The 135,450-nt window shown below is 43.6% G+C and overlaps 8 protein-coding genes across 30 annotated transcripts in view; 7 read left to right on the top strand and 1 right to left on the bottom strand.

Moving 5' to 3' along the window:
- LOC118938212 (phospholipid phosphatase-related protein type 5-like) overlaps positions 1-3,350 on the top strand; it is a 51,447-nt gene extending 48,097 nt beyond the window's left edge. Inside the window, exons 5-6 of one of the 2 annotated variants that reach the window (XM_036940295.1) lie at positions 1-110; positions 2,370-3,350. The exon at positions 1-110 is cut by the window's left edge and continues 18 nt beyond it. In XM_036940295.1, the coding sequence (XP_036796190.1) occupies positions 1-110; positions 2,370-2,475 (216 nt within the window). In that variant the 3' untranslated portion in view covers positions 2,476-3,350. Of the gene's footprint in view, positions 363-2,369 lie in introns of those variants that run through there. The other variant, XM_036940293.1, reaches the window with a different exon arrangement.
- A 14,070-nt stretch (positions 3,351-17,420) lies between these two features.
- Positions 17,421-26,971, bottom strand: LOC110485657 (transcription elongation factor 1 homolog). Its single transcript, XM_036940292.1, has 4 exons — positions 26,846-26,971; positions 26,358-26,525; positions 21,319-21,389; positions 17,421-18,799 (listed from the first exon to the last, which is right to left on the bottom strand). The coding sequence occupies exons 2-4, from the start codon at positions 26,471-26,473 to the stop codon at positions 18,735-18,737; spliced, it is 252 nt and encodes an 83-aa protein (XP_036796187.1). The 5' UTR covers positions 26,474-26,525; positions 26,846-26,971; the 3' UTR covers positions 17,421-18,734.
- A 1,264-nt stretch (positions 26,972-28,235) lies between these two features.
- LOC110487513 (mitochondrial cardiolipin hydrolase-like) lies at positions 28,236-34,625 on the top strand. Of its 3 annotated transcripts, none has more exons than XM_036940291.1 (5): positions 28,236-28,495; positions 28,940-29,130; positions 29,544-29,773; positions 33,430-33,723; positions 33,853-34,625. In XM_036940291.1, exons 2-4 carry the CDS (start codon positions 28,940-28,942, stop codon positions 33,687-33,689), a joined length of 681 nt encoding a protein of 226 aa, XP_036796186.1. In that variant the 5' UTR covers positions 28,236-28,495; the 3' UTR covers positions 33,690-33,723; positions 33,853-34,625. The 3 variants fall into 3 exon arrangements, with proteins under 3 accessions (XP_036796186.1, XP_036796185.1, XP_036796184.1); XM_036940290.1 differs by adding an exon at positions 28,788-28,865 and having other exon boundaries at positions 33,430-34,625; XM_036940289.1 differs by having other exon boundaries at positions 33,430-34,625.
- A 634-nt stretch (positions 34,626-35,259) lies between these two features.
- Positions 35,260-50,404, top strand: LOC110485655 (ras-related protein Rab-3D). Its single transcript, XM_036940288.1, has 5 exons — positions 35,260-35,872; positions 43,240-43,485; positions 48,206-48,324; positions 48,601-48,725; positions 49,051-50,404. Exons 2-5 carry the CDS (start codon positions 43,240-43,242, stop codon positions 49,233-49,235), a joined length of 675 nt encoding a protein of 224 aa, XP_036796183.1. The 5' UTR covers positions 35,260-35,872; the 3' UTR covers positions 49,236-50,404.
- Positions 50,405-53,051: 2,647 nt separating this feature from the next.
- Positions 53,052-60,084, top strand: LOC110485650 (tetraspanin-1). Its single transcript, XM_021556753.2, has 8 exons — positions 53,052-53,146; positions 54,948-55,029; positions 57,444-57,659; positions 57,946-58,020; positions 58,558-58,665; positions 58,892-59,026; positions 59,239-59,331; positions 59,565-60,084. The coding sequence occupies exons 2-8, from the start codon at positions 54,973-54,975 to the stop codon at positions 59,616-59,618; spliced, it is 738 nt and encodes a 245-aa protein (XP_021412428.2). The 5' UTR covers positions 53,052-53,146; positions 54,948-54,972; the 3' UTR covers positions 59,619-60,084.
- A 2,289-nt stretch (positions 60,085-62,373) lies between these two features.
- Positions 62,374-70,145, top strand: LOC110516103 (tetraspanin-16-like). Of its 2 annotated transcripts, XM_036940287.1 has the most exons (8): positions 62,374-62,703; positions 63,051-63,159; positions 64,142-64,339; positions 65,459-65,533; positions 65,890-65,997; positions 66,664-66,819; positions 67,139-67,222; positions 69,622-70,145. In XM_036940287.1, the coding sequence occupies exons 2-8, from the start codon at positions 63,091-63,093 to the stop codon at positions 69,679-69,681; spliced, it is 750 nt and encodes a 249-aa protein (XP_036796182.1). In that variant the 5' UTR covers positions 62,374-62,703; positions 63,051-63,090; the 3' UTR covers positions 69,682-70,145. The 2 variants fall into 2 exon arrangements, with proteins under 2 accessions (XP_036796182.1, XP_036796181.1); XM_036940286.1 differs by lacking the exon at positions 62,374-62,703 and having other exon boundaries at positions 62,744-63,159.
- Positions 70,146-70,282: 137 nt separating this feature from the next.
- Positions 70,283-72,477, top strand: LOC110487275 (DAN domain family member 5-like). The gene is made up of 2 exons (XM_021559193.2): positions 70,283-71,499; positions 71,694-72,477. The coding sequence occupies exons 1-2, from the start codon at positions 70,969-70,971 to the stop codon at positions 71,985-71,987; spliced, it is 825 nt and encodes a 274-aa protein (XP_021414868.2). The 5' UTR covers positions 70,283-70,968; the 3' UTR covers positions 71,988-72,477.
- Positions 72,478-130,337: 57,860 nt separating this feature from the next.
- Positions 130,338-135,450, top strand: part of LOC110485647 (nuclear factor 1 X-type) — a 175,121-nt gene continuing 170,008 nt past the window's right edge. For all 19 annotated transcript variants that reach the window (XM_036940285.1, XM_036940274.1, XM_036940278.1 and 16 more), the window contains exon 1: positions 130,338-130,534. In XM_036940285.1, the coding sequence (XP_036796180.1) occupies positions 130,532-130,534 (3 nt within the window). In that variant the 5' untranslated portion in view covers positions 130,338-130,531. The remainder of the gene's footprint in view (positions 130,535-135,450) is intronic.

Below are 135,450 nucleotides of genomic sequence, written 5' to 3'. Positions count from 1 at the left end.
AATTTCCAGCAGACGGCATCAGCCCTGCCCCCGCTGCCCCCCCAGCGCCCTCAGCCCCCCCACGGCATGCTACTGTCCACCCTACCTCGCGTGGAGAGTCCACTTGAAAAGTTAAGTTGCCCTCAGGTAAGGGCTGGGGGGTCACAGGGGATAGTGTTCTCATAAAATGAGCCATCCTCACATCTCTTGTAAATATGAATGTGAATTCAATTAATTCATTTGTTCATATTCATTCTTACAAGAAGGGTATTTTTTATGGATCTCTTTAGTAGAGGTCGACCAATTAATCGGAATGGCCGATTAATTAGGGCAGATATCAAGTTTTCATAACAATTGGAAATCGGTATTTTTGGGCGCCTATTTTGCCGATAATTTTTTTTATATATATTTTTTTATACCTTTATTTAACTAGGCAAGTCAGTTAAGAACACATTCTTATTTTCAATGACGGCCTAGGAACGGTGGGTTAACTGCCTTGTTCAGGGGCAGAACAACAGATTTTAACCTTGTCAGCTCGGGAGATCCAATCTTGCAACCTTACAGTTAACTAGTCCAACGCTCTAACCACCTGCCTCCCATTGCACTCCACAAGGAGCCTGCCTGTTACGCGAATGCAGTAGAAGCCAAGGTAAGTTGCTAGCTAGCATTAAACGTATCTTATAAAAAACAATCAATCAATCATAATCACTAGTTAACTACACATGGTTGATGATATTACTAGTTTATCTAGCCTGTCCTGCATTGCATATAATCGATGCAACGCTCGGGGATGATTTAACAAAAGCGCATTTGCGAAAAAAGCACAATCGTTGGGACGACTGTACCTAACCATAAACACCAATGCCTTTCTTAAAATCAATACACAGAAGTATATATTTTTAAACCTGCATATTTAGCTAAAAGAAATCCAGGTTAGCAGGCAATATTAACCAGGTGAAATTGTGTCATTTCTCTGGTGTTCATTGCATGCAGAGTCAGGGTATATGCAACAGTTTGGGCAGCCTGGCTCATTGCGAACTAATTTGCCAGAATTTTACGTAATTATGACATAACAGTGAAGGTTGTGCAATGTAACAAGAATATTTAGACTTAGGGATGCCACCCGTTAGATAAAATACCAAACGGTTCCGTATTTCACTGAAATAATAAACGTTTTGTTTTCTAAATTATAGTTTCCGGATTCGACCATATTAATGACCAAAGGCTCGTATTTCTGTGTGTTATTATGTTATAATTAAGTCTATGATTTGATAGAACAGTCTGACTGAGCGATGGTAGGCAGCAACAGGCTCGTAAGCATTCATTCAAACAGCACTTTGTGCGTTTTGCCAGCAGCCCTTCCCAAGCACAGCGCTGTTTATGACTTCAAGCCTATCGGCCTAATGGCTGGTGTAACCGATGTGAAATGGCTAGCTAGTTAGCTGGGTGTGCGCTAATAGCGTTTCAAACGTCACTTGCTCTGAGACTTAGAGTAGTTGTTCCGCTTGCTCTGCATGGGTAATGCTGCTTCGAGTGTGGCTGTTGTCGATGTGTTTCTGGTTCGAGCCCAGGTAGGGGCGAGGAGAGGGACGGAAGCTATACTGTTACACTGGCAATACTATAGTGCCTATAAGAACATCCAATAGCCAAAGGTATATGAAATACAAATGGTATAGAGAGATAGTCCTATAAATACTATATTAACTACAACCTAAAACCTCTTACCTTGGAAGTTTCATGTTAAAAGGAACCACCAACTTTCATATGTTCTCATGTTCTGAGCAAGGAACTTAAACGTTAGCTTTTTTACATGGCACATATTGCACTTTTATTTCTCCAACACTTTGTTTTTGCATTATTTAAACCAAATTGAACATGTTTCATTATTTATTTGAGGCTAAATACATTTTTATTGATGTATTATATTAAGTTAAAATAAGTGTTCATTCAGTATTGTTGTAATTGTCATTATTACAAATAAAGAAAATAAAAAAATCGTCAGACTAATCGGTATCGGCTTTTTGGTCCTCCAATAATCGGTATCGGCGCTGAAAAATCATAATCGGTCGACCTCTACTCTTTAGTTTATTGGTTTGGTTGCTACATGTGTTCTCTTGCCTGGTTAACCCTCATATCCCTTATGATTAACCTGGATAAATCTAATTTAAATAGATTATACTGTTCAGTAATATTATCCTCCCCTTTTCCAGCTTTATGAAACCCGATCTGTCTAAACCTTGTCCCCTCCCAACACAGACCTCTACCTCTTTAAATCTTCCAATCCCATTTGTATTATTCCCCTCAGTTACCCTGTACTTCTAATTATTTAACACATTCCTATCCTTCTTGCCTCCTAACCTTGTTCTCTCCTTCTCTCTCCCCTCCCCCAGGTTCCAAGACCGTACACTGAGATCACATGACCATCAGCCATACCTGTGTCCCGTCCCTCCCGATGTGCTCCTTCCCTCGCGGCGCTTCATCTCCAGCGAAGTCTAGACCTGCCATCCATCTCTGAGCACCACGCCCCCTGCCCCGCCCACCCTGAGGGGCGGCCCCCTCTCCGACGCTCATTCTCCACCCAGGTCTAGAACATGGAACCTAGAACCTAAATCACCCAGATCCAACCTCAAAACAACCTTACCTGGGAGGGACTACCTGGACTTGTCCAATAAGAAAGGCTTGTTTTCGTTTTCCGTTGCAAAACATTTTGCTACGGTGTGCAGTAATGAATACGACCCTGAAGTAGGTAGAAGTTTACCCTAACCATTAATACATGGTCAAATATCTTGTCATCCTTGTATGGTTAGGGTTAGGGGTAAGGGGAATCTGATCCTAGATCTGTGGTTAGCCTCCATCACCAAGGAGACGACCCAGGCCACGGCCATGGTAACCGGCTAAGTCCTCTGCGGGCTAAACGGATTTGATTGGATATGGCGTCCTTTCCCTCTGTCTGCCTCGACCTTGTTCATCAAATGTTGTTTTTTTTGCCTTCTACTCTTTAGATTTTTTCCCAAGCAAGATGACCGAGTGGTGTACAAATACAAACTCACCAAAGCCAAGACTACTAAGAGCTGTGGAAGCAATTACAGTACCTTTCCCTTCGCCACAGTTCTATTGTTTTGTCTCCACTTCTCCTTTTGGGTCTCCTCTTTTTCTTCTTCTTCTACTCTACTTTCATGTACAGACAGAGAAGTCTTCTTCTACTCTACTTTCATGTACAGACAGAGAACACTAAACAGTGGTTGAACGACACAGAAAGAGGGGCACGGTGCATAAAAATAAACAAAACACAATGGAAAGATGAGATCAATATACAGTACCGGTCAAAAGTTTGTTTATTTGTACTATTTTCTACATTGTAGAATAATAGTGAAGACATCAAAACTATAAAATAACACATATGGAATCATGTAGCAACCAAAAAAGTTAATATTTTATATTTGAGATTCTTCAAAGTAGCCACCATTTACCTTGATGACAGCTTTGCACACTCTTGGCATTCTCTCAACCAGCTTCACCTGGAATGCTTTTCCAACAGTCTTGAAGGAGTTCCCACATACGCTGAACACTTGTTGGCTGCTTTTTCCTTCACTCTGCGGTCCAACTCATCCCAAACCATCTCAATTGGGCTGAGGCCAGGTGAGTGTGGAGGCCAGGTCATCTGATTTAGCCCTACACCACTCTCCTTCTTGGTCAAATAGGCCTTACACAGCCTGGAGGTGTGTTGGGTCATTGTGCTGTTGAAAATCAGCAATGCCGTATCGCTGCAGAATGCTGTGGTAGCCATGCTGGTTAAGTGTGCCTTGAATTGTAAGTAAATGACTGACAGTGTCACCAGCAAAGCAGTGTCACCCCACACCATCACACCATCTCTTCCATGCTTCACAGTGGGAACCACACATGCAGAGATCAAAAATCTCAAATTTGGACTCATCAGAACAAAGGACAAATTGGTCTAATGTCCATTGCTCATATTTCTTGGCCCAAGCAAGTCTCTTCTTCTTATTGGTGTCCTTTAGTAATGGTTTCTTTGCAGCAATTCGACCATGAAGCACTGATACACTCAGTCTCCTCTGAACAGTTGATGTTGAGATGTGTCTGTTACTTGAACTCTGTGAAGCATATATTTGGGCTACAGTTTCTGAAGCTGGTAACTCTAATGAACTTATCCTCTGCAGCAGAGGTAACTCTTGGTCTTCCTTTCCTGTGGCGGTCCTCATGAGAGCAAGTTTCATCACAGCGCTTGGTAGTTTTTGTGACTCCACTTGAAGAAACTTTCAAAGTTCTCGAAATGTTCCATATTGACGGACCTTCATGTCTTAAAGTAATGATGGACTGTCGTTTCTCTTTGCTTATTTGAGCTGTTCTTGCTATAATATGGACTTGGTCTTTTACCAAATAGGGCTATCTTCTGTATGCCACCCCTCACTTGTCACAACACAACTGATTCGCCTCAAACGCATTAAAAAGGAAATAAATTCCACAAATTAACTTTTAACAAGGCACACCTGTTAATTGAAATGCATTCCAGGTGACTACCTCATGAAGCTGGTTGAGAGAATGTCAAAAGTGTGCAAAGCTGTCATCAAGGCAAAGGGTGGCTACTTTGAATAATCTCAAATATAAAATATATTTTAATTTGTTTAAAACTTTTCTGGTTACTACATGATTCCATATTTGTTATTCCATAGTTTTGATGTCTTCACTATTATTCTACAATGTAGAAAATAGTAAAAATAAAGAAAAACCCTTGAATGAGTAGGTGTGTCCAAACTTTTGACTGGTACTGTAAGTCCTCAGTGACTGAACGATGGAATCAAAGGAGCTGTTTGTAAAACTCAGGAAAAATAACCAGGACAAAGGAATAAGAACAGTTAAGAAGATATTTTAAATATTTGTATGTGATGAAAGAAGATGCACTTTTGCAAATGATGGTGATGGCGCAGTTTAACTACCAGAGGCTTATATGCTTATATATGATTAAGTATATGTTGTGTATTTTGTGTTTTGGGGGATATTTAGTTTAGTTAAATACTAGTCTCTCCTCTGCTGTAGCTTCACACTATAGTAATGTGATGTTGTTTTCCCTCATCTGACAAGGAGTAACATTCAACTGGATATACTGTAACAACATGTGATTACATGACTGTTATTATACAGGTGGATACAAATGTTACAAAACATACATTAATAGCTCAAACAACCCTCAAGACGTCACGATGCAACAGCCCAGTTACTAACACCCAATAACTTTCCTACATTCTGGAATATACATTTGATATATTTATTTAAATATACATTCATAATCACTACTGAAGTGGACTGGCTACCTGTCATTCATTATCACTGTTGAAGTGGACTGGCTACCTGTCATTCATTATCACTACTGAAGTGGACTGGCTACCTGTCGCTCATTATCACTGTTGAAGTGGACTGGCTACCTGTCATTCATTATCACTACTGAAGTGGACTGGCTACCTGTCATTCATTATCACTGTTGAAGTGGACTGGCTACCTGTCATTCATTATCACTGTTGAAGTGGACTGGCTACCTGTCATTCATTATCACTATTGAAGTGGACTGGCTACCTGTCATTCATTATCACTGTTGAAGTGGACTGGCTACCTGTCGTTCATTATCACTGTTGAAGTGGACTGGCTACCTGTCATTCATTATCACTATTGAAGTGGACTGGCTACCTGTCATTCATTATCACTATTGAAGTGGACTGGCTACCTGTCATTCATTATCACTGTTGAAGTGGACTGGCTACCTGTCATTCATTATCACTGTTGAAGTGGACTGGCTACCTGTCATTCAATATCACTGTTGAAGTGGACTGGCTACCTGTCATTCATTATCACTATTGAAGTGGACTGGCTACCTGTCATTCATTATCAATATTGAAGTGGACTGGCTACCTGTCGTTCATTATCACTATTGAAGTGGACTGGCTACCTGTCATTCATTATCACTGTTGAAGTGGACTGGCTACCTGTCATTCATTATCACTGTTGAAGTGGACTGGCTACCTGTCATTCATTATCACTGTTGAAGTGGACTGGCTACCTGTCATTCATTATCACTGTTGAAGTGGACTGGCTACCTGTCATTCATTATCACTGTTGAAGTGGACTGGCTACCTGTCATTCATTATCACTATTGAAGTGGACTGGCTACCTGTCATTCATTATCACTATTGAAGTGGACTGGCTACCTGTCATTCATTATCACTGTTGAAGTGGACTGGCTACCTGTCATTCATTATCACTGTTGAAGTGGACTGGCTACCTGTCATTCATTATCACTGTTGAAGTGGACTGGCTACCTGTCATTCATTATCACTGTTGAAGTGGACTGGCTACCTGTCATTCATTATCACTGTTGAAGTGGACTGGCTACCTGTCGTTCATTATCACTGTTGAAGTGGACTGGCTACCTGTCATTCATTATCACTGTTGAAGTGGACTGGCTACCTGTCATTCATTATCACTGTTGAAGTGGACTGGCTACCTGTCATTCATTATCACTGTTGAAGTGGACTGGCTACCTGTCATTCATTATCACTGTTGAAGTGGACTGGCTACCTGTCATTCATTATCACTGTTGAAGTGGACTGGCTACCTGTCATTCATTATCACTGTTGAAGTGGACTTCTGTGGTTTGTTTACCTATTGATGTATTTCTAGCGTTTTTATATTTATGAAGTGAAATGTTGCTGCGAGGTCAGTGTGGTTCTCGCTTTCACTTAGCATGGCAGTTTTGCTGCTATCCATTTACACAGACCATGCCCTCTTCCTCCTGCTCCTCTTCCTCCCCATTGTCATCACTTTCCCCTTTCATACTTCTCCTTCTCCTTAATATAGCTTGAAATGCAACTATCGATCTGTTGTAACAAAAGTGAAATGGAACCATGTTCACTTGGGAGTCCAGGCTTCTCTTCAACCCCGTCTTTGTCAGGTCAACATCTGTACTGTGCCTCCTCTCATCCCTATTCACCACTCTATCTAGATCCCTCGTTCATTCTCTCTTTCACCTTTACCCCATTCTGTCTCCAGTCAAGTTACAACACTGGAACAAGAGTGTATCGTGTCTTAAAGGTATATAGGTTTCTCGTTGTGTTTGATTATGTTATACTGTATGTTATATCAGTCATCCTAACCAGAGCATCAAACATCCTGAAACTGTCTGTTAAGAGCAAGAGTAGCAAACATCTAACTTTAGCTGGATTGTAGCATAAAGAGAGAGAGATGAAGTGACATTCTATAACAGACGCATTGTTAACGCACAGGCTGTACAGTCAGTGATCAACAATTAACTCAACTTGGGTGACTGACTGAAGTGTGTGTGTGTGTGTGTGTGTGTGTGTGTGTGTGTGTGTGTGTGTGTGTGTGTGTGTGTGTGTGTGTGTGTGTGTGTGTGTGTGTGTGTGTGTGTGTGTGTGTGTGTGTGTGTGTGTGTGTGTGTGTGTGTGTGTGAGAGAGAGTGAGAGAGAGAGAGAGAGAGAGAGAGAGAGAGAGAGAGAGAGAGAAAAACACAACATCCTAACTGTTAATGTGGTGATCCAAACTTTTTTTTGGGGGGGGGGGTTCCCTGGCTGTCATATACTCCTACCATAACTATGCAGTCAGCATAACTTAGTGGTTCTTCAGGCACTCTGAGGACTCGTTGAGAACCTCTTACAAAGCCGTCTCCATGAAGACGGTGCTCATCATAATGTTGTATTCATATTAGGATGTATCCTCTATTTTGTATAGATTTGTCAGAAAAATAAATGCCTTTTGTTATACCAAGGTTGACAAGCTCTCATTATTTTCACCGCACTGTTGGAAGCTCTGGTTGGAAGAAAACGTATTCTTCTCACTAATTACATGTTTATATGATTAAGCCCTGAAGGTATCGTTTCTTTAAGGATTCCACTCTAACTCATGGAGATTCCTAGTAGAATTCAGCAAAAAGAAATGTAAGGACTTTGAGAAAAATCAATCCAGTACGGTGCAATGTTTCACCTAGTGTTCTATGAACATATTTCTCCCTGAATGAGAGGTGTATCTGCAGTTCCAACAACAACAGGCGAACTCCCCGCCAGTATTTTGGTAAATAGCGGAGGGATGTGGCTGGAGAAATTAACTCACTCTCAAATTCCAATTCAAACTGATAGTTTTAAGCATGTTTTGAGGCTATTTGTTAACAATTGCATCTTCTTATTTATTTATTTTTACAAATAAAGGAGACTAAAACAAGCTCATATTTTTGCTTCTGCTGGAGTTTGAAATGTAACTAAGCTTGTGAGGCATTTATAAGTTATATTCTTCAAGAATCAATGGGTGTATATTCTTATTTTAAAAGTCCAAAAATGGATGTAGCAATCGCAGTTAGCCCCTTTAAAGAAATAAAGGCACAGTTTCTCTTCAAATAAAACATGTGAGCGAATGTTGCTGTTTATTTTGGACAAATTGGTTCCAAACAAATCATTCGAACTCATGGAACGGTCAATCTCAAACTGTGAGAGTGTTCTGTTGCCACATGGTGGCGACATTTACCTCACTTGTAATTTATTGAGAAGAAAATGCACGCATCACAGTTTGATTTAAAAAAAAGTTGATTTGAGTGATTAAGCATTCCTTTTGATGAATTTAGACTCAATTTGGAAATGTGATATTTGACAAAATGCTGAGAATGGGTGTTTGGAACAGCTGACTGATATTATGTACAGCATTTTTCAAATAAATGAATTGATAAGCTACAATAATTATTTAAAATATGCAGACAGATGCTAGCTGGCATATCTACACACATCTTCTCTTTCTATCACACACAGAGTCACACACACACACACTGAGAACTCCCAGCACTCTCTCGTAGCCCCATCATCTTCTCCGGAAATTGCCTCTCAAGCACAGTCGGAGCCCCATTAGAAAAGAGGAGTGCCATGCTGTAACCTTTTTAAAAAGACATTAGTGATGCACCTGCTTCTCTCTCTCCTACACACACTTACGTACACACACTGTCTCCCTCTCTCTCCCACACACACTCACGTACACACACTGTCTCCCTCTCTCTCTCTCACTCTGTCTCCCTCTCCTCCTGTCCCTCTCTCTCGCCTACACACACTCACGTACACACACTGTCTCCCTCTCTCTCTCACTCTGTCCCCCTCTCCTCCTGTCCCTCTCTCTCCTACACACACTCACGTACACACAATGTCTCCCTCTCTCTCCTACACACACTCACGTACACACACTGTCTCCCTCTCTCTCCTACACACACTCACGTACACACACTGTCTCCCTCTCCTCCTGTCCCTCTCTCGCTCACTCTCACACACACACACTCCTATCTCCCTCTTTCTCTCTCTCCCCCTCTATCCCTCTCTCGCTCTACTCCCATGTCTCTCTCCCACCCTCCTCCCCCTCGTCTCTCCCACCCTCCTCCCCCTCTTCATGAAGTTCTCTCCATCTAATTTACACTTGACACCAAATGGGCAAAAGCTGGTTGAATCAACATTGTTTCCATACCATTTCAACCAAAACAATCTATGTGATAACGTTGAATCAACATTGTTTCCATACCATTTCAACCAAAACAATCTATGTGATAACGTTGAATCAACATTGTTTCCATACCATTTAAACCAAAACAATCTATGTGATAATGTTGAATCAACATTGTTTCCATACCATTTCAACCAAAACAATCTATGTGATAACGTTGAATCAACATTGTTTCCATACCATTTCAACCAAAACAATCTATGTGATAACGTTGAATCAACATTGTTTCCATACCATTTCAACCAAAACAATCTATGTGATAACGTTGAATCAAAGTGGAAAACTGATTGGATTAGTAAACAGTCATCAACTTAAAGGCATTTCCTATTTCTTTACGCAACATTCAACCTAAATCCAATGACATGGTGAAATGTTTTGATTTCATGTTGAATTCACGTTGGTTGACAACTCAACCAAATGTAAATCAAAACTAGACGTTGAACATAGTGCACTACTAAATACTGTATATAGCCCATTGTGGTCAAATGTAGTGCACTGTGTAGGGAATAGGGTGCCATTTTGGAGGCAGTCATAGTTATCGGGTTGGCAAAGAAAAGCAGATGTGTCTACTCATCTAGCCCGTTTTATAAATGAGAGTGTGTGTGTGTATGAGTGTGTTCCGACTCCTGGTGCTATGGTGATGTCTCCTCCCTGACTCACACTCTGTATGCCTGGCACAATGCCTATGACCCTGGAGTCACAGTCTGTCTGGAGTCTGGACCCCACACACACACACTTGACACTGTATACTATCTGGACCACCATGCAACCAGGACCATTAGTATTCCTCTGCTAATGCTGTGTGTGTGTGTGTGTGTGTGTGTGTGTGTGTGTGTGTGTGTGTGTGTGTGTGTGTGTGTGTGTGTGTGTGTGTGTGTGTGTGTGTGTGTGTGTGTGTGTGTGTGTGTTGATCAAGTCCAAATGCAAACCACCGAACCCCAGAATACAAAGAGAGTCTACTATCTGTCGTAGTAAATTACAAAAAATTGGTCTTCGCCTTGCTGCAGTCGCCTGATTACCAAATAGTCTGCCTCGGACGATTATGGAGCCATTAACCGTGTGTGAGAAAGAGAGAGGCAGGCAGAGAGAGCACAAGTTGGACACGCTCTGGGCCAAGGTAAGTGGCACAGCTACCATTCCCCTTCGCAACCTAGTACAATGGTCATTATATGGAGTTGTACAGTAACTTCAATCCGACTGTCATTTAGCCTCTACGCACGTCGTTGTTGGACATCATTTGACTTTCCTCACTCTTGTTCAGTGGAAAAAAGCTTGAAGAAGAAGTCCACTGGGCCTTTTGGTTTTATGCATTTTCTACAGGAGCGTGTGAGCTAGGAGTGATGGAGGGCGTGCTCTTTTTTCAGGATGGGGGTCGGAGAAGTGAGAGGGTGCAGTTCAGAATCAACCGGGAGATGACACGAGCGTTGGTTCATCCCAGAGCTTTCGGATCAGTGCTATCTGGGATCCTTGGAACGTCCCTACCGCCTAAACCATGCAAACCGCGAAAGATAAATGAATTGGGGGGCGTTTCTCGCTGATATATTTTTTATGAAAACATGGTTACTCTATGTGGTACGGACTCGAGATAACCGGTCTGGGACAACGGTGGACAACGGTGGAAGTGCGATGGATGGGTGAGTTTATCACTTATTATTATGAGCTATTAAGCCTGTAATTTCGTGCCGGGTGTTGCGACATTTAGGCTACAATTCACCAGTGGCTTAGTATCGAGTTTTATTTATATTTTTGCTGGTAGGCTATTCTAAACGAAATCTATACTGAACAAAAATATAAACGCAACATGCAACAATTTCAACGATTTTACTGAGTTACAGTTCATATAAGGAAATCAGTAAATTTAAATACATTCATTAGGCCCTAATTCATGGATTTCACATGACTGGGCAGAGGTGCTGTAGAACCAGGCCCAGCCAATCAGAATTTGTTTTTCCCCACAAATGGGCATGATTACAGACAGAAATACTCCTCAATTTCATCAGCTGTCAGGGTGCCTGGTCTCAGATGATCATGCAGGTCAAGAAGCCAGATGTAGAGGTCCTGGGCTGGCGTGGTTACACGTGGTCTACGGTTGCGAGGCTGGTCGGGGGGTACTGCCAATTTATCTAAAACGACGTTGGAGGCGACTTATGGTAGAGAAATTAACATTAAATGATCTGGCAACAGCTCTGGTGGACATTCCTACAGTCAGCATGCCAATTACACGCTCCCTCAAAATGTAGACATCTGTGGCATTGTGTTGTGTGACAAAACTGCACATTTAAGAGTGGCCGAGTATTGTCCCCAGCACAAGGTGCACCTGTGTAATGATCATGCTGATTAATCAGCTTCTTGAAATGCCACACCTGTCAGGTGGATGGATTATCTTGGCAAAGGATAAATGCTCACTAACAGAGATGTAAACAAATGTGTGCACAAGATTAGAAAGAAATAAGCTTTTTTGTGGGTATGGGAAAATTCCGGGATCTTTTATTTCAGCTCATGAAACATGGGACCAACACTTTACATGTTACATTTATATTTTTGTTCAGTATAGATGAATAACACATTGTTTATTGATGGAAGGAAGCAGTAATATGTTGATGAATAGATAACCAAAGACAGGTCCCATTAAAAATAAACATGCACTGTCAAAACTGTCAACAATATCACAGAATATTATTCTACTGTGTTTAATTGGTTAGGCTATTTTGTTGTTCTTGGAATGTTATTTAATTTCTTTATTTTAGGAAGAATTAAAAGGGAAATCAGCAGTTGCTACATCAATTTATTTTACTTATAAAGTCTATATGTACCAATTGATTCTTGAAGAATATAACTTAACTTGTAAATAAATGCCTCATGAATCTTAGTTCAACTGTCGTACCCCATCAGAGCCCAAAACATGATTACAACTATCATTTTGATATCTTGCATGGTCAGTCCTTGCATCCAAAGCTAAGTCAGTGAATTTGAGAGTGGTTGCATTTCTCCAGACCCATCCCCTCAGCTTTTTACAGAAACGGACAAGGAAAGAGCTTTGTTACTGTTTCTACTGCTGATGGCTGCTTTAAGGTCTGTTACTCGAGGGGGAAATGAACAGTGTGCAGTATAAGGCTGAAAGAATCAGTTCACTGCTATTCTGAGTAGCTTACTAAATCAAATCAAATCCAATTTTATTTTGTCACATACACATGGTTAGCAGATGTTAATGCGAGTGTAGCGAAATGCTTGTGCTTCTAGTTCCGACAATGCAGTAATAACCAACAAGTAATCTAGCTAACAATTCCAAAACTACTACCTTATAGACACAAGTGTAAGGGGATAAAGAATATGTACATAAAGATATATGAATGAGTGATGGTACAGAGCGGCATAGGCAAGATACAGTAGATGGTATTGAGTACAGTATATACATATGAGATGAGTATGTAAACAAAGTGGCATAGTTAAAGTGGCTAGTGATACATGTATTACATAAAGATGCAGTAGATGATATAGAGTACAGTATATACGTATACATATGAGATGAATAATGTAGAGTATGTTCCACTTAGAGGAACTGGTCTACCGGATGTACAGTATCTACAAACAAAGAAACCCTAATACACAATCCTCTCACGTAGACGACAAAACAGGTGCTGCTATTAACAATGGTCAGAAGGTGTCTTTATGGAATAGTCATTACTGTGTATTTAGCCTCTTCTACAAAACACCTCTTTCTTTGTCACTAAGTGACGCCAAAAACTATGAGGAACTAAAGACAATACATTTGCTACAGATTGATCACGTTGTCAATGGATCCCTGACGTTCGAGGATAGTGACTCTGACTCCAGCATCACGTTGTCAATGGATCCCTGACGTTCGAGGATAGTGACTCTGACTCCAGCATCAGTGGCTATAGGGCCTGGAGGAGAGCTGATGCTGTAGACAAACAGCAGCAACATATTGACAGCAGTGCTTTTTTTCCAACAGTAATGTAGAGGAGGAATGTCCTCCTTTAATGATGAGCTTGCTGTTCTCATAGCCTACCAGTAAACACCCTCTTTGCTAGTGTCTACCACATGAGAGAGAGCGGAAGAGAGGGAGATAGAGAAAGAGTGCGAGCGAGAGGTAGAAAGCTATAAGCCAGGTAATGAGGGATATAGTGTCAGAATACTTGACGTGTCGGACTTGTTTTGGCACTTCCTGTCAATGACGATGAGAGGGGAAGTAGACAGACAGGAAGAAGGTTGGTGCGAGTTTTGACAGAGTGGGACTCTCTCTCATTTCCTCTATTCAAGGTGCAGGTTACACCATGTGATTGATGGGCTGGTAGAGAGAATATCAGTCAATCAAGATATAAACCTTAAATTCAACAGTAGAGGTAGAGAGTGTGTGTGAGAGAGAGGAGTAAACTCGATGTTTGTAAACCAGCCCCGAGTTCTCCACAGGGAGCTGTCCATGGTGCTGATACATTCAATCTCTCCCTCTCCTCTTCCCCCCTTTCTCCTCTTCTACTCCCAGCTGTTGATTGACATCCACTGCCTCTAATTAGAAAGTGAGAGTGTGGTTGAGTCATGCTGACTGCCTTATTCACAATGGGACAGGCAGAGAGAGGAGGTAGAGAGCAGGAGGGAGGGAGGCAGGAAGAGAGGAAAATAAAATGGGGAGAGAGGAGAGAGAGAGGGTGGGAGAGGACGAGAGAGAGAGAGAATGAGACAGGCAGGCAGGGAGAGAGCTACAGTAGGTTAAAAGCTTGTTTGATACTGTTTACCAGTTCACTTCAAGCACCAATTTATGTATTTCTTTGTGTACAGTGAATGTTATTGTTTGTTTTCTAATCCAACACTTTTCTTTCCCAGGCCACCATTTTCACAGATGTCTTTGGCCCCTTCCCTCCCTCCCTCTCATCTGTCATTCTACAAGTGAGGAATGAAGAAGAGGAGAGAATGATAGAGGGGAGAAGACAGGATGGAGGGAGGAGTTTATACCCGGTGCTCCCGTCTCGACCACGGGTATTCTTGGGTTGATAATACAGATGTCGATGTTATTGCTTGAGAATACGCGTAGCCGAGTGGAAGCTATTGCATCGACAATTGACCTATAATCATTCCAACAAAAATACTATTTTATTTTTTATGGACGAGGTATATTCCCTTTCTATTTTTTTTTCTCGCTTTATTGAAAAGATAGTGTTGGACAGACAGGAAAGACAGGGGAAGGGTCAAAGGGCAGTGGGCCGGATTCAAAGCCACGCTGTCTCTGGCTTGCATGCCATGTCAGCGGCTGCTGGACGACACAGGCCACTCACTTCCTATATACATTTTTCACCTATATAGTATAGTGCCCAATCAACTCCTTGACAAGTGTGTAGGGATAAAGAGGAACCTTGTATTTTCACCTGTGCTGGTCCATGACAACACTACCACCACCCTGTGACTCCCCCCCTCTCTCTCCCATCACTATTTACATAACCACATGCTACAACTGAGTGGGACTTTGATGTCTGCAGCGACAGCTAGAGACGGTAACACATGAAGACATGTTAAGGCTTGCATCACAGTGGCTGACATACCATATCAGCACCAGATACTGTAGACTGATCTAGGACCAGCTTTCCCTCCCAAGGATAAAACTAACCTTAGATCAGTGTCTAGGGACAACTTTAAGGACTACATTGCGGTGGCTGACATACCATATCAGCACCAGATACTGTAGACTGATCTAGGACCAGCTTTCCCTCCCAAGGCTAAAACTAACCTTAGATCAGTGTCTAGGGACAACTTTAAGGACTACTTGCTGTTGGCTGACGTTTCAGCTCCAGATAGAAGTTGCCCTTAGGCACAGATTTAGGATCAATTCACCCTCCCCAAATCCTAACCTAAACCACTTCTGGTGAAAATGCCCAAATTGACCTGTGTCACTCTACTCCAACATCCATCTCACCAAGGGATCTGGGGAATATTTTGATAGCCTGGCCCCGGTTAAACTAGACTGAATTCTGCGCTCACAATGAAACACTGTTCAGTCTGGTCTACCCAGGCTACTACATTGTCAAGGCTTGGGTGTATTCATTAGTGCACACTGTAGCAAAATGTTTTGAAACTCTAAACTTTTGTAACAAAAACAAGAGTTTCTTATTGGACAAGTTCAGGTAAGTCCCTCAATGTTTCAGAGTGTTGGCTTTCGTTTGGTTCATAATAAATACACCCCCTAACTGATGAATGGTTGCAGATTGGCATTCTCTAGAGGTGTTGGGGGGAAAATGTATTGAAATACATTTTAGTACATTATTATTGTTAATGTATTTCCAATAAATCAACGTTAGCTTTCCTTGTATATTTAGTCATTGACATTGTTTTGTAATAATAATTTAACTTGCAGAGCTTTTCATTACAGTTCATCTCAAAGCGCATAAAAAAGCTAAACTAAATTAAAATTCAGATGGAGACATTCGATGTCCATCTCTACCATTGGGCTTCTGGTGAAAGGCTGGGAGTTGAGGCCGTTTGGATTGGAAAGGCAGTGTAGCTTCAGCAGACGGGGCATCGATGGTACAGCCAGAGAGAAACAAAGCGACCCGGAGCTCTTCATCGGTGCACCACATCTGCGTCTCTGATGGCCAGTTCCTCTATAGGACCCGCTCCTCCATTGCCAAACTTGTAGCACCCACCTGGGTGATGCCACGGCAGCTGAAAAGCTCACGAAAAACCACTACATTTTGGCAGTGGTTAAGAACATTCCCAAGCCTCTTCTGCAATCTCTAGACACAGCATGCAGTACTTGTTGTCATTCTTCCTAACAGATGAAACAAAGCCGTGGCCACATTATTTTGATCCAGACAGCTATAAGCCAAAAAGGTAGACTTTTTATCCCAATTCTGCAACTCGAGTTAATACCACGACATGAAAGTGATCAAACGCCGCAAAAATATTTTAGCACAAAGCTACTGTACCCAACACCACTGTACCCAACACCACTGTACCCAACTGTACCTAACACCACTGTACCTAACACCACTGTACATAACACCACTGTACCCAACACCACTGTACCCAACACCACTGTACCCAACACCACTGTACCTAACACCACTGTACCTAACACCACTGTACCTAACACCACTGTACATAACACCACTGTACCTAACACCACTGTACCTAACACCACTGTACCTAACACCACTGTACCTAACACCACTGTACCTAACACCACTGTACCTAACACCACTGTACCTAACACCACTGTACCTAACACCACTGTACATAACACCACTGTACATAACACCACTGTACCTAACACCACTGTACATAACACCATCAACTGTTTCTATGCCCTGTAAACATTCCTTACTAATTTGCATTGTGTTTAAATGCAGCAATTACATGCACATACATTATGCAACTTGTTGACGGTGGATGTGTAAAAGTTACTAAAATGGCAAGTTGTGTGAGCACAGCTCCAGGTGTCTAGAAACAAAATACTTGTTACCTTGGAAACAGTTGCCATGGCACCGTTGTGTGGGTTATTGGCAGCCTTGACAACAAGAGACTAGAGTGACACTTGACCTCACATGCTGAATGAGAGGAGAGATTGAGATAGGGATGGAGGGATAGAACAAACTGATAACCACTCATCATCGTGATCATAACTCATTGTCAATATCCACAGCTGAGAACCATGGGTACGCACACAATCACACAAAGGCATTGGGGCATACATACACACACGGTGCTCACGTCGGAGTTATGACGAGGAAAATGTTAAGGTTTTAGTGGTAAACTGTACCGTTTGGCGGTTTTCTCTAGCTAGCCTATTATCAGGAAATGAAACGGCATGTCTCTCCAGTAGAAACATGCTCTATATAAGCTGGTTAACTCTCAGACCGTCGACACAGACACAATCATTGTGGATGTCAAAATACAACACTTTTTAATTTGTCACATTGAAAATCAAACTCATTACAATATCACAAAGGGCAACCAATTGCAAATCATTGGCAATGTTCTTATCATTTGAAAAACTAAAATAATCAGATCAATAATACTAATTTGGACCTACTGTTTATGTCCCATCCTACCTCTCCCTTTTAGTACGTTGTCTCTAACAAAGGAATGATGCAACATGTCTTCAGGGAGATACCGTAACCATTTCCACATTAAGAAAAAGGACCTGGGATATTCATAGAAAATATTTCAGAAACCACTTGAGAGTTTAGACTGTTCCAGAAAGCAGGATCAATGACTTAGCCAGCTAACAGTCCCAACAAAATCCAACTTGAAATCGTCATGGTATAATTGACTTGACAACCAACAACAACCCATATTCAAGTTTAGCTTTCTAAATATAAAATAAAGATATATTTAACTGCATATCAAAGTTAGCTGGCTAATTTAACAATCCTGCTTTCTGGAACACCCCACTAGGTTACTCTGCATAAACACACTCAGAGTCACACCGAATATACCCCAATGGAATGACCCAACACTATGGTATTGCTGTACACTGTGGTATTGTGTATCTCTGTACACAGGGGAGAGTAAAAACTAATTGTGGTAAAACCAAAACTAACCCAAGAGCAGCTACTAACTGTATAATTCTACCAGTAAGCTAGGAGCCATGACAACTGACCGCTAAAATGAAGTCTGTATGAATTAAAACGGTGAGTAGGGGAATAGGTTGACTTAACCAGAGTCATATATACCTCTAAGGTCACATCCCAAATGGAACCCTATTCCCTATATTGTGCACTACTTTCCACCCGAGCCCTACGGGAGCTGGTCAAAAGTAGTGCCCTACATAGGGAATGGGGTGCCATTTGGGGCGTAATCTATATAGGGCTCTGGACTGAACTATGGCTACGCAAGACAGTCTCGGTGGACGCCAGGTCACTAGTGTGGGAGATGTGCGGTGAGGTAAAGGTCAGAGGTTGCTTACCAGGCTGACTACATTGTAGGCATCTGCCAGATCTCACAACGTCTGGATAGTTGGTTCACATATCAGCTAACCACATGACACAGCAATATGATGCCCAACAGCAGTTGATGACGTGGCACGCAACTATTGGTTGATGCAATGCGACGTCTGCAATGTAGTCGGCCTGGAACGGGACCATCATCTTGAGCTGAAGACTGGCAGTGATTGGTGAGAAACAGACGAGCGCCACCTCTAAATCAGCTTCCTGTTCCAACGTGAGGTCTTCCGCCCCGGTGAGCCTGGGCTACTGATTGGCTGCTTCACAAGCGTCTATCCAATCACTGTACACATCCACAGGCTCTGACAGATCTTAGAGAGTAAGGTAAGGACATGTAACTTATATACACACTCAACCTAGAAAATGTTAGCAACAGGAGATTGGAGTAAATGTGAATGCATGCAACTGTCTAGTCATTGGTGTATTTACATTTGAGCCATTTATCAGATGCTCTTATCCAGAGCAACTTACAGTCTAACTGTGCTGTTAGGTATTTTAACATCAGGAATGCTATAAAACAATCTCATCATAATAGCCAATCCCATTGGAATTGGGCATTACATCCTATATGCCCACACGTCTTGTCTCAAGAAAATGTCAAATGTTTCATACCCTCAAACACCAAGTTAGTCATACCTCATTTCAAAGTAGGCCATTATCACTGTCAATGGTGAATGGTAATTCTTCACGTTTTACTGGTGAAATGTTCAGACTGCCTGTCAATCATTTGATCTCAATCAGTTTCATGGGAATATGAATTGAGATCTTCTTGAATTACTGTTTTGTGACCAAATGGAAGCAGATGGTGTTAAAACATTTCTTGTTATTTTGCATCAAAGCGGTGCCTGAGGCGGGCACACTGTTGAGTCTTACATACAGGACTACTCAGCTTCAGATAAGAAACGACAGAAGAGGTGTTTCTGGTGTAACATTACAGGCCTGGTAAAGCAGCCTATATGCCATTATATTCGGATCTGCTATGTAAAATACGAATTACACATTGCGATCCTGCGAGACAGTGACTTTGTTTTGTTCTAACGTTACTAAACGAGCACCATTGTGAGAAGTGATAATCTTCCATTTGTAATAAGTGATGAGAAGGACTATTAGTTGTCGGCTACATCTAGAGTGATTTTGAGCACTTAGAATCTTGGTGCTGAAAGGACAGTGGTCCTCGTGTCGTTCTGGGGCCCGTAGAGTTATGACCATCGTGACGGGCACGCTGTGAATGTGGATCCTAGCTCTCGTTGGTGTCGTGGTAAAGGTCCATGTGGTGGATCAGTTTGTCTGCATACGCAATAGAGGGGGGCACGTTTCTGTAAACTAAGCACTCAGTAGGTCGAGTTCAAGTGCATTGTACAAGACTGTTTTGAGGACAGCCGTTTTAGCGAACCCTGGTCAAGTTTTTGTCACGTCGGATTTGGCCTCTCAAAGTGGTCACGCCTCCGACCGACGGGCCTCTACACACACGCCTACAGTTCATCCTTCATGCCACCGTCAGAGAGAAAAACAAACACAGTAATACCACCATTTAGGCTACCTACCTATAGGCTGCTATAGACTACATATTGATTTAGTTTGTCATTCTATCGTTTATGGGACTTGTGGTCATTATAAATAAATAATATTTAGGCCTATCAGAGTTAATTTGACCATGCAGCCCCGTGTTCTCAATTTGAAAAATGTGAGGGAGATCCGCAAAAAAAGTATTAACATACTAACTTGAAATAAATAAATATTATTATTTTTGTATTATTACTTAGAATTAAATTACGAAACAAAATATGCCTTATTAGGCTATGCAATCATTCTACAGTGCCTTGGAATTCACTTTTAGAAACATGAGTTTGGCTGGTCTTTGGTTTGAGGATCATGCGGTGAGCTATGAAACTCTAGTCTGTTAATTTAACTTGTACTCCCATGCCCTAATCACAGTCTACACACCTATTTTGTAACAATATCTTGGAATAAAATAGAATATATTTGAAAATGAGTTTCCCAAATGAATAGTTTACAAATGCATATAGGCCATACTTCTGTAGTGACTAGTTCAGTTGTGCTGAATATTGACAGTTGATAGACAACTTTAGTACTGTTCCAAACTTAAACTATCCTTCTTTTTAAAATGTTTAAATAGCCTGTAGAGAAATCACGTCGTCTCCAGTGCTGCAGCATGCGCTCAGGTGTTGTCCTGCTCTGTTGTGGTGTTAACAAAAGACTCTGATCGTCTCCAGTGCTGCAGCATGCGCTCAGGTGTTGTCCTGCTCTGTTGTGGTGTTAACAAAAGACTCTGATCGTCTCCAGTGCTGCAGCATGCGCTCAGGTGTTGTCCTGCTCTGTTGTGGTATTAACAAAAGACTCTGATCGTCTCCAGTGCTGCAGCATGCGCTCAGGTGTTGTCCTGCTCTGTTGTGGTATTAACAAAAGACTCTGATCGTCTCCAGTGATGTAAAATGATGTAGAATTTCATGAAATGTTTATAAAAGCCAATTTGGTCTCATACCAAAATAAGAGATTCATGCAGTGCTTTTATTATAATGGATATCTTTTCACCCTCCTTGTCCGTGGAGGTCTGTGAATCCACCACCGTCGGGGTACTTTGTCATGTACAAAGTGAAGAAGAGTTTTTATAAAAACTGGATATGGGGCGGCGGTGGTTAAAGCGTTGGACTAGTAACCCAAAGGTTGCAAGATCGAATCCCCAAGCTGACAAGGTAAACATCTGTCGTTCTGCAGTTTAATATCAAATTATTAGTGTGCATGTAAACATACTCAATGTGATTATGAGAACAATAGCTGTTGTGTGAGTTCAATAGACTTCAAAGGATACAGGTAATGGGGGTTTGGAACTCCTCCAGGCAAACTGTGCATGATATTATCCCAGTATTTCTGGTCCTTTCCCTGTTGGCAATACAAGAAAATCAAAAGTTTAAACAAAGTATAAAAAAATAGTTGCATCATTAAAATGTCAGAGCTACAGCCTGAGGTGCACTACCTCCTAGAGAACTACACTAAAATATATAACATTACACACAAGTATGTGGATATCCCTTTGAATTAGTAGATTTGGCTATTTCAGCCACACCCGTCACTGACAATTGTATAAAATTGAGCACACAGCCATGCAATCTCCATAGACAAACAGTGGCAGTAGAATGGCCTTACTGAAGAGCTCAGTGACGTTAAAGATGGCACCGTCATAAGATTCCACCTTTCCAACAAGTCAGTTTGTCTAAATTCTGCCCTGCATGAACTGCCCTGGTCAACTGTAAGTGCTGTTAATGTGAAGTGGAAAGATCTAGGAGCAACAACAGCTCTGCCGCGAAGTGGTAGGCCACACAAGTTCACAGAACGGGACCGCTGAGTGCTGAAGCGCGTAAAACCCATATGTCCTCGGTTGCAACACTCACTATCGAGTTTCAAACTGCCTCTTGATGCAACGTCAGCATAATAACTTTTTCTCGGGAGCTTCACAAAATGTTTCCCTTGCCGAGCAGCCACACAGAAGCCTAAGATCACCATGTGCAATGCCAAGTGTCGGCTGGAGTGGTGTAAAGCATGCCGCAATTGGGAATCTGGAGCAGTGGAAACACGTTCTCTAGGGTGATGAATCATGCTTCACCGTCTGCAGTCCAACAGGCTAATCTGGGTTTGGTGGATGTCAGGAGAACGCTACCTGCCCCAATGCATAGTGCTAACTGTAAAGTTTGGTGGAGGAGGAATAGTCTGGGGCTGTTTTTCCATGCTTTGTGCTAGGCCCCTTAGTTCCAGTGAAGGGAAATCTTAATGCTACAGAATACAATGACAGTCTAGACGATTCTGTGCTTCCAACTTTGTGGCAACAGTTTAGGGAAGGCCCTTTCCTGTTTCAGCATGACAATGCCCCCGTGCACAAAGTGAGGTCCATACAGAAATGGTTTGTCGGGATCTGTGTGGAAGAACTTGACTGGCCTGCACAAAGCCCTGACCTCAACCCCATCGAACACCTTTAGGATGATTTGGAAAGCCGATCAAGCCAGGCCCCACAGCAATGCTCCAACATCTAGTGGAAAGCCTTTTCAAAAGAGTGTAGGCTGTTATAGCAGAAAAGGAGTGGACCAACTCTATATTAATGCCCATTGATTTTGGAATGTGTTGTTCGACAAGCAGGTGTCCACATACTTATGGTCACGTAGTGTGCTTTTGACCAGGGCACATAGGGTTCTGGTCAAAGTACGTATGGAATAGGGTGCCATTTGGGAGGTAACGTCTGTGTATGCTATCCTTGATGCAGTAAAAAATGTAAAACATTGAACAATGAAGCTTTATGCAACATATTTTTGAGTGCTAACCCATTACACCTCTTCCTTCACGGAATTTATAGGTTTTACGCACCAGTCAAACCTTTGGAAGAGCGCGATGGTTCTCTTTTGATTTGCCATTTGGGAGATAGCCATACTGTACTTTATTTCTTTTTTCTTTAGGGAACAGATCAGCTTTAATATTGCAGATAGATTGTAGCTTCCATCAATGTATACACACACACACACACTATACTATAGGTCGACCGATTAATAGGTATGGCTGATTTCAAGTTTTCATTATAAAAATGGGTAATCTGCATTTTTGGACGACGATTATGGCCGATTACATTGCACTGCACGAGGAAACGTGGCAGGCTGAACACCTGTTACGCGAGTGCAGCCAAGTAGCCAAGGTAAGTTTCTAGCTAGCATTAAACTTCTTATAAAAACAATCAATCTTCACATGACCACTAGTTAACCTAGTAATATCATCAACCATGTGTAGTTGACTAGCTTGCCCTGCGTTGCATATAATCAATGCGGTGCCTGTTAATTTATCATCAAATCACAGCCTACTTCGCCAAACGGGGGATGATTTAACAAAAGCGCACTCACGAAAAAAGCACAATCGTTGCACGAATGTACCTAACCATAAACATCAATGCCTTTCTTAAAATCAATACACAGAAGTATATATATTTTTAAACCTGCATATTTAGTTTTTATTTTATTATGTTAGCAGGTAATATTAACTAGGGAAATTGTGTCACTTCTCTTGTGTTCATTGCACTCAGAGTCAAGGTATATGCAACTGTTTGGGCCGCCTGGCTCATTGTGAACTAATTTGCAAGAATTTTATATAATTATGACATAACATTGAAGGTTGTGCAATGTAACAGCAATATTAAGACTTATGGTTGCCACCCGTCTGATAAAATACGCAACGCTTCGTATTTCACTGAAATAAACGTTTTGTTTTCGAAATTATAGTTTCCGGATTTGACCATATTAATGACCAAAGACTCGTATTTATGTGTTTATTATACTATAATTAAGTTTATGATTTGATACTTGATAGAGCAGTCTGACTGAGCGGTCTGACTGTGGTAGGCAGCATCAGGCTCGTAAGCATTCATTCAGCACTTTACTGCATTTGCCAGCAGCTCTTAGCAATACTTGAATCACAGCACTGTTTATGACATCAAGACTATCCACTCCTGAGATTAGGCTGGTAATACTAATGTGCCTATTAGAACATCCAATAGACAAAGGTATATGAAATACAAATGGTATAGAGAGAAATAGTTGACACGTTATAATTCCTAATAAACTTCTTAACTGGGAATATTGAAGAACTGGGAATATTGAACCACCAGCTTTCATAGGTTCTGAGCAACGAACTTAAACGTTAGCTTTTTACATGGCACATATTGCACTTTTACTTTCTTCTCAAACACTGTGTTTTTGTATTATTTAAACCAAATTGAGCATGTTTCATTATTTATTTGAGACTAATTTGATTTTATTTATGCATTATATTAAGTTAAAATAAAATGTTCACTGTTCATTCAGTATCGTTGTAATTGTCATTATTACAAATACATTAAAAAAATTATATTTACAAAATAATAATAAATAATATATATATATTTTTAAACGGCCGATTAAATCGGTACCGGCTTTTTTGGGTCCTCCAATTATCGGTATTGAAAAATGATAAAATCGGTCGACCTCTACATGGTACCAATCAAAAGTTTGGACACCTACTCATTCCAGGGTTTTTTCTTTATTTTTCAGATTTTCTACATTGTAGAATAATAGTGAAGACATCAAAACTATGAAATAACATATGGAATCATGTAGTACCCCCAAAAAAGTGTTTGAAAAATCTCATTATTTTGATTTGTTTAAGTGCCAAGAGTGTGCAAAGCATCAACGCAAAGTGTGGCTACTTTGAAGAATCTAAAATATATTTTGATTTGTTAACTTTTTTGGCTACCACATGATTCCATGTGTTATTTCATAGTTTTGATGTCATCACTGTTATTCTACAATGTAGAACATTGTAAAAAATAAAGAAAAGTATGCATATATAAACTCAGCAAAAAAAAGAAACATCCCCTTTACCTGCCTTTCAAAGGTAATTCGTAAAAATCCAAATAACTTCACAGAACTTCATTGTAATGGGTTTAAACACTGTTTCCCATGCTTGTTCAATGAACCATAAACAATTAATGAACATGCAGCTGTGGAACGGTCATTAAGACACTAACAGCTTACAGAAGGTAGGCAATTAAGGTCATAGTTATGAAAACTTAGGACACTAAAAGAGGCCTTTCTACCGACTCTGAAAAACACCAAAAGAAAGATGCCCAGGGTCCCTGCTCATCTGCGTGAATGTGCCTTAGGCATGCTGCAAGGAGGCATGAGGACTGCAGATGTGGCCAGGGCAATAAATTGCAATGTCTGTACTGTGAGACACCTAAGACAGCGCTACAGGGAGACAGGACAGACAGCTGATCGTCCTCGCAGTGGCAGACCACGTGTAACAACACCTGCACAGGATCAGTACAGCCGAACATCACACCTGCAGGACAGGTACAGGATGGCAACAACAACTGCCCAAGTTACACCAGGAACGCACAATCCCTCCATCAGTGCTCAGACTGTCCGCAATAGGCTGAGAGAGGCTGGAATGAGGGCTTGTAGGCCTGTTGTAAGGCAGGTCCTCACCAGACATCACTGGCAACAATGTCACCTATGGGCACAAACCCACGTCGCTGGACCAGACAGGACTGGCAAAAACTGCTCTTCAGTGATGAGTCGCAGTTTTGGCTCACCAGGGGTGATGGTCGGATTCACATTTATCATCGAAGGAATGAGCGTTACACCGAGGCCTGTACTCTGGAGCAGGATCGATTTGGAGGTGGGGGGTCCGTCATGGTCTGGGACGGAAGGTCACAGCATCATCTGGTGCAGTCAATGAGGGGGAGATGCACTGCAGTACTTAATGCAGCTGGTGGCCATACCAGATACTGACTGGACACATTATTCCATTTATGTTAGTCACATGTCTGTGGAACTTGTTCATTTCTCAGAACAAGACTAGACTGATGAGTTTCAGAAGAAAGTTATTTGTTTCTAGCCATTTTGAGCCTGTAATCGAACCCACAAATACTGATGCTCCAGATATTCAACAAGTCTAAAGAAGGCCGGTTATATTGCTTCTTTAATCAGGACAACAGTTTTCAGCTGTGCTAACATAAAAGGGTTTTCCAATGATCAATAAGCCTTTAAAAATGATAAAAACTTGGATTAGCTAACACAACGTGCCATTGGAGTGATGGTTGCTGATAATGGGCCTATGTACACCTATGTAGATATTCTTTTTTTTTTTTTTTTTTTAATCAGACGTTTACAAAAATCAGACATTAACAATGTCTACACTGTATTTCTGATCAATTTGATGTTATTTTAAATGACAAAAAAAATGTTTTTCCTTAAAAAAACAAGAACATTTCTAAGTGACCCCAAACTTCTGAACGGGAGCATATATACACTTAATATACTGTACTTTGTTACTTACATTTTCACATCACATGACTTTTCGTGATTGCAGAACGGACAGGTGAATTGAGTGTCCAAATTTCCAGTAAGCTTCTTCTTTGGGGGGGGCTTTCTCTTGGACTTGCGGCGACCCATATTAGGTAGTCTTCACGTGTACCGTAACGTTAGCTAGATAGTTGGCTAAACTCTGTGGAGCAAATGTACATCAAAAACAAATAATGCAATTTTGTAACGGAATGGATCGCAGTCGTTCAATCAACTCAACGTTTTGTAAACAATATAATCCTGCTAGCTAGCTAGGTGCATGTAGCTAGCTAGTTTAGCTACTACAACAACAACGTGTGTTGTCATAAACTCAGTCAACTCTCCAACATCTTTCCTTGCCGATGGTATAGTATCATGAAACCGAATGGTTCGTTATTAATAATGGAAAGAACAACATTATATATAATCAAGCTAGCTTCTATTATATCATTTTTCCATTAAACCATGTATTTGTTTAGCTACCTTTCCTAAGACCACACTCCGGCTTTTTAGCGAAGAAAGCAAGCAAGGAGAACCGGAAGTTCTTCTTCTTCTTTAAAGTTACGGCAAACTACACCTATTTGGTGTATTGCCGCCACCTAATGTACGGAATATTGAAACAAAACACACAAACAGTCCCAGAAATGCCCAGGCACACACACAAAGATGCCTATTCTCTCCGTTTGTGCTGTGTAGTTGAAAACCAAAGTAATAAATGTTATAAAGTCCACCTAATATGCAAAATGGCATGATCCCTCTGTTAACACGGAACATATTGTTTCTACTACAATCACTTTTTCAACTTCACTCCTTCCACTCGTCTCAATGCCTCCAGATACATTCTGGACAGCCCTTATTCTTGCCCATACGTCTCATTCACCCTAACAGGACACTTCAGAAATTCGGGTGCATGTTCACCACCACAATTGCAGCATTTAGGCTCAGCTGGCATAGAATACACCTCCCGTCCACATACACTTGGCCAAATAATTTATATTTATCACACTGCATGTGTTTGGGCATGAAGGCTCTTGCAGGAAATCCCATATAACCCAAATACACGTGAGAAGGGAGAGACTCTTCATTAAAAAAAAATAAACACAATAGAATGGCTGGATGGAGTGGGTTTCCGCACCCCATCTTTCAACGCGGGTCCGTCGTTGTGCACCAACCACTTGACCCAATTCTTCCTTTTATATCCTTTGCATTTACTTCTAGCGCCACCCCAGAGATAACACCATTGATAACACTCATCGACGCCACCACATCCAACGCATCCACAATTTTAATAGAGACTTCAAACGGATCTCCCAGGAAACAACCTCGAGCCAAAACCCCTATTCCAACCAAAAAAATACTCAGAACTAGATTTGGATTTACTAGGTTCCACTACCACTTTACTTCTCTTATTTCCTTTTGCATTCGTCACTGTAATCAAATGATTATCCTCTCCACTCGACACGCCATCTGATTCAAACAGAACATCTGCTTCCGCCATTTTTCCTCCTGAGATCGCCTTCAGAACCGGATGTTAACATGAACAACTGTCGTCATCTTCTTCTTTGTCTTCTTTAAGTTTTATTGGCGAATCGCAACCAACTGATAAGTGCATACACATAGACCAACTGTACAGGTGTGTGAATCCTTTCACGACCTATCTACACCACTATATTCTCTTAACTAACCCTGCATTTCTAATACAATAAAATGATTCCCTACAAATCTCACTAATCCCATCATCCCCATCCAACCTCTCTGACCCTGTCAAACAACCCATCTTTCTACATCATACGTTTCACCAAATAATGTAACGACCCTGGGTTTATAAACGCGGAAATCGACTCTGCCGTTTGAGCATGCTTTTGCGTCACAGTCGATAGCGCGCCGAACCTCGGGCTAGAAGGTCGAGGGTTCGAGACTTGCTCCCTGCTGTTTCATTAAATTCATTACAATAATAATACATGTTCAACCGTTTTAACAACTGTCCACTGATTGGTGGAAACGTTGCAAATATCCCGCGAGTTTTAAATTGATTGACAGCTCTAGAGCACTCGTCGACGTTCGTCTTCGTGGTCCACTCAATTAAAAGTCCATCGTGAAAACAGATGCTCGACGGCGGTGAAAAAAGTCAAGGTGGTTTAAAGTGGTTTAAAGTGGTTTAAAATAAGAGTTCATTCTAGCACACAGCATGTATGCACTGAGAAATTGTGCTTACAAAAATAGCGACTGCATGAAGGTAGCTCAGACTTGCAGAGATAAGATAGTTAGAATAAACTAATTTAGCTGGCTAACTGTCGAAGTTACTATAGCCTCTGCACCGGGCTGCAGTAGTGGTCCATTATTTGCTAGCGATGTCATTGTCCTTATAAAGCTGGTGAAAACGAGCTCCGTTCACAAGTTAATGGCTGTTTTGCATATCCAACAGACCTCAACTATCATTAGCTGTCAAGACTTCACCCTAGCAAGGCTAATCCTAACCAAGAGCTGAAAGGCAGGGGAAAAGGTGGGAAGGCCTACTGTATGTAATTTAGCGCTTCCATTCAACATGTTCATGACAACTTCTCCCGCTGCCCACAGATGTCAGTGGTTCAGATGGTGAAGATCGTGGGTCTGGGGGCTGTGGCCCTCACTCTCAGTGTGGAGTGGTTGGGCTGGCTCTTCTGTCGCCTCTGGCCCCGGAAAATATCCAGAGGGCCCCTGAAAGAAGTATTCTTTTTCCCTACAGAGGTCGCCTGCACTGAGCATCTCTTCACTCCTAACTCACCATTGTAAGTAATAGAATGCGTTCCAAATGGCACCTTTTACCAGGGCCTTGTAGTGGCCGAGTAGTGCATACTAGTGCCCTAGGGTACCACTTGGGATGCCAGTACAGTCAACATTAACTACTCACCATCATATTCATTAATAATATATCTATCCAATGTCTCTAAGAATGTGGCTGTTTTTTGATAGACTTTCTGTTGATTTGAGATGTTTTGCTATGGGATAGGAATAATGACTCAATGAGTGACTACTATACAGTAGATACACCTTCCACAGTAACTCCTTCTCTCTCCCTTTCCGCTCCCTCTTATCCTCCTCTCCTCTGTCCCCCATCATCTTCCCCTCCTCTTCCCCTCTCCCCTTCTTTCTCTTTCCTCCCTCTTTCCCCATCTCCCCCCCCCCCCCCCCCCCCCCCCAGCCCCTGCCCCTGTCCTTTACCCCACAACATCAACACCTCCTTCACCCGTCTCCTGGGCCACATCCTGTCTGCCTCCTCCTCCTTGGACCTGTGTGTCTTCGCATTTACCAACCTGGACCTGAGCCGGGCCGTGCTGGCACTCCACACCAGGGGCATCCCCATCCGTATCCTCACTGACATGGACTACACCCTCATCACCGGCTCCCAGATAGGGGCCATCCGCAGAGCAGGTAGGCTGATGGCAGAGGCCCAATCCTAAAGCAGTTATTGGAATCTACCACCTAGCTATGTACAATCCCCCTATGCACTGACATCACTCATCGGCAAAACAGGTTGGGCCAGGGGTTCCCAAAGTTTTTCACTCAGGCCCCCCTTCTAGCATTGGGGGACATCCCACGCGCCATGTCTATTTCTATGGGAACAAGCACTGTTCATGACACACTGTTCACACCCTTCTTGTTGACGGGGAGAAAATGTTACAGGTTTGTTTGTTTTCTGCAATTATATACATTTTGCCTTCTCTAATATGTATTCATGTAATCTTTGTGTGACTCAAACATTACAACAAAATCTATGGGCTAAAAAACCTAGCTAAAAAATAATATAATAATAATAATGCAGAGTCTGAAGTCACTTGATCTTATTGATCAATCAATTCAGTCAATAAAGTTATTGCTGGAGAGTTATAACTAGATCCCAGAATGGTTCCTGGTTATAGCCTAATCATAATTCATGTGATTTACAATGTGGTTTTATCATGCTGCTCTGCACTCTACTTCTTCAGTGTAGTCAGTTACACACTGTCCATGCTCATAATGCATAGATAGATAGTGTGTGCATCTCAAATGGCACCCTATTCCCTATATAGTACACTACTTTTTGGTCGGAACTAGTGTAAGTGCAAGATGTGGGCAGAAAAGCTAATTGTGAATAAAACAGGTTTTTAACCAAATACTGTGATTGCTATTTGACATGTGATATAGATCAAACTCTTGGGCGGACTGTTGGAATCATAGAAACGGAATGATTTACATTAAGAAGAAAAGTGGAAAGCAAAATGTTCTTGTTTGGAACAATTGGTTGACTTAACAGAACAGCATGCGAACTAAGTGAATCTAATGGCGAGGAGGAGGAACTGCACCGCTTGAGTGACGGGGCGGAGCTTGGTGTGTGTGGGAAGCAGCCGCAAGAGGAGACAAATCACAGAGTAAACAATAAAAACAAACAAGGCTGAGATGCAAAAATATTGCATGCGACATGGATCTCTTGCGATACGGAAATATTTCTATGTGAATTTGATGAATTGGGCAGACCTACTATATAGAGAATAGGAACACATTCAGAATGCCATTTAGGAGAATAGGAACGCATTCAGAGGGATGATAGAATATGTTGCAAGCGTGGTCTGGCCCTAGTGGGCTTGCCAGCACAAGCACAGACGAGTCAGAAACCTGTGGATTTGCACATGGAATTTAGACTTGGGAGCACCAATGCAGCTCTGATAAATACATTGAATAGCACGTGGTTACATCTGTATTGTGGTTTCAAGTCCCGTGTGCTCAGGCTGTGGTTAGGCCACATTTGTATCATTTGAGGGGCGAGCATCACAAGCAAAGTCATTTTGTATCAATTTACTTCTCCCACGAGAACCATTAGCACAGGCAAATCTGATTGGGCTAGCTGTATCAAAGCCTCTGCCATAGAAACCAATGGAGCATGGCTTTGTGTCTGTGGTTGCACAACATTCACCTACACAATGCAGAAAAATCACTTGTCTCTAGCTCAACCCGTTCAAAACTAAAGACATATTTTACCGGAGCTACACTGAGCAAAAATAGAAACGCATCATGCAACAATTTCAAAGATTTTACTGAGTTACAGTTCATTATAAGGAAATCAGTTAACTGAAATAAATTAGGCCCTAATCTATGGATTTCTCATGACTGGGAAAACAGATCTGTTGGTCACAGGTACCTTAAAGGTAGGGGCATAGATAAAATAAAATGACAGTATCTGGTGTGACCACCATTTGCCTCATGCAGTGCGACACATCTCCTTCACATAGAGTTGATCAGTCTATTGATTGTGGCCTGTGGAATGTTGTCCCACTCCTCTTCAATGGCTGTGCGAAGTTGCTGGATATTAACGGGAACTGGAATGTCCTGTCGTACACGTCGATCCAGAGCATCCCAAACATGCTCAATACGTGACACGTCTGGTGAGTATGCAGGCCATGGAAGAACTGGGAAATTTTCCGTATCCAGGAATTGTGTACAGATCCTTGCGACATTGGGCCGTGCATTATCATGCTGAAACATGAGGTGTTGGTGGGAGATGAATGGCATGAACATATGCCTCAGTATCTCTGTGCCTTCAAAGTGCCATCAATAAAATGCAATTGTGTTCGTTGTCTGTAGCTTATGACTGCCCATACCACAACCCCAGCGCCATCATGGGACACTCTGTTCACAATGTTGACATCAGCAAACCGCTCGCCCACACGACACCATACAGGCTTTCTGCCATCAGCCCCGTACAGTTGAAACCGGGATTCATCCGTGAATAGCACACTTCTCCAGCATGCCAGTGGCCATCGAAGGTGAGCATTTGCCCACTGAAGTTGGTTACGATGCCAAACTGCAGTCAGGTCAAGACCCTGGTGAGGACGATGAGCACACAGATGAGCTTCCCTGAAACGGTTTCTGACAATTTTTGAAGAAATTCTTCGGTTGTGCAAACCCACAGTTTCATCAGTTGTCAGGGTGACTGGTCTCAAACGATCCCACAGGTGAAGAAGCTGGATGTGGCTGGTTGGATGTACTGCCAAATTCTCTAAAACGATGTTAATGGCGGCTTATGGTAGAGAAATAAACATTACATTCTCTGGCAACAGCTCTGGTGGACATTCCTGCAGTCAGCATGCCAATTGCACGCTCCCTCAACTTGAGACATCTGTGGCATTGTGTTGTGACAAAACTGAACATTTTAGAGTGGCCTTTTATTGTTCTCAGCACAAGGTGTGCCTGTGTAATGATTATCATCTTCTTCATATGTCATGCCTGTCAGATGGATGGCTTATCTTAGCAAAGGAGAAGTGCTCACTAACAGGAATGTAAACAAATTTGTGCCACAATTTTGGGAAATAAGCTTTTTGTGCCTATGAAAAATATCTAGGCTCTTTTATTTCAGCTCACGAAACATGGGACCAACACTTTACATGTTGCGTTTATATTCTTGTTTAGTATACATATTCTATTTCTAGCACGGATTTGCGGGACGCTCTTAAAGGGTTAAATACAGTGCTTGACTTGGGCAGGAGCTGAGTACTGGTACCTCAAATGTTCTACTGCTTGAGCTCACGTTCCCCTTTATAGAATATATGTTCAAAGTATTGTGGCGCTCCTCCACCTAAATAGAAACAGTACCGGCATGCAAAATGAGTACCTGAACCTATTTCAGTCCAAGTCAAGCACTGGGTACACACAAATTAATCATCTTTATTAAGGAACTATGAAAATAGTTCAAATAAACCCTATTTAATTAAAAAAAATACAGTTTGGATCAGTTAGATTGAGTTCATTACTACTAAATACATTAACTGGGACATTTTAGATGTGCTGCAAAATTATTTATCCCATCAAGGTGTGCCACATTTTGTTTTTTAAGAAGAAAAAAAAAAAAGGTTGGGAACCACATCCTTAGACAGACAAATTATGAATGGCACAAGCTGTCTGTCTGTCTCTCTTTCTGCTTCTCTCTATTTGGAATCCCTGTGAGGTCCGACTCTGTGGGAGGTGTGACTCCACCACAATGCACCACAACTGTGACTGTATTCATAATATAGCATGGCCTCTCTCATCCTTTGTATTCCGCTTCCATTCCCCAGGCATCTGTGTGAGGTGTGACTCCGGCGCCGTCCACATGCACCACAAGTTCGCCGTGGTGGACGGCCGGCGCCTAATCACCGGCTCCCTGAACTGGACGCTGACAGCCATCCAGAGCAACAAGGAGAACATCCTGGTCACGGAGGAACCAGATCTAGTCCTGCCCTTCATCACTGAGTTCCAGAGGCTCTGGGATGTCAATGACCCGGCTAGGAGACACCTGCCGTCCATCGCTGAGAAACCTGCTAGTTTAGTACTATAGAGAGACAGAGAAACATGGCTGAAATGTTTGTATGGTGCAGTAGCTGGTGGTTACTTTTGGTACGGTGATTATGTAGAATGTTTTTTTATATTTTCCATTTGTGAGAAACCTGCTAGTTTAGTACTATAGAGAGACAGAGAAACATGGCTGAAATGTTTGTATGGTGCAGTAGCTGGTGGTTACTTTTGGTACGGTGATTATGTAGAATGTTTTTTTATATTTTCCATTTGTGAGAAACCTGCTAGTTTAGTATTATGGATAGAAAGGTGTATGGTCCTTATCTGGGACAAACCTGTCCAAATAAAAACAGTATTTATATAAGTGTAGTGTGGTACATTAGGATTGGGCAGTACTGGTCAAGTACATGATGTATAATTTGGGTAGTTTTATATTTTTTTCAATCTCAGATAAACCTGCTCATCCACATCTTATCAGAGAAACCAGCTTTCTTCGTAATGTAGATAGACTGAGAGAAACATGGCTTTCATCTGTAGTAATCACTGCTTTAGACTGGTGTGGGGATGATGTAGAATGGGTAGTTTGATATTTTGTACTTGGAAGTTTATAGTTTTACATTGTTTACATTGAGGTATTTTGTTATTGTACACAATGTTGTATATATTTTAATACAAAGTCATTAGAATTGTTTTTTTGTTTTGTTTAATGTTATATTGGATAACTAAAAGATACAAAACAAATTCCTATGTTAAATGCTATATTTAAAGTAAGATTTGATTACAGTATTTAGATAAAGATAGAAATAGTGAGAATACTTAATGTTAACTCAGTCCATCCTATGGCTTATCATTAAGAACCAGACCAGTATGCCTAGTCAGAACAATTGCACTGAGAGATAAGTGGTGCATTGCAGTCACGCAGAAGATATTTGTAATGCTTCTCAGAGCACACAGCTCAAATTAAAAATCCACTCTACTGCAATATGGCAGGCCTCCTGCATCTCAATCCCCCAGAATCTGTGTCCCAAATGACAACTTATTCCCTATATAGTGCACTACTTTTGACCACAGGATCAAAAGTAGTGCACTAAATGAGTAGGGTGCCATTTGGCCTTGTGCCCAGGATCTATAGCGTACTTCCTTTTCTCATGCAGGAAGGAGCATTATTTATATGATCAGTCAGAGCCCTGGGTGGTACAGGCCAGTCAGCTAGACCATACCTTTCATATTGCTCTGTATCAGCTAGACTGTACAGTATGCTAGACTGCCTTCATCACTTTGCTGTGAGGATGGACATTCAGAAGGCTGAATGAAGAATGATGCAGCATTCAGGTGCTAGTTGGAACTTCTCAGTAATACATAAGGCCCTATTCAATCAGAACTGTAATGTGGGTTGGGTATCCTCCATGATTAGATATAAATACATTCCCACGGTTTAGTTAGTGGTATAAATATATCAACATGTGTCTAATACACAGGGTTGCACCATTCTGGTAACTTTCCCCAAATTCCCCGGTTTTAAGGAAATCCTGGTAGGAGTTTTCCAGGATTTCTTATTCCCTCCTAATTCCAGGAATTTCCAACCAGGATTTGTGGAAAAACGGGGAATTTTGGTAAAGACACTGGCATGTTGAAACCCTACTCATATGTCTACATAGCACACTATCGCTGATACTAAAGCTGATTGTGGTTTTCTTTTAACTACGCTGATCCTTGTATGTTTTCTCATCTATATCGATTTAATATTTAGTAATATAGGCCTGCAATATTTGAGTAACTGTTGTAGAGGAAAAGGTGGAGAATCTTGTATTTGTTTGCCTGGTTGACTATACATTTCCTCTGAACTGTAACAATATAAACTTTGTTGAACGAGAGGGGGAGAAAATAAGAACACTAACAATACATCAAAAAGCAACAATGTTGAAACGCACAACGCGCACCCCTGTGCGCACGGCACTCGTTAACTACCTTTGAAGTTCAGCAAACGGGCAACACTACATACAGAGGTTGTGTGAACGTGGATTCATCGCTGTTCTCTGGGTCGGTCTGTCGGTGACACTGGATTAATATAGGGAAACTTCCGCAGCCTTCCATATCGCAAAAATCTACGGAGGAGCGAGCATGAGATCCGGGAGTACCATACAGTAGGCGAGAGGAAAGAAAGACATCGAGTTGGAACGGGAGGAGGGAGTGGACGAAAAAAACGATTCACACACTGGATTTAAGGTAAAGAACCCGACAATATTTTCAGGAGCATTTCTTATGAGGTTTTGTGTTTTGGTTCTTTTCATGTTGTACAGCAATGAGATATTGGCCATATGGAAGCCCGGAGATGCATCCCTTTCATGATTGTCAAACTCAAAAGTTATGGGTGTTTTTAATATTTTTCCGCAAAAGGCTACAATCAGTTTAGACTAGGACCGCCCGTGTGGTTTTGGGACAGCTGTTGCCTTCTCTATGTAAAAATCTTTCAGCAAGTGCCTACAACCAGTATTCTCATTATTTTGTATGCTTTAGTCCTACTATATCAAAGTAGAGTAGAATAGGCCTATTTGTACAGATCTATTACCGTCAACTAAATACATTTATAAAATGACGAAAGCTGTTGGCCAACTTGAATTGGGAATGTATTGCCTTACTGTTTACTTTTTGAGCAGGCAGTTCAACGGTTTACATTTGTATATTAGTCTTCTAGTCTATTTGACGTACATGCATGAGATTGTAATGTTTGCGTCCCAAATGGCACTCCCTAGTGCACAACTTGAAATAGGGTGCCATTCGGGATATACACTTGGAACAGGGTGCCATTCCGCAGACAACCATAAATTGTTTGGGTCATCATATCCGGTTGGGAGGAATTAAAAGCGTCCCACCCATTACCTCAAACAAGTGACCTCCTTTACCGTTTCCATCCACATAAACAAACAAACACACCCCAGCTATGTGGTTGTGATCAGAAGTAGTGCACTCAGTATTTTTAGATATGCCCACTATGTACAGTGAGTGGAATGTTGCATCATGTCCTGATTCCTTCCTGCCTTCTACCACCACTGTGACTCAAGTCCCTCTTCCTCTGGGTCACGTCACGTACACCTTGTCACATAGAATAATGATTCTAGCCTCAGGTTGGAACATACTGAAATAGACTTGTAATGTTCCCAACTGTTAATAGTGGAATATGTCATTTTTACTTAATATACCTCCATTTTAAAGGGAAATTTGTAGTATCTTTGCTTTTGAATGTCCCTTTTGAAGGAGGGGAATATACCTGTGGTTTTATGATTGATAAAAAGGCCTACATTGAAATTGAATGTGTTGATATGGGTCAATTCTCCCCGTAAAAGCCACAAACATAGATGCCAACATGACCAACATGAATGCAGTCAGAATTGAGATCTAAGTGCTATTTTGGCAACAGTAACATGCACTGGTTTCTTCTAGTCGTGTTACTGTATTCAGTGTATGTGTCTGTTGGGTCTCTGTAATGCTTAGTTTTTGTTGGCCAGATTAGTTTTTATGGCCCTGGATGGTTTGTGCTGAGCTGGTTGCCAAGGAAACGGTCTTAATCAGGCAAAGAGCACTGCTCAGCTCAGTGTCCCTCATATGCTCCAGGCCAGGAGAGACAGAGAGATGGAGGAGAGCTAGAGAGAGAAGAAGTGGACATTCTGGGGTCATTTCCATGTAAAAGGACCCATGAGCATCAACATGTGAAGTTTATAGGAGCATGTCAAATTGGGTTCCGAATCAGTCTATATTTTTGAGAAGTTGAGGCATATACACGGCCGTGAGGACACCGAGGTCCGGCTCTTTATGTGAAATGTTTTTTGGAATTCAGTCGGCGTCTTTACATACTGTTGAGAGTTACAAAAAGTGCCATTTCCAAACTTGGTTGCTGCGGATTTCCTTTTTCCCCTCACTGACAGTCACTCAATTAACTCATGTTTGTAGAACAAAATGTAGATTGGTAAATTAGTCTAGTTAGTCTAGCCAGCTATCTAAATTTTTCGTAATCATGGCCGAACTACCGACCGGGTGCGTGCCCCGGGCTCCTGACCTCCAGGGGGCAACCATTGATTTTGTTTGTCACTTTCACTACTTTCATATTAACCTTGCATAAGTCATGGCAAAAAAAAGTAATGGTAAAATTTCAGACAATTTGCTTTAAAACAGTGACAATGTGCTTTAAAACAGTGACAATGTGCTTTAAAACAGTGACAATGTATCTCCACCCCATAGCAAAAATGTTTAGAATTGCAGGAAATGTTCTGTAAAACTACACAAAAAAAAGATGGTTCTGTAAAGCAAACATATTTGTTTACCTTTTGTTAACAAAATACTTCTTCTGCTAACAGATCCCTCAGTATGTAATAAATGATGTTTTTTTAATCCCGGTGCTGAGTTAATGTGTAGCAGCTAATTGTATGGCTAATAGGCTGTGTTTGTAGATCGAATGCGGTGAAGGAAGCTACAGTGAAGCACGAAAATGGGCCTCAGGATCTCGTCACAGTATCTCTGTGTATTCAAATTGCCATCAATAAAATGCAATTGTGTTCATTGTCCGTAGCTTATGCCTGTCCGTATCATAATGGGCGGCAGGTAGCCTAGTGGTTAGAGCATTGGACTAGTAACAGAAAGGTTGCAAGATCGAATCCCCAAGCTGACAAGGTAAAAATCTGTCGTCCTGCCCCTGAACAAGACAGTTAACCCACTGTTCCTAGGCCGTCATTGAAGTAAGAATTTGTTCTTAACTGACTTGCTTGGTAAAATAAAATGGCACTCTGTTTACAACGTTGAGATCAGCAAACTGCTCGCCCACACGACGTCATACATGTGGTTTGCGGTTGTAAGGCCGGTTGGATGTACTGACAAATTCTCAGAGTACGTTGGAGGTGGCTTATGGTAGAGAAATTAACATTCAATTCTCTGGCAACACATCTGGTGGATATTCCTGCAGTCAGCATGCCAATTGCACGCCCCCCCAACTTGAGACATCTGTGGCATTGTGTTGTGACACCACTGCACATTTTAGTGACCTTTTTATTGTCCCCAGCACAAGGTGCACCTGTGTAATGATCATGCCGTTTTAATCAGCTTTTTGATATGCCACAGCTGTCAGGTGGATGGATTATCTTGGCAAAGGAGACATGCTCACGAACAGGGATGTAAATATATTTGTGCACTACATTTGAGAGAAATAAGCTTTTTGTGTGTTTGAACAATTTTCTTGGATCATTTATTTCAGGGACCAACACTACATTTTGCGTTTAGATTTTTGTTCAGTGTATATTTAGTGAACTCTAAGTTTAAGAAACATTTCCCTTTGCCTTAATTCTGTTAACAAAAACCCACATATCTTTAATATATATCTAATGTCTCTCCATTATTAGGAGGGAGGATAATGGATGTTCACAAATGTAACAAGTGAAGGTATAGCCATCAATTAGTATTTTTACTGATAGCAATTTTGTTTGTGAAACTCAATTCCATTACCAAATCTGGAATTGGCTACAATGGGGGAAATCATAGTATTCACAAACTACAGTTGGGTTCACAAGTTTGCACAGCAGAGGACAGTAAAGAAAAGTACAGTGAAGAAATAGAGTAGATCAGACTAGAGTTGAGTACACTAATGTACTGTACTCTTCTGCTGAACTCTACTCTACTCTATTCTACTGGTCTGCTGTGCTTTACTTTGATGTCCAAACTTGTGAAACATAGGCGTCTGTGATTGGTTCTGATTTGGTCCGGACCAATCAAATTTGCTGCTGTTTGGGGACAGAGCCCATTAAAATAATAGCCATGTGTGTAGAATAATACCCAAGGAGGATATTTCATATTTATACCTAAGATACATCACCATGAAGAGAATGACGTTCATATCCATGATTATCCATTTCTGTGTAGTACATATCAGAGACCCATGATGAAATTCTGTTACCGGGTAGTAAATAGACTCCACTTACTGTAGTTCAATAACCAAAATATATATATTTCTCAAGTCAATGAGTCATGTTATCGGTGACACGCCATTCTTTCTGCAGACATTGTTGAATCTTTATTTAGAGCAGATGTTTTTTAGAAAACGTGGGCACAAACTATTCTGTTACCACACTTTGCATCTGCACAGTTCTTCCAGTGAATGTGTTTTTGTCTTCTATTATTAAAAGTAGTCCTTGTGCATAGAGTTGTATGGTTTGTTCAACTTTGAAATCAATGGTTTTTGTTTGGCATACATTTGACTGTGGAATTACCCTTGGCTTTTTATTCATACTGCAGGACAGGACTATAGCGACGGGGACGGGGGGGGGGGGGGTACTCTGGCTTTCATTCACGATGCAGGAAAATAGAGAGGGCTAGCGAGAGTTATGGAGGGAACCTGCTGACTCACAACATTGTCATAAATTCACCCTGATGATCACATAGTCCGGTCCAATGACTGATCAAATATTGAATAGTTTTATAAAGTACAGTTGATGTCAGAAGTTTACATACACCTTAGCCAAATGCATTTAAACTCAGTTTTTCACAATTCCTGACATTTAATTCTAATAAAAATTATGTCTTAGGTAAGTTAGGATCACCACTTTATTTTAAGAATGTGAAATGTCAGAATAATAGGAGAGTGATTTATTTCAGCTTTTATTTCTTTCATCACATTCCCAGTGGGTCAAAAGTTGACATACACTCAATTAGTATTTGGTGGCATTGCCTTTAAATTGTTGAACTTGGGTCAAATGTTTCGGGTAGCATTCCACAAGCTTCCCACAATAAGTTGGGTGAATTTTGGCCCATTCCTCCTGACAGAGCTGGTGTAACTGAGTCAGGTTTGTAGGCCTCCTTGCTCGCACACACTTTTTCAGTTCTGCCCACAAATGTTCTATAGGATTGAGGTCAGGGCATTGTGATGGCCACTCCAATAACTTGACTTTGTTGTCCTTAAGCCATTTTGCCACAACTTTGGAAGTATGCTTGGGGTCATTGTCCATTTGGAAGACCCATTTGTGACCAAGCTTTAACTTCCTGACTGATGTCTTGAGATGTTGCTTCAATATATCCACATGACTGTCTTTCCTCATGATGCCATCTATTTTATGAAGTGCACCAGTCCCTCCTGCAGCAAAGCACCCCCGCAACATGATGCTGCCACCCCCGTGCTTCACGATTGGGATGGTGTTCTTCAGGTTGCAAGCCTCCCCCTTTTTCCTCCAAACATAACGATGGTCATTCTGGCCAAACAGTTCTATTTTTGTTTTATCAGACCAGAGGACATTTCTCCAAAAAGTACAATCTTTGTCCCCATAGTCTGGCTTTTTATTGCGGTTTTGGAGCAGTGGCTTTTTCCTTGCTGAGTGGCCTTTCAGTTTATGTTGATATAGGACTCGATTTACTGTGCATATAGATACTTTTGTACCTGTTTCCTCCAGCATATCTTCACAAGGTCCTTTGCTGTTCTTCTGGGATTGATTTGCACTTTTTGCACCAAAGTACGTTCCTCTCTAGGAGACAGAACGCGTCTCCTTCCTGAGCGGCCTGACGGCTGCATGGTCCCATGGTGTTTATACTTGCGTACCATTGTTTGTACAGATGAACGTGGTACCTTCAAGCATTTGGAAATTGCTCCCAAGGATCAACCAGACTTGTGGAGGCCTACAATTTTTTTCTGAGGTGTTGGCTGATTTCTTTAGATTTTCCCATGATGTTAAGCAAAGAGGCACTGAGTTTGAAGGTATGCCTTGAAATTAGAGGTCGACCGATTTAATTGGGATGGTCGATTATTTAGGTCCGATTTCAAGTTTTCATAACAATCGGAAATCGGTCTTTTTGGGCGCCGATTTAAAAAAAATAAATAAATAAATAAAATAAAAAAAGTTAGTTATATATATATATATATATATATATATATATATATATATATATATATATATATATATATATATATATATATATATATATATATATATATAGGCAAGTCGGTTTAAGAACACATTCTTACTTTCAATGATGGCCTAGGAACGGTGGGTTAACTGCCTCGCTCAGGGGCAGAATGACAGATTTTCACCTTTTCAGCTCGGGGGATCCAATCTTGCAACCTTACAGTTAACTCATCCAACGCAATAACGACCTGCCTCTCGCTCATTGCCTGTTACACGAATGCAGTAAGCCAAGTTAAGTTGCTAGCTAGCATTAAACTTATCTTATAAAAAACAATCAATCATAATCACCAGTTAACTACACATGGTTGATGATATTACTAGATATTATCTAGCGTGTCCTGCGTTGCATATAATGTGACTGAGCATACAAGTATCTGACTGAGCGGTGGTAGGCAGAAGCAGGTGCGTAAACATTCATTCAAACAGCACTTTCGTGCATTTTGCCAGCAGTTCTTCGTTGTGCGTCAAGCATTGCACTGTTTATGACTTCAAGCCTATCAACTCCCGAGATGAGGCTGGTGTAACCGAAGTGAAATGGCTAGCTAGTTAGCACGCGCTAATAGTGTTTCAAACGTCACTCGCTAGTCTTCTAGTAGTTGTTTCCCTTGCTCATGGGTAATGCTGCTTCGAGGGTGGCTGTTGTCGTTGTGTTCCTGGTTCGAGCCCAGGGAGGAGCGAGGAGAGGGACGGAAGCTATACTGTTACACTGGCAATACTAAAGTGCCTATAAGAACATCCAATAGTCAAAGGTTAATGAAATACAAATGGTATAGAGGGAAATAGTCCTATAATAACTACAACCTAAAACTTCTTACCTGGGAATATTGAAGACTCATATTAAAAGGAACCACCAGCTTTCATATGTTCTCATGTTCTGAGCAAGGAACTGAAACGTTAGCTTTCTTACATAGCACATATTGCACTTTTACTTTCTTCTCCAACACTTTGTTTTTGCATTATTTAAACCAAATTGAACATGTTTCATTATTTACTTGAGGCTAATTTTATCGAATTTTTGTGTTATATTAAGTTGTCATTATTACAAATAAATAAATAAAAAAATCGTCAGACTAATCGGTATCTGCTTTTTTGGTCCTCCAATAATCGGTATCGGCGTTGAAAAATCATAATCGGTCGACCTCTACTTGAAATGCATCCACATCTAAAGCCTTGACATAATTTTCTGGAATTTTCCAAGCTGTTTAAAGGCACAGTCAACTTTAGTGTATGTAAACTTCTGACCCACTGGAATTGTGATACAGTGAATTATAAATGAAATAATCTGTCTATAAACAATTGTTGGGAAAATTGCTTGTCATGGACAAAGTAGATGTCCTAACCGACTTTCCTAAACTATAGTTTGTTAACAAGACATTTGTGGAGTGGTTGAAAAACAAGTTTTAATGACTCCAACCTAAGTGCATGTAAACTTCTGTCTTTAACTGTATGTGGGTGGGGTGAGGCCTAAACAATATGACCATTTGAAATTGCACAACTCAATTGGCCTCTGGGTCACCATAATCATAACGTTCTTTAACTGGTCGTTCGTTACAGGACCGTTTCCGTGGAGCTAAACGTTAAAACGGTGTGTGTCGTACTGAACGCACCCCTGGTCTAGGAGTTGCACTGCTTCAACTGTTTCCCCCTCTCCGCTCCTAGATGGCGCTGGCGAGCGACCCCGGTGCCGGCCAGCAGCAGACCCAGGCCCAGAAGGATGCCGCGGACCAGAACTTTGACTACATGTTCAAGCTGCTGATCATCGGCAACAGCAGCGTGGGGAAGACCAGCTTACTCTTCCGCTACGCTGATGACTCCTTTACCTCTGCCTTCGTCTCCACCGTGGGCATCGACTTCAAGGTTAAGACTGTCTACCGCAACGAGAAGAGGGTCAAGCTACAGATCTGGGTAAGATGGGGTTTGATTTTGATTCATTAGGATCCCCGTTAGCCGACGCCAATGGTGACAGCTAGTCTTACTGGAAAAAGACAATACTTTACAAAATATATACATTTAAAAACATGAACATGTAGTGTGTGTGCATCTGTCAGTTCCACAGACATGTCAGGACATACACACAACCAGTAGGGCACATGTCAGGACATACACACAACCAGTAGGGCACATGTCAGGACATACACACAACCAGTAGGGCACATGTCAGGACATACACACAACCAGTAGGGCACATGTCAGGACGTACGCACAACCAGTAGGGCACATGTCAGGACATACACACAACCAGTAGGGCACATGTCAGGACATACACACAACCAGTAGGGCACATGTCAGGACATACACACAACCAGTAGGGCACATGTCAGGACATACACACAACCAGTAGGGCACATGTCAGGACATACACACAACCAGTAGGGCACATGTCAGGACGTACACACAACCAGTAGGGCACATGTCAGGACGTACACACAACCAGTAGGGCACATGTCAGGACGTACACACAACCAGTAGGGCACATGTCAGGACGTACGCACAACCAGTAGGGCACATGTCAGGACGTACGCACAACCAGTAGGGCACATGTCAGGACGTACGCACAACCAGTAGGGCACATGTCAGGACGTACGCACAACCAGTAGGGCACATGTCAGGACGTACGCACAACCAGTAGGGCACATGTCAGGACGTACGCACAACCAGTAGGGCACATGTCAGGACGTACGCACAACCAGTAGGGCACATGTCAGGACGTACGCACAACCAGTAGGGCACATGTCAGGACGTACGCACAACCAGTAGGGCACATGTCAGGACGTACGCACAACCAGTAGGGCACATGTCAGGACGTACGCACAACCAGTAGGGCACATGTCAGGACGTACGCACAACCAGTAGGGCACATGTCAGGACGTACGCACAACCAGTAGGGCACATGTCAGGACGTACGCACAACCAGTAGGGCACATGTCAGGACGTACGCACAACCAGTAGGGCACATGTCAGGACGTACGCACAACCAGTAGGGCACATGTCAGGACGTACGCACAACCAGTAGGGCACATGTCAGGACGTACGCACAACCAGTAGGGCACATGTCAGTACGTACGCACAACAAGTAGGTCACATGTCAGTACGTGCGCACAACAAGTAGGTCACATGTCAGTACGTACGCACAACAAGTAGGTCACATGTCAGTACGTACGCACAACAAGTAGGTCACATGTCAGTACGTACGCACAACAAGTAGGTCACATGTCAGTACGTACGCACAACAAGTAGGTCACATGTCAGTACGTACGCACAACAAGTAGGTCACATGTCAGTACGTACGCACAACAAGTAGGTCACATGTCAGTACGTGCGCACAACAAGTAGGTCACATGTCAGTACGTGCGCACAACAAGTAGGTCACATGTCAGTACGTACGCACAACAAGTAGGTCACATGTCAGTACGTACGCACAACAAGTAGGTCACATGTCAGTACGTACGCACAACAAGTAGGTCACATGTCAGTACGTACGCACAACAAGTAGGTCACATGTCAGTACGTACGCACAACAAGTAGGTCACATGTCAGTACGTACGCACAACAAGTAGGTCACATGTCAGTACGTACGCACAACAAGTAGGTCACATGGGGGAGAGGCGGTTTTATTTTTTGAAACCAGGTTTGCTGTTCATTTGCGCTATATGAGAGAGGAGTTCCATGCACTCTTGGCTCTGTATAATACTGTACGTTTTCTTGAATTTATTCTGGACCTTGGGACTGTGAAAAGACCCCTGGTGGCATGTCTGCTGGGGTAAGTGTGTGTGTGTGTAAGCTGACTAGGCAAACTATTTGGAATTTCCATTGTTCTTATAAAAACACTAAGTGATGCAGTCAGTCTCTCCTCAACTCTTAGCCAAGAGAGACTGGCTGTATCGTATTTCTATTAGCCCTCAGACTACAATGACAAGCAAGACGTACCGCTCTGTTCTGAGCCAGCTGCAGTTTAACTAGGTCTTTCTTTGCAGGACTCGACCACACGACTGGACAATAATCAAGATAAGATAAAACTAGAGACTGCAGAACTTGCTTTGTGGAGTGTGGTGTCAAAAAAGCAGAGTCTCTTTATTACGGACAGACCTCTCCCCATCTTTACAACCACTGAATCTAGATGTTTTGACCATGACAGTTTACCATCTAAGGTAGCGCCAAGTAATTTTGTCTCTTCAACTTTTTCAACAGCCACACCATGCATTACCAGATTCAGCTTAGGTCTAGGACTTAGGGAAGGATTTGTACCAAATACGATGCTCTTAGTTTTAGAGATGTTTGTTGTTATTCTGTCTCTCACTGTTCAAATAAACCTACCATTAAATTTACAAACGGATCATTTCTTTGTCAGTGGGCAAACATACAAAATCAGTAGGGGTTCAAATACTTTTTTCCCTCACTGTATATGGTTGAATCATCAGCATACATGGACACACAGGCATTGTTTAGTGCCAGTACAGGTCATTATCCCCCTCACCAACTTTAAACATCTGCTATCTGAGCAGCTAACCGATCGCTGCAGCTGTACATAGTCCATCGGTAAATAGCCCACCCAATTTACCTACCTCATCCCCATACTGTTTTATTTATTTACTTTTCTGCTCTTTTGCACACCAGTATCTCTACCTGAACATGACCATCTGATCATTTATCACTCGTGTTAATCTGCAAAATTGTAATTATTCGCCTACCTCCTCATGCCTTTTGCACACAATGTATATAGACTCCTTTTTTTTCTTTTTTCTACTGTGTTATTGACTTGTTTATTGTTTACTCCAGTTGAGGTTGAAAAGCCATAGGTTTTCTCAACAACAGGTTATGGTCATTAATATCAACGGCTGCGCTGAAAACAGAACCACAAACTTATTTCAACCAATTATCAGTCATTTGTGTCATTGCATTGCATGTTGCCCTTCTCTATGTAAGCATGCTGAAAGTCTACAGACAACATCCTAAGAGCTGGCAGCAAGGGGGTCAAAGGTTATAGGTAAGGGGTGTCAAACTTGAGGGAGGGTGTGTGCGGATCCTTGTTCACATTCTTGCTTGTTAATGTGCCTTTTTTCCTGCTATGTTCGCCTGGCTTGTTTTACCAGCCAGAACAAGGGAGGAAGGCGAGGAAGTTTTTGCTAATAACAACATTCATTCTCAGATTATTTTTTTACCCTTAAGTTCCAGCAGGCTGCTCTCTCTGATGATATGCTGAGTGAGCAGGATGTTTGTCCACTGAAATAACAGCTATACAGATCAGAGGGGCCCACAGTTGCATGAAACATGGTGCCTGTTTACTGTATTATGTACAAGTATCTGAAATGGCACCCTATTCCCTCATTCACTACTTTTGACCTGGGACCATGTAGTGCACTATATGGGGAATAGAGTGCCATTTTGGACACAGACGTTAACCACACTTGACGTTGAACATCATCCCTGGACGTCCACTTCATAAAAGATGCAGAAGGCTGTGCTGCTGTCTCTGCTTTCTAATATGCTCACAGTGCAATCTGACACCCAGTACATTTGGGTCATTTAGCAGACTCTCTTATCCAGAGCGACTTGCAGGAGGAACTAGGGATAAGTACATGTTTCACCTAGTCAGCTCATTGATTCGAACCAGCAAGCTTTCGGTTACTGGCCCAACGTTCTTGACTGCTAGGCTACTTGCCGCCCTATACATGCCTGTTACAATATTACCGTCTGTCGGATAGGGTTCTCACAAGAAGAAGATTGGGTCTGCGCCCCAAATGGCACCCTGTTACCTATATAGTGGACTACTTTTGATAAAGAAGTGCACTATGTAGGTATAGGGAAAAGGGTGCCTAGAAGATTCTCTCACAGTAGCTTACTCACCACTACACTAAACTACTGGTCATATCTTTATGACTGCTGATATGTTGCTTTCTAGATAAACCATCCACATTAGCTTAGTCGTAATAATGATTATTCGTTGAGGTGTTATTGATAGTGGCCTGACCAGGAACAACTTCCAGGTCCTAGTTACAGCTACTATAACTAGGGCCCAGAGTTTTTCCTGCTCAGGATGGAATAACTCCTTGCCCTATAGTTGTGGGTTCTGTTAGTCAGACCGGGTTTACAGTATTCTGCAGTGGTGCCATTGTATCCTGGTGTACATAGAGGGTGTGGAAACATGAGGGCTGTCTTGACATGGATTTCCCTCCGCTCTGCTGTGCTTATGAGTTAATCATTGTCTTCTTTCCTTGTGCTGAGTAGGCTACAGTTAACCAGTTAACCCCTAATACTCCCCCACTACTCACATAAGGTATGGCACCATTGTGTCTGTATGATGGATGGCCCTCATGGCTTTTGCTGGGCTGGGGCAATGTGAACCCCCATAGAAATACCCTGTTTTCAAGTCAATGAGGTCATAATGTGTGATGCAGCGTGGGCTGCAGGGCCGACGTCGTGTTGGTTGACAGTGTTTCTGTATGCTAGGTGAACCATGGCGGCTACTCAGCTGTATGTTGCTGCAGTAAGACCAGGCCTATTGTGTTTTGAAACTGGGGGCGTCCATTTAAGCTGTGCTGTGTGTATTTATTTAAGTGGAGGGATAGACAACATGGTACTGACTCTTTAAAACAACCGTGTGTGTGTGTGTGTGTGTGTGTGACAGGACACGGCGGGGCAGGAGCGTTACAGGACCATCACCACAGCCTACTACAGAGGAGCCATGGGCTTCCTGCTCATGTATGACATCACCAACCAGGACTCCTTCTATGCTGTGCAGGACTGGTGGGTCATATCCCCTTCTGGATCAATAAAGTTTATTCAATTTGACACAGACATTCACACTAACTGTGTGTGTGTGTGTGCACAGGACTTGTGGGTACAGTACTCCCATGGGGCTCTGCTTTCTCCCTTACCTGTTGTTGTAAAATCGTGTTAAGTCATGAAACAGCTGGAATGCAAGGGTTTTCCAACACTATTTACCTCTGAGGTTATATACAGTAACAGATACATACTATTGTCATGAAAGTCGTATATTGATTGTCGTTGTCCGGTCTCCAGGGCGACCCAGATCAAGACGTACTCGTGGGACAACGCCCAGGTGATCCTGGTGGGGAACAAGGCTGACCTGGAGGACGACAGGCTGGTACCAGCAGAGGACGGACAGAGATTGGCTGATGAACTGGGTAGGAGAGAACACACACACACACACACACACACTGTCTGCCTCTCGCTCTCTCTGAGGACGGACAGAGACTGGCTGACAAGCAGGGTGGCAGAGATGCGCGCACACACACATGAGTGTATATACTCGTCTGTCTCCTGTCTCTCAACCTTAAAAGACAGACTAACATTGGTATATAGACAGTACACACCCAGAAAATAAACAAATAATGTATATGAATACTTCAACATATACACTCACAGAGAATACAAAACAAGTCAGTATTTTGCTGGGCTTGTTGCTTCTAGTAATCCTTTGTTTCCCTGTTCTCCTCCCTCTTTCTCCAGGGTTCCAATTCTTCGAGGCCAGTGCCAAAGACAACATCAACGTGAAGCAGGTGTTCGAGCGTCTCGTCGACGTCATCTGCGAGAAGATGAGCGAGAGCGTGAATGGGGAGCCCAGCCCATTGGCCAATCACAAGGGCCCCAGCCTGCAAGACACGCCCCCAGACAAGGGTGGCTGCTCCTGCTGATAACGCCTTAAACATACATACCGTATACATGCTCGTACACACACACACACTGAAAAAATTAAATACACAACCACTCCCACACACGCTCATTGACTTGCCAGAAATCTAGCGTTGTGAATGTACTTTTGGTTTTGTATAACATTGTTGCTACTATCCCTATTACCGACTGGTTCCCCAGTCTCTTGCACTCACTTTGCTTCTAACAACAGATTTCACATCAGTCCTCTTGTTTAGAATGAGCTGATGGAATGTATTTTGCTATAGGATAAGCTTCTCGGAGTAGTGTGACGTTTCCCCTAGACGCTGATCTTGGGTCAGTTTTACCTTCCCCCCACTAATGGTTAGGATTGGGGAGGGTAAGCTGATCCTAGATCTGTACCTAGGGGAGACTTCATCTGGGAACCTTCCCACAACCCAAGCCTAGCCTGAGAACTGTTGTTCAGGGCTGTAGTTCAGATATGTTTGATTGTGTCTTGATCATACTGCCCCCATGTGGATATTGAATGTTACTGCAGCAATAATGGAAGCACCCACTAATAGTGTCAATAGCTCAGGTGGGTCTGCTTAACGACAATGTAGGGCCCTGAGTTTCTCCTGGCTGCTTGGTGGAAAAACTCAAGGCCCGATACTAAGGGAGCGTCTAGAGGGCTGGCTTATGAGGCTATTGCTTAGGAATGTTCATCTGTAGCCTATACACTGTAAAACCAAAATGTCAGGTCAACTATGACTAACCAACCAACTTGCCAAAGTTTGTTGACTCAACTAGATGTTGGGGGTCAATTCAATTTCAATGCAGTCAATTCAGAAGCTGAACTTCCATTTTTATTCTCATGGAGTAACGTTGAGGAGAATTTAGAATTTCAGGTTACTCTCTGCATTGGCTGAATTGAAAAGGAATTGACCCCCAACCGTGCTGGACCTTCCTGCCCTGCACTGTCCCACTAACTACTGGAACTGAATGAGCTATTAGATTCTACATCAGACATTGAATGGAAAAACGACTTACTATATTTGTGTCTGGTTTGGTTGTGTTTTATAGGTTCATGTCTTAGTGCTCAGGTCAAATGTGAAAGTCAGAGCATGATTTCGTTTGATTAATGTCAGTCAATGACTGTCTGCTCAATCCCCTCGAATGAATGAAATAAAAAATGTAATGTCAATTGAATGAAGTCCGGTCAGGTGTATCTCTCCTTCTTTCATCCCAAAATATCTTCATTTGCCTACGATCAATTACAGTAACTGTTTAGTAACATGTGACTTCCTCATTCAATGGTTGTCGTAGAAACGGCTTCTAATTACTGTATACTGTAAGGTGAATGCTATGAACTCCCATGTCAGTCCACAGGTATGAATACAGTTTACTTGTTGCTGTTTGTGGTCATTTGACATAGACCTAGTATGTCTGTCTACCTTAGACATCATCTAATGTTTCTAATCTCCCAGATGTTCCATTCATAAAAGGGGTAAGAGTAGAGTTGAGGGATAGGTTTGGTTCTGTCCCAAATGGCACCCTATTCCCTATAGGTCCTGGTCAAAAGTAGTGCACCACATACGGAATAGGGTGCCATTTGGGTTGTTGGCAGATATTTTTTATACAGCAGTGCTTATTGGACTTAGCGACAGGTCATAACACTTGGCTGAGTGACGTCAACGTGTGCAGGTTATGACAAACGTCTTCCTGGTCTATAAATAAACGACGAGCCAAGCAGTGAACATTGAGGGAGTGCAATACCATACCTTTGAATGAAAGGGAGTTTGAAATACCTTGTCTTCTTGAGGTTCAATAGATCCTGAAGCACAGTGTGACATAAGATCAGCATACAGTGTATTCGGAAAGTATTCAGACCCCTTGACTTTTTCCACATTTTGTTACATTAACTTATTATAAAATTTATTTAAAAAATTCCCTTCATCAATCTACACGCTACCCCATAATGACAAAGCATAAATAGGTTTAGACATTTTTGTAAATGTATTAAAAGGAACTGAAAATAATATTTACATAAATACTCAGACCCTTTACTCAGTACTTTGTTGAAGCACCTTTGGCAGCGAATACAGCCTCAAATCTTCTTGGGTATGACGCTACAAGCTTTTCACACCTGTATTTTGGGAGTTTCTCCCATTCTTCCCTGCAGATCCTCTCAAGCTCTGTCAGGTTGAATGGAGAGCGTTGCTGCATTTTTAGGTATTTTGATATTTTTTAACCTTCATTTAACTAGGCAAGTCAGCTAAGAACACATTCTTATTTACAATGATGGCCTAACCCGGACGACGCTGGATCAATTGTGCACCACCCTATGGGACTCCCGATCACGGCCGGTTGTGATACAGACCGGGATCAAACCAGGGTCTGTAGTGACACCTCTAGCACTGAGATGCAGTGCCTTAGACCACTGTGGGAAGTCAATCCAGAGATGTTTGTTCGGGTTCAAGTCCGGGCTCTGGCTGACGGACAATTCCTTCTACATCATGGTTTGGTGTTTGCTCTGACATGAACTGTCAGCTGTGGGACCTTATATAGACAGGTGTGTGCCTTTCCAAATCATGTCCAATCAATTGAGTTAACCACAGTTCAACTCCAATCAAGTTGTCAAAACATCTCAAGGATGATCAGTGGAAATCGGATGCACCTGAGCTCAAGAGTCTCATAGCAAAGATGCTGAATACCTATGTAAACAAGGTATTTTTGATTTTTTTATTTGCAAGCATTTCTAAAAACCTGTTTTCGCTTTGTCATTATGGGGTATTGTGTGTAGATTGAGGGAATTGTTTTATTGAATCCATTTTAGAATAAGGCTGTAACGTCACAACATTCTGAAAAAGTAAATGGGTCTGAATACTTTCCGAATGCTCTGTATAGTTGTGTTTTCACCCTCGAGTGTGTGTGTGTGTGTTTTCACCCTCTAGAGTGTGTGTGTTTTCACCCTCTAGAGTGTGTGTGTTTTCACCTTCTAGTGTGTGTGTGTTTTCACCTTCTAGAGTGTGTGTGTGTGTGTGTTTTCACCCTCTAGAGTGTGTGTGTGTGTGTTTTCACCCTCTATAGTGTGTGTGTTTCACCTTCTAGAGTGTGTGTGTGTTTTCAACCTCTAGAGTGTGTGTGTGTTTTCACCCTCTAGAGTGTGTGTGTGTTTTCACCCTCTAGAGTGTGTGTGTGTTTTCACCCTCTAGAGTGTGTGTGTGTGTTTTCACCCTCTAGAGTGTGTGTGTGTTTTCACCCTCTAGAGTGTGTGTGTGTTTTCACCTTCTAGAGTGTGTGTGTGTGTTTTCACCCTCTAGAGTGTGTGTGTGTTTTCACCCTCTAGAGTGTGTGTGTGTGTGTTTTCACCCTCTAGAGTGTGTGTGTGTTTTCACCCTCTAGAGTGTGTGTGTGTTTTCACCCTCTAGAGTGTGTGTGTGTTTTCACCCTCTAGAGTGTGTGTGTGTGTGTTTTCACCCTCTAGAGTGTGTGTGTGTTTTCACCCTCTAGAGTGTGTGTGTGTGTGTTTTCACCCTCTAGAGTGTGTGTGTGTGTGTTTTCACCCTCTAGAGTGTGTGTGTGTTTTCACCCTCTAGAGTGTGTGTGTGTGTGTTTTCACCCTCTAGAGTGTGTGTGTGTGTGTTTTCACCCTCTAGAGTGTGTGTGTGTGTGTTTTCACCCTCTAGAGTGTGTGTGTGTTTTCACCCTCTAGAGTGTGTGTGTTTTCACCCTCTAGAGTGTGTGTGTGTTTTCACCTCCGTCATAAAGTTCCCTCTAGTAGGACTTTAGCCACCAGGAAGTTGTCCTACACTAGAAACCAATCAGTGGTGCGCTGGTCACTTCCTCCCTCCCCTCATGTGTGTTTGTGAGACCTGTGGGGGTGGGTGAGGATAAAGGGCCAGATAGAGACGAACACTCCTCTCAAACATCAACAGTCATCACCTCAGCACAGGTAAGAGACTCAATTCTTCTACTCCATTTAAAATAACCCACAATACACAAACTTGAATGATATAATCATATTTGTCTGATGTGCTACATAAAAACCCCATGAAAACCAGTACTTTCTTCAGTAAATAAACTAATACTCAATGTAATACATTTTGTGACACAGGTCACATTTGCATCTAATTTGCAACAGAAAGTCAGATCATATACATCCAGGGAAATTGTTCTATTTAACTGATAGATTGTATAAAAAAATATTTATTTTTTTGTCTGTAAAAAGGGAGATTATTTTTGGGATTAATAAATTACTTATTAACATGAACCAGGTTACTGTTGTATGAACCTTCCTGTATCTAAGGGGAGAACTTTGCCCAGTGGATGAAAGAGTGGTTCACATTAAAGTTCTAACAGTCATGAGATCAAATGGCATCTTATTAATGATGTGGTAATATTTTGATGGTGCTGCTGCATTCTCATACATTAGTCATGTAACGAGAGGGAAACTGAGACTCCTGGGATGGTGTTGTTGATAAGTCACATTTAGGGCCAGTTTCATGGACACATGCTATTTAGTCCAGGACTAGACGTAAATCCTCGTCCGGGAAACTCACCCTTACCTTTGTTTTAAGAACAAGGTAACATTCTGCCTCTCAATCTTGTTATTTCCTGGTCACGGGGACGTTTATGGCCCTGTGGGTAGCAGGTTAAAGTTGTCAAAGTACACTAAAGACTGACGCATAAACAGCAATAAGGAACAACCTGGTCATTGTGGCAATTAAAACTAGGCTTGGTCTCATCCAGTGACACTTCTCCAGTTCACGGGAAGCCAGCGAGCTGCTAGAGAAGAGGGTATAAACTAATACAGGATTTGACATAACAATTCAAAACGATACGTCTGCGTGTGTTGTGGAGTCTTTCCTATGATAATAAAGTATAATAGGCTACAATAGACAACTCTGGCCAAAACAACTAGGCTTGGACTCGTCCAGAGACACTTTTCCAATTCCCACGAAAGCCAACAAGCTACTGAAAAAACAGACCATAAAGATATTATGGGGGTTGATAGCTAAGTCTCTGTATCTCATGGAGGTGTTTTCTATGCTACTGAACGTCAGTGACTGCCAGGAAGATTCTGATAAGACTCCTTGACTGTTCCAATAATACCAACGCCTGTAAAATACCTCTAGTAATAAAACATCCACTCTGAGCGTGTCCCAAATGACCAGAACCCATTAATTAACAGTTATCTGCCAAGTAGCTCCGACTTCAAGTAAAAGAGATGGACTGGTACTTGCAAGGTCTTGCAAGGTGTGAAATCCATATTACCAGTCTAAGGGTTTTTGAGGGGTGTTGGACTGACAATTGAAATGAGGAAGCAAGCGACATTGTGATTGGTAGGTCTTAGAATTTGGCTGGCAAACAACACAGCTTTACAAAATGGAAATGTTGGTTCGGTGGTTGTCTTTTCTGATTGTTCATTTCAACTCCAAACCCAGTTTATTTCTCCGTGAAAACAAATAAAATGCTAAATTTAGAGAGCATTTATTTCGCCCCATAACCGTCTCCTTCTCCCTGGTTAATGTGTAACTAAAATGGATGCCATGCCATTGTAAAATGACTCAGACAAGCCTGGTATAACATCCTGTGGTCTTGTAACCAGACAGGTTGGCTGTCTAGTTACAACTCCACAGCTTTATGTACACACACACACACACACACTGGCCTGAAACCGTAACTGACTGAATATTCTGCATGTCCAAGTCCATCTCCTAAACTCACTGTTGAAGTTTTGTTTTGTTTTTCAGGAGAAGGAAACAACAGACGGCAAAGATGTGTTGCTCCGGGTTTCTCAAGATTATGATGTTCATCTTCAATGGAGCCATCTTTGTAAGATTCAACTTCTATTCAGCTAACATTCAATTATCCCCCATCTCCTATATTCCAGAATATTCACACCAAAACAGTCTATAGAAAGCTTCTGTTTTTAGCATAATATGCTATTAAATTCACTAAGGTTTTATAGTACTGAAAGGAGTTTGATGGCTTTGAATTAAGTTGTCACTTCCCCTGTCCTCTTTAGCACTCTGGATTTGTAGATGTCCACATAAGCGCCATTTTGAACCCAAGCCTCCTGACCTGTTAGGGTCAATGACCCCTTAGATATTTTCAAGGTCATTCAGAGAGCGAACAGGATAAGAAAGTGCACTTCAGAACAGGAATGTGTCACATCCAAGTTCCACAGGGACCATAAATGACAGTCATATCTTTGTGAGGATAGATTTGTGTATTGAGGAAAACTTTACCTAAACTTAGCAAAAAAAGAAATGTCCTCTCACTGTCAACTGCATTTATTTTAAGCAAACTTAACATGTGTAAATATTTGAGTGAACATAACAAGATTCAACAACTGAGACATAAACTGAACAAGTTCCACAGACATGTGACTAACAGAAATGGAATAATGTGTCCCTGAACAAAGGGGGGGGGGGGGGGGGGGGGAGGGGGTCAAAATCAAAAGAAACAGTGAGTATCTGGTGTGGCCACCAGCTGCATTAAGTACTGCAGTGCATCTCCTCCACATGGACTGCACCAGATTTGCCAGTTCTTGCTGTGAGATGTTACCGCACTCTTCCACCAAGGCACCTGCAAGTTCCCGGACATTTCTGTGGGGAATGGCTCTAGCCCTCACCCTCCGATCCAACAGGTCCCAGACGTGCTCAATGGGATTGAGATCTGGGCTCTTCGCTGGCCATGGCAGAACACGGACATTACTATCTTGCAGGAAATCACGCACAGAACGAGCAGTATGGCATTGTCATGCTGGAGGGTAATGTCAGGATGAGCCTGCAGGAAGGGTACCACATGAGGGAGGAGGATGTCTTCCCTGTAATGCACCACATTGACATTGCCTGAGTGACAACAAGCTTAGTCCGATGATGCTGTGACACACCACCCCAGACCATGACGGACCCTCCACCTCCAAATTGATCCCGCTCCAGAGTACAGGCCTCGGTGTAACGCTCATTCCTTCTATGATAAACGTGAATCCGACCATCACCCCTGGTGAGACAAAACCGTGACTCATCAGTGAAGAGCACTTTTTGCCAGTCCTGTCTAGTCCAGCGACAGTGGGTTTGTGCCCATAGGCGACACTGTTGTCGGTGATGTCTGGTGAGGACCTGCCTTACAACAGGCCTACAAGCCCTCAGTCCAGCCTCTCTCAGCCTATTGCAGACAGTCTGAGCACTGATGGATTGTGCGTTCCTGGTGTAACTCGGGCAGTTGTTGTTGTCATCCTGTACCTGTCCTGCAGGTGTGATGTTCGGATGTACCGATCCTGTGCAGGTGTTGTTACACGTGGTCTGCCACTGGGAGGATGATCAGCTGTCCGTCCTGTCTCCCTGTAGCGCTGTCTTAGGCATCTCACAGTACGGACATTGCAATTTATTGCCCTGGCCACATCTGCAGTCCTCATGCCTCTTTGCAGCATGCCTAAGGCACGTTCACCCAGATGAGCAGGGACCCTGGGCATCTTTCTTTTGGTGTTTTTCAGGGTCAGTAGAAAGGCATCTTTAGTGTCCTAAGTTTCCATAACTGTGACCTTAATTGCCTACCGTCTGTAAGCTGTTAGTGTCTTAACAACCATTCCACAAGTGCATGTTCATTAATGGTTTATGGTTCATTGAACAAATCAAATCAAATGTATTTATATAGCCCTTCGTACATCAGCTGATATCTCAAAGTGCTGTACAGAAACCCAGCCTAAAACCCCAAACAGCAAGCAATGCAGATGTAGAAGCACGGTGGCTAGGAAAAACTCCCTAGAAAGGCCAGCATGGGAAACAGTGTTTAAACCCTTAACAAAGAAGATCTGTGAAGTTATTTGGATTTTTACGAATTATCTTTGAAAGACAAGGTCCTGAAAAAGGGACATTTCTTTTTTTGCTGAGTTTATATACTCTCTGGTTATGATATTACCCAGAACTAATATTGTAAGTCATTTTTAGTCACAGTAAGAAGATGAATTACCTGCCTTGTCATACTAGCTAATTACTGTGGGTTCGGGATTTCTTTCAAAAATTGTGAAGTTAATGGTTGCAGAGATGACCATATTGTGTATGATGACAACATTTGCCCCACTTATTCTCCACGACGCATTCTAATGATATGGTTTAGAGTTTTCAAAGAACATTCCAAGTATACTCCCTGTACTCTTCATCAACATTTTCCCAAACACTAAAACTATCCCCTCCCCTTATTTCTCCTCTTTCTCTCTCCCACCTCCCTGTTGTGTGTATCAGTTGGCAGGTGTGGCCATCCTGGCAGTGGGGGTGTGGGTGAAGGTGGACAGTGGCTCTCTACTGGGAGTACTAGACAACATTAAGGACGCCCCAGCAGAACTGGGCCAGCTGGCTAACGTGGCCTACCTGCTCATGGGGGTCGGAGGGGTCCTGCTGATCATGGGCTTCCTAGGGTGCTGTGGAGCCATGAAGGAGTCCAGGTGTATGCTGATGCTGGTGTGTCATCTTTGACCATTGAACATAAATATTCAGAAATCGATTTAATACAAATACCAACTTGACTTTTACTCTGTTTATTTTTGAATATTCGTACTGGTATGGAAAGATTAATTCATTATTTGTTACTTTAAAAAAAATGTTTTGTGCAAAATTACTTTCTTTGTTGATATACACAATTATATATTTATAGAATTTTGACCTTTGATCTAATGTGATAGTTTTGACCCTTTGTTTTTTTCCCATCAAACCCTTAACCCCTGTATGCTTGTCTGTTCCTTTCCAGTTCTTCATCATCATCCTGATCATATTCATTGCAGAGGTGGCTGGGTGCGTGGTGGTCCTCGTCTTCCAACCACTGGTAGGTAGTTATTAACACTGTATGGGCCCTGGTCTTGTGATTATTGTGACTTTGCCATTGTAATTGTTTGTAAGCTTGTGTAGTCAAATGAATCTATGATCGTATGCTATCCATTTGTTGTTTGTATGCTGTTCTTTGTATGACATTTTAATATTTGATTATTAACCAATGATATTAGGCCACTCTTAGCCATGATTACAGACACCTGTGTCTTTTGATACAATATAAACGAGTCATCCCGCAGTGTTTGTGATTATACCCTGATGAAGACAGCTTGGCTGTCGAAACGTTGGTAATTCCATTTTTGCATCTGAGCTCCTAGAGTGTGCGGCTCTCTTTTATTTTCAAGTTTTCTACTCCGCTAGCCAGCACCTCGTCTTAATAGGTGTGCGTTTCTTTTTCTTCTAGATGGTTTTGTTCATATTGGCAGATAAAAACAGTTTTTATACAGTAGTAAATCAAATAGCCTAATGTTGGGACAATAAAGATGTTCTGAATTTGTGGAAATGGGTTTGTGTTCTGTTTTGTATGTTTTAGGCTAAGGAAGTTCTTGAGGACCTTAGTGAGAAGGTTGTTGACAGCATTCAAAAAGACTATGGGAAGGATGAGAGCCTGACTTCACTATGGAATGGTACCATGGAACAGGTATACTTCATTCATTCACACTACTATATTAAGTAGTGAATTTACTGCCACTCTGCCAGTGGATGTTATTAGCGCCCTTCTGTGTACTCAATAAATGCATAGGTTCTTATGCAGATTATTTACAGGTTTCAGAGAAGGCAGTGGTGCTTGGCTACGCTAGTTGCTTACTGTGTTCTGTAGATGCTACCATGTCATAATGATTTGTGTCTCTGTGCTTCCCTCTTAGTTCAAGTGCTGTGGATACCGCAATTACACAGACTTCGATGGATCCCCTTTCCAAGAGAACCCAACTGACCCTACGTACCCACCAACATGTTGCAGTAAAACTGAAACGTGCACAGCTGCTGCTGCTGAACGCTCGGTACAGAGATCTAACAGTACAATACAGGGTCTTCCGATGTGCTGTGTTTAGACCAGCAGGGTTTCCTTACACTTTGGTTGGGTCACATAGTCATGAACATCTCCTGCCCCCGGCTAGGTTTTACATTTAATAGCCTGTGTTTGTGTGTTTATAATCATTGAATAGCCATGCAGCTATCTAATTCTAATACTGGAGTGCTGTTTCCTCCCCAGAATGTCATTGGCTGCTTTACCATGTTGCTGAACCTGATAGAGGACAACGCTGTCATCATTGGAGCTGTTGGACTGGGCATCGCTGCGCTTGAGGTACAGTACACCTGTTACAATACTATCAGCATCCCAAATAGCATCCTATTCCCTACATAGTGCCCAACGTTTGACCAGAGCCCTATGGGCCCTCTTCAGGAGTAGTGCATTATAAAGGTGTTAGGGTGCAATTTGGGCCCTAGTCAAAAGTAATGCACTATAAAGGGATTAGGATGCCATTTGGAACGTAACCATTATATTCCGTTAACACTTGTGACGTGTCATCGTTTCAGATTGCTGCCATGGTGGTGTCAATGGTTCTCTACCAACAGATTGGTAACAAGTAGCACTGAGGACCCCGACATCCAGGACCACGCCTGTTTAACCATCATCATTGCCTCACCTTGACACCTTCAGTCGACATGTTTAATTTCAAACACCAAAGATTATTAAAATATTTCAATTCTAAAAGAAAAACAAGAGAGGAAGGAGCGTTGTTCAAAACCCTGTTGTGACTCGATCACCTCCATGGTATATCAACAATATCTGGGCACATATACTGTATAGGGCCTACTGTATACATTCAGTACTTATTTATGTGTAAATTAGATTCCTTTATCTCTATCCTTATTTGTTTATTGCTGAAGCTGAAGACTTTACATGAAGGTATGATGTTTTGAGAAGGTAATTGCTTTACACTTGCTCTAACTGGCAAGACTTTTTATTTTATTTTTTATTCTACAGTCTTGAATGGATATACAGTGTCTCATTTTGTACATATAAATATTGAAGTTTAGAAATTACCACATTCAATCTGACTTGTTTATTTCTTGTTCTATTCTTTACGAGGAAATTAAACATGTTCTTATATGCAATAGTTTCTCAATCATATTCACCTAAAGTTGGCATCTACTAGGCTACTTTTTAGATCAGACTTGCAGATTCGGTGCCTCTTTTTAAATCCCTGCTGAAGACAAGACTTTTATGAAGATGCTTTTAATGTATGATTTTAATTAGCAATTTTTCAATTCTCCTTCCTCCTGTCTTTGTTAGTATTTATATTTTATGATATGAAGCACTTTTACTTGTATTGACAGCCTGGTCTCAGACTAGATGTAACATAGTAAATGTAAATCTGTGAAATGCAAATTAGTATGATATGTTACTTTTGGTATGGTTACATAACAGATGGTTAATTAAATGAAAGCAGGGTGGTTGACTGGGTGGGCGTATAAGGCGAACTTCTAGCAACCCAAAGGTTGAGAGTTTGAACCTCATCACGGACAACTTTAGAAACTACTTACTACTTTTTTGCTACTTTGCAACTACTTAACATGCTAGCTAACCCTTCCCCTAACCCTTTTAGCTAACCATAACCATTTTAGCTAACCATTTCCCTGACCTTAACCCTAACCCCTAGCCTAGCTAACATTAGCCAGCTAGCTAACGTTAGCCACCTAGCTATATTTTGTTACATTGTATGTTTTATTGTAATTTGTAACATATCATACGAAATGGGTGGTGAACATCCTTAAATTAATACATACCCTACAAAATGTCACATATCATACTTTATACAGTGCCTTTCGAAAGTATTCAGACCCCTTGACTTTTTCCACATTTTGTTACGTTACTGGCTTATTCTAAAATGTATTACATTGCTTTCTCCCCCTCAATCTACACACATAATGACAAAGCAAAAATATTTATAAAAACTGATATCCAATTTACATAAGTATTCAGACCATTTACTCAGTACTTTGTTGAAGCACCTTTGGCAGCAATTACAGCATTGAGTTTTCTTGGGTATGACGCTACAAGCTTGGCACGCCTGTATTTGGGGAGTTTCTCCCATTCTTCTCTGCAGATCCTCTCAAACTCTGTCAAGTTAGATGGGGAGCATTGCTGCACAGCTATTTTCAGGTCTCTCCAGAGACTTTCGATCGGGTTCAAGTCCGGGCTCTGGCTGGGCCACTCAAGGACATTCAGAGACTTGTCCCGAAGCCACTTCTATGTTGTCTTGGTTGTGTGTTTAGGGTCGTTGTCCTGTTGGAAGGTGAACCATTGCCCCAGTCTGAGGTCCCAAACGCTCTGGAGCAGGTTTTCATCAAGGGTCTCTCTGTACTTTGCGCCGTTCATCTTTCCCTCATTCCTGACTAGTCTCCCAGTACCAGCCACTGAAAAAGATCCCCACAGCATGATGCTGTCACCACCATGCTTCACTGTTGGGATGGTGCCAGGTTTCCTCCAGATGTGAAGCTTGGCATTAAGGCCAAAGAGTTCAATCTTGGCTTCATCAGAACAGAGAATCTTGTTTCTCATGGTCTGAGAGTCCTTTAGGTGCCTTTGGGCAAACTCCAAGTGGACTGTCATGTGCCTTTTCTTGAGGAGTGGCTTCCGTCTGGCCACTCTACTATAAAGACCTGATTGGTGGAGTGCTGCAGAGATGGTTGTCCTTCTGGAAGGTTCTCCCATTTCCACATAGGAACTTTGGAGCTCTGACAGAGTGACCATCAGGTTCTTGGTCACCTCCCTGACCAAGGCCCTTCTTCCCCGATTGCTCAGTTTGGCCAGGTGGCCAACTCTAGGAAGAGTCTCTGTTGTTCCAAACTTCTTCCATTTAAGAATGATGGAGGCCACTGTGTTCTTGTGGACCTTCAAGGCTGCATATATTTTTTGATATCCTTCCCCAGATCTGTGCCTTGGCACAACCCTGTCTCGGAGCTCTACGGACAGTTCCTTCGACCTCAAGGCTTGGTTTTTGCTCTGACATGCACTGTCAACTGTGGGACCTTATATACATACACAGGTGTGTGCCTTTCCAAATCACGTACAATTAATTGAATTTACCACAGGTGGATTCCAATCAAATTGTAGAAGCATCTCAAGGATGATCAATGGAAACAGGATCAATTTCGAGTCTCATAGAAAAGATGCTGAATACTTAAGTAAATAAGGTATTTGTTTTTTATTTTAAATACACTTGCTAACATTTCTAAAAACCTGTTTTCGCTTTGTCATTATTGGATATTGTGTGTAGATTGCTGAGGGGATAAAAAATATATATTTTAGAATAAGGCTAACGTAACAAAATGTGGAAAAAGTCAAGGGGTCTGAATACTTTCCGATGGGCTGTAGCTTGTCATAGATTTACATACAGAATAATATGAAATGCTCTGATACCAGGTTCCTATTGAAAAGCACAATAGAAATAAAGTTAACATTGTATCCTCGAGCTACATCTATTGTTACAAAATGTTAATTGTGACACCTCTGATTATGACCTTATGACCCAGAACTGCGTTGCCCTGGGAAACGGGTGCGCATTGCCATGAAGAAGGTTCGTGCTCGTGCCCCTGTCAAAAGAAGATACCAATAGCAAGTTAGCTTGTCAGCTGGGCTAGCTAAATACAACTTGTAGCCTACAAAAAGGTCATTAAGAATGCAAGCGCAACTCATTAATTTGCCAATTATTGAACAGCTAATAAGGAATTTCATAACTTTTAGCTTTTGCCTTTGGCCAATTATATACACAGTAACTAGCTAGCTAACGTTATTTAATTAGCTAAAAATGCACATTTTTCAAAAGGAATATGAAATATCCAAGCCTATAGTAGCTAGTTAACTTCTAGCTAACTTTGGATAACATTATTTTTGCATGTAATGAGTGTTTGTCATTTCAATGATGGATAACAATTCAACAACAACGTTGAGTATTGAACATTTCCAGATTATTGGTCTATGTGAAAAATGTTAACCTGTATGTATGGTTTCGGTAGATTGAACCAACCGGTTCATGACATTACAGCGCTGTCACCCATGTCCAGACTACATCACCTGTATGGCCTGTTGAGGTACCTGATGATGTTACTCAGTGGCATCATATTTGTAAGTGCATCGTTTTTTGTGTGCTTTTTGGGGGGGTTATCTGTAGATTATACCAAAAGAGGCTATTAGGCTGGACCTCAATCAAACCCACACTGCAGAACGATTACATTCACAACAACATGTAGGTTGGAGTGACAGTTCGATAGAATCATCAGACCACAGGGAATCAGAGAATCTCCTTTGAATCTCCATGGTGCTGCTTTTTAGGATGTCAATATAAATTAATGTATTTATGGTTGTTTGTAATTTTGCCTTGCCTTTTAATCATTATGTTTTATTGTTTTTACCATTGAGGACCACTTTGTAAATAAGCGTTTTAATTAACACTTTCAAGTGATATCCTCTGGGTCCATATTGTACACTTTGTTGTATATGTCTGTTACCCAAAATAAATTCAATTCAAATAGCTTTTTAGTCCAAGACTATGCTTAATCGGTTCTAGGAAACTGGCCCTATGTGTTACAGATGGTATGCTCAGGATAGTCCAACGTTTTAAATTCAATATAGTTTAGTTGAGGCCCTGCATTCATTTCAGAATCTAGTTTGATCAACTCTTAGCCCGTGTCTACAGTAATTGTTGGGGAAAACACGATAATGATGCATCAATATGATCAATCTCATGTTCTTTCACCCAATCAGTATGTCCAATGTCAATACACTCTATCAATACCCTTTACATTTTTACCTTTGTTAAGAACAAATTATTATTTTCAAAGACAACCCATTGTTCCTAGGCTAACTGCCTGTTCAGGGGCAGAACAGCAGATTTGTACCTTGTCAGCTCAGGGATTTGAACTTGCAACCTTTCGGTTACTAGTCCAACGCTCTAACAACCAGGCTACCCTCAATCTCATGGATGTGCATCTCATTCTCTACCCCAATATGGTCGCCTGACCAGTTCCCCCACGGGACACTGTCTTAAATCAGAAGGTTCTACAATCTAGTCATTCTAACTCTATGGTCCATCTCTTCCCCCATCCAGGTGAGTGGCCTTGTGCTGTTTGGCCTAGGCGTGTGGATTAGGTACGGGGCGGCCACCTTTGTCCAGGTGATGGGCTCTTTCTCGGCACAGCTGGTGACCATCAGCTATGTGTGTATGTGCCTGGGGGCCATCCTGTCTCTGCTGGGGTTCATTGGCTGCTATGGGGCCTGGAGCGAGAACCGCTGCCTCATCTTGCTGGTAAGAGACCGTGAATCCCAAACCACCCCCTCGCCCCGACCAATTCGCTCTGAGGGCCCTCTGTTGACGCGTGTTGTTGTCAAAACTCCAAGGGTGACTTCCAGAGGGTGACAAGGGGGTCAATAAACTCTAACTTCTGGACACACTCGTGACTTGATGGAGGCAATTCATGTTTCACTTTTAAATAATAAAACAAACATGAAATTCAAATGAGCAAATTCCCCCTGTCGTTTTACAAGATATAAACCTCATCGACAGTATAACATGGGGGGACTACCATTTGGGGCTCAGTCTAGAAGAAAGGTGGGTCACTTTTGTGGAGTGTAGTCTTCATAAAGTCTTGGTAATGGTTGAGAGTCTGTTAGAAGGAGCCATTTTGGCCTACTTATTTGGTTGTTGTGTTGTGTAGTCTATACCCTTGTTTCTCAAACCTCTCCTCGGGGACCCCCAGATGTTTCACAATTTTGTTGTAGCCCTGAACTAGAACACCTGGGCCACGTTCAGTTGCCAAATGTTGTCGAACATTGCAGATAGTGAAGCCATGAGTATAGCCGACATGATTTCTTTTTCCACATGTTGGAGAGGCATGTTTGTTCTACATAACATATTTCTATCTGAACGTTCCAAGATGTTGTGTCCTTCTGAACGGATTTAAGTAGTCAATCAAGGGCTTGATTATTAGTTGAATCAGATGTGCTAGGCAAGTTCCACAGAGAAATTTGATGGTTGCTCTATAGTCTTTGTGTATTCCACTTAAAGAGATTGAACGGGATCTTAAGCATTTACGAATTCGTAACATATCGTACGAATTGGAATTGCTAACATAGCATAAGAATTACATGATTTAAAAAATGATGATTTAAAAAAAATGATTTACAAAATTGTGCACACTTTTCAGACACCTGTTTTGGCTCGTGAGCTCTACTTTCAAAACTACTGGGTGAAATTATACAAAACATCTGTAGCGTCACTTTAATTTGTACACTAGATGGAACTATATGTTGGGTCACAGGAGACCAGGAAGTGGGAATGCACAGGTATAGAGAGTGTACAGTTCTTACCCTGCTCACCTTTGGAACTATGTTGTGGTTGATTCTAACCCTCTCCTTGATCTGACAGTATTTCTTCATCGTGTCCATGATGTTTACAGCTGAGGTTACTGGGGTTATTTTCATCTTGGTGTACAAAGATCTGGTAAGCAGATTATCCACTCACCCTCACTGTTTAAACTGTAAAGAAGATGCCATACAAAGCACATACGATCCACTCACACCCTCACTGTCTAAACTGCAAAATAAAAACTGTACGAAGCACAGACAATCCACATTGACCCTATCCTCACAGTCTAAACTGCAACAAAGATACTGTACAATGCACATATGATCTATTCACTTTCACTATCTAAACTGCAACAAAGAAACTGTACAAAGCACAGATGATTCACACACAGCCTTACTGTCTGAACTGCTACAAAAATACTGTAAAGTTTTCTTGGTGGGATTAACAGTCAAGCACTGGGGTAAATGATTGGGCGACTTCCTGTGTTTCAGGTGGAGGTTATGATTCGTGGAGCCAGTAAGGACTCTTTACGGATGTCCTATATGGGACCAACGGCTTCAGACCCCATATCAACAGCCTGGAACACCATCATGGTCCATGTGAGTGGGCTATGTGAACTCTGACTTTAAAGGGGCAATCAGCAGTTGCTACATTCATTTTTTGGACTTTTGGAATTATTTATATATAACCATTGATTCTTGAAGTTTATAACTTATAAATGCCTCATGAGCTTAGTTCAGAACCCAAAATATACTGTAAGCTTGTTTTACTCCAATGTTTGTGAACAAAGTAAATGTAAACAAACACTATATAGCCTAAAAACATTGTTACAACTATGATGTTGATATCATGGATGATCAGTCCTTGAATCCATATCTCTGTTTATGAATTTGAGAGTGGTTATATTTCTCCAGCCTCATCCCTCAGCTTTTTACCAAAACGGGTGGGGGGGACGCTTTGTCATCATTGTTTTTACTGCTGATTGCCGCTTAATACCAGTAGGATCTACCATACCCTGGGTACCAGTCTATCATTCCACTCCTTGCCTCTCCTTGTCATGCCAAACTTTGGCATATGACACGAACTACAAGGAGTGCAATGTTTGCACTAAACAGGTCTGGTTTTCAGACTAGAGCTACCGTTCTTCACTGTATATGTGCAAAAGCTCCGGAAGAAACATGTAAGCCCATCAATTGTAAATGGGAACCAATAGAAGCCCACCTGTTTCACTGTCTCAACGCTCTGCCTTTCTCTACTGTGTGCAGTACAAGTGCTGTGGCTTTGACAACTCCACGGAAGACTTCAAGAACTCCGTGTTCAGTGCTAACACTGGCCTGTTGTACCCCAAGACGTGCTGTGTTGACCTGACGAGCACCGCCTGCGACGGCCTCGACACCACCCAGGGCCTGATACACCCAAAGGTAGGGTAGACTTTTCCACATGAATAAGCCGAGCCAAACCAAGCTGTACCGAGCTGGCCTGGTTACACATCCACCATAGCTGGAACGACTTTGACCCCTTTCACTCTATCGTGTTGACCCACAGCAAACTGTTCTGGTTTGGATATTTTCTTACATTTGTCTTTTTCAGCATGGTTCCAGAAACTATGGTGGATGTAGCAGTGTCAAAAGTCATTACTCCGTTGCCTATTTCTAAGGGCCAAATCCTAATTTGGGTAGTGGCCATGTCTTGTGAAGGAACAGATGGTGACGTCCTCTTTATCTATCTGTCGGTCACCAGAGCTGCATTACCAAACTGATCAATGTGATCCGGGACCAAAGCGTCATCTTTGGCTCCACTGCTTCTGGGATCTGTGTCATGGAGGTAAGGGTCCTTTCAGATTAGCCCAAATTTATATGGTGAGATTTGCCCAAACTTACACTATCGTTCAAAAGTTTGGGGTCACTTAGAAATGACTTTGTTTTTGTCCATTAAAATAACATAAAATTGATCAGAAATACAGTGTAGACATTGTTAATGTTGTAAATGACTATTGTAGCTGGAAACGGCTGATTTCTTCTAATGGAATATCTCCATAGGCGTACAGAGGCCCATTATCAGCAACCATCACTCTTGTGTTCCAATGGCACGTTGTGTTAGCTAATCCAAGTTTATAATTTTAAAAGGCTAATTGATCATTAGAAAACCCTTTTGCAATTATGTTTTGCACAGCTGAAAATTGTTGTTCTGATTAAAGAAGCAATAAAACTGGCCTTCTTTAGACTAGTTGAGTATCTGGAGCATCAGCATTTGGGGGTTCGATTACAGGCTCAAAATGGCCAGAAACAAAGAACTTTCTTCTGAAACTCGTCAGTGTATTCTTGTTCTGAGAAATGAAGGCTATTCCATGCAAGAAATTGCCAAGAAACTGAAGATCTCGTACAACGCTGTGTACTACTCCCTTCACAGAACAGCGCAAACTGGCCCTAACCAGAATAGAAAGAGGAGTGGGAGGCCCCGGTGTACAACTGAGCAAAAGGTACAAGTGCATTAGAGTGTCTAGTTTGAGAAACAGACACCTCACAAGTCCTCAACTGGCAGCTTCATTAAATAGTACCTGCAAAACACCAGTCTCAACGTCAACAGGGAAGAGGCGACTCCGGGATGCTGGCCTTCTAGGCAGAGTTCCTCTGTCCAGTGTCTGTGTTCTTTTGACCATCTTTTATTTGTATTGGACAGTCTGAGATATGGCTTTTTCTTTGCAATTCTGCCTAGAAGGACAAGCAGCCTTCAATTCTCAGAACAAGAATAGACTGATGCGTTTCAGAAGAAAGTTCTTTGTTTCTGGCCATTTTGAGCCTGTAATCTCACCCACAAATGCTGATGCTCCAGATACTCAACTAGTCTAAAGAAGATCAGTTTTATTGCTTCTTTAATCAGAACAACAGTTTTCAGCTGTGCTAACATAATTGCAAAAGGGTTTTCTAATTATCAATTAGCCTTTTAAAATTATAAACTTGGATTAGCTAACACAATGTGACATTGGAACACAGGAGTGATGGTTGCTGATAATGGGCCTCTGTACGACTATGTAGATATTGCATTAAAAATCAGACGTTTCCAGCTACAATAGTCATTTACAACATTGTCTACACTGTATTTCTGATCAATTTTAATGTTATTTTAATAGACAAAAACAAGGACATTTCTAAGTGACCCCAAACTTTTGAATGGTAGCGTATATGGTGAGAGTTACCCAAATGTATATGGGGAGAGTTACCCAAATGTATATGGGGAGAGTTACCCAAATGTATATGGGGAGAGTTACCCAAATGTATATGGTGAGAGTTACCCAAATGTATATGATGAGAGTTGCCCAAATGTATATGATGAGAGTTGCCCAAATGTATATGGGGAGAGTTACCCAAATGTATATGATGAGAGTTACCCAAATGTATATGATGAGAGTTGCCCAAATGTATATGATGAGAGTTGCCCAAATGTATATGGGGAGAGTTACCCAAATGTATATGGGGACAAAATGACTAGAGGGTAGAGACATTGGCCACAAACAGCCACAGGTGGTTTCCATTGTGATCACCATCGTGTAAATGAACGTCTTAAACAGTAAATTGGCCTTGTGAATCAACATGGATCAGACAAAATAACACAATCACTGCTAGCTGTTATTGAGTCTCTCACTGAGGAAGACAGTGTCATGAATGGTCATTTCAATAGTGGATGCCAAGGCAGATAAGACTAAGGCTGCATCCCAAATGGAACCCTATTCCCTATATGGTGCACTATTTTTGACCAGGACCCATAGGGCTCTGATCAAAGGTAGTGCACCATGTACAGTAGGGAATAGTGTGCTATTTGGGATGCAGTCTTATGCTATTTGGGATGCAGATCTGCCTTTGCACCCACTAATGAAATGACTCCATTCATGACACTGTTCTCCTGAGAGACTCCACAACCACTAACACCACCCCAACACAAATGAACTGAAACATTAGCTTAGCCTCAAAGTTAGACTTTTGTGTTAAAACATAGTTTCCACATGCAGTGTGTGTGTGTGTGTGCGTGTGCGCGTGCTCGATGTGAACAACCCCATTACCACATGAGTGAACTCAGCAAAGCCAGCTAAACCTATTTCAGAAGAGTCAAAGTTAGACAGAGCTATAGCTCCCTTCCGTGGCCTGTGGTGTGTGTTAATGACGCTTCAATGTGTTTCCCGTGGCCAAATACGTGTGTGTGGTTTTTGTTGTGTGTGTCTGTTTCAGTTGGCGTCCATGATGGTGTCAGTAGTGTTGTTCGTCAGACTAGGCAACACCTATTATTAGACCAGCAGCAACACAGAGAACAGAGCCTGACCCAGGCATGGTAGGTCAACCAGACCAGAGACAACACCATAATAAATGAGACTTGCAGATGAAGCCTCCTTGTCAGTAGACTGTGGTTATTGTGGTGCTTAGGGACTGCTTAGGGTTTATGGTGGATGTGGGAGGGTGGGTGTGTCTCTCTGTATGTGAATGTGTGATGATTAGCAGGCTAGTGAACAGGAAAACTCTTTGACAACTACTCCCTCTTGTGGAATATATCTGAAGTGTCAGAGGCAGAATCACAGTATCATGGTCAGTCACATGTCTGGGAACATTAAGTAACATTGAGTTATATTATAATAATATATGCCATTTAGCAGACACTTTAATCCAAACAGGTTTACGGTAGTGCGTGCATACATTTTTGTTCTCCTTAACAGTTACTTCACTCACTAACAGATAGAAGCTGCCTATGGGAAAGTGGTCGAGGGGGGGTGGGGATGGGAATGTGGTCCAGGGGGGGTGGGGATGGGAAAGTTCATGTGTCAATTAACACAGAGCCCATGGGAACTCCTAGCAGGGTTCTAGAACTCCAGACAGCCAGTGACTGATCAGGTCATGGGTGAGAACACAGGACTAATGGCATTATGATGGGCCATAACAAGGGAGCTGGGCTTTATACCCACGGAACATAAACCCATTATGACTTTACCACCACATGTAGTGAAAGCCCCTTGTTTGGCTAGGTATTATTCTGTTGATACAGGGTAGCTCTCAAACTCACATCCTCAGAGCTTAGCAAAACTCTATAGGACTACTTCAAATGTCTTCACCACCTTTCAAACACTCACCTGTAATAAACGTAAACCCTTTGAAGTTGTCAATGTCAATGGATCTTATGACCCAGCAGGTGTAGTTCAGTCTGGGCGGTTCTTGATGTTTAAAGAAAGATGTTTTTATGGTATTATGTCATGTTTTGTGTTGATCCCAGGAAGAGTAGCTGCTGCTTCAGCAACTGCTAATGGGGATCCTAATAAAATCCTAAATGCTAGGTGTGATATACTGACCATTATCATGGGAATTATGACACCTTCCAAGAGGTGAAGGCTGGGTTGGTTATTTCTTATAAAAGGCTGCCACCAACTCCAGTGTCTCGTAGCCCAGACTGACAGCAAGGTTTCCATTTGGAACCTTGAACCACTAAAATATAGACAACCAATTGATTATTGATTTATTTGCTGCGGAATAATTAGTGTTTTCTGAATCTGGAACAAAATATCAAAGATTTTCTCTTTTTGTTGGGGAAAAATGACTTTCTTCATCAACTTTGTGTTTTTGTCCACATTTTCTGCCGTGGCTTTGTCTCTTCCATTCCCTCACAACTCCATCAAGAGCGTTCCTAAGAATGGCGCGAGCCGGGACTTTGAATCATCCGGTAACGGTCCAGTCGACGAACAGGAGCCTATTCGGGGAACGGTCAAAGTAGTCAAACTCAACCCCAATAACCTGGGTCTGTCGGGTCTTTTTAGACGAGGCGGGATTTTCCCCCGGGGTGCGCCCGGTCCGAGGATGCCTTTCCCAGCCTTCTTGTCCATGGGTCGCCCTGGCCCTCTTGCGCTCCCTGACAAAGCAGCTGCGGTGCCTCTGCATCCACTGTCACATCTGCACCACGACAGTCAGGGCAATGGCGGGGTGGGTATGAAGAAGAGGCAAGGATTTGAGATGTGGCAGAGGGCCATGGATAAGAGCGACCACAGTAAGACCATGTCCATGTCGCTGCCCCTCAGTCTCAAAGACTCTGCCAACAGACAGAGCTGCGCCGCGGTGCCTTTTACTCAGGTGAGACCTTTCAATTTTGGTTAACAATGACAAAGATGGTATAGGACAGTAGGCCTAATGTTTAATCAAATTATTATACTAAATTAGAAAGTTAAAAGGGATATGTTTTAATAAGTAGGGCCTAATGCTTGAAACATCAAAATACGAAATGTTTATGCGAGTCTAATTTTTAAAAATCGATCTTCCATGTACAGCGGATAACGTCCGATGGCTGCGACGCGGTAACAGTCCACAACAAACTGTGCTTCGGTCAATGCAGTTCGCTGTTCATTCCCTCTGGTTGGGAGTCTGCCAGGCTGACGGGTGCAGGGGGACACCGCCGTGCGCCATGTTCCCGCTGCGCTCCATCCAAGGCTCACACGGTGACGGTGCCTCTGCGCTGTGGGATGGAGGTGCGGGAGAAGCGCGTGATGGTGGTGGAAGAATGCAAATGTGAAACTGGTCGTGAGGAGGGGAATATCGAGGCTGTGGCCTCCATGCACTTGTAACTGAAGATACTGTAGTTTAAGGGCGACATTTTCCAGGTGCAAAAGCTCTGTGCGAATTAGAAAACGCACACTGCGAAATTATAAGGAAGTTTATAGTATTTTTTGCACATTGCAACGCAACATTCTTGCACTACGACAATATCGCCCTAAATACTTGTTTCCCCCCTCACAGCACCTGCTCTAGCCTATTTTGATGACTCTATTCATCATTTTTGGACAGAAAATATTTATATTGTGATGTCAGATGTGGACATTGATTATGTGTATTGTATGTGTGAGTCTGAATTTCTAATTCAGAGAAAAACGATTTGGAGGCAAGTGCCACCAATGATTGTTGACAAGTGACTAACATTTTTAGTCATGAACATTTCTGTTCAACCCTGTGGCAGAATGAGTCATCCACTCCACAGTGTAATCATGTTGAATAACTTGTTTAGTTTCATCTGAACTGAACTGCATTTTGTTTTTGTGAAATAAAAATGTCAATCTATTTTTGGCTTGTTACTTGGTTTTACCCTTGATGTGCTTTGATTCATGCAAGAGAATCTACATAGAAAACATGTAGTATTCCAAGAGAATATACATAGAAAACATGTAGTATTCCAAGAGAATCTACATAGAAAACATGTAGTATTCCAAGAGAATCTACATAGAAAACATGTAGTATTCCAAGAGAATCTACATAGAAAACATGTAGTATTCCAAGAGAATATACATAGAAAACATGTAGTATTCCAAGAGAATCTACATAGAAAACATGTAGTATTCCAAGAGAATATACATAGAAAACATGTAGTATTCCAAGAGAATCTACATAGAAAACATGTAGTATTCCAAGAGAATCTACATAGAAAACATGTAGTATTCCAAGAGAATCTACATAGAAAACATGTAGTATTCCAAGAGAATATACATAGAAAACATGTAGTATTCCAAGAGAATATACATAGAAAACATGTAGTATTCCAAGAGAATCTACATAGAAAACATGTAGTATTCCAAGAGAATATACATAGAAAACATGTAGTATTCCAAGAGAATCTACATAGAAAACATGTAGTATTCTAAGAGAATCTACATAGAAAACATGTAGTATTCCAAGAGAATCTACATAGAAAACATGTAGTATTCCAAGAGAATATACATAGAAAACATGTAGTATTCCAAGAGAATATACATAGAAAACATGTAGTATTCCAGGAGAATATACATAGAAAACATGTAGTATTCCAAGAGAATATACATAGAAAACATGTAGTATTCCAAGAGAATATACATAGAAAACATGTAGTATTCCAGGAGAATATACATAGAAAACATGTAGTATTCTAAGAGAATCTACATAGAAAACATGTAGTATTCCAAGAGAATCTACATAGAAAACATGTAGTATTCCAAGAGAATATACATAGAAAACATGTAGTATTCCAAGAGAATATACATAGAAAACATGTAGTATTCCAGGAGAATATACATAGAAAACATGTAGTATTCCAAGAGAATATACATAGAAAACATGTAGTATTCCAAGAGAATATACATAGAAAACATGTAGTATTCCAGGAGAATATACATAGAAAACATGTAGTATTCCAAGCACTAAAGTATTCCAGTAGTATCGGCCTCCATGTTTTATTAAAATGTTTTAGTGCAGTTTCACCACACTCCAGTTACATCTGAAAGCAGTGAACTGCCCAAATGGCACCCTATTTGTTACGGTGCGTGAATGAGGACCCAAAAGCGAATCAACTTAAACAGAGCTTCTTTAATTACCAAACATAGGTAGGCTCAGATGGACCGGCAGATTCCGACAGGACAGGACAAGGTTACAGCAAACATGACGACAGTCTGGTTCAGGCATGAATGACACAAACAAACAAGAATCCGACAAGGACAGGAGCAGAAACAGAGAGAGATATAGGGGACTAATCAGAGGGAAAAAGGGAACAGGTGGGAAAAGGGGTGACGAGGTGGTTAGGAGGAGACAAGGCACAGCTGGGGGAAAGAGGGGGTGGAAAGGTAACCTAACAACGACCAGCAGAGGGAGACAGGGTGAAGGGAAAGGACAGAGACAAGACAACATGACAGTACATGACAGTACCCCCCCACTCACCGAGCGCCTCCTGGCGCACTCGAGGAGGAAACCTGGCGGCAACGGAGGAAATCATCAATCAGCGCACGGTCCAGCACGTCCCGAGAGGGAACCCAACTCCTCTCCTCAGGACCGTACCCCTCCCAGTCAACTAGGTACTGATGACCACGGCCCCGAGGACGCATGTCCAAGATTTTACGGACCCTGTAGATAGGTGCGCCCTCGACAAGGATGGGGGGGGGGGGGGGGGAAGACGAGCGGGGGCGCGAAGAACGGGCTTAACACAGGAGACATGGAAGACCGGGTGGACGCGACGAAGATATCGCGGAAGAAGAAGTCGCACTGCGACAGGATTAATGACCTGAGAGATACGGAATGGACCAATGAACCGCGGGGTCAACTTGCGAGAAGCCGTCTTAAGGGGAAGGTTCTGAGTGGAGAGCCAAACTCTCTGACCGCGACAATATCTAGGGCTCTTAGTTCTACGCTTATTAGCAGCTCTCACAGTCTGCGCCCTATAACGGCAAAGTGCAGACCTGACCCTCTTCCAGGTGCGCTCGCAACGTTGGACAAAAGCCTGAGCGGAGGGGACGCTGGACTCGGCGAACTGAGATGAGAACAACGGAGGCTGGTACCCGAGGCTACTCTGAAAAGGAGATAGCCCGGTCGCAGACGAAGGAAGCGAGTTGTGGGGGTATTCTGCCCAGGGGAGCTGTTCTGACCAAGACGCAGGGTTGCGAAAAGAAAGACTGCGTAAGATGCGACCAATAGTCTGATTGGCCCGTTCTGCTTGACCGTTAGACTGGGGGTGAAAGCCGGAAGAGAGACTGACGGAAGCCCCAATCAAACGGCAAAACTCCCTCCAAAATTGAGACGTGAATTGCGGACCTCTGTCCGAAACGACGTCTGACGGAAGGCCATGAATTCTGAAAACATTCTCGATGATGATTTGTGCCGTCTCTTTAGCAGAAGGAAGCTTAGCAAGGGGAATGAAATGAGCCGCCTTAGAGAACCTATCGACAACCGTAAGAATAACAGTCTTCCCCGCTGACGAAGGCAGTCCGGTGACAAAATCTAAGGCGATGTGAGACCACGGTCGAGAGGGAATAGGAAGCGGCCTGAGACGGCCGGCAGGAGGAGAGTTACCGGACTTAGTCTGCGCGCAGACCGAACAAGCAGCCACGAAACGACGCGTGTCATGCTCCCGGGTGGGCCACCAGAAACGCTGGCGAATGGAAGCAAGCGTACCCCGAACGCCAGGGTGGCCGGCTAACTTGGCAGAGTGAGCCCACTGAAGAACGGCCAGACGAGTAGGAACGGGAACGAAAAGAAGGTTCCTAGGACAAGCGCGCGGCGACGGAGTTTGAGTGAGTGCTTGCTTTACCTGCCTCTCAATTCCCCAGACAGTCAACCCGACAACACGCCCCTCAGGGAGAATCCCCTCGGGGTCAGTGGAGGCTACTGAAGAACTGAAGAGACGAGACAAAGCATCAGGCTTGGTGTTCTTAGAGCCCGGACGATAAGAAATCACGAACTCGAAACGAGCGAAAAACAGCGCCCAACGCGCCTGACGCGCATTAAGTCGTTTGGCAGAACGGATGTACTCAAGGTTCCTATGGTCAGTCCAAACGACAAAAGGAACGGTCGCCCCCTCCAACCACTGTCGCCATTCGCCTAGGGCTAACCGGATGGCGAGCAGTTCGCGGTTACCCACATCATAGTTACGTTCCGACGGCGACAGGCGATGAGAAAAATACGCGCATGGGTGGACCTTGTCGTCAGAGAGGGAGCACTGAGAAAGGATGGCTCCCACTCCCACCTCTGACGCGTCAACCTCGACAACGAACTGTCTAGAGACGTCAGGTGTAACAAGGATAGGAGCGGATGTAAAACGATTCTTGAGGAGATCAAAAGCTCCCTGGGCGGAAACGGACCACTTAAAGCACGTCTTGACAGAAGTAAGGGCTGTGAGAGGAGCTGCCACCTGACCGAAATTACGGATGAAACGACGATAGAAGTTCGCGAAGCCGAGAAAGCGCTGCAGCTCGACGCGTGACTTAGGGACGGGCCAATCAATGACAGCTTGGACCTTAGCGGGATCCATCTTAATGCCTTCAGCGGAAATAACAGAACCGAGAAATGTGACGGAGGAGGCATGAAAAGTGCACTTCTCAGCCTTCACAAAAAGACAATTCTCTAAAAGGCGCTGGAGGACACGTCGAACGTGCTGAACATGAATCTGGAGTGACGGTGAAAAAATCAGGATATCGTCAAGGTAAACGAAAACAAAGATGTTCAGCATGTCTCTCAGGACATCATTGACTAATGCCTGAAAGACAGCTGGAGCGTTAGCGAGGCCGAAAGGAAGAACCCGGTATTCAAAGTGCCCTAACGGAGTGTTAAACGCCGTCTTCCACTCGTCCCCCTCCCTGATGCGCACGAGATGGTAAGCGTTACGAAGGTCCAACTTAGTGAAAAACCTGGCTCCCTGCAGGATCTCGAAGGCTGAAGACATAAGAGGAAGCGGATAACGATTCTTCACTGTTATGTCATTCAGCCCTCGATAATCTATGCAGGGGCGCAGAGACCCGTCCTTCTTCTTGACAAAAAAAAACCCCGCTCCGGCGGGAGAGGAGGAGGGGACTATGGTACCGGCGTCAAGAGCTACAGACAAATAATCCTCGAGAGCCTTACGTTCGGGAGCCGACAGAGAGTATAGTCTACCCCGGGGGGGGGTGGTTCCCGGAAGGAGATCAATACTACAATCATACGACCGGTGTGGAGGAAGAGAGGTGGCCCTGGACCGACTGAACACCGTGCGCAGATCGTGATATTCCTCCGGCACCCCTGTCAAATCACCAGGCTCCTCCTGTGAAGAAGAGACAGAGGAAACAGGAGGGATAGCAGACATTAAACATTTCACATGACAAGAGACGTTCCAGGAGAGGATAGAATTACTAGACCAATTAATGGAAGGATTATGACAAACTAGCCAGGGATGGCCCAAAACAACAGGTGTAAAAGGTGAACGAAAAATTAAAAAAGAAATGGTTTCACTATGATTACCAGAAACAGTGAGGGTTAAAGGTAGCGTCTCACGCTGAATCCTGGGGAGAGGACTACCATCCAGGGCGAACAAGGCCGTGGGCTCCTTTAACTGTCTGAGAGGAATGTCATGTTCCCGAGCCCAGGTCTCGTCCATAAAACAGCCCTCCGCCCCAGAGTCTATTAAGGCACTGCAGGAAGCTGACGAACCGGTCCAGCGTAGATGGACCGACAAGGTAGTGCAGGATCTTGAAGGAGAGACAGGAGTAGTAGCGCTCACCAGTAGCCCTCCGCTTACTGACGAGCTCTGGCCTTTTACTGGACATGAAGTGACAAAATGACCAGCGGAACCGCAATAGAGACAGAGGCGGTTGGTGATTCTCCGTTCCCTCTCCTCAGTCGAGATGCGGATACCTCCCAGCTGCATGGGCTCAGCACCCGAGCCGGCAGAGGAAGATGGTAGTGATGCGGAGAGGGAGGCGACGGAGAGCGCGAGCTCCTTTCCACGAGCTCGGTGACGAAGATCAACCCGTCGCTCAATGCGAATAGCGAGTTCAATCAAGGAATCCACGCTGGAAGGAACCTCCCGGGAGAGAATCTCATCCTTTACCTCTGCGCGGAAACCCTCCAGAAGACGAGCGAGCAAGGCCGGCTCGTTCCAGCCACTGGAGACAGCAAGAGTGCGAAACTCAATAGAGTAGTCTGTTATGGATCGATTGCCTTGACATAGGGAAGACAGGGCCCTGGAAGCCTCCTCCCCAAAAACAGATCGATCAAAAACCCCGTATCATCTCCTCCTTAAAGTCTTGATACTGGTTAGTACACTCAGCCCTTGCCTCCCAGATTGCCGTGCCCCACTCACGAGCCCGTCCAATAAGGAGAGATATGACGTAGGCGACACGAGCAGTGCTCCTGGAGTAAGTGTTGGGCTGGAGAGAAAACACAATATCACACTGGGTGAGGAACGAGCGGCATTCAGTGGGCTCCCCAGAGTAACACGGCGGGTTATTGATTCTGGGCTCCGGAGATTCGAAAGCCCTGGAAGTGGCCGGTGGATCGAGGCGGAGATGGTGAACCTGTTCTGTGAGGTTGGAGACTTGGGTGGCCAGGGTCTCAACGGCATGTCGAGCAGCAGACAATTCCTGCTTGTGTCTGCCTAGCATCGCTCCCTGGATCTCGACGGCTGAGTGGAGAGGATCCGAAGTCGCTGGGTCCATTCTTGGTCGGATTCTTCTGTTACGGTGCGTGAATGAGGACCCAAAAGCGAATCAACTTAAACAGAGCTTCTTTAATTACCAAACATAGGTAGGCTCAGATGGACCGGCAGATTCCGACAGGACAGGACAAGGTTACAGCAAACATGACGACAGTCTGGTTCAGGCATGAATGACACAAACAAACAAGAATCCGACAAGGACAGGAGCAGAAACAGAGAGAGATATAGGGGACTAATCAGAGGGAAAAAGGGAACAGGTGGGAAAAGGGGTGACGAGGTGGTTAGGAGGAGACAAGGCACAGCTGGGGGAAAGAGGGGGTGGAAAGGTAACCTAACAACGACCAGCAGAGGGAGACAGGGTGAAGGGAAAGGACAGAGACAAGACAACATGACAGTACATGACACTATTTCTTATTTAGTGCATTATAGTCAGACGTAGTGCACTCTATAGGGGATAGGGTGCCATTTGGGATGAAGAGCTGGTGTGTACACAAGCATTGAACATGGGCACTTTAGAGGAGCAAACAGAGGGAATTGTTTCAGCATGAGACACTGCATTATGTATCAGGCATCTTGTCTCTTTCTCCCCTGGCTCTTTCACTGTGGTGGGAATTCTTCTTGACATCCTTAAAGCCACAATCTGGAGTTTGTGTTTCAGCAAAACGGTGGCCCCGCCACACTACTTGGTTTGGTATAAAACTGAGGGATAATGTGACCACTCTAAAATGAAAATCTGTTGTACCAATGATTCTTTAAGGTTATACTGAGCTTATGAGGCATTTATAAGTTCCATTCCTCAACAATCAATGGGTATATAATTAGTTGACATTACTATTGAACAGTGTCCCAGATCTCAGACTGTAGCTTTTAAACCTGCAGATGCACTTGAATGTTTTCAGTTAGGGGCCTAAAACAAGTATTATTCATTTATTTCCTGGAACCTGGACCTTTGTGCGTGTGTGTGTGTGTGTGTGTGTGTGTGTCTGGTAAAATGAACTCATCCCACACATCCATACATCCCCAGTGGAATATAAAGGAGGCTCTTCTTTACATTGTGTAGCCTGGCCTTGGCATGCTGTCAATAACACCGCTTACTTACTTACTCACAGCAATTTGCATTCAGTGTTTTATAAAGCTATGGGGGATGCTTGCATTGATTGAGGCCCATGGATTTAGGCCTACATTTGCATTTGCAAAGGGTTGACGGCTATATTTCCACAAAAGAGTTTGACGAGAATAATATTTGCTCTGGACTTAACATATAGAATAAAATAAGGGGGTCTGGTTAGTAAGGAGGGGAAGGTCTGGGCTGTTGTTATTTCTCATCTCCGTTGAGTGGGGAGGTTACGAGGGTAAACTAACACATCCAATCAGAGTTGCCTCAGCTCTGAGGCCTACATCTCCATCATCCATCTGACGTGCTAATGATCAAGATATTTAATCAACAGACTGACTGGATATTCCAAGACTGAATGTTGCATGTTTGCATGCTTAATTTACATAATGTTGAAAGGGAGGTAATCTCGGTATATAGTGAGGGGGGGGGGGGGGGGGGGGGGTCGTGCAGTATATGCTGGGAAGTACTGAGGGATCTTGAGATTGTGATCTCATGAGCAAAAAGCTTCATATCTCTTCACCCTATATCTTCCCCTTCTCCTCACATTCCATGTGACTCATCTTCCTTCCTCTCTTCTCTGGAGAGAGAGAGAGGGAGGAGATAGAAGAGAGGTAAGGGGGAGGGTGATGGGAACACAGGAGGAACACTAGAGTATAGAGGGGGAGAGAGAGAGGGGGACAGAGAGAAGGGGAGAGTAAAAGAAAGGGTACAGGATGGAGGAGGGGGGTCGGGCGTGATTGGAACAAACAAGGAGCACTAGAGTGCGCCCACTTAGCGAGACAGATGTCAGCCCTCTTGCATTGTGGGAGCTTCGTCGAGCACTCCTGCGTTTTTAAAGATGGCCTGGTTCCCATGGCGAGGGAGGGAGGGAATAGGGGCAGAGTGACGACGATGGGGGGGCTTATTCGTTTTTTAGTGTGGGCACAGCGACGCTGCTAAGTTCAACGCCTGGGGGATCCGATCATCGTCATGGCGGATCGCTAAGTGGCCTAGTTAACGCCAAAAGACAAACAATGAGGCTCAGAGTTTACACTTTCTTCAGGGGTCCCAGAGTTTAGTGGGAAGAATTGTAGTGAAGTGATCACATTTCAAGTGCTCCGTGCAATTAGAATAGGTTAGAATAGGTTCATTGTCCCCATTTTAGAGTCAGCGATTAGAAGCCCATTCCATTTGCATTCGTAGTCATTTATACTGAACAAAAATATAAACGCAAGATGTAAAGTGTTGGTCCCATGTTTCATGAGCTGAAATTAAAAGATTGCAGACATTTTCCGTACGCACAAAAAGCTTATTTCTCAAAAATGTAATGCCCAAATTTGTTTACATCCCTACTAGTGAGCATTTCTCATTTGCCAAGATAATCCATCCACCTGACTGGTGTGGCATATCAAAAAGCTGATGAAACAGCATGATCATTACACAGGTTCACCTTGTGCTGGGGACAATAAAAGGCCACTCTGAAATGTGCAGTTTTGTCTTACAACACAATGCCACAGAAGTCTCAAGTTTTGAGGGAGTGTGCAGTTGGCATGCTGACTGCAGGTATGTCCACCAGAGTTGTTGCCAGAGAATTTTATGTTCATTTCTCTACCATAAGCTGCCTCCAACTTCATTTTAGAGAATTTACAACCGCAGACCGTGTATCCACACCAGCCTAGGACGTCCAAATCCGGCTTCTTCACCTGCGGGATCGTCTGATACCAGCCACCCGGCCAGCTGATGAAACTGAGGAGTATTTCTGTCTGTAATAATGCTCTTTTGTGGGGAAAAAAACTCATTCTGACTGGCAGAGCCTGGCTCCCAAGTGGGTGGGCTTGGCTCCCCAGTGGGTGAGCCTATGCCCTCCCAGGTCCACCCTTGGCTGCTCCCCTGCCCATTTATGTGAAATCCATATATTAGGGCCTAATGAATTTAGTTAAATGGACTGATTTCCTTATATGAACTGTAACTCAGTAAAATCATTGAAATTGTTGCATGTTGCGTTAATTATATACAGTACATCCGGAAAGTATTCAGGCCCCTTGACTTTTTCCACATTTTGTAACGTTACAGAAAATATTTTTTTCCCTCATCAATTTACACACAATATTGAAATTTACACACAATACACCGCATATTGAAAAAGTAAAAACAGGTTTTTAGAAATGTTTGCAAATGTATCAATGTTTTTTTTTATGGAAATATCATATTTACATAAGTATTCAAACCTACTCAGCCTGATATCCCCATGTCTTTGAGCTGTGTGGTGGGTTCTGCTCCTTGAAGCACCTTTGGCATCGTTACAGCCTCTCTCTGTACTTTGTCCTTTCATCGTTCCCTTGATCCTGACTAGTCTCCCAGTCCCTGCCACTGAAAAACATCCCCACAGCATGATGCTGCCACCACTATGCTTCACCGTAGGGATGGTGCCAGGTTTCCTCCAGATGTGACACTCAGCATTCAGGCCAAAAAGTTCAATCTTGGTTTCATCATACCAGAGAATCTTGTTTCTCATGGTCTGAGAGTCCTTTAGGTGCCTTTGGGCAAACTCCAAGCGGCCTGTCATGTACCTTTTACTGAGGAGTGGTTTCCATCTGACCACTCTACCATAAAGGCCTGATTGGTGGAGTGCTGCAGAGATGGTTGTCCTTCTGGAAGGTTCTCCCATCTCCACATCGGAACTCTGGTGCTCTGACAGATTCACCATCAGGTTCTTGGTCACCTCCCTGACCAAGGCCCTTCTTCCCCGATTGCTCAGTTTGGCTGGGTGGCCAGCTCTAGAATGAGCCTTGGTGGTTCCAAACTTCTTCCATTTAAGAATGATGGAGGCCACTGTGTTCTTGGGGACCTTCAATGCTGCAGACATTTTTTGGTACCCTTCCCCAGATCTGTGCCTTGACACAATCCTGTCTCGGAGCTCTACGGACAATTCCTTCGACCTCGTGGCTTGGTTTTTGCTCTGACATGCACTGTCAACTGTGGGACCTTATATAGACAGGTGTGTGCTTTTCCAAATCATGTACAATCTATTGATGGTGGACTCCAATCAAGTTGTAGAAACACCTCAAGGATGATCAATGAAAAGAGGATGCACCTGAGCTCAATTTCAAGTCTCATAGCAAAGTGTCTGAAATACTTATGTAAATAATAAAAGGTATTTCTGTTATTATTTTTAATACATTTGCAAACATTTCTAAAAACCTCTTTTCGCTTTCTCATTATGGGGTATTGTGTGTAGATTAATGAGGAAAAATATTATATTTATTTAATCAATTTTAGAATAAGGCTGTAACGTAACAAAATGTGGAAATAGTCAAGGGGTCTGAATACTTTCCGAATGCACTAAATTTGTTCAGGAGATTGTAAATCTCACCGTGTACCTTACTGAATATTGGTGGTTAATTAGTTCACCTCTCAGTTATCCCATAAACATGAGTTAACCAGAACCACCAAGAAAACCAGACCTGCGATCTTTGACCTGACCAGCTTGGCCCTCAGAGCCTTTTGGAGCAACCCGTTTTATTGGTAGTTAGACCTACTCAGCCTGATATCCCCATGTCTCTGAGCTGTGTGGTTGGTTCTGCTCCTTCAGACCTCCGACAGTGGGGCTAATTGAAAGGCTCCGGATGGCATGGCAGAGGACCGGACCTTCCCCAAACGCCTGAGGCTTTCCTGGGCTTTAGATGTTGAAATGCCAGGCTAGAGGAGTCAGTTGCTAGGTCCTGGGCAGTAGGCGATAGCTGGTAGAATAACTGGTCTTTACACCAATACAGTGGTAGATACATTCTATGGCACTAACGACAGGAGCAGCTGGGCAGGGAGACAGTGCCTGGGGGCTGTGCCAGCTTGCCGGGTGCTGGGGGGGGGCAGAGATGGGTGTAGCCGGGGGGGTGGGGATGGGCACAATAATGAGTAGGACTTGGAGATGTGTGCCAGTAATGGTGCCAGTCTGCCAGTCTATGAAACCTCTTTCACAATTAGTGGAGCAAAGAGACTTGCTGTGGATAGTATTATACTACATCCTCACTTATTGTCAGATGAGATCCTCGCACTCTGCTAACAGTATCAAGCTGAGACAGAAGAATCCCTCTGGTTGTTAGTGAATTGAAAGAGAAGGGTTCATTCATAGATGCTATCATGGGCCAGGTTCTAGTGGGTCTTACTGTGTCCGATAACATTCTCAAACCATGGATTCATCCCAAATGCCACCCTATTTCATATGTAGTGCACTACTTTTGACCAAGGCCCATAGGGTGGGCCCTGGTCAAAAGTAGGGAAACAAATATAGTGTGGGATTTGGGCCACACCCGCCATGTTCCTGGACAGGTGACCACTCTTCCATATATCCAGTGGAACTGGAGTGTAGGATAGAATAGAATCAGTATTTTGGATGTCGTCAGTCGGCTGTTCAGGAGCTGCCATTGTCCCCCTGTCTCTCCCTCTCCTTCCTTCCCTGTGTGTGTGTGTGTGATGATAATGATGTTGTCATTGTGGTGGCAGGTGCAGGGCTGTGTGAGCTGCAGGTGACGTCTCTCGTCGTTCCCTTAATGATTCCAATTAACATAATCAAGACCTGGCAGGGCGAAGAGAATGGAGACCGCTGCACCTCCTCTCTCGTCTTGCCCTGTTTCTCCCCCTCTTCCTCCTCCTCCTCCTCCTCACCCTGCTGTGGGCTTTCATCACCGCACGTCGCCATGGCGCCCGCCCCATGCCATCATCCATCCATCGGGTTCCTGTCACACACGCACACACATATTTGATACACACAGACACACATGCAAATACACACACACACCACTCACCATTTCTCCTCATGGTCAGAAAAACAGGCACAGCTCTCTCCCCCCTCCCCTGCCAGTTGCCACGACGATCGCTACCCGCCACCGCTTTAAAAAAACATGCCGTCTAAAAGCTCCTAAACGGTCTACTTCAGAAGCACTTAAGAGAATCTCCACTCAACTTATTGTCTAACGACGACAGGAAGGAGAGAGGGAGGATTGCCAGGTTCTAACGAGGCGGGATAAGATCGTTGTTTTGTTCTGGTTTTCTTTCCCCTGTTTTTTTTTTGCAGAGGGAGCTGGGTAGTGGCTCTGGGTAGTGGCTCTGGGTAGTGGCTCTGGGTAGTGGCTCTGGGTAGTGGCTCTGGGTAGTGGCTCTGGGTAATGGCTCTGGGTAGTGGCTCTGGGTAGTGGCTCTGGGTAGTGACTCTGGGTAGTGGCTCTGGGTAGTGGCTCTGGGTAATGGCTCTGGGTAGTGGCTCTGGGTAGTGGCTCTGGGTAGTGACTCTGGGTAGTGGCTCTGGGTAGTGGCTCTGGGTAGTGACATGTCACACATGGTTTTAGGACAGAGGCGGCGAGCGCTTGTTGGCACGGGAGCAAGGGTGGCAGGGATAAAAGGGTCCTATCGTTTTGGATACGGGTGTAGTGTGGGTGAGTCTGGGATACTGTAAAAGCCTCCAGCTGGGTCGGTGAGTGACAGACTCAGGGGATCCAGGGGCGATCTCCTTCTGCTCAGAATGTGGAGTTAACTGTTGTAAGTAAGTGCAGAGAGAAAGTAGTCTTGCTTTGCCAAACTCAAGTGTTAATGGATTGGGTGTCAGACTCAGCAGGTGGGGAGAAGAGACTACAGAAAACGTCTCTTCCACTGATCCCCTGCATCCATCTGTGTCGCTCAGATAAGAAACAGGGAGACTGTATTCATTCATTTAGAATATGCGTGACACATACCGACATGCATCATGAAGGACTAGTTCAGCCAAAGGTCAAGTTCACCTTATTTTCCATAACACTAGCAAGTATCCAATCAAGCATAGTAACGTGTAGAAGCACAACATTCCAGTCGGAACATACAGGACCATTCCAGATCCATTACAACATTTATTCTACTCTATTTCTCATGATGCATCAAAAGAATGGGTTTCACCATCCAGATTCATTCCTCCAAATCTCTCACAGAACAAAGTGAAGGACAGAGTGGGAACGACCGAACAAGGCCAAGATGGAGACATTGATCTGGCCGACTAAGGTGATCTAAATTATAGGAACATATCAAACCCTTTTGGTTTCCTGCTTTCATCTAACCAAGCCTGGTTCTAGCTGACAGCAGTGTGTGTGTGTGTGTGTGTGTGTGTGTGTGTGTGTGTGTGTGTGTGTGTGTGTGTGTGTGTGTGTGTGTGTGTGTGTGTGTGTGTGTGTGTGTGTGTGTGTGTGTGTGTGTGTGTGTGTGTGTGTGTGTGTGTGTGTGAGAGAGGGAGTTGGATTTGTCTATTTGTTAGTTGGCATGGGGGCACTTTCACTCGTCCAGACCTCCAGAAAATCCATCATGACGTCTGTGAGAAAACCTTTGATGAGTTTATGTCTGTGTTCCAAGTGACTCCCTATTCCCTTTAAAGTGCATGTCAAAAGTAGGGAATAGGGTGCCTTTTGGGACATCTGTCTACCCGCAGCTCCATTTTCCTGCATTTCTCAGCCAATCCATTCCAATGTCTTCCTCTATCCATGGTTCAGAGATGTCCCAAGACCAGAAGCCAACAGTGGGAAGGGTTGTGAGGACCCGCCAAACATGGTAGATACGATAGGTGTAGTAATCTGACTCCAGACACTTTTAGTTCTTTTGAAGTGGGCTTTTATGTGATGGCACACACACACACACACACACACACACTTTTACGACATTGTAAAATGCGTCTGATTGAAATCGAATGGAGTGGTTGAGTGGAGTAGTTTGGTGATCTGGCCACCGGCAGGGTTTGAGCGGGAGAGAAAGAAAGAGAGAGGCAGAGAGAGTGAGGGAGGAAGGCAAAGTGAGAGAGGCAGAGAGAGAGAGAGAGAAGCTTAGAGTGAGAGAGGGAGGGAGGAATGGAAAGAGAGAGAGAGAGGGAGAGAGAGGCTTAGAGTGAGAGAGAGAGGGAGGGAGGAACGGAAAGAGAGGCAGAGAGAGAGAGAGAGCGGGAGGGAGAGAGAAACAGAAAGAGAGAGGCAGAGAGAGAGAGAGGGAGTTATAATCCTGGTGGAGCGCTGATTTCGCCAGGCCAGACGAATCGCCTCCAGGATCCTGTCACCATCTCTATGAAGATAAATGGTATCATTAAACAGGCTCTGTCATCGATTAAACATCCTGTTGGAATCCTGTTTTTTTATGTGGAAATACAAAATTGCAATGGATAATGTTCAACATGATTCAACGTTTCAGGGTTTGTAACAGAGGGGCCAATAACATTCCAGAATTCAGATAAAGCTGCAGCGGTTTTAACCTTTACTTGTGTTACTGCCAAAAAACGGTGTTTCACACCAAGCAAGTTGAGTTGAATACATGTTGTTATTACTGGGACTATGTCATAATGGCTGATTATGATTGTTACAATACCCACTACTAGCAGCTACAATACTATTAGTACCAACGGCAATATGAGATCCATTCATGATAAATACACACTGAAATGCCATGGAGATGGATGTGTGTCTACAAAAGCTCACAGGCATTGTTGCGTTGGCCGTGAGGTGTGTGTGTTTGTGAGGGCCTGAGTGTGTGTGTGGTGTGGATGGGAGAGTACACAGAGAAGGAGTAAAAGTGTGTGAGTGAGTGATTAGATTAGGTCTGTCTGTCTTTGTGTGTATGCATTCATATGTGTGTATCTGTAGTGTGTGTGCTTTCTTGCCTGCATGTGTGTGTGTGTGCCACAGAGAGAGGAAGTATAAGGGGGTGCAGGTGGCATGGAGCAGGCTGGCACGGGCGGGCACGGGCCCACTGTCCCCTGGCAATGCCAACACCATCTGTCATGGAGAGGAACATCTGCAGCCCAAGGTGCCCTTGTCACCCAGCGTTAGAGTAACCAGTTTGGCGTTTCCATTGGAAGCGACCTGGCATAGCCAGAGCCACGCAATTTATGTGTGTGTTTGTGTCTGTATGTGTGTTTGTGTGAGGGAGGGAGGGTGTGTGTGTGTGTGTGTGTGTGTGTGTGTGTGTGTGTGTGTGTGTGTGTGTGTGTGTGTGTGTGTGTGTGTGTGTGTGTGTGTGTGTGTGTGTGTATTAGAGTACCAAAGCCAAAACAACATGGCTGTGCAAAGCGTTGACCCAGCTGGACCCCAGTTGCATGCAGAGTCATGTCCCCTCCTGATGCTAGTGTGCCACTACATCCACACCACTGCCAGACTTAGCCCTGCAAGCCCTCTCTCCTACCCTCCTGCCTCTCCTCTCCTCTGATGTCTCCTCTCCACTGGTGTCTCCTCTCCTCCGGTGTCTCTCCTCTCCTCCCGTGTCTCTCCTCTCCTGTGTCTCTCCTTTCCTGTGTCTCTCCTTTCCTGTGTCTCTCCTCTCCTCCTGTGTCTCTCCTTTCCTCCTGTGTCTCTCCTCTCCTCCTGTGTCTCTCCTCTCCTCCGGTGTCTCTCCTCTCCTCCTGTGTCTCTCCTTTCCTGTGTCTCTCCTCTCCTCCTGTGTCTCTCCTCTCCTCCTGTGTCTCTCCTCTCCTCCTGTGTCTCTCCTCTCCTCCTGTGTCTCTCCTCTCCTCCTGTGTCTCTCCTCTCCTCATGTGTCTCTCCTCTCCTCCTGTGTCTCTCCTCTCCTCCTGTGTCTCTCCTCTCCTCTGGTGTCTCTCCTCTCCTCTGGTGTCTCTCCTCTCCTCCGGTGTCTCTCCTCTCCTCATGTGTCTCTCCTCTCCTCATGTGTCTCTCCTCTCCTCATGTGTCTCTCCTCTCCTCATGTGTCTCTCCTCTCCTCCTGTGTCTCTCCTCTCCTCCTGTGTCTCTCCTCTCCTCCTGTGTCTCTCCTCTCCTCCGGTGTCTCTCCTCTCCTCCTGTGTCTCTCCTCTCCTCCTGTGTCTCTCCTCTCCTCCTGTGTCTCTCCTCTCCTCCTGTGTCTCTCCTCTCCTCCTGTGTCTCTCCTCTCCTCCTGTGTCTCTCCTCTCCTCCTGTGTCTCTCCTCTCCTCCTGTGTCTCTCCTCTCCTCATGTGTCTCTCCTCTCCTCATGTGTCTCTCCTCTCCTCATGTGTCTCTCCTCTCCTCATGTGTCTCTCCTCTCCTCCTGTGTCTCTCCTCTCCTCCTGTGTCTCTCCTCTCCTCCTGTGTCTCTCCTCTCCTCATGTGTCTCTCCTCTCCTCCGGTGTCTCTCCTCTCCTCCTGTGTCTCTCCTCTCCTCCTGTGTCTCTCCTCTCCTCCTGTGTCTCTCCTCTCCTCCTGTGTCTCTCCTCTCCTCCTGTGTCTCTCCTCTCCTCCTGTGTCTCTCCTCTCCTCCTGTGTCTCTCCTCTCCTCCTGTGTCTCTCCTCTCCTCATGTGTCTCTCCTCTCCTCATGTGTCTCTCCTCTCCTCATGTGTCTCTCCTCTCCTCCTGTGTCTCTCCTCTCCTCCTGTGTCTCTCCTCTCCTCCTGTGTCTCTCCTCTCCTCCTGTGTCTCTCCTCTCCTCATGTGTCTCTCCTCTCCTCCTGTGTCTCTCCTCTCCTCCTGTGTCTCTCCTCTCCTCCTGTGTCTCTCCTCTCCTCCTGTGTCTCTCCTCTCCTCCTGTGTCTCTCCTCTCCTCATGTGTCTCTCCTCTCCTCATGTGTCTCTCCTCTCCTCATGTGTCTCTCCTCTCCTCATGTGTCTCTCCTCTCCTCATGTGTCTCTCCTCTCCTCCGGTGTCTCTCCTCTCCTCCGGTGTCTCTCCTCTCCTCCTGTGTCTCTCCTCTCCTCCTGTGTCTCTCCTCTCCTCCTGTGTCTCTCCTCTCCTCTGGTGTCTCTCCTCTCCTCCTGTGTCTCTCCTCTCCTCATGTGTCTCTCCTCTCCTCATGTGTCTCTCCTCTCCTCCGGTGTCTCTCCTCTCCTCCGGTGTCTCTCCTCTCCTCCTGTGTCTCTCCTCTCCTCCTGTGTCTCTCCTCTCCTCCTGTGTCTCTCCTCTCCTCCGGTGTCTCTCCTCCTGTGTCTCTCCTCCTCTTTTTGTCTGTAATGTATTTTTCGTTATGTGTCGGACCCCCCAGGAAGACTAGCTGTCATCATTGCGTCAGCTATTGTGCATCCAAATCAATCTCCTCTCCTTTCCTCTCCTCTCATCTCCTGCGTCTCTCCTCTCTTCTCCTCTGCTATATTCTGGCACTCACCACTTCTCTCTCCAGTTCTATCTCCCTTTTTTTCGTCCCTCTGAAAAAAAAGCAGATGGTCCCTCTTTCCCCACTCCTTCTTTTCATCCCCCTCTCCATCTCATACATCTCCCCCCTCTTCTCATCCTTTCATCTACATCTAGCAGGTGTATGACTGATCCTGACTGGCTGACCACCTGTCCATCCTCTTCTCTCCTTCCTCTCTCCCTCTTTCTCTCTCCTCTCTCTTATAAAATATATAGTCTAGAAGAGTGTATGTGTTTGTTAATGAGTGTGTGTGTGTTTGTTTATGTCCCTATCATGCTCAGTGCATCATACTTCAATCCTCTGTACTGTGGTTAGATGAGATCTCTACTCAACCAGAACCCACGCCCTTTCATGTTCATCCCAAATGGTTCCCTATTCCCTATGGAGGCATCCCAAATGGTTCCCTATTCCCTATGTAGTGCACTACTTTTGACCAGGGCCCATAGGGAATAGTGAGCTATTTGGGACATATCATCAGTGACTCATTCTCAGTGACTATCAGTATTCTCTGAACATTACCAACTGCTGAAGGTCCCGAAGATTCTGCACATGTTCGGAATTCTCTATTTGCAAAGTCTCTATCTACCAATAGTAGAGAACAGGCTACTCTGGCGATTGGTACTTGTTTAATTAATAAAGTTAGACCAAAGCTGAATAAATGTCTGCAAGAGCACATAACGATAGTATTGTACATAATAGAACCAAATAATAGCATAGGTTGTCACTGTAAAATAAAAAAACAGCACATCATTTATTTTGACATTTTAGGATGATTGTGGGAACCTACTCATTTTCCTCTCATGCAGCCTCAACTCAACAGCTCGCGCCACTAGGCAAAATAAGTGGTTTGATTTGAACAAAACGCAGTTAGGTTATGTTACAGTTTAACAGCATCTGTTCTAAAATCAGCTCACTGTACATAACCAAACAATATCCAAATGCATATTCCCATGAAACTGATTGATTTCAAATGATTGGCATGAAGATGCTGCATGGGCGTTTCACCGGGAAAACTTGAACAAGTGTCGTTCACGATTGACAATGAAAAATGTGATAATAATAATAAATTCATCATCTGAAGGGAGGGTCAACAAAAATGTGTGCGTAAAGTAGAGGTAAAGAAAACACATGCGCATAACATGATATGAATCTTTCCAGCGGGATCCTGGGGGGAAGAACGAGGCGGTGACCTACGGATCCGCAGCCTCGGCCGATTAAAAATGACTCACCGGTAGTTACTTAAGGAAACCACATGGCGGCAGTATAAAACACTGCACTGTGTTCTGTTTTGACGTAGATTAACAAACTTCTGGCTGTGATTGTATGGTTTAGTGGTAGTAGCAGCGTGTGTATATGTATTTGTCCGTGTTCTTTTTCACATAAGTGTGTGTTCTTGTGTATCTAAAGCACTGACTGATCCAGAATACTAAACACTGTCTCACAAAACAGGTCAAGTTTCAGAACGAGATAGCATGTTGAATATTTACTCATACAGGCGGCTATTTTTGAGGCAGAAAAATCATTATGGAAATGTATCTCATAACATGGTTTAATAGGTAAGCCTATAGAGCCGGTGTTTGGCCTAAAGGCATGAAGGGGTGAAATAAGAGAGGTGTTCATGTTAGACTGACGCTTTGGCCTAAAGCTAGCTGGTCTGGACAAAGGTAGAGATTCTGCTGCCACGTATACTTCCGTTGCACACACACACACACACACGCACACACACACACATGCACATACACACGCGCACAAGTAAGGAAGCAAACACACGCCCTGTCACACTTATTAATTTCAAACGCCAAGTCTCACTTAAAGCAGCATCTTTGTTCTGTACCACTTCAAGCACACTCACTTTCTCTACAGACCAGAAGGTACGTTTTCAGTTTAACGTTTAGTTTTCTCTTCCCCAATTTTTTTTGGCTTGGCATACAAAGGTTTTGTTTTTTTCTCTTCCCCCCCCATCGACACTTTAAAAGTGGAGCAGAGAGAGTGTGTGAGAGAGAGACATAAAGAACAGAGACAGGGAAGCGTAGTTCATTGCTAATCAATACGATTTCTCTCCTGCAACCCAAGTTTTCCCCCGTGGGCCCTCTGCATTCAAGACGAGCCAAGGCGAGCAGAGCTTGGCATTGTGCAGCACGCCTTAAAACGAAACACCTGCGAGGTGGTGGAAGAAGACGTGAAAAAAAAAATAGCCCAGTTATTTCGTAGCTCTTAAAAATGTTGGCACGTGTTCCATGAGATTTTCGGGGGAACAAAAAAAAAAGCTATCAAATCCAACTGAAGACAAAAGAAGGTTGTTTTGCTCTGCAGATAGAGGTGCCTTTACACTAAACATAGTTGACAGTTGGACTTCAGTTTGTTATCATTCTCATATCGAAAAAACATATTTGTCCTGTGTCAGCCCTCATACAATGTGAAGAGATTTTGTTATTTAGGATTTGACAAATATGTACAGTGTAGATAGAGAGATTTGAGAGATGGGTATAGGGGAATTTGGGAGTGTATGAGAGGGAAAGGAGATTGGGAGAGAAGGAGAGGGAAAAGAGATTGGGAGAGAAGGAGAGGGAAAGAGATTGGGAGAGAAGGATAGGGAAAGAGATTGGGAGAGAAGGAGAGGGAAAGAGATTGGGAGAGAAGGAGAGGGAAAGAGATTGGGAGAGAAGGAGAAGGAAAAGAGATTGGGAGAGAAGGAGAGGGAACAAGATTGGGAGAGAACGAGAGGGAACAAGATTGGGAGAGAAGGAGAGGTAACGAGATTGGGAGAGAAGGAGAGGGAAAGAGATTGGGAGAGAAGGAGAGGGAAAATAAATTGGGAGAGAAGGAGAGGGAAAAGAGATTGGGAGAGAAGGAGAGGGAAAAGAGATTGGGAGAGAAGGAAAGAGATTGGGAGAGAAGGAGAGGGAACAAGATTGGGAGAGAATGAGAGGTAAAGAGATTGGGAGAGAAGGAGAGGGAAAAGAGATTGGGAGAGAAGGAGAAGGAAAGAGATTGGGAGAGAAGGAGAGGGAAAAGAGATTGGGAGAGAAGGAGAAGGAAAGAGATTGGGAGAGAAGGAGAGGGAAAAGAGTGGGAGAGAAGGAGAAGGAAAGAGATTGGGAGAGAAGGAGAGGGAAAGAGATTGGGAGAGAAGGAGAGGGAAAGAGATTGGGAGAGAAGGAGAGGGAAAGAGATTGGGAGAGAAGGAGAGGGGAAAGAGATTGGGAGAGAAGGAGAGGGGAAAGAGATTGGGAGAGAAGGAGAGGGAAAGAGATTGGGAGAGAAGGATAGGGAAAGAGATTGGGAGAGAAGGAGAGGGGAAAGAGATTGGGAGAGAAGGAGAGGGGAAAGAGATTGGGAGAGAAGGAGAGGGAAAGAGATTGGGAGAGAAGGAGAGGGGAAAGAGATTGGGAGAGAAGGAGAGGGGAAAGAGATTGGGAGAGAAGGAGAGGGAAAGAGATTGGGAGAGAAGGAGAGGGAAAGAGATTGGGGGAGAAGGAGAGGGAAAGAGATTGGGAGAGAAGGAGAGGGAAAGAGATTGGGAGAGAAGGAGAGGGAAAGAGATTGGGAGAGAAGGAGAGGGAAAGAGATTGGGAGAGAAGGAGAGGAAAAGAGATTGGGAGAGAAGGAGAGGAAAAGAGATTGGGAGAGAAGGATGAGGTAAATAAACCAGATGGTCGTTATTGGCATGCATTTCTCTCTTAAATCTGTTTTCTGCTGTTTATCATGTAGGGAAAAGTTTAACCCTCTTATAACCTCTGTCCCTATCTGACCCCCGAGCTATCCCAGAACCTCCTTATTCTATCATCACTTTCTTCTCTCTCTTCTTCCCACCCATCTCTGCATTCCTCTAAAACACCATCCCTGTCTTTCCTAATCCCCTCAACCAACTGACATGATTGAATGCACACGCCCACACACACACACTGCTGCCTAAACTAGCGCATCCCCCCCCTCACACACACAGGTCCAATTCAGACACAGGAGGGTGAACAGGGTCTATTAAAGCCCCAGTCTATTGATTTACATGCCACACTGTGACAAAGCCCCAGTCTACACAGCCTGACCAACCAGTAGCTACAGACCACATATAAACCTCAGGGTGAGCATGGTGTGTGTGTGTGTGTATGGGGGGGGGGGCTAGTTTAGGCAGCAGTGTGTGTGTGCGTGTGTGTACAGCCCGCTAACCAGCCAGTATGTATGTGTGAACACCCCCTGCAGCCAGCACCAGTATCATACATCCCAGTCTCTACTGTAGACAGACTATATGAACTGTGATCTATAGACAGACTATATGAACTGTGATCTATAGACAGACTATATGAACTGTGATCTATACACCAGTATCATACATCCCAGTCTCTACTGTAGACAGACTATATGAACTGTGGTCTATACTCCAGTATCAAACATCCCAGTCTCTACTATAGACAGACTATATGAACTGTGATCTATAGACAGACTATATGAACTGTGATCTATAGACAGACTATATGAACTGTGGTCTATACTCCAGTATCAAACATCCCAGTCTCTACTATAGACAGACTATATGAACTGTGATCTATAGACAGACTATATGAACTGTGATCTATAGACAGACATTATGAACTGTGATCTATAGACAGACTATATGAACTGTGATCTATAGACAGACAATATGAACTGTGATCTATAGACAGACTATATGAACTGTGATCTATAGACAGACAATATGAACTGTGATCTATAGACAGACTATATGAACTGTGATCTATAGACAGACAATATGAACTGTGATCTATAGACAGACATTATGAACTGTGATCTATAGACAGACAATATGAACTGTGATCTATAGACAGACTATATGAACTGTGATCTATAGACAGATGATATGAACTGTGATCTATAGACAGATGATATGAACTGTGATCTATAGACAGATGATATGAACTGTGATCTATAGACAGATGATATGAACTGTGATCTATAGACAGACTATATGAACTGTGGTCTATAGACAGACTATATGAACTGTGATCTATAGACAGACGATATGAACTGTGATCTATAGACTCCTCTGAATGAATCTCTTATAAGTGGGCTTCTGTCACTGTGGTGGCATGAGAGCTAATCTGCATAATCTCCCCCGGTTAAAGAAGGATGCCCAGGATGCTTTTACGGGGGGAGGGGTGTGACGGGGGTGTTAGGAATGGTACGGGGGGTTGTGGGGACACACAATGAGGACTTTGTGCATCTCCACTGGTACAGGGTTAGACAGGGCCTACAGGACTACTGTGGGAGACACCTGTCAGGATAGGAGCCTGAGGGAACTGGTACTGAACCCATGAAGAGGCTTCTTTAATGAGGCGTTGTGGGGGGGGGGGGGGGGGGGTGAGTGTGCGTGTGTGCGAGAGAGAGAGAGATTGAGTGTGTTTCAGATCAAATCAAAGTTATTGGTGGCGTACACAGTTTAGCAGATGTTATCGCAGGTGCAGCGAAATGGTTATGATTCTATCTCCAACAATGCAGCAATATCTAGCAATACAATAACAATGCACACATTATCCACAAGTAACAAGTGTGTGTGTGTGTGTGTGTGTGTGTGTGTGTGTGTGTGTGTGTGTGTGTGTGTGTGTGTGTGTGTGTGTGTGTGTGTGTGTCGGCCTTAAGAACAGTGGCATGTAAAGCAGATATTGTGTTAATGGGGTTTTTATGGCATTAAAGATATCCATTGTACTGACACAATATACAGTCTACCAAGGCCTTTCAGATCCATACACATATTTATTACAGTGATAGTTGTTAGCCAAGCATTGATGTTGTCATTCTCTCTCAGGTCCTGTCTCTTATGATCACAGTAGAGGTGCCAGCACAGTTGTAGAGCAGCAGCATGATATGATTACTTTATTGAGCATTTATTACTTTATTTTTACATTTTAAATGGACCAAACTGTCGGGCACGATTACAGACTTGGATGAATGGGCAAAATCAGATTTGGGGTGTTCGAACACACATACACACCTACAAACAAACACACACACACACACACACACACACACACACACACACACACACACACACACACACACACACACACACACACACACACACATACACAAACAAAGTGCCTTAAGTGCTGGTAATGTCTGTCATGCTGCTCTGACAGCAGTAGTTTAACGCAGGCAATCTGCTTAATATGCCCAATGTGAGACATTAGATTCGAACAACATTAAGGAGGTTGGGAGATTTGGACTATATTGTTTTCTCACGGCACCGTGGAGAGAGCGATAAAATTACAAGGAACTAGAAATTGTAGGTTTTAGCCCCAGCAAACATGTCCACATTGTCTCGGTGTGGGCCCAATTTGGGCTAAAATATTGGCCTCATCTAGGCTGCCCACATTGGGCCGATGCGCCTTTTCTCATTGGGTTGGGTTGGTGTAGGCTATTCTGTGTTTAGTTGGTATGGGCTAGCCCGTGTTGGACTGGTGTGGGCTATTCTGTGTTTAGTTGGTATGGGCTAGCCCGTGTTGGACTGGTGTGGGCTAGCCCGTGTTGGGTTGGTGTGGGCTACCCTGTGTTGGGTTGGTGTGGGCTAGCCTGTGTTTAGTTGGTATGTGCTAGCCTGTTTTGGGCTGGTGTGGGCTAGCCTGTGTTGGGATAGTGTGGGCTAGCCTGTGTTTAGTTGGTATGGGCTAGCCTGTGTTGGGATAGTGTGGGCTAGCCTGTGTTGGGATAGTGTGGGCTAGCCTGTGTTTAGTTGGGATGGGCTAGCCTGTGTTTGGTTGGTGTTGGCTAGCCTGTGTTGGGTTGGTGTGGCCTGGCCTGTGTTGGGTTGGTGTGGGCTACCCTGTGTTGGGTTGGTCTGGGCTAGCCTGTGTTGGGTTGGTCTGGGCAAGCCTGTGTTGGGTTGGTGTGGGCTAGCCTGTGTTGGGCTGGTGTGGGCTAGCCCATGTTAGGCTGCTGTGGGCTAGCCCATGTTGGGCTGGTGTGGGCTAGCCCATGTTAGGCTGGTGTGAGCTAGCCTGTATTGGGCTGGTGTGGGCTAGCCCGTGTTGGGTTGGTATGGACTAGCCCGTGTTGGGTTGTTGTGGTGTGGACTAGCCCGTGTTGGGCTGGTGTGGGCTAGCCCGTGTTGGGTTGGTGTGAGCTAGCCTGTGTTGGGTTGGTGTGGTCTAGCCTGTGTTTAGTTGGTATGGGCTAGCCTGTGTTGGGCTGGTGTGGGCTAGCCTGTGTTGGGATAGTGTGGGCTAGCCTGTGTTGGGCTGGTGTGGGCTAGCCTGTGTTGGGCTGGTGTGGGCTAGCCTGTGTTGCCTGTGTTGGGTTGGTGTGGGCTGGTGATGGGTTGGTGATGGCTTTCACTTCAGCAGTAATAAATTCATGAACTTCTTTGAGGAAAAGATTAGAAAGCAAATTACGGACTCCTCTTTAAATCTGCGTATTCCTTCAAAGCTCAGTTGTCCTGAGTCTGCATAACTCTGCCAGGACCTAGGATCAAGAGAGACACTCAAGTGTTTTAATACTATATCTCTTAACACAATGATGAAAATAATCATGGCCTCTAAACCTTCAAGCTGCATACTGGACCCTATTCCAACTAAACTACTGAAAGAGCTGCTTTCTGTGCTTGGCCCGCCTATGTTGAACATAATAAACGTCTCTCTATCCACCGGATGTGTACCAAACTCACTAAAAGTGGCAGTAATAAAGCCTCTCTTGAAAAAGCCAAACCGTGACCCAGAAAATATGAAAAACTATCGGCCTATATCGATTCTCGCATTCCTCTCAAACATTTAAAAAAAGGCTGTTGCACAGCCTTCCTGAAGACAAACAATGTATACGAAATGCTTCAGTCTGGTTTTAGACCCCATCATAGCTCTGAGACTGCACTTGTGAAGGTGGTAAATGGCCTTTTAATGGCATCAGACCGAGGCTCTGCATCTGTCCTCGTGCTCCTAGACCTTAGTGCTGCTTTTGATACCATCGATCACTACATTCTTTTGGAGAGATTGGAAACCCAAATTGGTCTACACGGACAAGTTCTAGCCTGGTTTAGATCTTATCTGTCGGAAAGATATCAGTTTGTCTCTGTGAATGGTTTGTCCTCTGACAAATCAACTGTAAATTTCGGTGTTCCTCAAGGTTCCGTTTTAGGACCGCTATTGTTTTCACTATATATTTTACCTCTTGGGGATGTCATTCGAAAAACATAATGTTAACTTTCACTGCTATGCGGATGACACACATCTGTACATTTCAATGAAACATGGTGAAGCCCCAAAATTGCCCTCGCTAGAAGCATGTGTGTCAGACATAAGGAAGTGGATGGCTGCAAACGTTCTACTTTTAAACTCGGACAAAACAGAGATGCTTGTTCTAGGTCCCAAGAAACAAAGAGATCTTCTGTTGAATCTGACAATCAATCTTAATGGTTGTACAGTCGTCTCAAAAAAAACTGTGAAGGACCTCAGCGTTACTCTGGACCCTGATCTCTCTTTTGAAGAACATATCAAGACTGTTTCAAGGACCGCTTTTTTCCATCTACGCAACGTTGCAAAATTCAGAAACTTTCTGTCCAAAAATGATGCAGAAAAATTAATCCATGCTTTTGTCACTTCTAGGTTAGACTACTGCAATGCTCTACTTTCCGGCTACACGGATAAAGCACTACATAAACTTCAGTTAGTGCTAAATACGGCTGCTAGAATCCTGACTAGAACCAAAAAAATTGATCATATCACTCCAGTGCTAGGCTCCCTACACTGGCTTCCTGTCAAGGCAAGGGCTGATTTAAAGGTTTTACTGCTAACCTACAAAGCATTACATGGGCTTGCTGCTACCTATCTCTCTGATTTGGTCCTGCCGTACATACCTACACGTACGCTACGGTCACAAGACGCAGGCCTCCTAATTGTCCCTAGAATTTCTAAGCAAACAGCTGGAGGCAGGGCTTTCTCCTATAGAGCTCCATTTTTATGGAAGGGTCTGTCTACCCATGTGAGAGACGCAAACTCGGTCTCAACCTTTAAGTCTTTACTGAAGACTCATCTCTTCAGTGGGTCATATGATTGAGTGTAGTCTGGCCCAGGAGTGTGAAGGTGAACGGAAAGGCTCTGGAGCAACGAACCCCCATTGCTGTCTCTGCCTGGCCGGTTTCCCTCTTTCCACTGGGATTCTTTGCCTCTAACCCTATTACAGGGGCTGAGTCACTGGCTTACTAGGGCTCTTTCATACCGTCCCTAGAAGGTGTGCGTCACTTGAGTGGGTTGAGTCACTGATGTGATCTTCCTGTCTGGGTTGGCGCCCCCCCTTGGGTTGTGCCGTGGCGGAGATCTTTGTGGGCTATACTCGGCCTTGTCTCAGGATGGTAAGTTGGTGGTTGAAGATATCCCTCTAGTGGTGTGGGGGCTGTGCTTTGGCAAAGTGGGTGGGGTTATATCATTCCTGTTTGGCCCTGTCCGGTGGTGTCATCGGATGGGGCCACAGTGTCTCCTGACCCCTCCTGTCTCAGACTCCAGTATTTATGCTGCAGTAGTTAATGTGTCGGGGGGTTTGTTATATCTGGAGTACTTCTCCTGTCCTATCCAGTGTCCTGTGTGAATTTAAGTATGCTCTCTCTAATTCTCTCTTTCTCTCTTTCTTTCTTTCTTTCTCTCTCTCGGAGGACCTGAGCCCTAGGACCATGCCTCAGGACTACCTAACATGATGACTCCTTGCTGTCCCCAGTCCACCTGGCCGTGCTGCTGCTCCAGTTTCAACTGTTCTGCCTGTGATTATTATTATTTGACCATGCTGGTCATTTATGAACATTTGAACATCTTGGCCATGTTCTGTTATAATCTCCACCCGGCACAGCCAGAAGAGGACTGGCCACCCCACATAGCCTGGTTCCTCTCTAGGTTTCTTCCTAGGTTTTGGCCTTTCTAGGGAGTTTTTCCTAGCCACCGTGCTTCTACACCTGCATTGCTTGCTGTTTGGGGTTTTAGGCTGGGTTTCTGTACAGCACTTTGAGATATCAGCTGATGTACGAAGGGCTATATAAATAAATTTGATTTGATTTGGCTAGCCTTTGTTGGGCTGGGTGCTGATGTAGGATATTCGATGTTGGGCTGATGTGGGATTGGTGTGGGCTAGCCTGTGTTGGGCTGGCTTAGGCTAGCCCACCTTGCCCACCAAATACTCACATGGGGCCAATCGGTTCATGTTTGCTGGGGAGTCAGAGAAAGAAAAGAGAACCTTCCCTCACAGCTATCTGCCTGAAGCGTGAATACACATATTACTCAATGCAGGTTGGACTGGACTGAGCCAGCCCAGAGAACATTTTGATAAAGGGGACTTTTCTAACGCCTTCAAAGGCCTGCCTTAATGAATTGGACCCAGAGTTCCAATCAGCTCAAAACAATTTGTTTTAATGTCGTATATAGAGCTGGTCTTCATTCTATTTGAACAATCTTAAGAGCTGTCATTTTATTGTGAGGAACTGGAGTTGTATCAGACATTTTTTCTGTTTTGTCCTCTGTGTGAGTGATCCTTCAAGTTCAGTATGAGAAGCCTTAGTCAGTAGTCACAGTAACACTGTCTAACTTTTACTCGAACAGTAGTACTACTCACTTTTAATAACTAAATCCTATCTGGGCTCGGGGAGTAGCTCACTTACACTGTATGAACCTATGAGGCTGTGTGTGTGTGAACCCATGAGGCTGTGAACCCATGAGGCTGTGAGTGTGAACCCATGAGGCTGTGTGTATGTGTGCGCGCGCGTGTGAGAGAGAGAGAGAGAGAGAGAGAAAAAGAGGAAGAGAGAGAGATAGAGAGAGAAAAAGAGGAAGAGAGAGAGATAGAGAGAGACTTGGCTTGACATAGAAGGGGTGTCCTCCACTGTGATCACCAGGAAAGCAATGATGCCTTGCCGGGAATGGGATTCAGGAGCGGTATCAGAGCTCAGAGGCCCTAATTCTGTACTGGGAATTTTGCCATCAACACCAGTAACAAAATAAGTCCACTTTGGCTTAGAGGGGAGAAAGGTTTTGCTTTGGCCCCTGACTATCAGTTAGTCAAACATAAACAGATTTTAAAAAACAGCAATGTTTATAATATACAGTAGCTGCAATAGGATGGTTCAATGCAGACTTTAAATGAAATAATATCAGTTTTCTTTCAACTACATTGAATGAATCAATTCCAGCCTCGTACCTGAGGTTGAATAGAAATGTAATTACATACAGTGACCAATAGAGACCACCAGAGGCCCAGAATATAGAGATGTGAGATGAGAACTCACCACACATAGTCCATGGTTGCATGGGCCCAAGACCCTCAGTCCATTGTGTGTGTGTTTGTGTCTGACAGAGGTTTGTGTGTGCGTGTGTTCAGTGGTGTCTGAGTAAAGCATTCTGGGCATAGAGGAAGAGAGCCTAAGGAGTGGGTAGTGTGGGGAAGGGGGAGCTACAGGAGATCATTGTTAGAGAAGGAGGAGTTGGCACTGAGAGAGAAAAAACTATTTTAGACACTACTTGTTAACACATAGGCCTATATCGCCCCTAACCACGACATTTTATCTTATAGAATTATCGTAGTTTAGTGTGAACGCTGTATGTGTAACCTTTCAGTTGTGTGTGTCAGAGGGAGGGAGAGTAAAGGAGAGAGAATGTGTGTGACTAGTCTGGTAAGCATGAGTTGGCCAGTATAATTGTATTCTCTCCTCCCTGGCATAGGCAGCGTTCTGCGTTTCATATGAGGAGCCTGAGCGTTTAGACCAAGCTGGCACGCCTGACACACACACACACACACACACACACACACACACACAAACACATATACACACAAACAGCAACAATGGTGTGCTTTATAAGGTGCCCACCGATGTCATGGCAACCCCCATATCCTCAGAAAGAGGGAAGATGTTGTGTGCCAAATAAATGCCATGGTTACTTTTTTTAAGAAACCACGTTGCCCAGAAACCCTTTGAAGCTTATTAAGTGAAACCAGTGGGGAGAGAGAAATGGAGAGAATAAGAAAGAGAAGGAAAAGGAGAGGGGGGAAGGAAAGAGAGGGTTGAGCGAAGGAGAAGGGAGAAAGAGAAGCAGAGAAAGAAATAGGGAAAGAGTGACGGGGTGAGGAGGGAGAAGGGGAGAAAGAAAGTGTGAGGTGGAGATTGAGAGAAGGAGAAAGGCAGAGAGAGAAGGAGGAGAAGTGGGAGTGTATCCGGTTTCTGGGCCAAAGTGAGTCTTTGTTTTAAGGAAAGGACACTGTGAACCTGCCTAGAGAAGCAGGGAGGGGCAGCTAGGCTAGTTAGTGTGCTAACACTGTGAACCTGCCTAGAGCAGCAGGGAGGAGCAGCTAGGCTAGTTAGTGTGCTAACACTGTGAACCTGCCTAGAGCAGCAGGGAGGGAAGCTAGGCTAGTTAGTGTGCTAACACTGTGAACCTGCCTAGAGCAACAGGGGGGAGCAGCTAGGCTAGTTAGTGTGCTAACACTGTGAACCTGCCTAGAGCAGCAGGGAGGGAAGCTAGGCTAGTTAGTGTGCTAACACTGTGAACCTGCCTAGAGCAGCAGGGAGGGAAGCTAGCAGGGAGGGAAGCTAGGCTAGTTAGTGTGCTAACACTGTGAACCTGCCTAGAGCAACAGGGGGGAGCAGCTAGGCTAGTTAGTGTGCTAACACTGTGAACCTGCCTAGAGCAGCAGGGAGGGAAGCTAGGCTAGTTAGTGTGCTAACACTGTGAACCTGCCTAGAGCAGCAGGGAGGGAAGCTAGGCTAGTTAGTGTGCTAACACTGTGAACCTGCCTAGAGCAACAGGGGGGAGCAGCTAGGCTAGTTAGTGTGCTAAAACTGTGAACCTGCCTAGAGCAGCAGGGAGGAGCAGCTAGGCTAGTTAGTGTGCTAACACTGTGAACCTGCCTAGAGCAGCAGGGAGGGAAGCTAGGCTAGTTAGTGTGCTAACACTGTGAACCTGCCTAGAGCAGCAGGGAGGGAAGCTAGGCTAGTTAGTGTGCTAACACTGTGAACCTGCCTAGAGCAGCAGGGAGGGAAGCTAGGCTAGTTAATGTGCTAACACTGTGAACCTGCCTAGAGTAGCAGGGAGGGGCAGCTAGGCTAGTTAGTGTGCTAACACTGTGAACCTGCCTAGAGCAGCAGGGAGGGGCAGCTAGGCTAGTTAGCGTACTAATGCTAATGCCAATCAGCTTTTCACTGATTATGCCAGTATTTTTTTTATTATATATTTTATATATTTTTATTATATATTTTTTTTAATATAATTTGAATGAACTTTTGTGGCTTTTACAGAGTAATAAAAATACACTAAATATATCATAGAAGAAAACAAGGCAAAAAAAACACTAGACACAGGAGAATGAAGAGCACAATTGACAGACAGACAGACAGACAGACAGACAAGAAAACGATAAAAAAAAAAAAAAAATACCATTAATCAGTATACAGATCATAGACCCACAATAAGCGTCAGACTACACAATCCCAGAGGTCAAGTATGAGTACAAACCGCCTACATAAAGTAGATTTGTCCTCGAGTAGCTGAATCGCGCCAGGCCAGGCCTGACAGTCCTGAAATGAACACTTTGTTTTGACGGAGTTGGTTCACGAAGGGGTCCCACATCTTAAGAAATTGATGAGGCTTATTTAGAGTAGAGAAAGCCTCATTGGGAATTAAATCAATGACCCTTTGTTCCCATTGACTTCTTAAGGAAGCCTTATCAGATATCCACAGCAGAAGAATACATTTTTTGTGCACAATGTAATAAAATGTGTAACATGTGCGTAAGGAAATCTAAGAGGCAGCTCCTCTCTAGTTTCCAGTCTACAAAACGCTGCTCCCAGCTGGAGAGAGCGTTCAAAAACGTTATCTATCTCCTGTAGAACCTCCGACCAGAATGGTTTTTACGTAACAACAATCCCAGAAACAATGAATGAGGGAACCTCCTGCTTCCTGAGACTTACTGTAAAGACAAGACACATTAGGTTTCATTCAAAGGGGTCAGTAATGAGGAACAATCATTTTGCCCTTCTAACTTTCGGACCTGTCCCCAGATAGAGAGATGTTCTTCAGCATGTAATGAATTGTCTTTAGTTATTTGCCTATCTTTGTCTGCGATATGTGTAAACGTTTACGGAGTGGGATTGTCCCAATAGTAGCTGATTCACCATTAAGCCAAGAGGCTCTTGAGTTTTCAATACTCTCAATAAAGCTCAGTTGAGATGCCAGTTGATAACATTTAAGAGAAGGGGCTGCTAGACCAGCTAACCTGGTAAGTAGAGTGAGATAGCGGTACTTCAGCCTAGGTATTTTCCTTGGCCAGAAGAAAATGATGATAGCACGGTCTAACTGGGTAAAGGTTTTTCTGGGAAGTAAAAGTGGGACCATTTGAAAACGGTATAGCAGGCGAGGGAGAATATTCATTTTGATAAGGTGAGTACGGCCTAACCACGACAGAGAGGCAGGCAACACCACCTATGAAGATCATTTTGATAAGGTGAGTACGGCCTAACCACGACAGAGAGGCGGGCAACACCACCTATGAAGATCATTTTGATAAGGTGAGTACGGCCTAACCACGACAGAGAGGCAGGCAACACCACCTATCAAGATCATTTTGATAAGGTGAGTACGGCCTAACCACGACAGAGAGGCGGGCAACACCACCTATGAAGATAATTTTGATAAGGTGAGTACGGCCTAACCACGACAGAGAGGCGGGCAACACCACCTATGAAGATCATTTTGATAAGGTGAGTACGGCCTAACCACGACAGAGAGGCGGGCAACACCACCTATGAAGATCATTTTGATAAGGTGAGTACGGCCTAACCACGACAGAGAGGCGGGCAACACCACCTATGAAGATCATTTTGATAAGGTGAGTACGGCCTAACCACGACAGAGAGGCAGGCAACACCACCTATCAAGATCATTTTGATAAGGTGAGTACGGCCTAACCACGACAGAGAGGCGGGCAACACCACCTATGAAGATAATTTTGATAAGGTGAGTACGGCCTAACCACGACAGAGAGGCGGGCAACACCACCTATGAAGATCATTTTGATAAGGTGAGTACGGCCTAACCACGACAGAGAGGCGGGCAACACCACCTATGAAGATCATTTTGATAAGGTGAGTACGGCCTAACCACGACAGAGAGGCGGGCAACACCACCTATGAAGATCATTTTGATAAGGTGAGTACGGCCTAACCACGACAGAGAGGCGGGCAACACCACCTATCAAGATCATTTTGATAAGGTGAGTACGGCCTAACCACGACAGAGAGGCGGGAAACACCACCTATCAAGATCATTTTGAATAGAGAGCAGGAGTGGGGTCATCTATATATGCATTTTAGCACAGGAGAGATTTTAATAGTCAAGTACGTAAAAGCAGAGGCAACCCTACCTGGTTCCATGTCCTAGTGTGAAATCTGACCCCTTTGGTGAGAACAGCAGCAATAGGACAGGTGTCAAATACCCCTATCCATTTGATGAACTCATCTCCTAGTGTCATAATCAGATAGGTCCACTCGACCCTGTTAAAGGCCTTCACTGCATCAAGTGAGATCACTAAGGCCTCCGGGCTATATAGATTTGCATGTTGAATAATGTTTAGAAGTTTCCTTATATTATGCTACGAGTATCTGCCCTCGACAAGCCCCGTCTGGTTGATATTGATGAGTGAAGGGAGCAACGCTTCTAGCCTAGTGGCCAAGGTTTTGGCCAACAGCCGTACATCTAAATTCTGGATAAAAATTAGCCTGAATGAAAGAGCCAATCATCAGCTGGTTTGCCCTTCTTTAGAATGTTATGATATGGGGGGGAAGGTTAGTGCTAGGACATAGACAAACACACTATATAGGACACACTCCATTCATATTGAACCTTCAACACCTAGGCGCATACGCTGATTTCTCACACATTTACAAGCTTAAATCCGGTTACAGACCAGTTAACTAGGCCTGAGACCCCTAGACTTAGTGAGTGCAACAATATTAGCAGGCTAGTTATTGGTTTCGTAACAAGAATCAAAGAGATATTCACCTCCTTCACCATCAAAAAGGACCGTTTAACTACAGATTGAACAAACGCGGATCATTTTATCCTCAACTGTAACTCTCATGCTGTCGTGTTATGAAGCTACTTAAAGCAGCAATCAGCAGCAGAAACAACAACAAAGCATGCTCCTGTTTCTGTAAAAAGCTGAGGGATGGTACTGGAGAAATGTAACCACTCAAATTAACAGATAAAGCTATGGATGCAAGGACTGACCCTCCATGATATCAACATTATAGGTTTAACCATGTTTTGAGGCTATACAGTGTTTGTTTACAATTTACATTGTTTGCAAACATTGAAGTAAAACACGCTTACATTTTTGGTTCTGATGTGGTACGACAGTTGAACTAAGCTCATGAGGCATTTATACGTTGTGTTCTTCAAAAATCTATCGGTATGTATAATTAAGTCCAAAAATGGATGTAGCAACTGCTGATTGCCACTTTTAAGTTAGCTTTGGCTTTGTAGCTTAGCTTTAACACATGTCAACATCACACCAGTCAGCACCCACTCAGCTCCCCATTGTAGCCTCCTAACATGCTAACATGAACAGACTGGCTTGAAAAAAGGTGTGTGTTTATGAACTTTGTTTAAAATCTGTGCTCTTTGAGTGCGAGTCTGTGTGAAAAAAAATCTGTCTGTGTGATAGCCAGCCTGTGTGTGTGTGTTTCATCTGTAATTAAATCAGTCCATTTCTCCTCCCTGGGTTAGCGAGGCGCCAGTGGATCTGCCCAGGGAGAGACACACACACACACACACACACACACACACACAGCGAGACAGTTAGGCTCTGCCAGTTTCATTAGAGGTGATGGATGACCTCATGAGAAATTGGCCTTGTCGTCGACACTGCAGTTACACTTACCCACACTTCAAACAGAAACACAAACTTCTGTGTTTGATATAAAAAGACAGTGAAATAATGCATGCGTATGCATATGCGTGTGTGTGTGTCTGTGTGTCTGTCTCTCTCGCTCTTTCTATGAATACAACTATGCATACATTTAATTGCATGTGCAAGCATCTGCGTGTTGTGTGTGTGTGGTGGTGTGGTGTGGTGTGGTGTGTGTGTGGTGTGGTGTTGTGTGGTGTGTGTGGTGTGGTGTTGTGTGTGTGGTGTGGTGTGGTGTGTATGTCTATGCATCTCTGAGCTTCAGTGCAGTGGGGGGATGGTATTAGGGTGTGTTCCCACTGTGTACTGACTCTACCAGAGGCAGCCTGGGCGCTTAGTTAGTGGTTTTGGTGGACATTTCCATATTGCCCAGGGTCATATGGGCACCGTGCCCACTTCTGACGCTGTGTGTGTGCGTGTGTTTGTGTGTGTGTGTGCGCGTGCTGTGGGTGCCCACTGAGGCGTGGGGAGATTAAAGCGGGCGCGCAGTGGCACAAAGGGCCTGTCTAGTGCTTTTTAATTCCCTAAATTAGGGCTTGTTGCCAACGCAGTGCCAACCGAGGCTGATAGGAGGGCTCCTGGTAGGGCTAACACTCCAGAACTGACTGGTACTACTACTACTAACTACTAACTAGATAGGAGGTCCAACACTCCAGAACTGACTGGTACTACTACTACTAACTACTAACTAGATAGGAGGGCTAACACTCCAGAACTGACTGGTACTACTAACTAGGTAGGAGGGCTAACATTCCAGAACTGACTGGTACTACTACTACTAACTACTAACTAGATAGGAGGGCTAACACTCCAGAACTGACTGGTACTACTACTACTAACTACTAACTAGATAGAAGGGCTAACACTCCAGAACTGACTGGTACTACTAACTACTAACTACTAACTAGATAGGAGGGCTAACACTCCAGAACTGACTGGTACTAATAACTACTAACTAGATAGGAGGGCTAACACTCCAGAACTGACTGGTACTACTAACTACTAACTAGATAGGAGGGATAACACTCCAAAACTGACTGGTACTACTACTACTAACTACTAACTAGATAGGAGGGCTAACACTCCAGAACTGACTGGTACTACTAGAACTAACTACTGCTCACTGACAGACAGGAGGACATACAGTGGGGCAAAAAAAGTATTTAGTCAGCCACCAATTCTGCAAGTTCTCCCACTTAAAAGATGAGAAAGGCCTGTAATTTTCATCATAGGTACACTTCAACTATGACAGACAAAAATGAAAAAAATAAATCCAGAAAATCACATTGTAGGATTTGTAATGAATTTATTTGCAAATTATGGTGGAAAATAAGTATTTGGTCAATAACAAAAGTTTATCTCAATACTTTGTTATATACCCTTTGTTGGCAATGACAGAGGTCAAACGTTTTCTAAGTCTTCACGAGGTTTTCACACACTGTTGCTGGTATTTTGGCCCATTCCTCCATGCAGATCTCCTCTAGAGCAGTGATGTTTTGGGGCTGTTGCTGGGCAACACGGACTTTCAACTCCCTCCAAAGATTTTCGATGGGGTTGAGATCTGGAGACTGGCTAGGCCATTCCAGGACCTTGAAATGGTTCTTATGAAGCCACTCCTTCGTTGCCCGGGCGTTGTGTTTGGGATCATTGTCATGCTGAAAGACCCAGCCACGTTTCATCTTCAATGACCTTGCTGATGATAGGCTTTGTTACTTTGGTCCCAGCTCTCTGCAGGTCATTCACTAGGTCCCCCCGTGTGGTTCTGGGATTTTTGCTCACCGTTCTTGTGATCATTTTGACCCCACGGGGTGAGATCTTGCGTGGAGCCCCAGATCAAGGGAGATTATCAGTGGTCTTGTATGTCTTCCATTTCCTAATAATTGCTCCCACAGTTGATTTCTTCAAACCAAGCTGCTTACCTATTGCAGTCTTCCCAGCCTGGTGCAGGTCTACAATTTTGTTTCTGGTGTCCTTTGACAGCTCTTTGGTCTTGGCCATAGTGGAGTTTGGAGTGTGAGTGTTTGAGGTTGTGGACAGGTGTCTTTTATACTGATAACAAGTTCAAACAGGTGCCATTAATACAGGTACCGAGTGGAGGACAGAGGAGCCTCTTAAATGAATAAGTTACAGGTCTGTGAGAGCCAGAAATCTTGCTTGTTTGTAGGTGACCAAATACTTATTTTCCACCATAATTTGCAAATAAATTAATTAAAAATCCTAAATGTTTTTCTCATTTTGTCTGTCATAGTTGAAGTGTACCTATGATGAAAATTACAGGCCTCTCTCATCTTTTTAAGTGAGAGAACTTGCACAATTGGTGGCTGACTAAATACGTTTTTTGCCCCACTGTACATACACAGAGAGATTGAGGCTCTTGTTAACATTTCCACTCACTCACTTGAATTAATTTGACTGTAGATGTTGTATATGGTATACAGCCTTAGCTAATTTCAGCAAGCGCATGTGCCACCCTTATTTACAATCTTGGTGTCATCACCATCTTCCCCCCTAATACTAATGTGGCTCTTCGACTGTTTCAGAACAGTTCAGCACCATCCTCTGTGTCCTGGCAGAATGATGTCACAAAGAATGCCCAGTGGAATGAGTGTCAACTGTATCCGCATACGTATACTCCGAGGGTGTGTGGACACTGGTGTGTGTGTGCGCGTGCATGACTGCTTGTCACTGTGTATACATGCAGTGCCTTCAGAAAGTATTTGTACCCCTTGACTTATTCCACATTTTGTTGTTACAGTCTGAATTCAAAATGGATTCAATGTATATTTTCTCTCACCCATCTACACACACAAATTGAAAACATGTTTTTAGAAATGTGATTATTATCCTGCTGAAAGGTGAATTTGTCTCCCAGTGTCTGTTGGAAAGCAGACTGAGCCCGGCTTTCCTCTGGGATTTTGCCTATGTTTTGCTATATTTCGTTTATTTTTATTTTTAAAAAACTCCTTAGTCCTTGCCGATGACAAGCATACCCATAACATGATGCAGCCACCACCATGCTTGAAAATATGAAGAGTGGTACTCAGTGATGTGTTGTGTTGGATTTCCCCCAACATAATGTTTTGTATCCAGGACATAAAGTTTTTGCAGTTTTACTTTAGTGCCTTATTGCAAACAGGATGCATGTTTTGGAATATATTTATTCTGTACAGGTTTCTTCTTTTCACTCTGTCATTTAGGTTAGTATTGTGTAGTAACTACAATGTTGTTGATCATTCCTCAGTTTTCTCCTATCACAGCCATTCAAATCTGTAACTGTCATGTTGTCTTGTCTCTGTCCTTTCCCTTCACCCTGTCTCCCTCTGCTGGTCGTGTTAGGTTACCTTTTCTCCCCCGCTTTCCCCCAGCTGTCCCTTGTCTCCTCTAACTACCCATTCACCCCGTTCCCCACCTGTTCCCTTTTTTCCCTCTGATTAGGTCCCTATATCTCTCACTGTTTCTGCTCCTGTCCTTGTCGGATTCTTGTTTGTTTGTGTCATTCATGCCTGAACCAGACTGTCGTCATGTTTGCTGTAACCTTGTCCTGTCCTGTCGGAATCTGCCGGTCCATCTGAGCCTACCTATGTTTGGTAATTAAAGAAGCTCTGTTTAAGTTGATTCGCTTTTGGGTCCTCATTCACGCACCGTAACAGAAGAATCCGACCAAGAATGGACCCAGCGACTTCGGATCCTCTCCACTCAGCCGTCGAGATCCAGGGAGCGATGCTAGGCAGACACAAGCAGGAATTGTCTGCTGCTCGACATGCCGTTGAGACCCTGGCCACCCAAGTCTCCAACCTCACAGAACAGGTTCACCATCTCCGCCTCGATCCACCGGCCACTTCCAGGGCTTTCGAATCTCCGGAGCCCAGAATCAATAACCCGCCGTGTTACTCTGGGGAGCCCACTGAATGCCGCTCGTTCCTCACCCAGTGTGATATTGTGTTTTCTCTCCAGCCCAACACTTACTCCAGGAGCACTGCTCGTGTCGCCTACGTCATATCTCTCCTTATTGGACGGGCTCGTGAGTGGGGCACGGCAATCTGGGAGGCAAGGGCTGAGTGTACTAACCAGTATCAAGACTTTAAGGAGGAGATGATACGGGTTTTTGATCGATCTGTTTTTGGGGAGGAGGCTTCCAGGGCCCTGTCTTCCCTATGTCAAGGCAATCGATCCATAACAGACTACTCTATTGAGTTTCGCACTCTTGCTGTCTCCAGTGGCTGGAACGAGCCGGCCTTGCTCGCTCGTCTTCTGGAGGGTTTCCGCGCAGAGGTAAAGGATGAGATTCTCTCCCGGGAGGTTCCTTCCAGCGTGGATTCCTTGATTGAACTCGCTATTCGCATTGAGCGACGGGTTGATCTTCGTCACCGAGCTCGTGGAAAGGAGCTCGCGCTCTCCGTCGCCTCCCTCTCCGCATCACTACCATCTTCCTCTGCCGGCTCGGGTGCTGAGCCCATGCAGCTGGGAGGTATCCGCATCTCGACTGAGGAGAGGGAACGGAGAATCACCAACCGCCTCTGTCTCTATTGCGGTTCCGCTGGTCATTTTGTCACTTCATGTCCAGTAAAAGGCCAGAGCTCGTCAGTAAGCGGAGGGCTACTGGTGAGCGCTACTACTCCTGCCTCTCCTTCAAGATCCTGCACTACCTTGTCGGTCCATCTACGCTGGACCGGTTCGTCAGCTTCCTGCAGTGCCTTAATAGACTCTGGGGCGGAGGGCTGTTTTATGGACGAGACCTGGGCTCGGGAACATGACATTCCTCTCAGACAGTTAAAGGAGCCCACGGCCTTGTTCGCCCTGGATGGTAGTCCTCTCCCCAGGATTCAGCGTGAGACGCTACCTTTAACCCTCACTGTTTCTGGTAATCATAGTGAAACCATTTCTTTTTTAATTTTTCGTTCACCTTTTACACCTGTTGTTTTGGGCCATCCCTGGCTAGTTTGTCATAATCCTTCCATTAATTGGTCTAGTAATTCTATCCTCTCCTGGAACGTCTCTTGTCATGTGAAATGTTTAATGTCTGCTATCCCTCCTGTTTCCTCTGTCTCTTCTTCACAGGAGGAGCCTGGTGATTTGACAGGGGTGCCGGAGGAATATCACGATCTGCGCACGGTGTTCAGTCGGTCCAGGGCCACCTCTCTTCCTCCACACCGGTCGTATGATTGTAGTATTGATCTCCTTCCGGGAACCACCCCCCCCCGGGGTAGACTATACTCTCTGTCGGCTCCCGAACGTAAGGCTCTCGAAGATTATTTGTCTGTAGCTCTTGACGCCGGTACCATAGTCCCCTCCTCCTCTCCCGCCGGAGCGGGGTTTTTTTTTGTCAAGAAGAAGGACGGGTCTCTGCGCCCCTGTATAGATTATCGAGGGCTGAATGACATAACAGTGAAGAATCGTTATCCGCTTCCTCTTATGTCTTCAGCCTTCGAGATCCTGCAGGGAGCCAGGTTTTTCACTAAGTTGGACCTTCGTAACGCTTACCATCTCGTGCGCATCAGGGAGGGGGACGAGTGGAAGACGGCGTTTAACACTCCGTTAGGGCACTTTGAATACCGGGTTCTTCCTTTCGGCCTCGCTAACGCTCCAGCTGTCTTTCAGGCATTAGTCAATGATGTCCTGAGAGACATGCTGAACATCTTTGTTTTCGTTTACCTTGACGATATCCTGATTTTTTCACCGTCACTCCAGATTCATGTTCAGCACGTTCGACGTGTCCTCCAGCGCCTTTTAGAGAATTGTCTTTTTGTGAAGGCTGAGAAGTGCACTTTTCATGCCTCCTCCGTCACATTTCTCGGTTCTGTTATTTCCGCTGAAGGCATTAAGATGGATCCCGCTAAGGTCCAAGCTGTCATTGATTGGCCCGTCCCTAAGTCACGCGTCGAGCTGCAGCGCTTTCTCGGCTTCGCGAACTTCTATCGTCGTTTCATCCGTAATTTCGGTCAGGTGGCAGCTCCTCTCACAGCCCTTACTTCTGTCAAGACGTGCTTTAAGTGGTCCGTTTCCGCCCAGGGAGCTTTTGATCTCCTCAAGAATCGTTTTACATCCGCTCCTATCCTTGTTACACCTGACGTCTCTAGACAGTTCGTTGTCGAGGTTGACGCGTCAGAGGTGGGAGTGGGAGCCATCCTTTCTCAGCGCTCCCTCTCTGACGACAAGGTCCACCCATGCGCGTATTTTTCTCATCGCCTGTCGCCGTCGGAACGTAACTATGATGTGGGTAACCGCGAACTGCTCGCCATCCGGTTAGCCCTAGGCGAATGGCGACAGTGGTTGGAGGGGGCGACCGTTCCTTTTGTCGTTTGGACTGACCATAGGAACCTTGAGTACATCCGTTCTGCCAAACGACTTAATGCGCGTCAGGCGCGTTGGGCGCTGTTTTTCGCTCGTTTCGAGTTCGTGATTTCTTATCGTCCGGGCTCTAAGAACACCAAGCCTGATGCTTTGTCTCGTCTCTTCAGTTCTTCAGTAGCCTCCACTGACCCCGAGGGGATTCTCCCTGAGGGGCGTGTTGTCGGGTTGACTGTCTGGGGAATTGAGAGGCAGGTAAAGCAAGCACTCACTCAAACTCCGTCGCCGCGCGCTTGTCCTAGGAACCTTCTTTTCGTTCCCGTTCCTACTCGTCTGGCCGTTCTTCAGTGGGCTCACTCTGCCAAGTTAGCCGGCCACCCTGGCGTTCGGGGTACGCTTGCTTCCATTCGCCAGCGTTTCTGGTGGCCCACCCGGGAGCATGACACGCGTCGTTTCGTGGCTGCTTGTTCGGTCTGCGCGCAGACTAAGTCCGGTAACTCTCCTCCTGCCGGCCGTCTCAGGCCGCTTCCTATTCCCTCTCGACCGTGGTCTCACATCGCCTTAGATTTTGTCACCGGACTGCCTTCGTCAGCGGGGAAGACTGTTATTCTTACGGTTGTCGATAGGTTCTCTAAGGCGGCTCATTTCATTCCCCTTGCTAAGCTTCCTTCTGCTAAAGAGACGGCACAAATCATCATCGAGAATGTTTTCAGAATTCATGGCCTTCCGTCAGACGTCGTTTCGGACAGAGGTCCGCAATTCACGTCTCAATTTTGGAGGGAGTTTTGCCGTTTGATTGGGGCTTCCGTCAGTCTCTCTTCCGGCTTTCACCCCCAGTCTAACGGTCAAGCAGAACGGGCCAATCAGACTATTGGTCGCATCTTACGCAGTCTTTCTTTTCGCAACCCTGCGTCTTGGTCAGAACAGCTCCCCTGGGCAGAATACGCCCACAACTCGCTTCCTTCGTCTGCGACCGGGCTATCTCCTTTTCAGAGTAGCCTCGGGTACCAGCCTCCGTTGTTCTCATCTCAGTTCGCCGAGTCCAGCGTCCCCTCCGCTCAGGCTTTTGTCCAACGTTGCGAGCGCACCTGGAAGAGGGTCAGGTCTGCACTTTGCCGTTATAGGGCGCAGACTGTGAGAGCTGCTAATAAGCGTAGAACTAAGAGCCCTAGGTATTGTCGCGGTCAGAGAGTTTGGCTCTCCACTCAGAACCTTCCCCTTAAGACGGCTTCTCGCAAGTTGACCCCGCGGTTCATTGGTCCATTCCGTATCTCTCAGGTCATTAATCCTGTCGCAGTGCGACTTCTTCTTCCGCGATATCTTCGTCGCGTCCACCCGGTCTTCCATGTCTCCTGTGTTAAGCCCGTTCTTCGCGCCCCCGCTCGTCTTCCCCCCCCCCCCCCCCCCATCCTTGTCGAGGGCGCACCTATCTACAGGGTCCGTAAGATCTTGGACATGCGTCCTCGGGGCCGTGGTCATCAGTACCTAGTTGACTGGGAGGGGTACGGTCCTGAGGAGAGGAGTTGGGTTCCCTCTCGGGACGTGCTGGACCGTGCGCTGATTGATGATTTCCTCCGTGGCCGCCAGGTTTCCTCCTCGAGTGCGCCAGGAGGCGCTCGGTGAGTGGGGGGGTACTGTCATGTTGTCTTGTCTCTGTCCTTTCCCTTCACCCTGTCTCCCTCTGCTGGTCGTGTTAGGTTACCTTTTCTCCCCCGCTTTCCCCCAGCTGTCCCTTGTCTCCTCTAACTACCCATTCACCCCGTTCCCCACCTGTTCCCTTTTTTCCCTCTGATTAGGTCCCTATATCTCTCTCTGTTTCTGCTCCTGTCCTTGTCGGATTCTTGTTTGTTTGTGTCATTCATGCCTGAACCAGACTGTCGTCATGTTTGCTGTAACCTTGTCCTGTCCTGTCGGAATCTGCCGGTCCATCTGAGCCTACCTATGTTTGGTAATTAAAGAAGCTCTGTTTAAGTTGATTCGCTTTTGGGTCCTCATTCACGCACCGTAACAGTAACTGTTTTAAAGTCACCACCATTGGCCTCATGGTAAAACCCCTGAGCGGTTTCCTTCTTCTCCGGCAACTGAGTTAGGAATGACGCCTGTAACTTTGTAATGAATGGGTGTATTGATACACCATCCAAAGTGTAATTAATAACTTCACCATGCTCAAAGAGATATTCAATGGCTGTTTTTTTTTTATCTACCAATAGGTGCCCTTCTTTGCCTGGCATTGAAAAACCTCCCTGTTCTTTGTGGTTGAATCTTTGTTTGAAATTCACTGCTCAACTGAGGGACCTTACAGATAATTGTGTGTGTGAGGTACAGAGATGAGGTAGTCATACAAAAATCACATTCAACACTATTATTGAGTCCATGCAGCTTATTATGTGAAGGGTTGAATAGTTGACTCAAGTCCTTTCAGCTTTTAATTTTAATTAATTTGGTTTGTTACAATTTTTGAAAACATAATTCCACTTTGGCATGATGGGGTATTGTGTGTAGGCCAGTGACACAAAATTTCAATTGAATCCATTTTAAATTCAGACTGTAACACAACAAAATGTGGAAAAAGTCAAGAGGTGTGAATACTTTCTGGAGGCACTGTATGTGCCTGAATGTGTAAGCGTGTTTGTCTCCAATCTCTCCATGCCCGCGGGGTATTGGCACCCAGCTAAAGGGCCAGTGTGTGGACACAGGGGTGTGTGTATGTCAGGTCTCCAAGGCCCCTCCCTCTCTCTCTCTCTCTGTGTAATCCAAATCCACTTTCAAAGGTGCTGCTCTGGCATTAATACACCATGTGACGCCATTGCCAAAGCCTTTTGACTTGCAATATATTTAAACCACTATATTCAAATGATTCATGTTCTCTCTATTGATAAGTAACTAACTTATTTGTGAAAAGTACATTACAAATGCTTTAGCAAGCTGCAGTGATACTGCACAGCAGTTGTAATACTAACATAAATGGTAGCAATAACTTACTTTCATGGATGATCGTGTGTGTGTTACGTGTTTAGCACGTGTGTGTGTTACGAACATTGGGGCAGTGACATTAGGACATCTGGGCCTTCCTCAGTACAGAGAAGTATTGTGGATGTATGGAACGTTGCGCTTAAGTGTATAAATTGTGTATTCGTATTTGAAATGTATGTAGTTCTGTCCTTGAGTTGATACCTTTATGTACTGGTATGAGTGTGAATGGTAGAGCAGGGAATTACCAGGGACCTCACGAGACCATATTATCATCAGACTTTGGTGCCGATACGATTGTCACAATTCAATGTGTATTGCGGTTCGATATTGTGATTTTTATTGTGATTGGATGTTCCAGACATATTGCTCACCATGTCTGCTGCAGAGGGACAAGAGAGAGACATTAAATCAGGAGTTTGATCAGTCATGGAAACAAAAGGGCTGAAAACATTTGTGTCCCTATTTAAAAAAGAAGATGGAGAACAAGCTATTAAGGAAAAATACTGGAGTTCTGGTACAGGTACAGCCAACGAGCGCAAAAATAATATTGTGAAATTGTCTAAATGATACGATTTATCGTCAAAAAACGATGTCCCGATATGTAACTGTATGGATTTTCTCCCCCCATCACTAGTGACTGGTGGACACTGCTGGGTGTGAATGTGGTGTAGCGGAATTAAGATGGAAATGTACGACAAGCTGTTGAGGTGGAAACCATGAAATAGGAAGTTTAAAGGGAGGAAACTCCAACCGATTCAAGGTTGCTGCGTTCACGTCTGTTAACTCTGATCACGGTGGCTGAGGTGAAAGCCTCAGTGGGAGCCAAGGACCTTTACCCTTTATGGGTGGTAGACTGCAACCCATTACACTATCTCAGCTAACCCGTTAAGGGTGGTAGACTGCAACCCATTACACTATCTCAGCTAACCCGTTAAGGGTGGTAGACTGCAACCCATTACACTATCTCAGCTAACCCGTTAAGGGTGGTAGACTGCAACCCATTACACTATCTCAGCTAACCCGTTAAGGGTGGTAGTGTAATGGGTTGCAGTCTATCTCAGCTAACCCGTTAAGGGTGGTAGACTGCAACCCATTACACTATCTCAGCTAACCCGTTAAGGGTGGTAGACTGCAACCCATTACACTATCTCAGCTAACCCGTTAAGGGTGGTAGACTGCAACTCATTACACTATCTCAGCTAACCCGTTAAGGGTGGTAGTGTAATGGGTTGCAGTCTATCTCAGCTAACCCATTAAGGGTGGTAGACTGCAACCCATTACACTATCTCAGCTAACCCGTTAAGGGTGATAGACTGTAACACGGCTCAAGATTCAAGGCCTGGTTATTTCATGAATGTTCCATTGTACCTAAAGAATTCCATAGCGGGTGGTATCTGTAACAAAAGGCCTACAAATTTAAGAGATGACATGTACCCCAGGAAACCCATTGCGGGTGGTAACTGGAAAAAGTCTATACTTTACCCCAGGATACCCATTACGGGCGGTAACTATAGAAACAAGGTAGCTTCATTCACATCAGGGGAATTTAGCCAAAAGTGTCAGCCTATTTGCAACGCACCTCCTTGTTATTGCATTTTAATGTGTTACACTGGCATTCAGTAGCATTATGACTCACATGATTATGAAGGCAGTAATGTATGAAAGCATGTATATTTGTATTTTAAATGTATGTAGTTCTGTTCTTGTCTATTAATGTTCTGTATTATGTCATGGTTCATGTTCTGTGTTGGACCCCAGGAAGAGTAGCTGCTGCTTTCGCAACAGCTAATGGGGATCCTAATACAATATTAATGTTGGTGTGTGTGTGTGTCCACACGGATGCCTGTCCGCCTGTTCTAATCCCAGTCTCTCTCAGCATCTGGAGCATTGACACAGTTTAAAGGCCTGGCGATGCCCACATAGGGCTGGCCCATTGCGCACACACTCACACACGGCCTATCTGGGGCACCAGAAGGCCCGGGAACCGCCAAGGCAGAGGCTGCCCACGTTGGCACTGCCACTGGGGGGGGGGGGGGGGGCACTGCTGGCGCTCGGGGGAGAGAGGGAAATGGCAAGGGTGTGTGTGTGTGTGGTGGGGCTGAGGGAGTGAGGAAAGGAGAGGGGGAGGAGGGGGCACCTGGCATGGGATAATCACCCTGGGAATGGTCCCATGCCCTCTGTAGATATCAGGGAGGGAGGGATGGGGAGGTGTTGGGGTGTTAGAGAAAGAGGGATGAAGAGAGAGGGGGGAGATATAGAGATAGAGCGAGGGGGTGTGGGGAGATGAGAGAAAGACACGGAGAGAGAGAGAGAATGGATGAGGTTGTTAGTGTATGTATTGAGAGAACTCAACACTTCACATGGGACTGGGAGTATGGATGGTTTTATCATGCTAATGCTCCGCTCTGCTCTTAAAGGACAGGTGCTACTTTTCACCCATAACAAGCTGGCATGGGATGCTTGTGATGCCCTCTCTCTCCCTCTTTCTCCCAGTCTCTCTCGCTCTCTCTCTTTCCCTGTCTCTCGCTCTTTTTTCCCCTGTCTCTTTCTCCCTCTCTCTCCCTCTTTTTCCCTGTCTCTCACCCCCCCCCTCTCATTTTCAATGTCTCTGTCACTCTACCTTTTACCCATAGCTGGCATCGGATGCTTATGGCACAACTACCCCCCTCTCTTTCCATCTCTCTACTTTTCACCATACAGGCTAGAATTGGGTGATTATACCCCTCTCTCTCCCTTATCTCTCCTTCAGTCCAGGCCTCAGGTTGCATCAGGGTCATCTCCCTCTCTCCCTGCTCTCAATGTCCTGGCCCACTGATGGCCTATCTCTCCCTGCCCTGCCCTGGCCCTGGCCCACTGATGGCCTATCTCTCCCTGCCCTGCCCTGGCCCACTGATGGCCTATCTCTCCCTGCCCTGCCCTGGCCCACTGATGGCCTATCTCTCCCTGCCCTGCCCTGGCCCACTGATGGCCTATCTCTCCCTGCCCTGCCCTGGCCCAACTGATGCCACCCCACGCCTGCCTCCTTCCTCGCCTGAACTCTCTCTCTCTGTAGTGGGCACAGATGCCCATGTTGGCCTGCAACAGCTGTCTCACCATGTGGCACTACCAAGTGTTGCCACCCAATGGAGTGGGAGTGGGTGAGGGGGAGAAAGGGTGGTGGGGGAGAGGGTGTGGGGAGGGGGTCTGAGTTGAAATGTGAGGGGCTGAGTTCATGAATATTAATGTTGTGATCACAGCCGAGTTCTGCCCAGGCAGGATCAAAAATCTCTGTCTTTTTCTCCCTCCATCTTTCTTTATCTTTCTTCATTTTTCTAATGTTCTGTCTTTCTAGCTCTTTTGCACTCTTCTTCTCTCTCCCTTCTCTCTTTCTCTCTCCCCCTCTCCTTCTCTCCTTCCCTCCCTCGCTCTCCCTACCTACCCCCCCTTCCCCCCTTTCGCTCTCAGTCTCTCCCAGTAGAGTCAGTAAAGGTGATGGCCAGCGCCCATGTCTCCCCCGGTCACAGACAGGAAGCCCCTGGAAACAGAGAGAGGGAAGGAAACGTCAAACGCCTGGTTCTCATTGGTCGAAGAGTTCAAAATACACAAACCGTAACCAATAAGAAGACAAGCAGTCATCTAAGGAGTGGGACACAGAGACAGAGTAGTTTCATCCAAAATATTTTAATCCAAAAAGCTATACACGAGAAGTGCCGAAAACAGACTAGAGCCAACAAAATGGTGGCCATCGAGTGACGGGCGGCGTCCATTTTGGGGCGAGATAATTTCAGCTTCCAGAGTATCTTAAATAATCCTCCTCCTCGCCTCAAATAAAAATTATATTCAGAATTCCTGAACTAACACTTACACTTGACTCCCCCCGACCCCCCCAATCTCAGATTTTTCTGATAGGTCCTTTATTGAGGAAAAACGTACTCACTACGACTGTGATATGTGGTTGTCCCACCTAGCTATCTTAAGATGAACGCACCAACTGTAAGTCCCTCTGGATAACAGCGTCTGCTAAATGACTCAAATATAAATGTAAGTGAGTCATCCAAACAGCTAAATAAGTGACATCATGAATTCTTATTATTTTTTAACATGACTAAATCTACCAGGTGGTCGCTAATTCTAGCTACACATTGACAGTGGATGGGGTGAGTTAGCTACCACCACACAATGTAAAGCATTATAATCTTGGTCACAGCTGAGTATATGCAATATTCAGAGACACACTTGTCTGGTTACACAAGACTAAGCACTGTGACAGCCTATGGCTTTACACAGTACATACATGCATTCTGTTGTAATAGAAAACAGATTGGAAGGAAAAGTAATCAAAAGTGAGTGATGTGATGATGGCGTCACAGTTCTATAGCTCCGGCATCAGGAGAGGAGAGGGGCTGTCAGAATGAAAAGAACACACACACACACTGGCCAAAACAGCAGGGGTAAAAGCTAAAGGGACCGCGAGAAGGATGGAGAGATGGAGGAGAGAAAGAGAGAGAGAGAGAGAAAGCGAGGGATGGGGCAGCAGATCAGAGAGTGTCTCTAGTGTCGTGCTCTCCCTTTAAAGAAGAGCCAGGAAAACAGATTAGGAGTCCACTCTTTTTCTCCTGGGGGAGCAGAGCACCCCCCCCGAACACACACACACACACCACACAGACAGACACACAATCTTTAACACACACACACACACACACACTGTAGACCCTCCACTGCACCAGTCCTCTTTACAAACAACTGTGTTGGCTAAGAGTAGCTGAAGCTAACTCTAACTGACCCGGCCCACTGCTTAGTTAATTAGCTTGTTTTCTCACGGCTGAACCGAAGACGGTTTGTGTGTTCCATCTCCTCCTTTGACCAACATGTGGACTTAGAGGTGTAATTACTGGTTTCTCTGCCCTGTGTCACGTTTGCAAACAGTTTATGGCTGTTTAATGGGAGGGAGTATTTACTTAGAAAGCCTACTGAGGTACACACTGCCGCTGTCGATGGCTCGGTTGCTCCATTTCAGGGGCAGGTGTCTGTGCATGAGTGCATCTTGTGGTTCTATTTCGGTGTATGAATGTTTTTATATCAAATAAAATTGTATTTGTCACATGTGCCTAATACAACAGGTGTAGTAGACCTGGCAGTGAAATGCTTACTGACAAGCCCTTAACCAACAATGCAGTTCAAGAAATAGTTAATGAAATATTTACTAAATTAACGAAAGTTTAAAAAATCGAATCAACCAAAAAGCAACACAATAAATAAATGTACATAACGAGTCATTGTGCGGGGGTAAAGGTTAGTCCAGGTCATTTGTAAAGTGACCATGCATAGATAATAAACAGAGAGTAGCAGCAGTGTAAAAACAAAGGGGGGGGGGGGGGGGTTAATGTGAATAGTCTGGTGGATTAATTGTTCAGCAGTCTCATGGCTTGGGGGTAGAAGCTGTTAAGGAGCCTTTTGGACCTAGACTTGGCGCTCCGGTACCACTTGCCATGCGGTAGCAAAGAAAACAGTCTATGACTTGGGTGACTGGAGTCTTTGACAATTTGTTGGGCCTTCCTCTGACACTGCCTACTATATAGATCCTGGATGTCAGAAAGCTTGGCCCAGTGATGTACTGGTGTGTGTGCATGGCTATCATTTGTTTGTTTGTCTGTCTGTGTGTGTATGTTGTCTGTGTGTGTGTGTTGTCTGGGTCTGTGTGTGTGTGTGGGGGTGTGGGTGGGTGTGTGTGTGTGTGTGTGTGTGTGTGTGTGAGTGTGAGTGTGAGTGTGAGTGTGAGTGTGAGTGTGTGTGTGTGTGTGTGTGTGTGTGTGTGTGTGTGTGTGTGTGTGTGTGTGTGTGTGTGTGTGTGTGCGCGCGCGCACGTGCCAGCCTGCGTCTCCTAGTATCTATTCAGGTTTACAGAGCTGCCCATGGCAGTAGGTGATAAGCACCGGTCCAACCAGACTGTACAAGCCTGGACAGGCCTGTCATTACCAGGGTTGTGTTCCGTTTTCAACTCCTGGTCCTGTAACCAGAAATCTAGCAGCCAGGAACTCAACTCACTTTTTTTCCTTTGAGTATTAGTTGTGTATTGGGTTTAGTGGAGTTTCACAGCCACGTGGTATTGAGTCTCACAGCGATGGGGACATACTTCATACGCTCTAAACCTAACTGTATCAAGTCCAGCCAGGTCACCTGTGACACAATCCGTATTCAATGTCCATCCATGTCTGAGGAGGTCGGGAGCTGACATGTAAAAAGACCACTAGGGGTAACAGCACTGTTACCTTCAAGTAGGTTTGGGTTTTGCTAGGGCCTTGTGGACGAGGATGGGCGTAAGCATCTGCCTCTGGTGACAAAGGTTGTATGTTCAAATCCGGCGATAGAAAGTTGTTGTTGATTTTTGTGTTCAGCCTGTCCCAAACCTTAACCCTTACATGAACTATTCAGACTTAATGCCTAACCTTAAGAATTCTGAGTTAATGCCTAAACTTAACCCTAAACTGGAAAATTCTGAGTTAATACCTAAACTTAACCCTAACCTGGAAAATTCTGAGTTAATGCCTAAACTTAACCCTAACCTGGAAGATTCTGAGTTAATGCCTAAACTTAACCCTAACCTGGAAGATTCTGAGTTAATGCCTAAACCTAACCCTAACCTGGAAGATTCTGAGTCAATGTCTAAACTTAACCCTAACCTGGAAGATTCTGAGTTAATGTCTAAACTTAACCCTAACCTGGAAGATTCTGAGTTAATGTCTAAACTTAACCCTAACCTGGAAGATTCTGAGTTAATGTCTAAACTTAACCCTAACCTGGAAGATTCTGAGTTAATGCCTAAACTTAACCCTAACCTGGAAGATTCTGAGTCAATGTCTAAACTTAACCCTAACCTGGAAGATTCTGAGTTAATGCCTAAAATTAACCCTAACCTGGAAGATTCTGAGTCAATGTCTAAACTTAACCCTAACCTGGAAGATTCTGAGTTAATGTCTAAACTTAACCCTAACCTGGAAGATTCTGAGTTAATGTCTAAACTTAACCCTAACCTGGAAGATTCTGAGTTAATGTCTAAACTTAACCCTAACCTGGAAAATTCTGAGTTAATGTCTAAACTTAACCCTAACCTGGAAGATTCTGAGTTAATGTCTAAACTTAACCCTAACCTGGAAGATTCTGAGTTAATGTCTAAACTTAACCCTAACCTGGAAGATTCTGAGTTAATGCCTAAACTTAACCCTAACCTGGAAGATTCTGAGTTAATGTCTAAACTTAACCCTAACCTTGAAGATTCTGAGTTAATGTCTAAACGTAACCCTAACCTGGAAGATTCTGAGTTAATGTCTAAACAACCCTAACCTGGAAGATTCTGAGTTAATGTCTAAACTTAACCCTAACCTGGAAGATTCTGAGTTAATGTCTAAACTTAACCCTAACCTGGAAGATTCTGAGTTAATGTCTAAACTTAACCCTAACCTGGAAGATTCTGAGTTAATGTCTAAACTTAACCCTAACCTGGAAGATTCTGAGTTAATGTCTAAACTTACCCTAACCTGGAAGATTCTGAGTTAATGTCTAAACTTAACCCTAACCAGGAAGATTCTGAGTTAATGTCTAAACTTAACCCTAACCTGGAAAATTCTGAGTTAATGTCTAAACGTAACCCTAACCTGGAAGATTCTGAGTTAATGTCTAAACTTAACCCTAACCTGGAAGATTCTGAGTTAATGTCTACACTTAACCCTAACCTGGAAGATTCTGAGTTAATGTCTAAACTTAACCCTAACCTGGAAGATTCTGAGTTAATGTCTAAACTTAACCCTAACCTGGAAGATTCTGAGTTAATGTCTAAACTTAACCCTAACCTGGAAGATTCTGAGTTAATGTCTAAACGTAACCCTAACCTGGAAGATTCTGAGTTAATGTCTAAACTTAACCCTAACCTGGAAGATTCTGAGTTAATGTCTAAACTTAACCCTAACCTGGAAGATTCTGAGTTAATGTCTAAACTTAACCCTAACCTGGAAGATTCTGAGTTAATGTCTAAACGTAACCCTAACCTGGAAGATTCTGAGTTAATGTCTAAACTTAACCCTAACCTGGAAGATTCTGAGTTAATGTCTAAACTTAACCCTAACCTGGAAGATTCTGAGTTAATGTCTAAACGTAACCCTAAAGACGTTTGGAACAACTTGTAAAGAGACTGTGAGAGCCTGTTGGTCAGCCAGCCAGGGGGCAGCTAGCAACCCTTGGTTGGCCAGTAGTGCCTCTGTTTCACTTTGTTTTGTTTTTTCTCTCCCTCCCTCTCTTTTCTGTTACTCTCACTGTCAGACTGTAAAGGAGATGCAGACAGAGAAAAGGAGAAATGGCCAGAAAAGCCGTCCAAACTCCATCCAGCCAGAGAGTGAGATTTGTAATGCTAGACAACACTCAGTCAGTCGCAATGCGATGCTAGAATAAACCCCTCTCCCTCTCAGCCTGCAGACAAACAGGCCCTTGTGTGTTCCAGGGCCTTGTGTACGCCCCAAATGGCACCCAAACCCTGTGTAGTGCACTACTTTTGAACACTGCCCTATGGGGGATAGTGTTCCATTTGGGACGAACGACCTTGTGTGGGATATGGCACTTCTCCCTTCTCACAGCTCTGTTGACCAGTCCCAAACAGAGGAGGAACACACAGTAGAGGCCTGCTAGGCAGATCAGATTCAGGTTTGGGGTTTTAATGTTGAAGGCTGAACTCTTGTCTTTATCTTGATTTGATTGCTTGAGGGAATTTTGAGATAGGCCTGCGAACATGACTGTGTCTGTATGGATCTGTAATGTCAGGGTGGGGATTCTGTATGTCGGAGACCTCTTGTCAAGGCCACATCGGCAGTCATCATATCTCCTCATATCCGTTTGGTCTCCTGTGTGTTTTACGTTTGCTCTTAGTAGGTCCATCAATATGAAGTTCATGTTAATAATTCAACTCTAGATAGAAGATGTCCTGACCGAAGGCCCAGTTTGAGGGCTGAGTCTCAGTGTGGACACCTGGATGAGATTAGTGTGGATCTATATTGTTCAACTGCTCACCTATACTAAATGATATGATGAGCAAAGTGGTGAGCCAGTTCCTGGTGTGAGAGAATATGTAATTCCGTAATTAATACATCCACGTGGTTTAGGAAAGGTGATAGAAATATGTCTTTCTCAACATTGACACTTGCCCTCTATGCTGCAATAACTGGGCCCGCCTAACATGTTGTGCCTTGTTTTTTCAGAACTACAGGCCACCTATCCCATAACTTTTTCTTCCAGAACTAATTTGTCTAATCGATAAAGAGCCAGAGAAGTTGAAAGAGGGTCCCAGCTGAACGTTCCGCTCTGATCGTTCCATATACCGCCGTCACTCGAGCTTCCAGCCAGTGAGGTTTTTAAGACTCATAGCCCACATAATGACTGGTCTTAAAACAATGCGGTCGCGAGAGATGGGGGCTGCGGTAACCGCTGTGCACCGCTAACCCTTAATTACCTTTAATTAGTCCAAAGCTTCCTCTAATTGACGCGTAGAGGGCTCGCGTTAAAGCTTGCCTTTGCTCTTGCTGTGTGGAGACAATTAGGCCGTATTGCGTCGGCACGGCAACAAAAGTTAAACTGTTTGTTTTTTTAACTCCCTGGAACATAGTATTATTTCGATATTTTTTAAGTGAATTGTTTGGCCCCATGTTGTCTCCGTCCAAGTGAAAACAAACTATTTGAAGCCGTTTTTACCAGCATTGAAGGCTTACAGTCTTAGTGTTATTTTCTCTTCTTGGCTAGGCGGCCTAGCCCAGGCCTATAGTGTTTGATAAACCAAATCAAGCAAATCCCAATTAGTTTATTCATGACTTTATCCCAACATCTTAAAAACATTATTTCAATGTTTTTATAAACAAATAGTTTTCATCTACCAAGTTTCAAGTAAATACTGTTAATCACATATACATAAAAATAGGGAATGATTAGTATAATACAAAGGTTATGGACCTACAGCAACAGCCACTGAACAGGGTAAAACTGGAGGGGGGCATGGGGACTTCATATTGCAGGAATAGATTATATTATGCCTAGATTAGAACATATTATAATTATTGATTCTATTGTCAAATCATGAAAATACAATTTTGAGGGCAGTTTCATCCCTGCCACACTGAGTTGTGAATATAGGACAGCCAGCTTCGCGTGTATCAACAAGCCTTGGCCACTTAAAAATATATAGTTATTAATTATTAATCTGTCAGTTGTCATATTTTTTAGAGACATTTTACTACGTTTTTCATTGAAATTAGTGTGTTTATTTCCATATGTGACAGAGGTTTAGTATTTATTTATAAAAATATAAGCTAAGCGACAAGAGTCCGACTCATTGCAGTGCCCTCGTGCACAAAGCACTGCAGAATTTACCACCATAATAGGTTCCTATTTTATATGCATTTCTATAGCCCCGATACTGCAGGCATATCCAGTCCTATTGGTCCAAGTTCTTGCATTCATTTATCGTCATACTGAACATTTTTCGATATAGCTCGTCATTATTCGTTTTTCTTCGTTCGTTTAGTCTTAATGCGATATACATTTTTTAACAATATTATTTTCAACAAAGTGTTTATCTTTCAGATGGAATATTTTACGAATTGATTGGCACATTTTGTACTTTAAAATTATTTTCTTCTGAACAGTTTTATTATACCTAGAATTGTGCATATTTGTAGTCTTTTTATTTATTTTTATTTAAATTAATACAAAGAATAGATAAGTGTTTTTAAAAAAGGACCATAAGAATGAACCATGATAACACACATGACAAATTGCTTTGGAGGTAAATTCGGTTCCTCAGCTCTTAACCTTGAAATATTTGTTGAACAAAAGTCATTTCCGTTTTTAGATTTGTCACCGTTCTTCTGAAATGTGTAACAGTAATCATTTGTTCGCTAAATGAAAACTAATGTCAAACCGGTTTCTAGGGGGTTAAATTGAAAACTGGTTATGCTAAATTGATATTGTGACCATGAAGAAGTATAATTTGTAACGATTATATATATATAAATATAGTATATATTTATATATATAAAAGTAGTATATAAAAGTATTCATTCGTAGATATGCTTTACTGTGTGAACGAAGAGGCAGCTTCTCAATTAGTACCTGCGTGTGAAATATAATATGATGTCCGAAATTCTGTAAAGAATGATAAAAAAAAAGACTGAAATAACTTATAAAATACTATGTGACAGTTAACGATGAAAAACCAATGCATTGAAAATGAATTACTAAAATAATCGAATGCCCTTATTGTAGGCTTTGGGAAGTATGCAAATCAATTGTTATAAAATAATACTGTATATGAATTAATAAGGACTTGCCCTAGATAATTAAATGGACAACATATTTTTAAAATAAAATTGTGTATAGTTATTCCAAAAAAGGCTATAGCTGATAGACTATTGCAATTAACAGTTAAACTAAGTGACATTTTCATAAGTCTGATACATAAACAGTGGGTCATCTCATCTTCATAACTAAGATCCTATTGTCAATATATCATCATAGCCTACCCTGCATGCTATTTAGTGATCGAAGTTGTATTTATTAGCCTACTTATTGTTTAATATCTGTTATTGTGGTAAGCTATATTCTATCGGTGAAATGACCTACAACAGGCGGCAAAAGAGAAACGATTGGAATTTGGAATCTCTATTCTATTTTGATTGCTTCAGAGAGAACATTTGTCTAAGGCCTGTGAAAATCAATATTACCATGGTAAAATAATGTTGCCAAAGATAGACATATTTGAGAGACATTTATCACAATGTTTTTGTTTTGTTTGTTAAAATGAGTTAGGAGAAATAACTGGCCTAACTGTGCGAGGATTAACTCTGTTTGTCTTTCGTTTCCAGGCTACACTCCTCAACACACTGCAGTCTCTTTCTTATGTTCAAAAGCAGAGCATAAACTTTGAGCGAAATGTTTTGTAGCGTTCTTGACAGACTTTCTCCCGCACCACCCTCCCCCCACACCTTTTAACCCTCTCGTGTTAAATGATAACTTAAATCATAATTCAATGAATGAATAATAGATGAGGCCAAATGCGTTGGGGGGTCAATGTTCAATAATTCATCACGCCGTTATGTTACTCCTGATGTGATGTGCTGCAGGAATGTTATTGCGCGTCTGATTGAATAGCTCCAGATTCTTTCATCTCAAACAAACCAAAAATTAGACCTCAACGTATAAAGAAAGATATATTTAGCTTATCAAAAACAAATACACGTATTGGTCCCCACCCATGTTGATGGTTGTATTTCTTAGGCCTAGGCTATATGTGGCATGTCTGGTTGACTAGCTCCAGATTGTAGTCCGGATAGTATCAACCCCAAAATAATAACAAAATCAGTGAACATTTATCGTTAAAAGGGATTATCGTTTTTTAATCAAAAGTACATAAATAGCCTATTTAGAAGTTGTTGTTTTTTTTACGCATTTTTTTACGCATTGGGGCGGCAGGGTAGCCTAGTGGTTAGAGTGTTGGACTAGTAACCGGAAGGTTGCAACCCCCGAGCTGACAAGGTACAAATCTGTCGTTCTGCCCCAGAACAGGCAGTTAACCCACTGTTCCTAGGCCGTCATTGAAAATAAGAATTTGTTCTTAACTGACTTGCCTAGTTAAATAAAGGTAAAATAAAATAAAAATGTGGGGAGGACTTTTTGTGGTGTGTGTTTTTTGTGTCTTCAACCTGCGTTGCAAATTTGATTATTATCAGTCCTATATAACCTTTTGAAAAACTGCACGAACTCCCGAAAAGTATAGCCATGCAGGACAGACACAGAACAATAAACCATTTGTGTTAAAACCCAACTGAATGGGTTAAATTCCATCCCTGAATTCAGTAATGTCACATCAATTGTCCTGCACCTGTTAGCTAAATAAACTTAGGTGGATGGCCTAAATTTTCCTCAGCTTGTGTCTTGATAGTCAACTTTTTTTCTGTGATACACTCTTAGAAAAAAAGGTTCTGGATAGAACCAAAAAAGGGTTATATTGCTTGCTTCATATGGCACCCCTAAAGGTTCTATATAGAACCGTGTTGTAGGGTTCTTTGATCAGAACCCCCAGTGGTTCTTCTTTACTGAACCAAAATTGGTTCCATATAGGGTTCTATGTGGAACCAACTTCGGTTCTAGAACCTTAAGGGGTGCCATATATGAAGTAAGCATATAACTATTTTTGGTTCTATCCATAACCTTTTTTTTAATATTCCAATGTGGGATATTCCAAATTCAATTGCTATTGCATCCATGATCCATACATATTACATATCATTTTCTATTAGGCTCGGAACTTTGAGGCGTTTTTATGAGAAGGCCTCGGAGCGCGCGCTGCCTCATCTCACCAAATGTGTGGCACTGCCAAAGGCCGCGCAAGGCCGTGCACTCTGGCCACTTTAGAAACTGTCGCTGACCCAAATGACCTAGAAATACGTCATTATTTTGAATGTTGGCATAGTTATTAGGTTTCTATCGACTGCAGTTCACGAATGTCACTATGAAACACAGGGAAAAGTTCCAAGTTGAACTAACTACCTGTCCTGACCTGACCTGGACTATTCCACTAGCCTACACCTGACACCTCTATCCTTTACTCATCTCCCTCTTTCTCTCTCCGTTCCTCTGCGGCTGGTAACGGTAGCGCAAGACAGTACAGGCAGCCCGTAATCCCCGCTGCCCGTGATTTAGCCCGAGCCCGCATAATGCTCCTAAACCCCCAGCTGCTACCCTGGCCACTTGCTCCCCGCGACAGACTGCGAACAGTTCGCGTTATTAATAATTCAACCAACTCGACGCTTCCACGAGACCACGACCGGCTGATCGCTCTGACCGGCCCCGACGCTAATAAGGCTATACAACTGCCATCATTCTTATTCCATTTTAAAGGGACATTAACCTCCTTTTGTGTCGCTGATATTGGGGAATAAACCGCTATCAGTATTGATATTGGAACGTAGGCTACGGCTATCGCATCAGTAGTCAGCATTTTACACGAGGATTTCTCGACAGGTCTTTGTTGCTGCGGTGTAGGCATTTTGGTATCTCGGCAATGCAATAACGATTTTGAAGACGTCTCTTTCATCTCGTACGCTTTGAGGAGGAGGAGGCGTGGGACCAGGGGACTCTCCGATTGTGGATCAAGAGTGAGAGAGGGGGACAAGGGGAAAGCAGAACGAGAAGACAGACAGTTGGAGGAAGAGATTGGGGTGTTGGTGTTAGTTTGGATACACATTTTGGAAACGGGAGCAGAGAGCTGTTATTTTGAAGGTGGAGAAAATACACAAACAAAAACTTACTTTCTATCTTATCTCCGTCCACACAGTATTTTACCTATTTGTGAGACGTTTGTTGGTGGTTCGGTGTCTCTCTCACGTCACTGATTAGTTGCAGAACTTTCTTTCACTGCTCCGGTGTTGAAGGCAGCAGGACTTGGACTCGAACGTCTCCCGAACTTCTTGGGCCGTCGAGGAGCGTTGACGATGGGATGCAACTTGTGCTAACAAGTGAAAAGAAGAATCCAGAATCACTAGGGGAAGTAGGGAGTCTGCTGCTACGCTGTCCTTCCTTTCCTTTTCTCTCGCAGAAGAGAAGACTAACTTTTTCAAAGACCGTTTTCTGGGCCACAGGCCGACTTGTTTAAAGGACTTGTTTTTGCTTCCGGTAACACCGAAGAAAAAACAGAGTCGCGCTCTCTCGCCCTCTTCTCTCCCTCTCGCTCTCTCTCACTTTTTTTGGAAGCAGAATTTTTAAAGTAAAATGGGTCTTTGAGAGAGTTGGCACATCTCCCTGCGCTATAATGGTACGTGCTATGTAAATTAATATCATCACTGGAGAAAGCCTTTCAAAGCATTGACATATTATTTCTAAGTTTGATATGTAGAATACCTTTACACTTTAACAATATGTTATAATTATGTTACAATTAATTTAAGAGGGGACTTATTTGATTCACGTCAGTCAAAATCTACATCTCAGTCAAAAGAGGAGTATTTGTTATTGATTAGACTAATTACTTTAGTGCCTACATGTGTATTATTGTATTATTTAAGTAATATTATTTTATTTCGTGTGTGACACTAAACGGTCAAAAGTGAAGCACCACAATGCAAGCCAAGCTCACCTGTATCCCCGATGCTTGTCTAGCTAGACAAGTGGTAACTACTCCGTTTTGTTACTGTGATGTGTCTGACTATCATAAACAGCTTATTATCCCACGTTTATTTTCTCACACTCTTTTTATTTAAACCACGAATTTTAATTAAATGTAGGCCTGTTATTATTAATATTATAATTTATTATAATACATTATTTTACATGTATTATAACATTTATAATATTTTGCCTATATGCCTATTATTTGTTATTATCAAAGTAAAAATAAATATGAGGCTATATAAAAAAAAATATTTAAAAAACATTGAGAACAAAATAGTCGTCTGAATATAAAACCCATGTGATGACGAAGTGGCGGGATGCTGGGTCTATTCTGCGGTGGTTAGCCTACATCAAAAAGAATAACCAACGACGACAGCATGTTTTATCGTTCTAAGAGAACAGTTTGACAGGCCAGAATATGGGACAGTGCGGGTGGTTCTTGTGTGTCGGAGACCAAATGTTCAACCTTTTAGAAGCTTCATTGTCTGGGGTGCATCTCTTTCAAATCAAATAAATGTGTATTTGTTGTGTATGTATACACAGATTAGCAGATGGTAAAGCAAGTGCAGCGAAATGCTTTTGTATCCTAGCTCCAGCAGTGCAGTAAATGTCTAACAGTACAATAGGCCTATAAATACACAAATAATCCCGATCTCTTTCTCCTACTTGCGGAATTGTCTTTTTTCCCCCTGTAGCCTGTCGGTTGTATTTTCATCAATGGGTCGGCTAATTGAGTTGCGTAGTTGATGACACTTCATATAGGCTCCCGAAAAGGGAGGGGGAAGCGGGAATAGATTTCCCCTCAGTATTGGTGTGTTTATAGTTCATAGGCCCGTTCAAACCATCCAATGGATATCAGACTTGTTTTTTTTGCCAGAAGCATGTGGTTACTTTACCACAAGCTATAATAATAATATGCTAATAATAACGATAATAATATATGATATGAAATCAAATTTAAATTAATAATCTAAATTAATAATATAGCCTAAGATATATAGCACATAACATACATTGTGTGTACAAAACATTAGGGATGCCTGTTCTTTCCTTGACAGACTGAGCAGGTGAATCCCGGGGAAAACTATGATTCCTTATTGATGTCACCTGTTAAATCCAATCAATGTAGATGAAGGGGAGGAGACAGGTTAAAGAAGGATTTTTAAGCCTTGAGACAATTGAGTCATGGATGGTGTGTGTGCCATTCAGAGGGCGAATGGGCAAGACAAAATATTTAAGTGTCTTTGAACGGGGTACTGTATGGTAGTAGGTGCCAGGCACACTGGTTTGAGTGTGTCAAGAACTGCAACGCTGCTGGGTTTTTCACACAACAGTTTCCCGTGTGTATCAAGAATGGTCCACCACCCAAAGGACATCCAGACAATTTGACACAACTGTGGGAAGGAACGGAGTCAACATGGGCCAGCATCCCTGTGGAACGCTTTTGACACCTTGTAGAGTCCATGCCCTGACGAATGTAGGCTGTTCTGAGGGCAAAAGGGGGTGCAACTCAATATTAGGAAGGTGTTCCTCTCCTTAACTCTGACTGTTCCTAACCGCATTGGATTACCATTGTAATCTCTGTATCATAACTCTTCCTTAATATATGATTTGATATGTAAAAGGGACAGATGCATTACACTTTTGATAGTTCTGTTTAGTTTTTAAATGCATTGTCTGGATTGTATACACTCAGTGTATATAGAAAAGTCATTATTATTCAAGAGGTCACTGATAATAATATATTTTAAGTCCATAGTTAACATCAATTAAAAAATGCTATTTTCTGTGTATTATTCAGGCAGCATCAGTAATAATACACTGTAACCTACACTCCAGTCACATTAGGAGTTATATTAGTGTAGTCCTAGGCCTTTTCTTGAAGCCTGCTTTCTGAGGCAAACACCCACTTCTGAAATGTACTACTTGATAGGGTGTGTGGTGTGTGTCTGATGTGATTATTCAATCTACACAGCCCGTCAGTCTGACTGGCTCTCATCTGCACACATGGAATCTCACATCACTGACTCTCAAACGTACAAACATAACATGATCCATTAACAGGTTATACTGTAGGGCTGTGACAGTCATGGCATTTTGGATGATGGTAATTGGCCAGTCAAATGACCGTTGTCACCGTAATAACCGTTCAAATAGCCCCATACGAGCAAATAGGAGCAAAACAGGAAGTAAATATCTGTGCTAAAATATGCGCTGTGATTTGTTGATTCAACTCAACTGAAATGACAAAAAATACACTCCATTTCCTGAGCCACATCAGTTAACATAATTTGATTGAACATTCTACATTACCATAGAAATGATTGAGTGTACCCATGAGTTTGACAGTCAAATTGCCAGTGTTAGAGGTTCCAAGCCTGTTCTATTCATTCTGTTTCTATGTGCTGCTGCTGCATTGTGGACACCGTTGCCTAGGCAACCGAGACTAGTTTGCTTGTTTCAGCAAGGAGCAACAAAGTTTCATCAGGTTGTTAATTAAGAGTCCATGTTAAGCCTAAAACAGACTCAACTTCCCATCTTCAGTCAGCTGTTCGTTCCACACAAAACGTTTTTAAAAACGGTTATGAAGGTTATTTTACTTTCATGAGGGTCTTCATCCATAACCATATGGTAGTTGTGCCAGCACTACGTTATAGGGGACTTAGTAAATACTGTAGAGCAGCATTTCTCAAACTCGATCCTCGGGACCCCAAAAGTGCACCCTCGGGGTTCCGATGACAGAGTGAGGAAACCCTGCTATAGAAGGACAGGGATGTAAATACAAGTTCCTGGGGGATAGAAAAGTTGATCCTAACAAATGTTTGGTTCATGCATCAGTGAACACGATAATACAACACAAAACATCATTACCAGCATTGACAAGCTTCCCTGTAGTCTATGTTGTGGTTATTATTAGCCTCCGATTGGAACTTTGAGCTGTCTCGTCTGTCAACCTCGACATCACATCATCACCATGACATTTGAATGATTTTAATATCTGGATTCTATTTCTATGGGCTCACCGTGTGTTCCGTTATATGCCCCATTGAAACGTGTGTTCCGTTATATGTCCCATTGAAACGTGTGTTCCGTTATATGCCCCATTGAAACGTGTGTTCCGTTATATGCCCCATTGAAACGTGTGTTACCGTTATATGCCCCATTGAAACGTGTGTTCTGTTATATGTCCCATTGAAACGTGTGTTACCGTTATATGCCCCATTGAAACGTGTGTTACCATTATATGTCCCATTGAAACGTGTGTTACCATTATATGCCCCATTGAAACGTGTGTTCTGTTATATGCCCCATTGAAACGTGTGTTCCGTTATATGCCCCATTGAAACGTGTGTTCTGTTATATGCCCCATTGAAACGTGTGTTACCGTTATATGCCCCATTGAAACGTGTGTTACTGTTATATGCCCCATTGAAACGTGTGTTACTTTTATATGCCCCATTGAAACGTGTGTTACTGTTATATGCCCCATTGAAACGTGTGTTACTGTTATATGCCCCATTGAAACGTGTGTTCTGTTATATGCCCCATTGAAACGTGTGTTACCGTTATATGCCCCATTGAAACGTGTGTTCCGTTATATGCCCCATTGAAACGTGTGTTACTGTTATATACCCCATTGAAACGTGTGTTACCGTTATATGCCCCATTGAAACGTGTGTTACTGTTATATACCCCATTGAAACGTGTGTTCCGTTATATGCCCCATTGAAACGCTTGTGTTTTGTAATCTAATGCGTTGTGGTAAACTCTCCCTGTGTTAGAGCTCAGAAGCAAATTACTCCCCATGATCAGCCTATTGTGGGAAACAATGAGGTTATTGTAACCAGGAGAAACATTATTGTTGAGTGCACATACCACAGTGTGGTTTCACGTTGTTAGAGTGTGTGGTTTCACTAGTAAGTTACCACACTGTGGATTCACGTTGTAAGAGAGTGTGGTTTTTCTAGTAAGTTACCACACTGTGGTTTCACATTGTAAGAGAGTGTGGTTTCACTAGTAAGTTACCACACTGTGGTTTCACGTTGTTAGAGAGTGTGGTTTCACTAGTAAGTTACCACACTGTGGTTTCACGTTGTTAGAGAGTGTGGTTTCACTAGTAAGTTACCACACTGTGGTTTCACGTTGTTAGAGAGTGTGGTTTCACTAGTAAGTTACCACACTGTGGTTTCACGTTGTTAGAGAGTGTGGTTTCACTAGTAAGTTACCACACTGTGGTTTCACGTTGTTAGAGAGGGTGGTTTCACTAGTAAGTTACCACACTGTGGTTTCACGTTGTAAGAGAGTGTGGTTTCACTAGTAAGTTACCACACTGTGGTTTCACGTTGTTAGAGAGGGTGGTTTCACTAGTAAGTTACCACACTGTGGTTTCACGTTGTAAGAGAGTGTGGTTTCACTAGTAAGTTACCACACTGTGGTTTCACGTTGTTAGAGAGTGTGGTTTCATTAGTAAGTTACCACACTGTGGTTTCACGTTGTAAGAGAGTGTGGTTTCACTAGTAAGAGTATCTCGGTAAAGACAGACATGTAAGGACAGAGTTA

The sequence above is a fragment of the Oncorhynchus mykiss genome, chromosome 13 (assembly GCF_013265735.2).
Source record: "Oncorhynchus mykiss isolate Arlee chromosome 13, USDA_OmykA_1.1, whole genome shotgun sequence".
Lineage (NCBI taxonomy): Eukaryota > Metazoa > Chordata > Actinopteri > Salmoniformes > Salmonidae > Oncorhynchus > Oncorhynchus mykiss.
Note: the sequence above shows the minus strand (reverse complement) of the source record. Positions and strands in the feature narration are given on the sequence as shown.

What these genes read in the sequence shown, in the direction of transcription:
- LOC110485657 (XM_036940292.1), bottom strand. Translation starts at nt 26,473, where the DNA reads ATGGGTCGCCGCAAGTCCAAGAGAAAGCCCCCCCCAAAGAAGAAGCTT. An exon ending in AAGTCATGTGATGTGAAAAT is followed by an intron (nt 21,390 to 26,357) that starts GTAAGTAACAAA and finishes TATTGCCAACAG; the next exon opens with GGAAAGGACCAGAAATACTG. An exon ending in GTTCCAAACCCCCATTACCT is followed by an intron (nt 18,800 to 21,318) that starts GTATCCTTTGAA and finishes TTACTCTCTAAG; the next exon opens with ATCTGTCAGAGCCTGTGGAT.
- LOC110516103 (XM_036940286.1), top strand. Translation starts at nt 63,022, where the DNA reads ATGTTAACCTGTATGTATGGTTTCGGTAGATTGAACCAACCGGTTCAT. An exon ending in ACCGCTGCCTCATCTTGCTG is followed by an intron (nt 64,340 to 65,458) that starts GTAAGAGACCGT and finishes TTGATCTGACAG; the next exon opens with TATTTCTTCATCGTGTCCAT. An exon ending in CTGGGATCTGTGTCATGGAG is followed by an intron (nt 67,223 to 69,621) that starts GTAAGGGTCCTT and finishes TGTCTGTTTCAG; the next exon opens with TTGGCGTCCATGATGGTGTC.
- LOC110487275 (XM_021559193.2), top strand. Translation starts at nt 70,969, where the DNA reads ATGACTTTCTTCATCAACTTTGTGTTTTTGTCCACATTTTCTGCCGTG. An exon ending in CCGCGGTGCCTTTTACTCAG is followed by an intron (nt 71,500 to 71,693) that starts GTGAGACCTTTC and finishes TTCCATGTACAG; the next exon opens with CGGATAACGTCCGATGGCTG.
- LOC110485650 (XM_021556753.2), top strand. Translation starts at nt 54,973, where the DNA reads ATGTGTTGCTCCGGGTTTCTCAAGATTATGATGTTCATCTTCAATGGA. An exon ending in GGAATGGTACCATGGAACAG is followed by an intron (nt 58,666 to 58,891) that starts GTATACTTCATT and finishes CTTCCCTCTTAG; the next exon opens with TTCAAGTGCTGTGGATACCG. An exon ending in TGGGCATCGCTGCGCTTGAG is followed by an intron (nt 59,332 to 59,564) that starts GTACAGTACACC and finishes TCATCGTTTCAG; the next exon opens with ATTGCTGCCATGGTGGTGTC.
- LOC110485655 (XM_036940288.1), top strand. Translation starts at nt 43,240, where the DNA reads ATGGCGCTGGCGAGCGACCCCGGTGCCGGCCAGCAGCAGACCCAGGCC. An exon ending in GGGTCAAGCTACAGATCTGG is followed by an intron (nt 43,486 to 48,205) that starts GTAAGATGGGGT and finishes TGTGTGTGACAG; the next exon opens with GACACGGCGGGGCAGGAGCG. An exon ending in TTCTATGCTGTGCAGGACTG is followed by an intron (nt 48,325 to 48,600) that starts GTGGGTCATATC and finishes TCCGGTCTCCAG; the next exon opens with GGCGACCCAGATCAAGACGT.
- LOC110487513 (XM_036940291.1), top strand. Translation starts at nt 28,940, where the DNA reads ATGTCAGTGGTTCAGATGGTGAAGATCGTGGGTCTGGGGGCTGTGGCC. An exon ending in TTCACTCCTAACTCACCATT is followed by an intron (nt 29,131 to 29,543) that starts GTAAGTAATAGA and finishes CCCCCCCCCCAG; the next exon opens with CCCCTGCCCCTGTCCTTTAC. An exon ending in AGGGGCCATCCGCAGAGCAG is followed by an intron (nt 29,774 to 33,429) that starts GTAGGCTGATGG and finishes TCCATTCCCCAG; the next exon opens with GCATCTGTGTGAGGTGTGAC.